At 43.1% G+C, this 140,943-nt stretch overlaps 1 protein-coding gene and 1 long non-coding RNA gene across 4 annotated transcripts; both read right to left on the bottom strand.

Annotated features, from left to right (window-relative positions):
• Nucleotides 1-6,637: 6,637 nt before the first annotated feature.
• Nucleotides 6,638-11,925, bottom strand: LOC136747285 (uncharacterized). 2 transcript variants are annotated; one of them, XR_010816468.1, is made up of 6 exons: nucleotides 11,812-11,925; nucleotides 10,970-11,287; nucleotides 8,017-8,162; nucleotides 7,283-7,349; nucleotides 6,881-7,046; nucleotides 6,638-6,797 (listed from the first exon to the last, which is right to left on the bottom strand). It is a non-coding gene; the product is annotated as an uncharacterized LOC136747285 (long non-coding RNA). The 2 variants fall into 2 exon arrangements; XR_010816469.1 differs by lacking the exons at nucleotides 6,638-6,797; nucleotides 6,881-7,046; nucleotides 7,283-7,349 and adding an exon at nucleotides 7,360-7,463.
• Nucleotides 11,926-27,063: 15,138 nt separating this feature from the next.
• On the bottom strand, nucleotides 27,064-117,863 carry LOC136743783 (thyroid hormone receptor alpha). 2 transcript variants are annotated; one of them, XM_066698702.1, is made up of 10 exons: nucleotides 117,459-117,863; nucleotides 73,003-73,074; nucleotides 41,710-41,998; nucleotides 36,009-36,070; nucleotides 33,419-33,540; nucleotides 32,774-32,921; nucleotides 32,054-32,259; nucleotides 28,175-28,321; nucleotides 27,633-27,891; nucleotides 27,064-27,461 (listed from the first exon to the last, which is right to left on the bottom strand). In XM_066698702.1, the coding sequence occupies exons 3-10, from the start codon at nucleotides 41,763-41,765 to the stop codon at nucleotides 27,211-27,213; spliced, it is 1,251 nt and encodes a 416-aa protein (XP_066554799.1). In that variant the 5' UTR covers nucleotides 41,766-41,998; nucleotides 73,003-73,074; nucleotides 117,459-117,863; the 3' UTR covers nucleotides 27,064-27,210. The 2 variants fall into 2 exon arrangements, with proteins under 2 accessions (XP_066554799.1, XP_066554800.1); XM_066698703.1 differs by having other exon boundaries at nucleotides 33,419-33,519.
• Between the last annotated feature and the right edge of the window lie 23,080 nt (nucleotides 117,864-140,943).

Raw genomic sequence — 140,943 nt, 5'->3', positions numbered from 1 at the left:
AATATTATGTTAGCTGGTCCATTTGAACAAAATATTTTGATAAAAGTGTGTGTGTGGGGGGGGGGGAGGGTTGAGTGTAAATTGGGGATGCTGTGATGTATTCTTTCGCTATACCAAAATATTTTTGGAAACCTTTGGTTTCTTTTCTCCCCTTGTTTTATAAAGTGCTTTATTTTCTTACCTGGTGAGTCTGTACGTATGCTATTTTCTGAATCAAAATTTAAGATCATTATTCTCAAGTGTATTACTTGTAAGTGCTTGGGAGTGAATCACATTTGATCTGATAGTAATTTATTTCATATTTGGCTTCACTTATCAAGCCAAGCTTTTTTTTTCCCTAATCAGAGGTGAAAATGATAAAGTGGCAGTATTCCAAAGCTATGTGTGATCCAGAATGTCTTTCTTTGAAAATCTTGTTTCGATTTGCACACTTCCTCTGCATTTTAGGAAGGATACATTATGATGGGACATCAGACCTTCCTAATGTCTGAATTTCAGTACATTTTCTGAGAGAGGACAGGATTATGGAAGTCTTCCCAAGACTGATATTGACCTACATGTTAATGGAATGATCTCTGCACTAAACCATGATTTTGCTGAAGTGCCTGATCTGGAGTGAATATTATAGCGATTGGGGGGTGCAGGGGAATGTGGTGTTAGCATGTTAATTAATCTCATGATAACTGCTCTGCCTCACTGAACAATGTCAGTCAGCTGTGTCCTATGGATGGGTCTATTGGCATACTAATGATTGTGACAGTCTCATAAATCAAGGAAAATAAGGCAGTTCCCATTTTTAAAGTTTCTAATGCTTAGTTTGTTTAATTCATCAGACACCAGTCTCAAAAACCATGTAGCTGATGTGATCTCGCCTTCTTAATACTACAAATGATATGTAAGCTTTAGAAGTCCTGCTTCACAAAAAACAGAAGAGGTGGAATTGCTGTTCATGTTTAAGCTTCTCTGAACTGCAGGTGGAGGATTTCAAACCCAAAAAAGGGTTTACAATTAAGACACAAAGAAATATGATAGCTTTCAAAAGCTCCAAGCACGATTGGTTGGAACTGTAAGATGCTACTTTTTGTCAGTTGCTGTCCCTTTGCAGAAGCCCACAACTTATTTGAGTGGTTCAAGGAGGGATTCATACTCAAGATCAGAGTCCCCCTACATGATTAAATGAACACAAAATAGAGGCTTGGGCTTTTGATTGTAGTGCTGCTTATTGTACAACCTTCACACTCTTAGAAATACCATGTATGGGCTGGTGTGCAGTCCCACCATTTTGTCTTGTGCAGATGAGGAATGTGGTAGAACATTCTGTGGATGAAAAGGCCCAGGCAATCTCTGGGTCCATTTCCTGGTTCTGCAGGTCAGCTGACTCATCTCACGCATGCCTCGTGCCTCGTCTCAGTTGAGTATGGCGTGCCACTTTTAAATGATCGAAGATGGTTTCAGCTTCCAAGCCACACATGCTGTGCCCTTCACAAATCCAAAAGAGAGCTTGTTTGCATTGTTTATATATTTCCAGAAGGCACGTGTTCTTGTTTGAAATGTGCTGTGTTGCTCTGCGGTCAGCGTTGTCGGCTCCCGGCTCCGCTCTGTATCGTTTCCAAGGCTGTCGTAGAGTCTGAACACTGGATGTCGAAGGGGGGTTCTGTAAATGTATTATTAAGGGAGAATTGTCAGGTGTTGTTGCCCTGACAACCAAGTTTGTATTGCAGGGAAGGTTGTGATCATCAAAGCAAGTGCCCTTGACTGTGCTGAATCTCAAAGCCACTTTTCAATAGGATGTACTGTACTGTAATGTTACTAATTTTGTAATTGTATGTGGATGTTGTAAGCCACTATCTAATTTATACCACAGCCTACTGGACACTAGTTGAGTGCATGAAAGTGGCTTTTAAGTCTTAAACTGGATGTGGACTTCACTTTTCCCTTTTCCCCTGTATTTTGTGGTAGGGTTATGAACAGTGTTCGAATTGAGGGGGGGCTGCGGGGGTCCGGGACCCCCCCATAAGAGAGAGAACTTTGAACTTGGGGGGTTCCAATATTTTATTAAATAAAAAATAAAAAATTGACTAAATGAATGCCCTGACATGAGACGACTTTGTCGGCTTCTTCCAATGTTCTCCAGTGTTCCAGAATCGATTGTTTTTTTCTTCAGTGATGTTCTAAACACACGCATGTGTCGAGCACATCAATTTGTCCCCGTCATGGACCCGCGCGCATGCGTGAACTAGCAGTGTTGTGAATCAGTTACAGCAGTGGCTGACTGCTCGAGTTTTCACCAGCTAAGTAAGTGTAAACATAACATTCTTCTCTGAGTTAGGATTGTCTACACTTTAGTTACTATAACTATCGATTTTTTCACCTGTGTGCTGAACAGCAGCTAGTTTGTACGGAAGCACATTGCTGCCACAAAAAAAAAAAAACACACACACACACACACACACACAAAATGCAATACAATACGACTGGATAGGAAGGATAGAAACATAATAAACGTACTAACATATTACTTGTGTGAAACTTACTAACATGACTCCTTCAGGATCCAGTGTGTGAAGAAGGCTTGTTAAACCTCATAAAGCCCTGTTGAATGCATTTAAGTTGCAGCATTTTATACCCATGTAGCTTCCTGTGTTTACTTATTTCTGCCATCACAAACAATGCCACTTTAAGTAAAGCGGGCATGGTTTTCTATTAAAACCCTTCTGAATGTTCTCATACTGAGCACAGGTCCGTTTACGTGTCTCAAACATTGTGATATTTGTTTATGCTGAAGACCAAAAGGTAAAAGTGGACAATGTCTGACATACTTGCAATTTCTGTTTAGCGGGCTTAACACTCTACTGTGCTGGAGTGGCTGCAGTTTGAATCCCGAGCATGTCTGGTACATGTATCTAATTGGTGTATTTTGTGGCAGCATTTGTTTTTTGTTTAATGACAACACAGCACCATGAAATGTATCAGGCTTTTAACTAAAGAGACACATTTTTAGAATGATTCACAGAAGCCATATAGTTTCAGTTCCTATCCAGTTCTATTGCGAGGTTATATAAGAACTACAAATGGTCTTGGACTTTTATTTTAATTTTTTTTCATGGCAGCAACATGCCCCCAAAATACGAAAAAAATAAATAAATAAAATTTGTGTGGCAGCAATACTTCCATAAGTTTGTAACGTAGCTACCTGATTTTTTAAAATGTTATCTATCAGACAATTGTAGGTAGCTATGCTAACGTTACTCTGAAAAACGCGGTTACATGGAGCAAACTTCTTCATTCTGAATGAAATTATCGAAGTTATTAATTTATCCTCATTGTGATTGAAGAGAAAAGAATGCTTAGACAGTTAGACACTAATCTTTAATTTAATGTTAGTGAAGGGGTGCTGTTGAAACTATCTGAGGAAAAGTTTTTGAACACCACTGAGTTTTGTTCGGGGTCAATGGTTTCATTGAAAACATAGGTTGTTTTGTATATGGATGGTTATCATTGTAATGGTTGTTATTTTAAAGAGAGATTATAAGGGATTTATTAATGTATTAATGCCCATAGTCTTTTCTTGTAGATGATAAAAGATGATAAAAGATAAACCTCCCCAGGATTAGTGGACCCCCATAAGCTCTAACCCACTTCGAACACTAGTTATGAAAGCTTAATGCTCATTGTAGAGCACTCTGGGTCAAACCAGGTACTTTTGAAGATTACTTTTCTAATTTAAAGTTCATTTCACGTAGCTGAAGCAGAAAAGCATAAGAGGCCATCCTGCTTGCTGTACTGAATCTTGCATGGCCCATGTGGCACTTTACGCTACAGATTTCAGTCCTGATGTCTTAACAGTTGTGCTTGCCATGGGAGGCCAGCGTGGTACCCTGCAGAGAGCAGCGAGGGAGAGGGAAGGGATCAGTTCAGTGAGAGAGCTGGACTGGACAGGTACTCCTGGATTGTATGCTTCAACACAGCTGTCTTGTGCCAAATCTGTGTGATGGAAATATGTAGAATGGAAAACAAAAAGGTACAGGTGAATTTTGGGACCTGATGGTTTAATTTTACTGTAGTTATTTGTTTCAAAGATGTTTGTAAATGTTTAGAATTGTTTGAATGTTTTCACGCTTCCGTACATGCAGGCAGATATGTTCAATGTGTGGATGTATGGACAGATATGTTCATACACACATACAAGGTCCGTGTATGTAGTATGTCTGTTTTTGTGTGTTTCTACACAAGCACATTCACCTTCACTTAAAAAAAAAAAAAAGAATTCCCCAGGTTGCTGTTATAGTTTCCTTTTTTATTGTGCGATTTCAGTGTTATTAAAGTATTTTGTAACAAACCATTGCATATACTTTGTCTTTGATTCCTAGAGGTCTGTAAACATTTGTGGTCAGTCACCCGTGATGTGGTATGACTTGTAATGCTTGTTATTGATGTTGATTCAGTGGCCATGTTGTTAGAAAGCAGCTGTGCCAAGTGGAAAATGTTGGGTCTCTTTGATTGTGTTGTAAATGTGCCTTTTTGTGCTGAGTGCAGTTGAATATAAAGATAAGACATTTGTGAGATAGACGAGCCATAGCAATTAAGGTATCATATAAAATTAATCCCAAGTTTATGACTATGTACAAGGAGGCGTGCGATTGGTCAGTTGGGGTCACCTGACCGTCCTCTGGCCGTTCACGTGGGTCAGAGCAAAGATGGCGGCGCCCTGCGAGTGTTTGGACTCCTGCTCGGAGAAAGGATCGGCAAATGCAGGTAAGCCGCATGGTGTTTTATTATTATTATTATTATTATTATTATTATTATTATTATTATTATTATTATTATTATTATTTCTGGGTGTGCATCCATCAGACGTTTTTGTGTAAACATGGGTGAAGTGTTTTTTGGACGGCGCCCAGGCCCTTTACTGAAGTAATTGAATAACTTGGGTGAACGTGTGTGCATGGACGAGATTCGTAGTGCAGGTTAGTGAGGTAACAGAGCAGCCTAAACGCTGGATTCGCTCATGAGGTCAGGCGATTGCTGACCTCCCCCCCGCGTTATGTGCTTTGATGCATGCATGTTCAATGTAGCTCATGCGGGTAGTGAGGGCTTGAGCACCTTTCAGACTGTCTCTGTAATTTATTGCAGAGCGTTAAGAGAAATGTCTGCCAGTGTTCAGACCGTGCGTGTGTGTTCACACAGACCTGCTGGGATCAGGCAGTGTGCAATGTGTGTGCATAGGATCCTTGGCTCACTTAGTTAATAATAATAATATTACCAAATTTCTTAGCCAGGGTGACTTACAATTGTTACAACATATCACACTATTGTTACATTTGTACCCGTTACAGCTGGGCATTTACTGCAGCAATCTACGTAAAGTACCTTGCTCAAGGGTACAACAGCAATGCCTGTACCCACAACCCTCCACTCCAGAGTCCAGAGCCCTGACCACTACTCCACACTGCTGCCCAGTTAGTTACGAGCACGATGGGTCGAATGGCCTCCTCTCGTTTGTAAACTTTATGTTCTTATGTGGTCCCAGTTTAGTGGTTGCTTGTGTTGAGGTGGGTGTGTGCAGGAGTTAGGGCTGATGTGTGTGTAGATGGAAGTTAGTTTTGGCTTGTCCTTTTGCTCTTATATTGTTACAAATGGGAAAATACTTAAATTGTAAGGTTTTTCAAGCTGTACAACCTCAATCTTTAAACCTTAATGTTGTGAAAGTGAAAATTATTTATTATGTTATATATTTAATGCATGTGGCCTAACTGTGTGAAGTACTATAAGTTGGTGACTACACAATGTGGTCTTTGTTGGCTGGTAAACCATTACTTAATATGACTTACATTATGTAGCTGTCTGTAAACAAGTCAGAAGTTGTTGTAACCATCATGCTATACTTTGTTTTGCAGTTGTGGTTTGTCTTTGTGCCGGTTATGATGTAGATAAGTAATGACTGTGTGCAGGGGGAAATGAGTGCCAGCAGATAAGATTATGGATGTCTGTTTGAAGCAGGTGTGGGTGCTGTGGCAGGAAATGTTGCCACTGGTGTGTCTATCAGCATAATGAAAACACAGCCTCAATGAAGTGGCTTTGTCCAGGGCAGTGTGCACTCTTGGTATTGGGGCAATGCATCACTGTAGATCTGCCAGTATAGTAACAAAGTGTTGTATTTGCTGTGTGCCCTGGCTGAGGTGTGTGCTGGTTGTGAGTCTTGTTGACCCAATTGTTTGTGCCTTGCTTGGTTTAATGTTTGTGTCTGCCGTTTTAATCGATGCACATTGTTCATGCTGTGGTGAGAAGATGGATGGGGTGTTCACACTTCTACCCATCACACAGCTTTATGGATGGTGTGAATGTGCTGCCCCCCAGAGGGAGCCATGGGTACTGATGTAATAGGTTTTCTCTTCCCCCTAGTGTCCATGGTGTACTGTGGCTGGAGCTGCTAGTGCAGAGGGAAAGGTGACGTGGATCCTTCAGCATTCGTTTGCAGTGAATGTGTTGCCAATAAAGAATAATTTGAAGAATGTGCTGTGTTGCATTTCCTTCATTGTATAGACAACTTGGTAGGGAGAGAGTAGTAAGGAGAGGAAGAGGAGGAGGGGAATACCACTTACTCCACAAGGGGGGGGGGTTAAGACAATCCAGCCAGTTCCACTTCACATAATTTTATTTCAGCCAACAGAAAAGGGAGAGGAGCGGAGCAGAGCAAATTCATAATGGAAAACAAATGTTAGTCACACTCTGCAGTCTCCTTCAACTGAAGAGATCCTCTCCAACAGCCTGGGAGGGGGAAAGACCTCCAAACACACCTGCCCGAAATAAAGGAAAGATGTTCAACAATTGCATCACAGCACTGAAGCCAACTTTCAGCGGCCACATGCCTGCACCCTACCTCCAACCACCAGCAAGCTGAAAAACAATACAAAGTTGGGGGTTCCACAGCACCAGGACTTCCACACCACTGCAGCCACAGTTTTAATGCAAATGTTTGTTTCCCTCTCTCTCCAACAATCAGCTGAGCCTCTGTCCATTCCACACCAATCCCAATTGCTTGCTACCTGAAACGCAAGGGGGAGAATTATAAACACCACAAGCTTGTTTTCCTCTATCAGTCACTTTAAGCATTCAATTTAGCATTAAACTATGTCCTTTGTTATAGTAGGGGAAGTGTGTGATTTACTTCACAGGTGACAGGGGTTTTTACCAAAAAATAAACCTAATATGAAATGATAAAGAGAGAAGACATTTTGGGTAGTAAAATGCAACAGAATCCATAAATAATGCAAAATCTTACCCAGTACAACTGCATCTCATCTTTCAAAAAGAAGTGAGGGTGAGACAGGAAAATAAAGGAAATACACCTGCAGACAGGTGAGAGGGCAAGAGATCAGCCCCCTGCTGCATCTGCCCCATACTGCACCCGGCCGATTGCAGTAGCTTCTTAACCACTCGACTTGGAGCAAATACTGTGAAAACTGAAAAAAGTTTTATTGGGGTTCCCAACATATATCTGTGAATGTCTGCAAAACTGAACACATGGCCACTAATTAATTTGTTGATTGAGTTTATGAGCATTCAAATATTAATACAATTCAAATATGCAACATGGTATATTGAAAACAAAATACATTTATATCCAAAGTCTTTTGACTATGTCATGTACCTATCTGGTCAGCAGGGGTCATCATTTACATTTGACAAAAAACTAATAAAATAGGAAGAACAATACATACAGGTATCGATGGATACACGCACATATATACATATATAGCACCTTAGTACTACTGGTTGTAAGAAACTAAATATGTTGATGCATTGTTACAGCATTGTTTAATATACACTACCTTAAAGAAGGGCTCCAGTAGATGAAACTATAAAGGCAAATTCAATTACTGTGAATGAAATGCCATACTAGATACTGTACCAAGAGATCCATATATACATATACACATACATACACACATATATTATAAAACCTGTTGTTCATGCTTATTCATTCAGATCATGAAGAATGGCACTGTTACATACTTGCAGATTATTCTGTGTTCATGGAATGAAGTCAGTTTGTCACAGCATGTGGAAATGGGGGAGGGTGCTACAGTGTGGATGGTTTTGCTGCTTCCTAGCAATGCTGCACCTTTCTGTGTGGTTAGCTGTCCATCCCAAGTGAGGGCCTGTGTGAAACAAACACAGAGAGGGATGCTGCGTCTCAGTGTCAAACCTTCGTAATGAGAATGGAATTTCCCCAGCAGTGTAGAGGACAGTGTGAGTGTAATCTCACCGCAAACCACCTCTTCATGCCACTCTTGGGCTAATTGCACCCCACCCCCAGCAAAAATCAATTTATCCTCCATCCATCCCCTGCTCTTTGACAGCATCACCCATTACCCTGCAGGGAAGGAGAGAGGGGACTACAGTCTAGTGGTTTCACAGCCCAGCTCCCTCTGCTCATATCTCCCTCCTGAGCCGCTCAGCTGCCCAGCAGCCATGCTCCTGGTAACCCAGGACAGCGATGGTTGTGTGGTTAGAGAGACAGTGCTAATGTGTACACTAATAGCTCAGTCATCCCTAGTACAGGTCCAATTATTTAAAATGTCAAAGGCATGCTCTCCAAACGCTGCCTAGTGAAAGCAATTAAATGCAGTTCAAAAGCCTGCTTAATAGCACATAGTAATTACTGGCATTGGGGTCTGATTTAGCACAGAGGAAAAGGGGGGGGGTAATTTTTAGGGGTGCATAAACAGCATTGGCTAACCAGGAAGTTTAATTATCAATACACTCCCATTGAACAGAAAAACAATGGTAATTTCAATTTCAGCATTCCAGAAATATGTACACTTTCGTTAGGCCAACATCTGGTTTTCCGGGAGGGAGAGGAAATACTCTCAGATAGCTTGGTTGGGGGTTACATTTCAATTAAGGACATGTGTTCTATGATTATTCATGTTTTGGGACTCAGCTTTACAGGAGGGGAAAATGACAGATTGAGAGCACTTTGTTCCTCGATCGTGTTGAGTTATTAGTTTGGTCATGTGACTAGCTCATTCTGGGACCCATCAATTCTACCTGGCGATACTCCTTTCCTTTCCGCACCTAACAAGTCAATCGGGTTTTCTATAATTTGGCTGTTTGAAGACTGCCAACTCCGGCAGCAGTTCTAGCATCATCAGGTAACAGCTTGTTCGTGTTTGCTGTAACCCCACATACCCAGTCTTAATTACACTGTTCTCCCCTGCTCCTCTCCTACTCCACCCCCCATATATGTTTGTGGAAGGCAGCTGTTTGCTAACACACCCCGGCTCCTACACACAGTACCATCTGCTGTCGCGTTTCGTCTCATTTCAGCCGTGAATAAATCAGGAAATTTAAAAGTGCACTTAAAAAAAACAACAATAACAAACAACAATCTTATTTGTGAATTTTAGCTTAAGCAGCCCTTGGGGAGAGTGGATGCAACTGAGATAAGAATGTGACCTTTTGCTGATTTAGGGGACATGGTTTGAATTATGCACCCAGGAGTGTTATATAAGAGGCTCCGAGAAGGAAGCTCATGTGATGTAATCTGACAGAAAATCACAGCAACCCCCCAACCCCCCCACCCCGTTCTCCCTTCCTCTGCGTGGATATGTACACACCCAGACATTTGGGTAATATTGTTATCTTACAATTCATTCACAATATCTTACACTGCTACTCTTGTGGGACCTCTGTTTGTGACTCCCAGGATCTCTGGAAAATGACAACTTTTCTAGGAATTTCTGTAACAGGAAATTCTGCCTATTGGAGCATGCTGTTAAACCCTTGGCTCTTTCCCCCTCATTGGAGGGGCTTGTTTCCAAAGGTCTTCACAACTCCTTCCACTGCTGCTTCCCCCCTGCCTATTTGCTCGAAGCACTGTCATTGCTTCCCCCTGCCCCCCCCCCAGGGCCCCACTCACTGCTAACCCCTAGCACACTCTTGCGCCCTTGCCAACAATTTGATAATTACCACCTCTATTATTATATGTAGTATTACACATTGGCCCCAGTCTCTCCGCTGTCCTCACCCGACCCTGAGGAGTGAGATAAGGACAGCAGGGGGGAAGGGAGGAGAAAACTTATGAAAGAGGAGCCAGCATGTGTGTGTGTGTGTGTGTGTGTCAGGGGAGAGGGTGCGCCAGTTCATTTCTGAACGAAAATGTGAATGTGAATATTTATGCCTTGACATTTATGTGCAGTTGTGTGTGTGTGTGTGTGTACATTTGTTTACATGTTAGTGATTGTAGTATTGCAAAGTATTGTATGTTTCAATTGTCCAAATCTAGAAGTGAACGACGTGACCTCACTGATTTAGGGATGCCAGCATCTCAAATGGCACCGGGGTGCATCTGCGTGTGTGTTCTGCAACTGTGCTGTGCTGGATTGGACAGCCTGTCTGAGCAGGAGTGGAAAATTCCTCCTGTGACTGAGCCCAGAAGGGGGGCAGGGCTTCCGCCTGGAGAGCAGGGTAGGGATTGGCAGAGGGAAAAGCTGCCTTTATGATATCACTGCCTCTACAACAGCCCTGCTTCCCATCCCTCCACTGTTCCATGCCTGCACAGAGCATGCTCAAGGTAGCAGCAGTGCGCCTAATTGGGAATCGTGCTCCATTCATCCTGCCATAATGTGTGGTGCGTGCTGTATATCAGCAGTATATGCATTCCCATTTCAACCATTACTTATTGTGATTATTATTAGTATTACTCTTTCCAAACCCCTTCTGTACCTCTGAATAAACTGCCTAATTTCACAGATGAGATGCTTTGGTGCACTATAGGAAATTGGAAATATCTTGACTGCTTTTTTTGTAATAAATAGATGCAAACAAATATATCTACACATACACTTACCTATAAGTATAGAAAATAATCTATACACATAAGATGTAGATTAAGTAATCTAAGTATCCATAGTCATTTATAAAACACACCATTTGTTTAGGTTTGAAATTCACTGTACAGTACCTCAGATAACCTGTGATCTACACATAGGCAGACATCCTGCAGTCCCACAATTCAGCCACTAGAGGGATCAGCCTCCTAGTCTTGAACTTCTGGACACCTGGGAAAACTTTCTCTTCTTGATTGCGGTGTCAGTAGTGACACTGTTGTCCTGAGAGCCACACTCTTCCTGGCACAAGCTGCTGGTCTCTCTCTGGGGTCCCGATTGCAGTTCAGTGATGGACAACTTTGCCTCAATCACATGTTACATGGCAGGGGACAGTTTAGGCCAGGTTGGATGGCGTCACTTTAGAGATGATGAGCAGTTATCGCCCCTTGTACCTGCATACACAGCAGACCGCACAAATCAACTTAAAAATACATATAAGATTGATTCTGTTATTGTAAAATATATTTTAGTAATAATTGTACACTTCATAGTAAAATGTATACTTATGTGAATCAAAGGGTATAATTATTTTAAAGTATTATTACTATAAATCATAAATATTATAGTAATATGTTAAAAAGAAAGGTAAAACTTTACAAGGTTTTCAGTTCAACATGATTGCTATACCCTATACCTTTATACTGCTTTGTTCACGTTTGTTAGCTAAATAAAGTTGTCCAGGCCGATGCTAAATAAGTAGTATAGATAAGTTATAGGTAAGTTTATTACAGGAAGGGTAGTTGTAAGGAGGAAGTAAACAAAGAAGGATGTGTGTGAAGTTTGCTGCACCCAGACAAATTATTACTAAAAGACAGTGTGATGGAGTAGGCCCATCCCTTGATTTTAAACCTAACTGAAATAACATAACTAAGATTATTAGAAAGGTAAAAGGGGTTTAAATAAAGTTTGTACTTACTTGTTGTGAGGGAGGATAAGGTCAAACTCAAGTACAATGGGGAAATGTGGAACTAAGTTACCTTGTGGCTTATTGTTCTTTGGTTTGGGTTAAACATGGGTGTGGGAGCTGCCATGTTTGTTGCTGGGAGGTTACAGGGGCCATCTTGGTGAGGGGCAATATAGGTTTTCCTTACCATAATGTTGGTAATAGAGGACACCTGTTTTCCAGCATTGGATGGGCTGACTCATTTTAAATCTGAAAGGCTATGTCGAAAATAAATAATATAATTATTGGTAATTCAACTAATTCTTTTTTACCTATTGATACTGTCCCTAAATGCATTTCTTATGTGTTGTGTAATGGATTTAGAATTGTATTTTCTTTTTGGGTTTCATCAATTTTTGTTACATTGCTTTGTTCTAGGGGAGGGGTCATATAGAGCTAGGGTATATAACCAGGCAGTAGAGGCAGTTGGTGGTGTGCTGGAGTCGAGGTTACTTGACAGAGTGCATGTATGTTGAATGTATAAACCATGAGTCTAGGTAGCTCTGTGGTGTTTTTTTTTTTCTTGTTTGTTGGATCTTATCTGAATTGAGTTTTGTTCTGAAACCTCCTGTATCTTATGTAAATGTGGCATAAATTCTGCAGGGACCCAGAAACCCTGCAGGATAGTTCTGTTGTGGGGGGGTGGGGAGAGTGGTTGTGTGCTGAGTGACAGCAAGTTGTATTTATATACGTTATAGTATGTGCATGTACACTTATGTAACACAATTCGTGTTTGTGCAGCAGAAAGGGTTTGTCCCAGCTGGGCTTGCTCAACTGACTTCCACCCCATGACGGCCTAGAACAGAACAGAACAGACCTGACATTGAAGAGAACAAATTCTGTTTATTAAGATGCCATGGCAACCACTTGCTGCTGAAAAGCCAAAGTCGTCTCCATTCTCTCTCCAGACAGTCAATTTGACCCAAATAGAGAACCAAACCAAAGCCCAGTTTAGGAACAATTCTCCCCAAAATCTTCCTGATGTGCCAGGCCACAACAGCAAACATATCAGCCTCTAATAAGGTCCCAGACTGTTCTCCGGCACAAAATCGTAGTGGCACAGGCCAACCCAGCTGCTGCAGCAGGGGAGGAAATATACACGGCCCAGTTCGTTAGGGTTCTGCACAGTCTTTTGTAAAATGTTTCCCCTGGGCCAAAAAAACCCAAAAAACCTATCAATCTGACAGTCACCTCTTTGGTGCAATCTTTCCTCAATGTTATTCATAAGATGTGGCCTCAACATCTCAGACACAGATCCACCGACTCCAGACTGCTAGTGCGAGGTTTGTTGTTTACCTGTTGTTCTGATGATTTCTTTTACTGTAAAGCTGGGAGAAGCAGGAATTCAAATAATGTACCAGGCTGACAGCACTTGTATTTCACAGTAAACAGACCCCAGGTGTCTTGTTATTCTAGAGAGCACAGAAAGGGCACAGAACTATACAGTGTGGGATTGAATAGCTCAGTTGTCCTGTGACAAACTGAGCACCGCCAGTGTGATGGAAAATCTCATGGATCTGCACAAAGACTGCCACCCCAAGCTTACAAAAACAACATGTGCAGCAATATTGTTAACAGTTTTTCTCAGTGTCGTTCTGTTGTCAAACATTTGCGAATTGACACAACTTTCTAAGATGACCTGAATATAATGGTTTTCTATGAGCAAACAACACCCTCATTCAATTCCCATTAACATGAAAACTACACTTTGTCATGGGATAGACAAGGAAGACAGAGATACAGATGGGGGGTGAGAGAGAGAGAAAGAGGGGGAAGAACAGAGAACCACAAACAAACACAAAAAAAGGACAGGAAGACAAGACCATCATTTTAGTCACATATTTATTACATAAATATATAGTAAAATAGACCAGCGACAATTACCATAAAAATATCTTCCTTTAAAATCCTGACCATAAACAAAGATTTGAAAATCACACATCGACATGTACAAACACGCTGATTGTCTGGAACTTCAGCAGCCCACCACAGAGACCTGACGTTACACAACCCTTCTGACTTATTGCAGGGCCCAGTGGAGACTGGCTGTGTGCTGCAGTGATGGGGGGGTAGCAGTATATATTTGAGGGTGTTGCCCTCCAGGGGTTGACTGCCTTCACTGTAGTCCCGCGCTATTACACCTTCACCGCATCGTCGTCCCGCCCCCCCCACCCTCTGCGTCCTCAGCCTTCACTAATGTCAAAACCTGGAAATAATTATATCCAGCTCTCCTCCTACCTGCTAATGCCTGTCAGCCTGCAGCTATGGTCCAGAGCATATCTGTGATATAAACGTCAGTCCGAAAGACAGTCTCTGAGCATGACTGCCAAGAGCTTGTAAACAACTGCGAATTTCAGATCTCCTCCCACTCGAGCTTGGAGAAAGACTTAAGAGCCTTCACAGCTAAAAATCAAATAATCAAGCTCTATCTGGAGGACATTGTTTGATTTTTATTTTTATTCAAACCCACTGCACTTTAAGCGCAATACTCAATCACTTTAAATGCACTTAGTGCCAAATAGTGATAGGTGGGTTGTGGTTTTTTATCACCATTACACTTGGGGAATTCTATTGTATAATACACAGCAGGTGGTGTAAGCACAATGGTTTGCCTTAATGGTACAGGTCACCCATCAGTACAATGTGTCGGAGGGGCCTGCTTCTTATTTTTATTTTATTTTATTGATCAATTATTGGTCAAATTGGTGACCCCACAGCACAGGTGCAGCACACAGCCTTCCCAGCAGCCTCTGCGATCACAGTGATGCAAGGAACTCAGATTGAAGAGTGATACAAAAATAATTTCTCATCTGAATAGTAGTAGTAGTAGTTGTAGTAGTAGTAGTAATAGTAGTTATCGCTTTTTTGTTTTCATTTTTGTAATATTTACTGCTGGTTAATTTATTTTTATTATTAATTTGTCTTGGTTTTGTTTTTTAAATCAACATAAACACATCAATCAATGTGCTTATTTGCTGATGCAGTTTGGGAAAATGGTGTTGACAAAAAAGAACAAGAAAAATCCCCATAAAAAAAGAAAGAAACAAAAAAAAAAAACATTAAAAAAATAATTTAAAAAATACAGAAAACAAGAATGGCTAAGACAGGAGGTAAAAAGTAATTATGGTCTCAACACCACCAGGTTTCATAATGATTCTCTTCCATCACATCAGAGAAAGAGAGAGAGAGAGAAATTGAGTGAAAAAGAACAAAGAAGAAAGAGCCAAGGTAACTTGTTCTGACAATGGGGCTCCTCATCACCAGAGTGAAAAGCAGATGCACAGTTCGAGGTCCTGTCAAGTTTTTTGCTAACAAGGTGCAAAAATACTTACTGAAGCCATTTTACTTGCACTTTTTTCCCCCTCTGTGATATATCTATATTTTAACTCTTTTTTTTGGCGTGTGCAACCCCTATCCATTAGGGGTCTTTATGATGTGATGCATTTCACAAGTAAAAATGAAAAAAAAGTGGTAAGTGAAAAGAGGAGCGTGCTAGTTATGGCCAGGGGTCACATTTCACACTGCAGTGTGATGAAGACTCATGTCAAAAAGGCTTCACTGCCCCATTTGCTGTCCACACAGCCTCCCTCGCACTGTGACAACTGCAGCACCTTGTGAGGTCACACTCGATCCTGAGAAAGTCCTCCCTGCTCCGACTGAAGCACCCGTTTTGGAACCGATAAATCTTGCATATATATTTGTATTGAGATATATATATATATATATATATATATATATATATATATATATATATATATATAGTATTTATGTATGTATTTATATTTTTATCTTTAACAAAATAAACAACAGAGTTCTCCTGTCTCCCCATCATAACACTTACATTCCTCACGGTCTATATATATATCTTATATATCTCTTCTCTCTCGGTATAAAAATAATTTCCACGTGACGATGTGCACTGTAGGTAGTAAAAACAGCATAACAATAATGTCAGGAAAGTCTCCCATGCCCGATGCAGCACTGCTATTGTGCACAGTGTCTCAGACATAGTCGGTTTTGGTCTATTGTCTTACAAAAACTTGCAAATTAATACGTTTTCAAATAAAAAAGAATCTCTTCAGCAGATATTATTATTAATATATAATACTATTATAGTAGTAACTGTTATTGCAATGGTGACTGTTATGATTTGTATGTGCAGCCCTATTTTAGGACTGGGCATACTGTGCTGTACTGCTGGGGTTCACACCCCAGCTCTCCTTTTAGTTAACAGCCCACTCTGCTATACTGTGCCTGTTCTGCCTAACTGCACAATGTGATAAAGCCTTTCTTTACCAAATTCACAATTCTGTAGGCCACAGCCAGTTGGCTCAATGTTGCTGACAGAATCTGATCCACAACAGCCAGCTGTACCCTCAGCTACGATGTTCAGACGGACGTAATTTAACACAGCAAATTAAATGATTATCTTTCCTTTTATGATATTTCTAATAAACAATAAAATGGACCTGGGGACACACACCACAATCTTCCACATCATCCCTCTTTTTGAAACGCTGAAAAGCACTTGTCAGCTAATTGAAGGCTGGACACTTCTCTGAGGCAGTCTAACAGAAGGGCTTGTCAGTCTGCTGTATCCCGTGCTGCTGCATCTTCAATACTTTCACCAATCAACACTAAATATCTGCTTTGGAGACTCTAACTCGACCTCAGCTGAGGGTGTATTGATCTTGGCACTTGTAACAGTTTCAGCAAGCTAGTTTCATTTTTCCATCTCTGCGCTTTGGATTCATGTTCTCTATTAACATAAAGAAAAGCAGAAGAAGGTTATTTATTATCCATTCCTTCCTGTACTTAGTTTTTCTTTTTTTCTTCCATTTAGCATTGCCCAGAGGCAGTGTGCTGTGTTAAGAGGTTATCAGCAGGGGAATAATCAGAGTCTGCCACATCCCTGGCATCCTGAACTCAGTTCAACTGAACACTGAAAGTGTCTTAGCTGTAAACTCACTGAGACAGCTCTGCATCTACACACTGCGGTCTCATCTCTGGGTCTTTGATACCCTCTCATCAGGCGAAATGACCTTTACAAGGACAACGTGCTCTGGAATGGACCTGCTGGAACCCATTGTCCTAATCAGAGACTTGAGAATCCCTGTGCATTCTGCGTTTCCGGACGCCGTATACTTTGCGATTGATGACTATCACCTCCACTCTGAATTCCCAGAAGGGAATCAGACCCTGATATACACTACATTCATCTTCACTGATCTATGGTAGCTCTCAACTTGGCTTCCAACAAACATTTACTCGATAATAAATACTGCAGTAAGAAAATTTAAAAATAGCACCTTATATATTTGAACACAAACAGATACATAAATACATATGTATCACACATGGAAAACTACAGTGGGAATGGCAGAAAGCATGGCATCTCACTATTTTTTCTGAACTAATAATCTGGTTTCCGTGTGTGTCTGGACTGTCCTCATAGTGGACTGAACTCCTTTTCAATTGCATCAGTGGCTGACCTACATCAGACCCTCACCCTGACAAGGAATACAGGCTGGCATGCATTACCTCCCCCCCACCCCCACCCCTCTGCCCCACAATGAAGTGCATTAAGAAATAAAAAAGAAAGAAAGAGCAGCCATTATGCACTCGGTTGGCTCTATTGGATGTCCCTGCTGTCAAAGTGATCTGTCTCACAGTGTGACCTCACAAGTTGCCATAGTTGTCAGAACAGCAGGCAGGCCTGCCCAGCTACAGCCACCACCCCCACCCCCCCGCCCCCACCCTCACTGGTGTTGGCGGGAAGGGGTTAATCCACCCTGGCTATGCAATCTGAGTTTTGAAGTCTGCAACCACTCTGACTGTTTGACAGTGTCTGTCACAGCCTGAAAACCATAAATACATATTGGAACGAAAAGGAAATTGCTTGCAGGATTTTGAAGACTTGCACAATCTTGTGAAGCAGTTTTGGCATGAGATGGAGCCTTAACAAGCTCTTTAGAGACTTGCATAGGCATCATCTCACACTACCGAAGAAATGTCTGCAACTACATCAACTGCTCTGCAATTGTTAGAAGAAAAAAAAGAAGAAAAAAATAAATACACAGTGTGGCATAAGAAAGGGGGATAAAAAAAAGACACCCACTGGCCATTTATTGTTATTTCCTACTACTTCCATATATATGTACAAAGTGCTTAGAAAGTATCTAAACAACTGTAGTGTGGACCTGGACAACAGTGGAATAGCAATGAAATCTGGCACACATTCAGTGTGAGCAGGGGGACGTGCTATCCAACAGCACAGTGCCATCTTGAATACTGAACAGCTGCGTGCCATGGCCTTCCACGCAGGCAATGGCGGTCCCACTGAGCCTCATTGGTGTGCACTGCTGTCGTTGGAGTGAACCCATCCCCCGTGGTCACTGTGTCCCAGGTGCCATTGATCTATGATGCACCTTTATCACATGACAGTTGTTTGAATCACCCAAGTTATTTTATAAGCACCCTTTACATACACACACACACACACACACACACATATATATATATATATATGTATGTATGTATATATGTGTGTGTGTATTATTATAGCATATGTTTTTTATGGATGAAGGCGTGGCAGTGTGGAATACACAGGGTCTGCTCTTTGGACTCCCCTTTGGATCCTGGGGTTGTGGATAATAGACCTGCAGGTGGGGCTGGTTTGCCCATGAAGCCCCTTGCCCATTACAGACACACTGCAGTGTCAAGATTTTCATTCTTGCAACTCCTTTAGATCAGGAGGAAGCTTCACAAAGCCCAACTCAAACCTGTGATGGATTTAGTGGAGTTGCACAAAAGCATGTTTTGAAAATACAGATACCTAGATAACCTGAGCTTGCAACTTTTTTTTCCCTTTTTCTTTTTAAAGACCACCATGTTGTTGTCTTCCATCTCTCAGACAGGATTAATGGAGGCTTCTGGGTTGTGTGAGGCTCAGATGAGGTGAGAATGGATTGCACTGCAAGCACAATCACTTATCCAAGTGGTTTGCCAATAAATCAGACCAATCTTAGGTTTTGCACAGTGAAATGTTTGCATACACCTTGCAGGCCAGCACATCTCCATCTAACCCTGGGCCTCCTTCTGTTACTCTACCGGGATTGTGCTGAATAAAATGCTAAAATAATCTGCATTGTGCACCTCTCTGAACTGTGCCCTATTAAGCAATGTTTTATGAAGACTTCACTGACACACCAACAATGTTCTACAGATCTTCCCTGTTTTTCAGACATTCAGACAACAACCACACACCCCATCAGTAACACACACACACACAAAGCATGCAAGTACACACATACAGAAGTGAAAGGAGACCTGAACGCAGAGTGAGGTGCAGTCCCCCCCCTATCCACAGCTCTGGACATACCCTGCCAAAATCAGGAACATTCACGGGCTTGGACAGCTTGTGACATTTTTGTTTTTAATGCAGCCCAAAACATATGCAAAGCAAGGCTCTGATCTGCATAACACAGGCGTTGTATCATTCAGCATATTGGTGTGCAGCAAGTTGTGTAGGACACTATCACAATCCCTGTGCGTATGCAGCCATGTAATGCAAGCTATGGAACAGATGGAGGGAATATAATTTCAGGCATCCCTTCACAGGAGAAATAAATAGAAGCAAAAATTGCACTACAATGAACAGCCTCTGTAGGTATATCTGGTATCAGGGTTAATCAGCTGGTAGCCTCATCAAATTGCTCCAAGAAAAAGCCTGCAGAGAGCTACACTCTGCTGATTGGCTCCTGACCCGACCAACCTCCTGGCAAGAGCCACTAAAATTGCAGGCTCTGTGCAACATACTGCCACGCCCACTTGTCAACCAATCTTGAAAAAGAAAGAGTGAGAGAGAGAGAGAGAGAAAAAAAAGAAAATCCGAACTCACAAAAGCTCAGCTTCCGTTTTGAAGCAAAAAAAAAAGTAATAATAATAGCAAAACACAATGATGGATTTATCCATTTCTTTTTAGTTTTTTTAATCTTTCATTTAATTATTTTACCTGAGTTATTCCTTCAATAAGTTTCTTTTCCAGTCTTGGTGTTCGTGTGAATGTGTGGGTGTGTTTGTGCTTGTTAGTTAACACTCTCATGAATGGTACATTTTCTTAATCAGCTGCACTGATTCTGGAGTATTAGCAGCCATATCCCATGTTAGAAACTTCTGATACATTATGTTAATTGAATGCAGGGATTATTACAGTTGTCCAACACCCTAAACTAAAACACAGAGCTATATAACTCAATAGGCACCCACCTCACTGTAGAGCTGAACTTTTAGGTCAACTTGACAGTTGTGGTTGCTTTTATTGTTTTAATCTCCACACTAAACTAACTCTTTGTCTATGAAGTTCATTATCTGGCTGCTTTACTGTAAACATGTGGATAAATACTAACGCCCCAAAAGCCTTCTCACACTGCTCAGTAACACATCTTTAGATGATTTAAATGGACATAATATATATTTGCTTATACACTATCCTCAATATTAACAGATAAGTTAATTTTCCATTTATTTTGACACAAAACAAAACAGGAAAGTGCTATTAACAACTTTTTAAAGCCCTGGCATGTCAGGTACCTTTCTCTATTAAGCTGACCAATGGCTTAGGAAGAAATGCACCAATTCATGAGAGTGTTAGACAAAAAACACACACACACACACACCAACAGATACACACACAGTCCATCAGAGCAGTCCTTAACGGCCAACAATTGAGTTCAATTCTCTGTCTCATTTTGTGGTGGGAGGGTCTGGGGCTCATGTGGGAAAGTGTCTTTTGGAGACATAGTGAAAAGGGACAGTAACTTTTACTGTACATGCTCTTGACTCTAATAATATTCTGTTTAATAGTATGGCCACGGGAACCACTTTCAAATGAATTTCACATTTCACATGAAGCTCAAATTTGTTATGAAGAATGTTAAATCAGTCAATGCAGGATCAACCTGGAGCTGACATACGTGTACAGAGCTATTCCCCTGGGGGCAAACCTCCCTCCAGTCACTCAACCCCTAGACTGACAGTAGCAAGGTCTTTGCTCCAATGAAGAGAGCTTTGCACTGTGACCTGCGAAGACACCGCACAGAAAGCATGGAAACGCCCCTTGGTGTTACTCAGATCTGGCGTCACATGTGGGCATGCTCAGGTGCCAGAATGGTATGGTGGGCTTGAGGTTATGGTCGGGGTTTGCATAGACGTCTTGCTACTGGCATTATTACAAACTACATTTGGCATCAAAAAGCAATTGCTTTGTCTGTGTGCAGCTGTCTGACTGAACCATGACCAAACCACTGCAGCTCAACTGACCGACTCGCACAACCCCAGTGTCAGGGCTCGGGGAAGTGACAATACTGTGCACATTGATGTCATGGCTCTGGGAGGCTGTCTGTCACCACACCACAGGCAGCAACACAGACACTGGCGGAGGCACGTGCTGTACGCTGAAACTCTCAGCAGCTTATGGATAGGCCCCTGTAACCATGGGAAACAAACAGGCCAAGTACCACACAGCAGGATATGCTGAGATAACAGACAATTCCAAGTCCCAAGAGGTCTCAAGTCCAAATTGAAAGAGAAAACAAAATCCCATCAGAAGAGCATTATTGAATGGAGATGACCAGAAAGAGACAGGGTTAGGTAGATACAGTGGTTGCTGCATATTATGTTACTTCTTGGAGACCAAGCACAACACTGCAACATGACTGAGATGGGACTCATTGCCCTAAACATACACTAATGGGAAGCCAAACCAATTTCAGTTGCACCTGTTTTACTGTCCCAGTAAGAGGCCAGATCACAAGATCCCAAATTCTTTGGGAATCACAATTATAACTCTGGTCACCTGCTTTAGAGGCAGTTTCAACTTAGTTTCTAAGTTTCTTAAATGACATTTCTCATTTTACATGCTTTTGAATGGCTTGCCACCTCCAGAGCAGTGACTATGGAGCCCACGTTGCCAGACACTGGGTCTTCCAGTACCAGCACAACCATCACAACACCCCAATTCAGCAGTGCCTCCAGGTTCCTCCGCACTGCACACTGGGAACCACCCTCCCAAAGCACAACCAGCCTGTCTGCTATTAACTGACCACTGCAGTGACTTAATCCTGGAACAGAACAGACATCTGTAAGTGTAGCACACGTGTTACTTTGCATGGAAAAGCTAGTTAGAAGGTCATCATTTTTACCTGATGGGGGCATTACAATACCAAAATAAAAACATACAAACACACACATACATATGTATGTTGCATTTATAAATGTATATATTTATATATTCTTCTCAGAAAAAATAAGGGATTATGTTCCATTTGTAAATCTCATCCTTGATTTGTTTTTCTTTTAAGAATTGTATATCAACATATATGTTTTATATATATGTTGGTGCTGTTGTTTTTTTAATTGTCTTTACATCCTTGGTTATGGCCAAAAAATAAAAAATAAACAAACAAACAAACAAACAAAACAAGAAATAATTACAATTAAAAAAGTACGAAAAAATAAAATCGAACATATTGCACCTTACAGATGGGCAATATTCTGAGTTTGCTGTGTGTAACGTCGGTTTGAAACCACGGTCCAGTTTGTTCTGCTGGTGACCCGAAATGAGGTTCTGTATCCTGGGCTTGGTTCCAGCCCAGTCTCCTGTCAGCTACATTCAATTCCATTAGAACTCAGCTCCTATACATACATATTAATATATATATACACAGATGTATATATACACATACATACGAATATGTATACATCTTATAAAAATAACCTCAAAGCTTTGTGGCCTTGATCTATATTAGAGCAATGTGTTGATCATTAATACTCTTTTCTCATCTCAGTTATTCAGGATGTAAAATGGGACTAAGCTCTGACGCCATAAATTGCATCTAACCTTGTCAGAGTAGCAGAAGCCTGTTCTTCAAATAACCTTGGAGATTATTTACATTACGCTTCAAATGGTAGGCCAAGACTTGACTGTTATTTTTATAATCACCATACGTGTGTGTGTGTATATATATAAATATATATATACATATACACATACATACAAACTCTTCCAAAGTCTACTTGAGTTTTGTGTTGTGTGAGGTATGAGAAGATTGTGTCTCAGTCAGCATATTTTCATTTTCAGTTTTCTGTTGCATTATTTTTCCTGTTATGTTTTTTTGTCTTTTAGTTAAGTCTCTTTTTCATATATATATATATATATATATATATATATATATATATATATATATATATATATATATATATATAGAAAAAAAAAAGAAAAAAAAAGTTCCTGTTGATTTTTGTTGTACTTCCTCCTGATAAAAGGGACGGACAATCTGACACATACAGACAACAGAGCAGTTGGCTTAGCAATACAATCTAGAGGTGTTCTGTAAAAGAAGTGAGGGTCTAGGTTACACTGCACGCATGGTCAAAAAGTGACAACGGCTGGTTTTACACAGAGCAGTTTAGCGTTGACAAAAACAAAAAACAACAACAAAATTAAAAAAAAAATATCTCCAAGTTCTAAGCTTTGATCCGGAGTCTTAAAAGTCATCTTTCTTTCTTTTTTTTTTATAACCATTTCAAATAAAATAAAATCAAAATCAAAAGGTAAAGCAGCATTATAACCCCCTAGAGTCACACACACACACATCCAGCTCACAAGAATGCAGGAACACTGGCATGAGTTCTGTTTCTTTCTTTTCTTTTTGTTTATCCCATAATAAGGTTAAATTCTGTACCCGCATAAATGGAATGCCTTTCCTTTAAATTTTTTATATATATATATATATATATATATATATATATATATATATATATATATATATATTATGACTAATAGAGAAAACTAAATTGATTGCTTCCTGGGGAAGGAGGATAATAGACTTAGGGAGGGAGTGCTGAGTTGGGGGCTGGTGGATTACCGTTTCTTCCATAAAGGTTTGTTTTGCTTCACAAGCTTGTTAAATATGCATGATCCAGGTGCGAAGGGGCCGCTGCGGCTCCATTAAGCTGGTGTGTGACTGTGGACTGCAGGTGCATGTGCTGGTCACATGGTCAGTCCTGGTTTGACCTCCTGAAAACTGCCACCATGATCAGTCAGAAGATCGATTCTCCCCCGCAGGTTTTCTTGCGCTGTGCGCTGGGCACACTGTTCAATCTCCAGTTTGGTTAAGTGCCTCAGCCCTATCTGTTCTCTGCTGGATCAACAACGCTTCCCCTATTTTCTCAGGCCCGTGTCTTCCAGTACTTCTCTGTTTTGGCCCTCTCTCCCAGTCCTGACTGAATCTTTTTTTTTGTTCCACATTCGATCATCAGTTAATTCGCAGTATTCCCGACTCATCATCCACGGGGGCTGTGTTCCCAGCATGCTCCACACATGCAGTCTATACTGCTGAAGCTACGGGAAGGGTGGGCTGGGAAAGGCCTCAGGAGCAGGCGGCGCCAATGCACAGTGCTCCGGTGAGTGGGGATCTGCGAGCCAGTGGGATTCACCCCCTTAGCGTTTGCATTTCTGTATTTAATACTGATAACACAATAGCTGTACTTAAGTTGGTTCTGTTGAACAAAATGGATGATGAGGAGGTAAGTGCAGGAGTAACAAAAGGGCAACATGGGAAGGGGGAAGGGATGGAGGGGCGCTTTAGTGCAAACAATACTCATGGCATTAAGCTCAGTTGGTTGGTGGGGTGCAAACTCAGAGCTCTGATTGGTTTATTCCACGGAGCAGATTGGATGGGGGGCAACTCCCTGGGTCGCAGACTGCAGCAACCTGGAGGGCTTTCTCAGAGGGGGAGGGAACAACACTGCTTCTGCAAGAGAGGGGCTGGGGGGGCTTCAGACATCCTGTTCAGAGTTTACATAAAGGGGGTGTGGTTTAAGATTGGTGATCCGTCTTGTGTTTGGACAGGAACAAGGATGGTGTTGACGGCCCTCTGGACCTCCGCGCTCTTCTTCACAATTAAGGACCATGCCCCCCCCCCCCAGCTATGGCCTCCTCTCACCACTGTCTGAAACTACCCCCACCTCCATGCCTACCACCTGGGCATTCAGAGGAGGTTGTCCTTTTTTATTCCACCTCAAAAACAGTGCCACACCCTTACCTGGGCCTGCCCGGTCGGCGTTGTGAATTAGATGTATTGTAGCCTCAGTGATTACATTCCTCTGCCTCCTTTAAATGACTCTTTATATTTTCCTTTGTCTTCAAGCAGGGGATCCCAAAGTGATGCTTGGTCCCACATTTTTGAAAAAACAGGAAACCAAAGAAAAACCCTTCTCACCCAACCCTGCCCCTACAATCCACGAACAAAATATAAAAAAGAAAAAAAACACACAAAAGTAAATGCATCTTTAAAAAACAAAAGGGTTTACGACTAAATTGGGTGCCCATCCTGTGTCTTGGGGTTCTGTTGTAACCGGGGGACAGTCGCTCTTACAGCATCTTACAAGGTCTGCTGTGGCAGGGGGGCTGTGTGCAGCTGCCCTGTGATCAGGAAGTGAGGTAGAGCCAGTTAGTACAGAAGCGCTACTTAGACCACAGTGAAGAGAGAAGACTGGTGTCCGGTGACACACCTGACTGGGACCAGCACAGTGTCGCACCAGTTGAAATGAACTATGTGCCAGGGAGACTGCTGCCACAGCCCGGGGGCTGCAAATGTGTTTTGGCCAATGGTTTTGTCGACAAACAAGTCACACTGTCACACCGTCAATGGTCAGGCTGTGGACACTGAACATGCACTGCTGGATCCCCTACTGGAGCGAAACCCAGCGTCAGGGCCTGAGCCCAACTCTTGGTTATAGCTACCCCGTTAAGAGTCCTCAGGCAATAGGAGGGTCTGGTCAGGGGACCCTCACTGATCCTCGGCCCTCCTCACCCATGCAAGTGCTGTGGCCTAAACAGTGAATCTGGTATTGCAATGAAGGGAGGTGGCCTATATGAATACACAGCCCCCGGTAGAGAACAAACCAACAGAAGAAATGGAGTATGTTAAAGGCAGTGAACCCTGCAAACCCAACGCCCTGCTCAGGGAAGCCCTGTCACAGACACTGTACGCACAGCCTTTATAAAAGGCCAGGAAGGGGAGAGCAGGGTGCCCAGGCGATTCTGTGCACAGTGGGATTCACTGAAGCACCCTGCCCTGGGACTGCAGCAGTCACACAGCATCTACTAATGGAGTGGCGCAATACACGCTCTCGCTTCAGAGCTGTCAAGCGGGCCTTATCTGCTCACCACTCACTGGCTGGCTTCTCCTCACTGCTCACGCTGCACTGCAGACAGCCCTGCTGCAGGCCCAGGGAAGGAAAGGGCTCAATTATTATTCATGAGCGGAGCATGCAGAAACAGCGCTCCCTGCGATAAGACGTTGTGTACAGTAAGAGAAGTATCAAGTGATAAAGGGTAGAGACTGCCAGCCCATCTCCTGACTTATCTTCTTCAGTGTGCAGGTCACATGCTTGACCAGGGCTACGGCAAGCGAACGGGGTATCTGGTAACCATACTGAGCACTTTGACAGCCAGCTCTTCTGCAATCAGGGGTGAAGTTTACGGCTCTGGTGGAGGAGGGGTTATGTAACACATAAGCATCCAAAACTCCTTAAGAAGTGTTTCGACTTAGATTGTTGCAAATGCAGATTATAAAAAAAAAGGAAGCTTCCTTTTCTTCATGAAATGAACAATTCCCTTAACAGACATGACTTCCATCTCAGTCAAATAAAGTAAACTCTACATCAAAGAACTGTGAAAGTGCAGATGTCTCCACAGAGAACTAAAAACATACTTTTAAAATACATTTTAGGTGGAAACATTAGTTTCCCAGAATTAATGTATTCTATTAATGCTGAAATAAACTATACCCACACGTGGAGAAGGAACTAGCTTAGTGAGTGATGACCAGGCAGTGAAACAAGTGCAAACCAGCAAAGATTGCCACCTAGTGGTGACCAGGGCCATTGTGGGGTAAAACTGTGAGTACAAGCACGCTCAGCCCTGGGAAAACTGTAGTCTTCTGAACAGGTGAGGGGGGGAGAGAATCAGAGATAATGGGTCTATAACTAAACAGAGTAAAAAAAAAAAAAAATCAAACGTAGCAAAATCAAAATCAAAACGAAACTCAAACAAACAACCAAAAAAAAAAACAGGAGGGCAACCCAAATTTATCTAAGGAAAACAAAAACAAAACAACTAAAACGAAACAATCCAAAAAAAAAAAAATGTTCAAGTGCTGTTGTTGTTGCTGTCGCTGCTGCTGGTGGTGTGTTTGATTGTGTAAAGAGGCAGTCCTTCCCCCTCCCACCTCCCTGCCCTTGTCCCTCCCCGATGCACCCTTTCCTGATACGCCCACACCTCCCCCACACCCCCGACGGTCCGCTTTAGACCTCCTGGTCCTCAAAGACCTCGAGGAAGAGCGGGGGGAAGAGTTCGGTGGGACACTCCACCTTCATGTGCAGGAAGCGGCTGGCGTGACAGGCCCCGATCATGCGCAGGTCCGTCACCTTCATCAGCAGCTTGGGCCAGAAGTGCGGAATGTTGTGCTTGCGGTAGTTGATGTAGTGTTCGAACGCCAACAGGTACGTCTCCTGGCACTTCTCGATCTTGTCCACACAGGTAAGGCCTGAGCGGTCTGCAGCACCCAGGGAGAGAGAGAGAGAGGTGAGTGAGTGTCCTGTGTGAGACAGTGTGAGGGCACAAGTAAGAGGGAAAGGGAGTGTGTTTGATGAGGGAGAGTACCAAAGCCATTCCCACTAATGCCCTGAATCCTAGCTCTGTGTGCGCCGTGCCAGCATGCCCTCACCCGAGCTCATGAGCAGCACGGCCTGCAGCAGCGCCACTTCCGTGTCGTCCAGGTTGAACTGTGCCAGGCTCTTGCCCAGGTCAAAGATGGCATCCGACACCACACCCAGGCCGCCGTTCTTCAGCTGCTCGCGCTTGACGGCCATCTCCCCGCTCAGCGTCAACGTCTCGCTCTCGGGGTCGTAGCGCACCGCCGCCCGCAGAGACATGATCTCCATGCAGCAGCCCTTCAGCAGGATAATCTGGTCTTCACAAGGCAGCTGCGCACACAGACGGGGCGGGAGGGAGACAGAGAATGAGTCAAAGAAGCAAGGGAAGGGGACAGGGCGACTCTTAAGCACAGGCAGAGACCTCGATCGACAGGCACACACGTGCACACACCAGCGCTGAAAACTGAAAAGCTACAGGTATGGACACATCCATACATATGTGTGCATATGGTCGCAAAGGTGCATGCACAACAGGATCTCCTTTCACACAGGAACACACAGACAACAACAGGGGCACACACAGACGCAGCCATGTACGGGGAGTGAGGCCCACCTCGGAGAACATGGGCAGTTTTTTGGCAAAGTCGACGACACGGGTGATGGCGGGGGTGATGATCTTGGTGAACTCGCTGAAGGCCTCCAGGTCCACCTTGTCTCCGTCTGACGTGGGCGCCACCGGGGACTGACCGATATCCTCCGGCTGGAGGGAGAGAGAGAAGGTTAAGAGGCGGTACTTGCTTCTCTTCCTTTAGCTGGACAGTGTATGTGTGTGTGTGTGTGAGAGAGAGAGAGAGAGAGAGAGAGAGAGAGAGAGAGAGAGAGAGAGAGAGAAAGAGAGTGATAGAAACACACCAGGAGCCCAGTTCTGCCAGTGCCCAGCCGAGAGTGCTGCAGTGGAGGGTGCGGGCTGTGGAGGGCAGGCAGAGTCTACTCTCTCCCCAGGTCTCACACTGACCCTGCTAATTCACAGCTCATGACACACTACACTGCCACACTCAGGGCCTTCTAGTCTTCCACAACCATTGAAAAAAGCCAAGGACATTACCACCTTGAAGGAAAACCCACATTCTTATTATATTATATTTAATGTGATTTACAAAATGTGTTCCAGGATAGATAAATGGATTCATGCCACGTCTGTCTTTGTAGACTATAATGATGGTTCTCTCCTTTCAATGTGAGGCACAGAGATCCCACACTTGCCTGCATTATCGATCCTGAATGAACAGGCCTGAACTTGCCCTCACAACAACGGCAGGCCGCTGCAGGTGCAAACACTTCGGCACTCGGCACTGGTATTGTCAGCTCAAAGTCAGCGCACAAACAGTACTGGATGTCAAGGCTAATTGAACGACAGCTAACCTAATGCAAAAACTAAAGCTGCAGACTGAAGTGCCCTTAATGAAAGTAGGGCAGTGGTTCTGTTGTTGGTTTTCCTAAATGCATTGCCAATTATGCCATTAGATTTAACGAGACACGTCTTTCTGTATTACAACAACGGAGCAGAGGAACAGAGAGAGGGAAGAGACGGCAGGGCACAATTCTCTAGGACTCGATAGCTTGGCAACCTCTCTGTAATTATATTGAACCGGACCATAGAGGTATTTTCATACACGATGCCCTTACAGCAGTACACTGATGGATGGCCATTAAGTGGAAGCAAAGGACATTCAAATACTTATATTCCTCTTGAGCAAATGACATAGTATGTAGTCAAGATTGCTTCTATGAAATCTGCAGGGCTGTGGCTGAGTTCTGGACGAGCCTGGATGCTGGAAACTCTAGTCTATAAAGCAATCCAGCAGCGCTAGGGATCTTGGGAGCTTGCCAGGGAAAATGTACTCACAACGCTGAGGAATATATGGTAAATAGAAGCTTATTCTGTCATCTGGGCACGCTGTTCTACTATGATCATTTAACAATCATTAACGGTTCACGTTTTTCCCTTCAAATCTGGTGAGGAGTTTGTACCCGTTCTTTCATTACTTCGTTTAGGGCCTTGTCTTAGTTGCATAAGTGAGTGGATTAAATCATACTCCATTTTGTGTAGTTCAGTGCAGGTTTCAGCTAACTGGCCAGGTCACACCAGCACAAAGTATTCAGGACACAACACGGTTGACAACTTCTTATTAATGGTTTAATAAAAGCCTAATTTAGAAAGCAAAATAGTGCCGATGTGTCTGGCAGAGCAGGACCTGTGTTTAGACTGGTTGTCTGGGCTGAGGAAGAGCCTGTCCTTGATCACACCGCGTTCCCTCACCAGCTGTACTGTCGCCTCGGTGCGGGCCCTCTCCTGCCAGCGGTGCAGCTGCTGCATCAAGCGCTCTGAGCTTCTGACTAACGACCAGGGGCACGACCAGAGACAGGACCCATCACAGCATACACTCACTCTGAATAACATCGATACCAACCAGGTGTGCCATACAGAGTGGATTTCTACAAAACTGTCACGCTGGGGAACCCAGGATTTCCACAAAGGAATGCATGCACACTAAAATCCCTCACGTCAAACAGACTATGGAGTTAAATATGTCAAAGGCAAACAAAATGATTGATTGTTACCAGTGGGTTCTTCTCTTTTGTTGACATTATCCTATATTTTTGTTCTGTATGGGATTTACTCAAAACAAAAAATAACAACAACAGAAAACAGAATCAGCTTGGTACCGCTTGCCTGCTTTCCCCTGCTTGTGCTGACCCAGCCTGTTTGAGCTGGGATTGGGAGATGTTTTTATTTTTGCACTCACATCTGGTCCTTGGCTCAGATAGTGTGCACTGTGTGTGTATGCGTGTGGGCGTGTGTGTGCGTGCGTGTGTGTGTGTGTGCTGGCAGGAAAGTGGAGAGCAATGCATGCCAGCTCTGGATGGTTGGCTAAAACTGTTCTGATGCTGTTCTTTTTTCAGAAGAAAGGCTCCATTTGGACGGTATGTCGTTGAATATAGCAAGACAGGAGCTTTGGATGGGATTCTTGTCTGGTAACTCCTAATCCTAGGAGGCAAGCAATGTGTTCCGAGCAATTGCGGGTATTGGATGCTTTTCTATGAGTACAGTCTAATACGGGAATAACTACATCCTCCTGTACACATGCAGTGTGAGCCTCGACATCATAGATTAACAAGAAAGCCACAATACAAGTACATAATGCACCACCAAGCATAACATGAAGCACACGGCTCACAGAGGTCTTCACATTGATACGCCTTCACAACACCGGGAGTGATAATGTTGTGGGAAAACTGTCTTTGTTTGGAATATCACTTTAATCTGACATCTCTCCCTGTGAGAGTGAGTGTGTGTTAGTGTGAGAGTATGTGAAGAAATATCACAGAGCCTAACTGGAGAGACCGAAAGATGAGAAGTAGCATTTTTTATTTTCACTTTTTAATACAGAGGAAGAACAAAAAAGCCAAGTCATTATCCTCCATTCACTGAGCCCACGCAGCCCTTCACACAATCAGGCCTGTCACTTACACTAAACACAATCACTTTTGGCTGCTCCGTACATTGACAGGCACTATTCTACAGTGTGCAGCTGACAGTATGCAGCTCAGCTTTATTCCCAGAAGTATTTGTAACTTATGGGCACAATGGAAACACAAAATCCAGCGTGTCTCTCGTGTCTCAATACCTCTACCAGTATAGCTCCACTCTCTCCTCCTTTGCCTCTGAGAATTAACCCCCCCACAGTGCTGTAGCTATGGTATTGTGCAGCCTTCTAAAGATGCTGTACGCTGCCTGTCTTGATTTCAGTTCATGAATGAAAACTGCTCTGACGATTACACCGTTGCCTGGCAACACCTGTCTTGACCTCTCCCATTCACATCGAGTTGCCATGGTAATGCGTGACTCAGGAAACAGCTGCTATTCCTGTCGCCCCGTGATACCTGTTGCTGAGCTGCAGGCAGGCTTCACCAGGGATGCTCTGTAGCACACCCTAGTGGCCAGAGCAGACATCTACCGCCCAGAGAAAAAGTACCCAAGCCTTCAATTAAGTCAAGATACACATCTAGACCCAAAATATCGGTTTACCCCTCCCTCCCTCCCTCCAAACCACCTCCTTCTGTTTATTTAGGCACCAAGCCAGCGTTTTAGAAGTGGGCCCACAGCACGTGCAGGTCTGGACATGAACATCAATAGGTGTGTATGAATCGAGAGAGGCTCTCTGGCTCAAAGACACCCACAGGTGCTTCAGTTTGGGAACGTGGCAATGCGTAGTGAAAGACACAGATGCACTCTCAGCCAGGGAGAGGATGCACTGGTTCACTAGGAATCAGCTCCCACAACTGTTTACAAAACGGGCAGGCTGCGCATCTGACTGGGGACAGACAGTTTCAGACGGACAGCATCTGGAGCCTCTGACAGCCACTGAATAGCACAGACGCACTCCGAGGCAGGCAGACAAGACAAGACAGACGGGCGCCGGTGGCTCACCAGGAACTTGCGCTTCTGCTTCCAGTGGGAGCCCTGTGCGTTGGTGTGGCGGTGGGCATCCGTGACCATGCGGATCAGCTCCCACTCGGAGCTGGTGGGCTCAGGCCGGTTCTGCAAGGTGCGGAACATCTCCTCCTTCTTCCGGCGCTCACGGTTCTCCTCGATGAGTCGCCGCTTCGCCACGCGCTTTGACTCGTCCAGGACCACTTGGGGGGGACACGGAGGGAAGCAGAGGGAGAAGGAGAGAGAGCACGTTTCATCTCACACCCTTGTACAATTAAATAGAGCACACAAATCTGTTTACTACAGCGTTACATTTGCTTTGGCGTTTTGTGTGCAATTCATCATGCTTTGCACATAAAAAAAAAAAAAGCAAATCTTACTAATGAGATCAGAGATATTGGGGGCGAGTACTAACGGCAAACAGTACGTCATGAACCTTCTTCAATCAGCAGGGATGCAGTAAACCCAGTAAGGAACTCGTTAACTTAGAGAAAGTCTCTGGGGAAAAAAAAAAAAAAGAAGTTCAGCCAGATACTGCCTGACCTTCTGCAGTTCCTTTATATTAGTAAACTTTTTCTAACTACACGCTCGGGGGCCGTGAGAGTGAGAAAGAGGAGTGGGGGGAAGAAAATAAAGAGATCCCAGAAAACCTCGCTGGCCTTGCAGTGTGTGTGTGTGTGTGTATGCTCACTCTAGGCACTTAGGGGCCACACTCACAATCCATGGCCATGCCCACTGAGATGCACTTCTTGAAGCGGCACAGCTGGCACTGGTTGCGGGTGATTTTGTCAATGATGCAGCAGCCATCGTACTTGCAGGAGTAGGAGGGGTGCAGGTTCTTCTGGATTGTGCGCCGGAAGAAACCCTGAATGAAGAAAAACAGAGAGAAAAAGAAAGGGAGAGAGAGAGAGAGAGAGAGAGAGAGAGAGAGAGAGAGAGAGAGAGAGAGAGTGTCAACCACAAGGACAGGTAACATGGGGACAGACAGACAGTGTAGAGAGAGAGATACACACAGAAAATGTCATCTGATATAATAGGTAACCGAGTCTGGCTCACTATCTGGATGTCTATTCTGGAGAGAGAGAGAGATTGAAAGTGAGAGAGAGAGAGAGAGAGAGTAGCTACCTGATTGAATGTCTGTCTGTATAAAGGAACTTTTTTTTCTTGGAATATTTTTCACGCAGCCCTCGACCACATGTACACTTTGAGGTTTTACACATCTCTTATCCACTCATATGAATGATCAGAATGTGTGTCAGGTGACTCCGCGGCTGTGTTGCAGTAACCATGCCTGAGGGGGGCAGGGTGCTACACGGGTCTGTTAGTGTGAGTGTCAGTGTTTGCATCCTCGCGGTTCCCCACCTTGCAGCCCTCGCAGGTGATGCAGCGGTAGTGGTATCCGGTGGCCTTGTCTCCACACACCACACACGGTTCATCCTTCTCCAGGTAGCTGGGGATGTACCCTGGAACAGAGAGGCTCAGCGCTAGGGGGGCAGCACCAGCCAGCCGAGGGGGCTAGTGTTACCAGGGGTGAAAAACAGCACCTACAGATAATTCACTGCAGAAATACAGAACTACACACACCAAAGACACACACAGCCACACACACACTGAGACTGGAGGGGGTGCTACACAGTACACACATACACTGGGACACCGACACACTCTAACTGGGGCACTGCACACACACACCAGGGCTACACTGTAAAAGTCTATGGGCGCCACTGCCTGCAGCCTGACTGTTCAACAGCCCTGCAGTCAGAAATGAAGAGAGGGCAGCCGTGGCACAGCTCACCAGAGCGGCACAGCCTGGGCAGTCATTATCAGATTTAAAGTCCTATAAATACAGCCTGTTGTGGATAATGTGGTTTATTAGGTGATGGGGCGTGGTTGTTCTGACTGAAATCTTTGGCTCCAGGCTCCTGCTGGCACAGGTTAGTCTGCCAGTAGCTTCTTTGGATGTGCAGATTACTCAGGGCTCTGACTGCATTATTATTGCAATTCGTTAGCACAGCTATTACAGGCTAACAGCACATCGCCTTGAGACAGACTGTAATGTGCTGAACATGGGAGTCCAGCGCCCAAGTCAGGAGCAGACACACCTGACACCCACATGCACGCAACACAGACACGCGGGCACAGCTTGAGGGGTCAGTTATACACCAGTCCACATGGACACAGACATACAGACACACACTGGCACACAGAAGCATGCATGAGCACACACAAACAGACAAAGGCAAAAGAGAAATACTGCTACACACCCATGAGTGTAACCCAGAGACATGCATGACTACAACTACTGGAGCACACGTCAGAAAGACAAACACACACGCGACGTTAGTAGAGCGACTTTAAACACAGCAACAGACACCAGACCACAAGGCAAAGACAGAGATGCACAGACACATGGTGGGACCAGTGGGACTCTTCTCTACGGCTCACTGTCAAAAACTAAGAATGGGACAATGCCAGTCTGTACCTCATCAGGGGCCTGACAACGCTGTCCAAAATGAGACCTCTGAATTTCATTTCACTGCTGCACATTATAAAATATTGACACCCTGTGCTAAGACTCATTTAGATGACTCTGTCGCTATTGGATAATGACTGCATCGTAAGGCCATCATGATCTTCAACAGAGAAATCAATACTTCCTTAACTATACAAGAGAACCGACATCAATGTTAAAGCATGGCAGAAAATTCAGCTTCTGTCTCATATATATTTATATATATATAAAACACTGAGTGTAAGAGCTAGAGGTTAAAATTTAAAAAAAAATGCATGAGAGCAATCTGGTCAATGGCTCTCCAGCAAGCCTTCTTGTTGGATGAAAGGCTACATTAACACACAGTTCTTTAACTCACTTAACGCCCACCTCTTTCCCATCACTGGCATTGGGAAAGGTCACGCCTGTCTCTTTATTGAAGGGGGTTTTATTTTCAGGCGTGTGTGCTCTGAGTGGAGGGGCGCTCGTGTGTTAGCTGCGCAGGCGGGTGGCTGCACTCCCACTCGCCTCCGGGCCACGGTAAGCCTCAGCTGTGGCAGCCAGGTCTGTCAGCCCCGTGCCCATCCTCACTCAGCCGACCTCATGCTATCGGGCGCTGATCTATGCGCTCATTTTTTTATGAATGCAATTTGACTTGCTCGTAAGGAGTCTGATTTTCACTGTAGGTCAGTTTGTGGCTATTATTTTTGCTATGCAATGGACACTGTACCTACAGCAGAATAGCAAAAGGACCATCATATTTTCTGTAGCAGAGCTGCTAATGCTATGTTACACTAGATTGTATGCAAAGCTCTGTGCACAGCCAAGGTAGCAGTCCCTGCTCTTTTGGCAGTCAGTGTTTAATGACCTATACAGGGGCAGACTGACATAAACATCTCCCCTCTTTAAGTCCAGTCTCAGGTTTCCAAGACCGGCCTATTCCTATAGTGCAAGTATGGAGTAGCAATTATTGATATTATAACCAATCTCATGTTCTCCTTCATCAAATTAAATACTATAACTCTTATCAGCAACACTGACTCCACCAGGGCTTGGCAACAGATATGTTTCAACATCTGCCTGCATCAGGTTACACAGATGACAAAGACTTCACTTGCTTTTCTTTTATTACTTCACAAGTTGTTGTTTCTTTAAGCAACTACCTTTCATGTCACTGGATATCTTTAATTTAGATCATGCTAACAATTTGTTTTTATTAAGGGATAAGAGACATTCTCAGATTGGTTAATCTTAATCATGGAATATTCAGAGGTGCTTTCCCATGTTATGGGGACAAAAAAATGGTTTGCTGTGAGGAGGATGGATTTTGTCTACGTGCCTCTCAGTGCAGGAAGTGAGAGTAAGGAGGGGAGCAGTGATAGGAGTCTGTCAGTCTCTCCTGAGCATGGTCTGCAGTCTGGACACAGTGACACAATGACACAAGTGCAAACAGACCCTTACCAGACATGCTCTTTACCGAACATTGGCTGTTTTTTCTCTTCCTTTTCGGACCATCGAGCCACCTGCAGGGACAGAGACAGCGAGAGTCAGTTTGGCAGGGCTGCACAGTGCACACCCAGGTGTTGAGAGGGAGAGCACTGGGACAAGCAGGGACAAACACTCCACTGAAGAAAGGTCACTGTAGTTAATCTGTCGAATGCATTTCCTGCAACTTTTTTAGCTTGTAACCTACGACCTTTCACACCTCTCTTGCTAGGCTTTTCCTCGTTAGCAGCAAAACAATGCCAATGATGGCCAGGCGCAAGTGTAAAGGAAAAGTACAAAAAGTATATAGATACCCAAATGTGTAAGTAAATTTATAGATAGTGCATTTGGAAGAAACAGCACACTGTTGAAAGGAAATCTAACAATTTTTACCAGTGCTCACTGCTGAGGAACTGCTGAATTTATTGCTACAAATTTAACACAAAACAATCATTGGTAAGACTACATGTATCTATCTAATCTTCATAACAAATCTAATATACAATATTACTGTTCTGGCTGTAACCATTTGTCACTCACTCAGAAACACTCAACTCATGGTTAAACTTAATTTTCAGGGCTTGACTGAAATCAATCAGTACAATGTGATTGATGACTAAAACTTACAGTGGTGACTTGAGGGTCTAAGAAGAAGTGAAGGCACTGTCACAGCTGGTGTACAGACACATTTTACTGGCTCTGTGAGATATTACACGGCTGAGCGTTTGAGGCCATTGTATGACTTCCAGCAGTACCTTGCCACATTGCTGTGCTCTGTAGACAGACAGACAGCACCAGCACTCTGGAGGTAATAAACCAGGCTTCTGAATCAAATACATCTCTTTCATCAATTCAACAACCAACAGCCCACTGTGAAGGGAGAAAACCTCAAATTGCCACAACATCTGCACAGAGAACTCAGCGCTGAGGATATAAAGTCTAATCTAATCAAATGCTCTTAACCCCCAAGCTACTGGGGTACTGAGCTCAATGCGGGCGACATCTGTAGTAATGATTGAGATCTGGCACCTTCAATGGTATTTTGCACCCTGTGCCGTTAGTAGAATGAGACTAAGAGGGTTCTGCTGGTGAGGTAGGTGCCAAGGCCAATTTCCAACCAGCACTTTACCCTGCAGGCTGCAGTAAGCAAGCCGCGTGCCAAATGAGCTCTGAAAGTTTCCTTAACTGCCCACATACAGGTCACAATGGGACATAGCTGTCAAAACTAAAAGCTATTCAAGTTCTTCTTGTCAAAAGATACAATGTACAATGCACTAGTTAGACCTCATCTGGATACTGTGTACAGTTCTGGGCTCCACACTTCAAGAAAGATATCGCTGCTCTAGAGGCAGTCCAGAGGAAAGCAATCAGACTTATTCCAGGTCTGGGAATGTCCTACTGAGAGACTGACTGTTCTGGGGTCAAAGGGTTTTTCCAGAGATTCTAGCCAGCCAAGCTGCATTTGGTGCAATTGACATCACCCTACTGCATCACAGTGAATGTCCCTAGACACATCATTAACATCATATACTATATTGGGCTACTATATGAGCATCTGCATCATTCCCCTGCATTAGCCACAAGCCCAAACCACCACAGGCTGATATCTGAAGAGAGTTTGAACTTGAAACATGAATATTTCACTTTGAGACGGGTCACATTGACAAGACTTTCCCATTAAGAGATGGAAGAATGTACATCGCATATTTAGAAAACATCTGGGCAGGAGTGCATGAGTGAATGCTAAGTGCAGTGCAAAGTTGTGACCTGTGGCATTTCTGAGCACTGTGCATGTCTTGGGTGATCGTAATAAGGATCATCAGCAACACGTTCATTTTTTTAAGGCAATATTGCTTTGCTAGGCAGCTGGTTCACACACTGAAGGAGACACACATTTCTGCTAAGATATGAGAATGTCATGAACTGAAGACTGCATTTAAAGAGTTTCCTCTCAGACACTGAAGCATGCGTGTCTGCTCTTGTTCCCTCTGCCAGAACCCTGGAGTTCGGCTGAAACTAACTTCCCCTCTCACTCACCCCCATCCGGTCCTCTCCCTCTCTAACCCCCTCAGCCTACATTTCACTCACTGCCTCTCTCCCTACAGCAGTGCCTCGCCACCAGTGTGCCATCAGGCATGAACTGGTGTGCGAAAAGCCAGTCACACATGAGAAAACTTAATCAGTATGACAAAAAATAAATTCATTTAAATTTTTACATTTCCTGACAGAAATAATGAAATATTAGTGTGGCACAAAACATTTAAGTTAAGTACTTTGACTGGCCTCTTTCAAGGCAGAGTGACTTTTGGATCCTGCTGAAGTTAAAACTGTGGACCAATCACATCTTTCTGCTGTCCAGTAGCTGCGAATTGAGCTTTCATTGCGGTGTCCTGTCACTGACATGATTTGTCTCCAGACCAGTGTCAGAAACTAGCTGAACAGTTGTTGCTCTTATACAGTGGTTGGTGTATCTTCTGCTAAGCTGGTATATGCAAATGTAATGCAGAATTGTACTACATCAGCAGGAAACCGACCCCATTTTAAACAATAGCCCAAACCCACAACCTTTCTAATACCATAATTTCAAGCTGGGCCCACACGAATCTACACTCGATTCAGTTAACTCAGTAGAAAAGAAAACCCTCACCTTAATGAGAGCCTAGGTTTACTGTGGACTCTAGACCCAACCCTAGCCTGGACTGGAATGTAGCCTAATTGTAACAACTTTATTTAAATGGAAAATGTTGCTAACATTAGTGCATCAGATGAGCTGCAATTGCATCTTTGACCAATGCCACACATTGCCAGGCAGGCAGTGACAGGGCCCAGCTGTGGGAAGGACAGCGCAGGAACAGAGAGGATTGTCCTGGTTCGTCCCCGGCTGTCCTGCTGTCACCCTGCACGCCCCCCCCCCACCCCAAACGCTACCTAATCCGTCACTCTCTGATCCTTTAATACCACACGCCGGAAGCACATGGCTCTGCTTGGCTGTCTCCCTATCTCACCAGCACGATCTCAGGCTACCTGTCTGTTAATGTGACTGCCGGTCCTTTCTCTCACCCCACCCCCCTCCAACCTATCCTGCTATCTGCCAGTGTCTCTCTCTTGTCTTCCACTCAAAACTTTACCCTCCCCCAAAATGTGCATGATGTGGCATTGTGGCATGTATATCTCACATCAGACTCCCATCTCTCTCTCACCTTCCCTTCACCTCACACTCCCCACGTCTCTGCCCATTCTTCTTGATTCTACAAAAGACAGAGTTGCTACAGCAAGCCCAGCCATCAAAGGAACGACAGGAAACGGATGTTGTCTAGCTGTGTTCACATCAATCGTGTCTGTGTCAGTGACGTAAGAATCTATATGACAGGCCACCTGAAAGCACAGGGCCAAAGCCCAGGCTGCTGTTTCAAAGCACAGGATCAAAAGCAGTGTCATCTGGTGGGAACACTGAGGGAAAGCTTATTATGTGATCATCCCCAAAAGAGCATCCCTTTCTATTAACGTTAACCCAGGCTGCTTCCAGCACTTGGAACACAGTTGTTGTCCTTATTAAAACATGCTTGTTGTTTAAATAAGCGGCAAGTTTGCATCCCACCAAACCAGCAAGTGGGCGGTATCCCGGTGCATTTCCATAACACAATAAAACAGCAGAAATGATACAATAAACAGGAGGGAGAAGCCCAAATCTCCTTTGACACATTTACAGCCAAGTTCTAAAGTCAGCCCAGGGTAGAAATTGCAATTTCTGGCTGGGTAACAAATTAGCAAATCCAATCTGATTTTGATAAATCCAGTCTTTCCCTTAATTAGACCACATCAGCGGCAGACTCTATTTATAGCTCTTGCTGCAATCATGGCCCACGCACTGCGCTAATCTACTGACAGGTGTCTGTCGCTGAGATTTAATCAAGGCTGGGTTCCTGCACTTGTTTTTCTTTTTTCGCAGAATTAATCTTTTGCTGGAAGACGTGACAGAAACCACAAGTGCAGCATTCCTTGAGGTGCGGTCCCTGCGGAGCCTCTCTCCACTACTGTAGCACCATGCTAATTATTCACTCCATGGAAAAACAACAACAAAAAAAGTAAATATGCCCATTTTCGTCATCTTCAGTTTGGCTGGAGTGTTTGTCAGCTAGTGGTCCGTTATAGTTTTCTCCTGATTGAAAATTAAACAGCGTTGGAAGCTGTAGATATAATGAAGACCCCAGACTTCTCTCAGTGTCTCTATTTGACTTACCAGGGGGCTTCCCAGTAGCGCAGCATCAGGTGGCTCATTTGTGAACTGTCAGAGGGTGTTGCTAGGATACCAGTCTTGGATGGGGTCAGTAATTCGTGGCTCCCGAGAGATAGGGAGGTTGAATCTCAGGGTACACATCCCTGCCCACCCCCCCATTTCCCCACATCCCTACTCCGCCCTCTCACTCACACCCAGTAAAACCAGCAGTATTTCACCCCTCAGGGTGCAGGGATAGCCGGATAAGTGATGTATGATAAATAAAGCCCACGTGGAGCAGAGGTCTTTCCAAGCTGCGAGATCCGACCGCAGCGCCACTGCTAGGCCTGTGTGTCTGACATCTGAGCTGCAATTTCTTACTTCCGTATGGGCAACGGGGGGAAAGAGTGCATGCTGTACATGATCAAATAAAAAAGGAAGGAAAGAAAAGTGCCGGAGTCTTTTCTCTGCTGTGCGTGTGAAGCACTGAGATTTTGCAGGTTTTAAAAAGATCCCAGGAGGCAGAGTTTTTATTGGGAAATTTCAAATACCTCCCATAAAACGTAATTTGTTTCATAGCTAACTAGGCCAGTGTAGTCGCAGGCTGGCAGACTGAAGACTCTGGAGCAATGCAGAGAAGATAATGTGTACAGCAGTGTTGGACCCCCGCAGGAGTGTCTGAGAGGGCTGGAAGGAAGGGTTTGGGCTACACTCAAGTGTCAGTTGAAAATAATTAATACATACATAAATACCCCAAGGCCCGATCTGTAACAAGAATGCTTCCTTCTCAGGTTTCACAAAGCAAACAAACCACAGCATGACCAAATTACTATAACTACGAAGGTGTTGATGAGGAACTGGCTGTTTGTTTGTTTCTTGTTTCTTTCGTTTTGTCAAGGTGGTTGCTATCTGAGACAGAAAACGCCAAACACTTAATAACCTGTGACAAGCCGGAGGCAGTCAGATTTCTGCCCACAAGTTTTTCTGGAAATCCTTTGAATTTCAGCTCTGAAGTGAGACAGGTATTTCAAAGGAAATGGCTTAGCAAAGAATTTGAATAATTTACACTTTAATTAAACTAGTCTGACCACCAAAATCACTGGATTGTGTCAAAGTGCTTAGGAAGCGCCACCCCGTAAGAGCATGCATACATTGCACTACCTCAGACTACTCCCTACCCGTACCCTAACATGATACACTCCCTAGAATCTCATCATCTACGTTTTCAAACTACCATTTTCAACCTTGAATGTATTGTTATTTTTTAAGTACAGTGAAGGTTGAAGTGGGGGGATGCTGCATCATGTGTGTGTGTGTGTGTCTGTGTGTAGGTCGGGGTGGCGTGAGAAGCCCCTGCAATGCCATTTTGATCACAATCTTGTCCCAAATTCCTAGAGTCAACCCTGGGCTCACTATGATCAACGTCCCATGTTGATCAGTGAGCAGTGATTGGCCACTCACCGTTTCTCTTCTCCCTCTGATAGGTTAGGGTCTTGCTCCTTGGGCATGTGTTCCATTCACCTCAATTCCATCCAGTTGCCAATCATGTGAGACTGAGGCAGGCCCCACCCTCTGATGCGCACTTTGCATTCGCAGGTTTGGATTAGTCAATCTGCAGCCGTCATAAAGTCACTGCGGGCGAGGTCTCTACAGGGACGCTCCCCGCTGATATCAGACGAGCCCGCACTACACCCCTGACCCAACGGGGCTCCGCGATTCCCACGAGAGCGAGAGAGAACCACAGAAAGGCCTAGAAAACAGGAAAAATAAAGTTTTGATGAAGATTTCAAGGTTAATGGACACACTGTAAAGCTGGGCAGGGGGGATCTGCAGAGATTTCTATGTATAATTTACTTCCATCAGCTGTGTATTAATTTTCTAGATATGAATAGCATGCTTAGCCATAGCTCAGCTCCCACCAATCCACATCACACACTGCAGGAACAATACACACCACACATTGCACTGATTGCTCATCTTTTTAACTGCCCATTGATTTCCTGGTTAAAAACAGCCCTATGATTCTGTGCATTAGGAGTGTGAGAATATTTGATTCTGCAGCCCCATTTGTGTCCATTTTACAGCCTCGAGTGCCTTGCAGCACAGCACCGAAATGGGCTTTGCTTGAGTCAAACTGCGTTCTGTTTCAGTAAAAGGAAACACACAAATACATAATAATAATAATAATAAACAAAGCCCTCTATTGCAGAGAGTTTTGCTGGGTTTAACAGAAGCATCTGAGGTGAGTGTGTGCTTTTGACAGGGGGAGGGACAGGAGGTAACGCCCTGGACAGAGTTGCATTTGCCTTTTATAGGAACCAGTGATCTTTATACACACACAGAAACGTGATCATGTACAAAGTGTGCACAAGAATATCCATGAATGACTGGATTAGCAACAGCGTGCTGACAGCCCCCTAATCCTCTCGGTTGCAGAATAGCAACGATATTCTATAACTGTACACACTACCATCGGGACAATCTGTGAAAAGCAATGATCGGGAAAAAAGAAAATACACATACTCACACACACACACACACACACACACGCATACACGCAAGGTGGGACTACCTCAGTTAAATAATTAAGGAGGTGCTGGGATGCATTGCGATTTGTCTAACCCAGCAATAGAGTAGCACAGAGAGGCCACCAAAGAGAGCCATCCTATGGCTTGAGAGGTCAGGTTAGAGTGGGGAGTAATTTAGTAGGTGGCAGGGGACACTTTAAGAAGTGTTTGCCCTGAGGAGAGGTTAATTCCCGCAGACTCCAGCTCAAGCCCTGATAGGATTAGCAGACAGGAATATCCCCCCTTCTCTCCCTTCCAAGAAATATTGATCCTTCCCACGGCCTGCCTGTCTGCCTGCCTGTGGGCACTGTCCTCATCACACCCTCTCCCGGCTCTGTGCGACAGATGGCGGGTACAGTTCAGGGCTGGAAAGCACTGAGGAGAACCACCAGTTCTTACCATGGTGGTCCTGATGCTTCTCCTCCACCAATGCACAGCAAGTGAGGGGAGAGGAGGAGAGAGAGGGGGGGGAAGCAAGCAATTCCTGCCCACAACGGATTTCTACAAATAAAGCCCCAACATCCATTTAAACTATTAAAACTGTCCAGCGAGGTTAAGCTGATTTTTGCGTTCTCAGGATAGCTCTGTTGAGATAATACAGTTAATGACTAGAAAACTAAAGATCAAGGCCATACAGTCTGCTCTGTTAACACCTTGCTCCCTCCAACGTTCATTCCCGCTCCCTGATTCTGCAAGACAGCCATCAAAGTCCTCATGGCTAAACCACTTCTCTCTGCTCTTCCACTGTCTAACTCACTGAAGCACTAACCAGTCAGTCGCACTGCTCCCTTCCCCCAAACCCAGTCCCGCAGCTCTAACCGGCAGACACTGATTCCTAGCTCATTCACTGGCAGGTGGTGCCCTTCCTCTCACATGTCCACTGCCCTTGCCGCTTTCCTCTCAAACCCCACCCAAACCAAAGCCCAAGCTAGCTGACAGGTACGTGTGCGAGTCTTGAGTGTGCATGACAGGGTTTGTTTTTGTCTTGGTATGTATTTGGGGAAGGCATAAAAAACACAGCTAAAAAAATGTTAAACTCACTCAAGGCAAACCGTTTTTTAAAAGCCAAGCTAAAAATGTTCTGCCTTTACCCTTAGGGACAGAAAATGGGAGCGCGAGAGAGAGAGAGAGAGAGAGAGAGAGAGAGAGAGAGAGAGAGAGAGAGAGAGAGAGAGAGAGAGAGAGAGAGAGAGAGAGGTGGCTAGATCACAGCTGGCCACAAGCACAGTAAAACTGGAGGCAAATTAAAGGGTGTATTGTTTTAAAGTGTTGACGTAAGTGACAAGAGATTGCAGGTGGTAAGAGCAGGGTCTACATGTGCTGGACAAACTTTTTTCACATTGCACTGTACAGCTCCATAACTCCATCCACAATGTGAATACAGAGGTAACAACTGCACAATGCTTAGAATATAATTTTGTGTGCTTTTATATGTGCTTGTGTGCTTTTTAAATCTCTGTATTTTTAGACATAAGAGACTGTGAGAGGGCTTCTGACTGAAGAAATAATTCCCTGGGAGAGCTTTCCCAGCCATAGCATGTTAAGGTTCCTTTTTAACATTTCTCAAAAGATTATCAAGATGCAGGGAACAAATGGTAAAATGTTTTTTCCAGCGTGGACCCTTTAGATCAGGCTGTGTGTTTCCAGTCTACAATCAGCACACACTCCTGCTGAACCCGTGTGAAAACATAAACATAAACTCACCTGCAGCAATTAATTAAGAGCGGTCTGCTGTCGTGAATGGAGGCAACCCTAATTAATGCCTGTCGCTGTCCCTCTGCTGTTCTGGGTGAGATCCCTACTGTGCACAGCAGCCAGCCAACACAGCTGTCTGTAACTCCCTCCACACAGCACAGAAACACCCTCTCTGCCTAACTCTTCTATGTCTCTCCCCAGACACTGCAGACGACTCTGCAGGCAGATGACACTGCAGCAAGGACATTTTGCCATCAATTAATGAGACGCAGCCTATTTATGTGTGACAAATGTTGCCAGACTTATCTGGGGACACACCGGCTAGTGTCGGAGGACCCCGAAAGGCCAGAGGCAGTCTGGAAATTGCTGAAGTGTGTGCACACACATGTAGCCTTGCACACTGGTGCCCATTCGTGGTATATCACACAGACAGCCACCTCTCATGCTCATATTGACTGGGCTCGGGGGAGCCTGCTGTCTTTCTGTGACCGTCCATTGCAGAGTGCCAGGGCTGGTAGGCACACTTGCAGACCAGACCGGTTAGCCTACCTCTAACCCTGTACAGCACACAGTGCAACACTATTGTGAGCAGGGCCTGTCTTTTATGGCTGAATGAAACCCTAGATCACAAAGGAAAATAGCAGGGCTCACTGCAAGCGGAAAAAACAGCTTCAATTGAAAACAGCAGACGGAAGGCACCAACACTTTATAAACTTGCTTGCAGCCTTGTAAATCTATGGTTTATCCTCCAGAATTGTATGTAAGACAAGATAAAGGGATTACTTTCTTTTTTTTAATGTGAAGCAAAGAAACACATAAACAACCCTTTTCTGAGTAACTAAGCGTTTAAAGAACAGCTGAACGAAAGTGAAAAAAAGAAGAAGCAGACAAAAGTATAGGCAAAGCGCCGGGGTGTCATGTGAGATTTGAGGAGCTTAGTTTTGAAAGGAAAAAATAAATGGAGGGGGGAGTACAGTAAGAGAGGAATGCGAGAGTGAGAGCTGGGCTGCTGCGGGGGGACACCAAGTCTGACTCAGAGCAGTGTTGTAATATGGAGAAAAAGTTCCCTTGTGTTTCATGAAACAAACAAGAACAAATACATCTATCTATATAGTACATCACATTACATGGTTCATAAAATTATGTGGGTGTGCATGCCTTCACACAGCCCCTGTGCACCTCTCCACTGACAACAGCAGCCGGCGGAAGTGGCAGGGGAGGCTCCTGCAGTTGCTGTCCAACCAGAGGCCTGCTCTCCCGTACTGGGCTTCCCAGACACAATGACATGCTGGCTTTGAAGTACAGCATGGAGCATGGTCAGGGAAAGGGGCTGAGGTGTTGTAACTTATTTAGGGAAAATCGAGATCCCAGTAGAGCAGTGGCCTCAGGAATGTCCACTGTTGCATCAGGTCTAGATGGACCCAGTGGGTTACATTTAAATAACTCCAAGGCTCGGGGACTGAGGCCAACAGGCAGATCTTAGCAGCACCTACATCCGGATCAGGGTATCTATATTTGGTGGGTGAATGATGACAATGTCGACGTGCTTATGGCGGCAGAGCTTAGGTGAGGTTGACGGGAGCGGGGGGCTGATGGAACATTGACAGGAGACGTGTCAGCCTTTACAGTCACAGTCAGTGCCGCTCCTGTAATCTCTCTCTCTCTCTCTCTCTCTCACTCTCTCTCTCTCTCTCTGCTCCTGCACAAACAGGGTTACCTCATGCTCTCCTCTGGCCGAGTCCTAAACCCCTCACCAAGAGCCCGAGCCAAGGAATGAGAACTTCCGGCCCACAGATATAAGGGGGCTGTACGGGACACTGCCAAGCCAAGTTTTTCCCTCTCTGTAATAGGGATGATGTGTACTAGCAAGCGAGATAGGGAACACAGGGCTTCTCTTGTTTGCAAGTTGTTCCCCATTCCAATGGCAGCATAGCCTCTCCAACAGGACACTGAGCCCTGGCTCATTCACAAAGGCCACCAGGCAACACACACACACACACACACAGATGTGCATTCCCTCCACTCATTAATACTCTATAGCACAGTCCCTTTAACAATTATGTGGTAATTACATAACGACTATCATGTGTTATAAACAGCTGCCCGTGCATTTTATCGTTTTAGTTGTTTCTGCATGGCTGTGGTTTAAATTCCCATGAGGAAAGATCAAAATATATATATTTTTTTAAAAGGACACATAGTGCTTTGAATCCACTCCATGCCCAGCATACTCTTCAAAAACAATCCCACATCCCCCCTCTGCAGTGGGAAGGACAGGCAGGCTGAGGACATACTGTGGGAGCCAGGCTCTGGGACCCCAAATGCCAGTCCTCCAGTCAGTACTGACAGACAGGAGTTAAAAAAGTAATCAGGGCAAGTTGCAGTCTGGAGCTCCACTTGAGCTGCTGCCCTGTGCCAGTCCCAGTGTTGCCCCGTGCCAGGCTAAGTGCCAGACCCAGGCTCTGTGGGCAGGGACGGCCAGTGGACAGGCCAGCTGTGCCAACAGGAGCAGAGGACTCAGAGCAGCACTTGTGGCGGCAACAAGCCAGCCTCTGTGAACCCAGCTGCCTCTCTCTCCTCCTGTGCCATGCTGCCAAGACACGATGTGGCGCTAGAAAAACAAATAAGACCTTCTCTAGTGTTTCTATCTTCCTTTTCTTGCCTCTTTCTTCTTCAATTTTTTTAAGGTGGAACAGTTGTTGCCTGTGTCAATTCCGTTTCAGGAAACATGTACTGCCAATCCAGAAAACAAAGCTCTTTTCTTAGGCCACTCTGGATTTCTCTAAATCAGTAATAGAGGATTACTGTAATACAATAAAAGCGTTCCAGTGGAGTCAACTGCATGCTTTCTGCTGCAGAGTACGGAAGGATTCCTGGGACTGCACTCATTTCCCCCTGCATGCTATTTATTTATGTCATATAAAGGATGTGTTTTCCCATTTATAGGTTTTTAACACAGACTGTGACTGCACCTCATGCTGTCTTTATGGGAGCAATCTCCTCTGCAGTCTTGGGTCTGCTGAAACACACCAGGTTTCTACTAAAACCCACAAAGACATCACATTGATCGATTAAAAAATATATATATTTAAAGCCGTTATACAGTTAAATGGTTAATTATGCCTTAACTTAAATATATGCAATATCAAAAAAACTAAATTGTAACTTTACCCCTAATAAATATGGATTTGTATATGTATATATTTTAGCAAATCCACCATCTTTGATTTTCTTTACCTTAAAAAAGACTTTTTAAAACGTAATAAAAGTAAACATATATATAACTACCACATTTATCATAGTGCAAGACCCTTGTCTAACGTCTGGGTAGGATAGTTGATACGTTTTTATCGATTTGTATGAACAACACCCCAAAACATTGTCAGATGGTCCAGCGTTAGACCACAAACGGCACCGAAACGCAGCTCCGCGCAGGCGCTCCAAGTGTGGAATGTAGAAGCAGAGCGAACACTCGGATCCCCCGCATTCCACTGCCAGAACCGCGCCACGTCACTGCGGAGCTTCGCTACACACGAATAAGATTGGTAATGCTAAGAAAAAATTATACTGCGATTTAGAAACACCGGGGATCATTTTATGTGTAGCACATGTAGGAAATAATATATCAGACTATGTATATCCATACTATTTAGGTTATAATCGCATAAAATGAATGGAGGAGCAGAGTTGTAAACTGATCGGGTGTTTTCAGCTTCTGTGTCCCTGTGCCAATTTGGAAAACACTTGTTTTAGTTTTTCCTATGCAAATACAAACCCGCGATTGCTTATACGATTTCTACTACCATATTACCTCAAATAAGTTTAATTCGTGTTTTATCCGGATGTTATTATTGTTGTTAATGTGAATGATCTGAGCATATAGCAGCCAGCTACCCATCAATAAACTTCAAATGCCGCATATCTATCTAAAAAAACGAATATCAGCAAACCTGGTCAAATTGGAAATTAACAAGTTTCTTGAGAGGAATTTCACAACTTGGCAGTGAAAAACAAAACCAACTACCAAGTACAACTGGAAGTACAGTGAAACTCTGATACAACCTTGAGACCATGACATTGGTATGTGATAACCAGGTACTGTACCTACATAACACCCCCAAATTAAGTACTGTAATGCAAAAATTGGTAATTTTTTATTAATGCATATACAATGTAGGTAAAGTAGTACAGAAGTGTATTGCATTAGAAACCCCCTCCCCCGTCAGATCGAAAATAAATGGTAACTTTTCTAATTTTGAATTATAGCCTTATTTATATGTTTTAATGTAGTAAAGAGTCTGGTATTATTTACCATTTACATCAGAACATAAGAAAGTTTACAAACAAGAGGAGGCCATTCGACCCATAGTGCTCGTTGGTGTCCATTAATATCTAAGTGATCCAAGGATCCTATCCAGTCTATTTTTAAATGTTCCCAAACTTTCAGCTTCTACCACATCGCTGGGGAGTTTGTTCCAGATTGTGACAACTCTCTGTGTGAAGAAGTGTCTCCTGTTTTCCATTTTGAATGCCTTGAAGCCCAATTTCCATTTGTGTCCCCGGGTTCGTGTGTCCCTGCTGATCTGGAAAAGCTCCTCTGGTTTGATGTGGTTGATGCCTTTCATGATTTTGAAGACTTGGATCAAGTCCCAACGTAGTCTCCTCTGTTCCAGGGTGAAAAGGTTCAGTTCCCTCAGTCTCTCAGTAGGACATTCCCTTCAGACCTGGAATAAGTCTGGTTGCTCTCCTCTGAACTGCCTCTAGAGCAGCGATATCTTTCTTGAAGTGTGGAGCCCAGAACTGTCCACAGTATAGATATGAGCTCTAACTAGTGCATTGTACAGTCTTAACATCTTCTCTTGTTTTAAATTCTACACTTTTGACAATATACCCTATCATTCAGTTTGCCTTTTTTATTGCTTCCCCACATTGTTTGGATGGAGAAAGTGAGGAGTCCACATAGACTCCTAGGTCTTTCTCATGCATTACTTCATCTAGTTCTATTCCTCCCATAGTGTAATTATAGTGGACATTTTTGTTACCTGCATGTAATACCTTGCACTTGTCCACATTGAATTTCATTTGCCAGGTGTCGGCCCACAACTGAATATTATCCAAGTCCCTTTGAATAGCCTGTGCTGCCCAGATTGTATCTGCTGAGCCACCTATTTTAGTATCATCTGCAAATTTGACAAGTTTGCTAACTATCCCAGAGTCCAGATCATTAATATAGATTAGAAAAAGCAAAGGCCCTAGTACTGATCCCTGTGGAACTCCACTAACAACCTCACTCCAGTTAGAACCAACTCCTCTAATCGATACCCTCTGTTTCCTATACAGCAACCAGTTCATAATCCAGCTACTTACATTACCCTGAATGCCTACAGCTTCCAATTTGAGGATCAGTCGTTGGTGTGGAACCTTATCAAAAGCTTCTTGAAAATCTAAGTATATCACATCATATGCTTTCACATGATCTACAGCTGCAGTTGCATGTTCAAAGAACTCTAATAGATTAGTTAGACATGATCTGCCTCGTCTAAACCCATGTTGACTATCTCCAAGAATATGGTTTTCATTAAGATGCTCCTCTATTTTCTGTCTAATCATTTTTTCCAACATTTTACAAGTAATGCAGGTGAGACTGATTGGTCTGTAATTTCCTGGCTCAGTTTTGTCCCCTTTCTTGTGGATTGGATGACATTTGCTGTCTTCCAGTCAGTTGGCACATCCCCTGTTCTAAGTGTCATTTGGAATATTTGAGTTAGCGGCCTATAAATAATTTCCCTCATTTCTTTAAGTACTGCTGGAAATATACCATCTGGCCCAGGTGATTTGTTGGTTTTTAGTTCTGCTAGTTCCTGTAGTACTTCCTCCTCATTTATCCTGATCTTTCTTAGGGTTTGACTGGACTGATTGTCAACCTGTGGCATGTTATCTGTCTTTTCTTTTGTAAAAACCTCAGTGGAATACTTAATTAGACCATTTGCCACATCTTGTTCGTTTTCCAAGATACCTCCATGTTTGCCCTTTATCTGTTTCACTTCCTCCTTTATTGTCCTCTTGCTGTTGTAATATTGAAAAAGCTCTTTGCATTAGTTTTAGCTCATAGAGCTATGTTTCTTTTTATTTCCCTCTTTGCTTTCCTGATCCCTTTCTTAAGATCTATTTGCAGCTCAACATATTCTATGTATTTTGTTTCATCCCTATCCCTTTTGTATGCGCTATACAACATTTTCTTTCTCTTGATATTTTTTTGCATACCTCTATTAAACCATTTTGGCCAGTGTTTTTTGGTCCTCAATTTGCTAAGTTTTGGTACAAATTGTTCCTGAGCCTCAAGGAGTATATTCTTAAAATATAACCATCCATTTTCAACTGAATCTGTATCCAGTTTGCTCTAGTCTACCTCTTCTAAGTGCCGCCTCATACCTTCAAGGTTTGCTTTTCTAAAATCGTAGACCATTGTTTTAGACTTGGACCTTATTTTTTGAAAGAATGCCTCAAAGCTAACCATATTGTGATCACAATTTGCAATTGGTTCTCTAACTAGTGTCCCTCTGACTCTATCCTGGTCATTTGAAAAGATCGAGTCAATGCATGCACTCTCCCTGGTTGGTTCCCTGACAGATTGAGTTAGAAAGCAGTCATTTACCATCTCAACCATTTCTATTTCTGCTTCTGTAATCCCCACTGGGCTTTCCCAGTCTAAGTTTGGGAAATTGAAATCCCCCATTATAACAGCCACATTCTTGCTACATGCAATCCTGATTACACTGTACATTACAACATCTTTCTGAATATCTGAGTTTGGTGGCCTGTAACACTCCTACCGCTAATCCTCCAGATCTCTTGTTCAAAAGTTTCACCCACAAAGATTCTGTTCCGTTACTGGGATCTAATACGAGTTCTTCTGCCTCAATGTCATTTTTCACATATAATGCTACCCCACCCCCTCTTCGATTTTTTGCCTGTCTCTCCTAAACCATGTGTATCCTTCCAACTTGAATTCATCCCCATCATTTTCTGTAAGCCATGTTTCTGTCACTCCTACAACATCATAGTCACCCGACAGCACTGTGGCTTCTAGGTCTAACATCTTATTCCTTATACTCCTGGCATTGAGGTACAAACATTTCAGGACTTTCTTACTAGACGTTTCCCTTGGTTTTCTTTCCTTAGTGGAACATCTCCCATTGTCAGAGCTCCCTGCCCCCCTGGTCCCTAGTTTAAAAGATTCTCAATTACTCTGCACATACGCTCTCCCAATGCATTAGCCTCCCTTCTGTTTAGATATAGACCATCTGGTTTGTACAGGTCCCATCTATCCCAGAAGAAAGACCAATGCTCCATAAACCTAAAACCCTCTTCCCTACACCAAGCTTTCAACCACGTGTTAAACTTCCTAATCTCAGTCTGTCTCCCTGGCCTGGCACGTGGTACCGGAAGTATTTCAGAGAAAACTACCGTGGTGGTTCTGCTCTTTAGTTTTGTTCCTAACTCTTTAAATTTGTCTTGCAGAACCTCTGCCCTACCTTTTACTATGTCATTGGTTCCAATGTGGACCATGACCAGTGGATTCCCCCCGGCTTTGGCCAGTAGCCCATCTACTAGTTTAGGGAGATCTGTAACCTGAGCACCAGGCAGGCAAGATAACATGCGGGTCTCCTTGTCACTAGAACACACTGTGTGATCTACACCTCTAGGAATTGAGTCTCCTGCTATAACTACCTCACTCTTCTGGGGGGGAGTGGACACCATGGTGCTCTGGTGCTCAACTGCCCCCCCATCACCCTCTGAGCTGTCACTGTCCAACTCGGTGTCCAGCAGTTGGAACCTGTTGGGCAATTCAAGCTCTTGGGGTGTCTCTAGGGGTTGTGCACGCCCTTTTCTGCGGTTACGACCTACTGTAACCCAGCAGTTCTCTACACTGTCCTGCTCTAAGGTCTCAACTCTCCTAGGTTTTGGCGTGCACACCATCTCTCTCATGGGCTGATTGACCAATTCTTCTATATCCCTAATACAGCGCAGATCAACAAGCTGAGCCTCAAGATCACAGACCTTGATCTCTAGGATTTCAAATGCTGACAACATTCACAAATGAAATATTCTTGGATGAGTCACACCTAACAGGCCACACCTGGCTCCTCCTGCAACAGAATTCCTGCTAGTCGTAGACAAAACCTCCCTTCTACAACCTGTTTACTTTCACCAATTCAGCAACTGAACTGAATTGACTTCAATTTAGGCAAACTACAGACAGTGCTAACATCAATTAAGGCAAACTTAAAACAAAATGAGCAATGCTAAGACTGGTCTGAAACTAGTCAAACAACAAGATGGCTGCCTCTCACCTGTACTCTCCTGTCTCTCTCTGTGGCAACTTGTAAATACTTCTGTTTTTTGTACGTGTTGACGCAAGTTATTCCTATTAGTGTAGGCATTGACACTTACTTATATAATACATTTTGAAGTAAATCAACCCACTGCAGTGAAACTCGTGCAGTTCTGTATTAATGGCGAGCGCTACGAGTGTCTCTCTCCCTCAAAGATAAACCAAAATTATGTAGCGATCTGGGGTTTCCCGTAAGCAAAGAGCTTGGTGTTATTAACAAAGTGCAGATCAGTTCATGGTTAAACCCGAAGAGCTCAAGTTTAAACAGCAGAGTCCTGCAGCAGACAGCTATGAAAGATTTCCTAAACAAGTAACGTAGAACATGCAGTGTGTATGCTAAAGTGCAATGTGTGAAGTTTATTGATGAATACATTAACATAAAGATGATCCTTAAAAAATAAAAAATGTTTATTTCCAAAAATAGTACAACTTGAGCGCAGCAATTATTTTCCATCTCATACAAAATTGGAAGCAAAAAACATGATATTGTACCGCAGCTGCGTGGAGGTAGTTATTTGATGAGAGGAAGGATCCTGTCCGCACACTGCATGTAAAAGAGCGACCAAAGCCACGAGAAATTGCCTTTATTTAATAAAAAAAATCACCAGGTCTTGAAGTGCAAAGGGTGCTCTTGTTTTTAAAACCACAAGCACACGTTTCACAGCTCATGCTTTCATCAGTGCTTAATGTGAACTGATATAATTGTAGCAGAGAAATAGCAGTGGTTAACCCATTATGACTGCGGTCACTGACTTGGCATCCTGGGGTTCCTGCGCTTCCACTGCCGGGGGGAAATGACGGATCGTGTTGGAAAACATACTTTCCCAGAAATATATGGCGTATGTTTTATTTAAAATCTTGTGAATTACAGAGCCCAAAAAGTGTGGCTTAGGTCTGTAGAGGGGTATGGCCACCTCTCATATCAGTTGCGACACAGGAGTTGTATGCTCAGACCAGCAGCGCTCGTCTTCAAGTAAACAAACTCATTTTTTTCTAACTTCCTGACTTCGGGTACAAAACGCCTGTTAACCTGCTATTGGTGGGGATGTGACCTATCAGATGACACCTTCATTGGGGGTGTGCGTGAAACCACCATTTGGGCTTGAGCTTTTAGAGAAGGGGAGGGACCGAAAATCTCGGTGCCGCTGCATCCTGAGAGGCGCTGCTCCCTGTCACTCAATCGGACAAGCTGGCTTTTCACACCGGCGTGCAGAGAAAAAGCCTTTATTTTAGACACACAGCTTTATGTTTACTGTATGCGATGTCTTTTAATTACTAATCTATATAGTGTTTGGATCGCATGTTTCTTTTACTTTTTCTTAATAGTAAATTGAAAACAATGCACGCAAATGCTTGTAACCTCCTCTCGGAGAGCTACTCTGTGCTGAACGCCATTAGGGAGCATCAGTGGCCTACAGTGGCCAGCAGTCTCATTAGGATAGTTCAAATTGAGAGCTGGATTCAGATTAGTCGTGCAGTACATTATTTATGATTGAAAGTGTTACTATTTCATCATCTCAGAATTTGAAGTAGTGTCAGAGCTCTATCAAAGGCGACTTCTGTTTTTTATGCTTTTCATAATTAATATCGCTACTGAAATTGTGGATAGCTACAGTGAGGGAAAAAAGTATTTGATCCCCTGCTGATTTTGTACGTTTGCCCACTGACAAAGAAATGATCAGTCTATAATTTTAATGGTAGGTGTATTTTAACAGTGAGAGACAGAATAACAACTAAAAAATCCAGAAAAACGCATTTCAAAAAAGTTATAAATTGATTTGCATGTTAATGAGGGAAATAAATATTTGATCCCCTATCAATCAGCAAGATTCCTGGCTCCCAGGTGTCTTTTATACAGGTAACGAGCTGAGATTAGGAGCACTCTCTTAAAGGGACTGCTCCTTATCTCAGCTCGTTACCTGTATAAAAGACACCTGTCCACAGAAGCAATCAATCAATCAGATTCCAAACTCTCCACCATGGCCAAGACCAAAGAGCTGTCCAAGGATGTCAGGGACAAGATTGTAGACCTACACAAGGCTGGAATGGGCTACAAGACCATCGCCAAACAGCTTGGTGAGAAGGTGACAACAGTTGGTGCGATTATTCGCAAATGGAAGAAACACAAAATAACTGTCAGTCTCCCTCGGTCTGGGGCTCCATGCAAGATCTCACCTCATGGAGTTTCAATGATCATGAGAACGGTGAGGAATCAGCCCAGAACTACACGGGAGGATCTTGTTAATGATCTCAAGGCAGCTGGGATCATAGTCACCAAGAAAACAATTGGTAACACACTACGCCGTGAAGGACTGAAATCCTGCAGCGCCCGCAAGGTCCCCCTGCTCAAGAAAGCACATGTACAGGCCCGTCTGAAGTTTGCCAATGAACATCTGAATGATTCAGAGGAGAACTGGGTGAAAGTGTTGTGGTCAGATGAGACCAAAATCGAGCTCTTTGGCATCAACTCAACTCGCCGTGTTTGGAGGAGGAGGAATGACCCCAAGAACACCATCCCCACTGTCAAACATGGAGGTGGAAACATTATGCTTTGGGGGTGTTTTTCTGCTAAGGGGACAGGACAACTGCACCGCATCAAAGGGACGATGGACGGGGGCCATGTACCATCAAATCTTGGGTGAGAACCTCCTTCCCTCAGCCAGGGCATTGAAAATGGGTCGTGGATGGGTATTCCAGCATGACAATGACCCAAAACACACAGCCAAGGCAACCAAGGAGTGGCTCAAGAAGAAGCACATTAAGGTCCTGGAGTGGCCTAGCCAGTCTCCAGACCTTAATCCCATAGAAAATCTGTGGAGGGAGCTGAAGGTTCGAGTTGCCAAACGTCAGCCTCGAAACCTTAATGACTTGGAGAGGATCTGCAAAGAGGAGTGGGACAAAATCCCTCCTGAGATGTGTGCAAACCTGGTGGCCAACTACAAGAAACGTCTGACCTCTGTGATTGCCAACAAGGGTTTTGCCACCAAGTACTAAGTCGAAGGGGTCAAATACTTATTTCCCTCATTAACATGCAAATCAATTTATAACTTTTTTGAAATGCGTTTTTCTGGATTTTTTAGTTGTTATTCTGTCTCTCAGTGTTAAAATACACCTACCATTAAAATTATAGACTGATCATTTCTTTGTCAGTGGGCAAACGTACAAAATCAGCAGGGGATCAAATACTTTTTTCCCCCACTGTATATGTTTCACAGACCAACATAGCTGGAATCTGCATGAGATTTAATAAGGAATTGTATGTTGGGAAATTAACGTTTTTACAAGAATTATAAACAAAACTATCAGAATCTTGTCAATTATTTGAATAACAATCCAATAATATAGCAACAATAATATAAAAATAACTGATCATACAGTGGAAATTTCCCCCAGAGTAATTAAGCCATTAGGACATCATAACCCCTTCAATATATAACTACGAGCCCGATAAGGAAAAGTGTGGTTCAGGACTGCCAAAAAATATCATTTTGGAATATAAAATGTCATATATGACCGAAGAGCATCATACGCAAACAAATAATGTCTTGTATGTCATATGAGAGCAAAATGTATGACACACAATCAATAACGGTCACAGAGGAGCATACAGTAGAGTAAAAGCGGCATATATTAAATCATATAGTGGATTCTTAATAATGGTCGTTATGGTGACTTCAAGGTGGTTACTTTGAGCTCTGGCACAGTAAAATAGCCATGAGACCTCCTTGGGGGAAGGGGTGAGGGGTGGGGGACAGGAGAAAGACAGAAAGAGATGGACAGAGAAAGAAAGGAGAGAGTGACAGAAAGGCAAAAATGCAAGAAGAAAACAGGAATAGACAAACATAATAAGAATGAAGGGAAGGAGGAAACAGAAGGAAAACAACTATATATTTCAACAAGGTTACTATAGTTTGGCCTGTAATGATATGGCATTCTGCCCTGAGGTATAAATGAAACACTTACTTAATCTCCCCCTCAACACCCCCATGTTTTTTCCCCACATGCCCTTTTCCCATTATAACTAGCATTCCCAGACCCCCACACCTGACTTAAGTGAGAAGGAATCTGGTCTGAGGCCACTAGGTATGTGTGCGTGTGTATTTTGCACTCACACACACACACACAGAAAAAGAAACACACGCCCGAGCAAAAAATGTCTCAGATTATTTTTCAAAGATCATTCGCACATTCTGTTCTTTCTGTGTGTGTGTGTTTCCCCAGAGCTGTGGTTTTCAGGATGACAAGGTACAGGAAGAGACATGTCTCTCTCCAGAAGTAATGACGATGTTTGTTCTCTCATATTCAGCCCGCCAAGACAAAAAAGCCCAGAGGAATCGGAGGATTTGAATTAATGATCCGTTTCAAATTATATCTACTTCAACACTGCGACGGATTTCCTTAACTGTAATCATCACAAGGGTGCTGATTTTTTTTTTCTGCCTCATTACTTTCAGAAACCAAACAGCAAAGCCAGTTCAAAACAGTTAATCTGAGACCATACAGGTACAGTAAATGATGTTCTATTAAACACTGCATCTAGGTATACTGTAAGTTACCACAAACTATTGCGTCCTGGGATCTTTTAAGTGAGGGCGCAGTAGTTCAGGTGACAAAAAGCTAAATTGGGTGAAATTAAGTCTCTCGTTGCTGGAGGCACAGTAATCAGTATATCAACCCCCCCAGAAGCAGCCCCTCTGGCCTGCATGATGAGCCAATGATGATGAGACAAATCCCTGAATGGCATCGTTCAGTGTGGGCTCCCCTCCCAACACTGGAGAAATAATCCCTGATGAATGGTGGAGGGGCAGATGGGATCTGATATCCTGTGCCGTGAAATGATCAGTACGCTGACTGCTGGCAGGCAGCCCTTCCACACAGTACCCGTCACCGACAGCGGAGCACGACAGTAAGTAATGCACACATGCCGTCTTCGGGACCCATCGGTCACACAATGCGGGTGCTAGGCGGACTGATCTGGCAGACACATTCCCAAATTGAAGGCGACATGCAAAACAGTATTACAACTGGCAATCCTAATATAACTAGTTGATGTACAACAGATAAATACATGCATAGATAAATAAATGGCAGGAAATATGTGTTGTTTTTTCTACTAATAATCAACTCTTACCTAGGCATGATTTTCCAGTGCTGGATTTTATAAACTAAGACACAGCCTGGACTGCATCGGGCCCCCATTGGACTCTCCTGGGGGCAGATCCAATAAACACAGGCATAGGGAATGCAGCACAGGCCCTAACGTCAAAGGTGATAGCTATTTCTCAGTACAGGGTCAAAATACAAACTGTAGGCAGTATACATCTTCCAAACTCATTAACATTGCATCAATTTCCAATGTCTGCATGCCATACAATCGGAAGCTGGCTTTGGCTCCCAAGGGACAGTGACTATGGAGAGAAAATGAAATGCAATAACAACCTGTCCTTCCCTGACAGTAAATACATACATTTTTAAATCACTGGGACTTGAGAGTGGAATGACAAATATATTACATTATATATAATGTCCTTGAAAAATGTATGACACGAGGATGGACAAAAATGGACCTGTTGCATAAAGAGCAGGAAAACCAGTAATATCTTGCATTTTATTCACAGCATGTTGTAGGCTTTGGAATTGGGGGAGGTGGCGAACAGACAGACAGACCCTGTGCTGGGGGGAGGGGAGGGCAGACAGATAGATGGATGGACCTGCACTGATCACAGACTACATTGATGAGCTTCTAATCTGAGAAAAAATACCTTCTTGCAAAGTGTCTGTAAATTAAATCAAGTCCCTTGGAAAATGTTATGTTATGCAAGCACAGTATACGTTTGTGCATGTATGAATAATCTCCTGAAGGAAAAAAATTGTGAGAGGAATCTATAAACAGCCAGTAAATCACATGGTTAATGGTAACAGCATGTACACTCCGCTGGTGAAGGGCGGAACCCTCTCGGGTTGGAAGGATTCCGAGAAGTGTTGCTGTCTCACCCCAGGGTCATAAACTGTGGAGTGTATTGTAGTTATCAAAGGAGTTTCATGCATTTCACATTATTCTTATATATATAATTATTTTCAGGATATCATCATATACTTCCCATTTCTCTCCAGTACAGCACCTACATTATGAATGTTGACAAACTGAATATCATGGGCTGCCAGGATTCAATGTTTATGTCTGTCCTCTTAGTCTGCCTTTACAGCAGTCACTGCTAAAGCAAGTATGTTGCCCTAATTAAATCGCACATCTCTGATAATGACAAGTTCAAAAGTTATGCATTCCTACACCACTATTCTGTCTGGAGATGCACCTATTAGAAAACAACAAAGATGGATAGCATTTGAACATTATGGTGGGTTAATAATACATCTGTATTACGAAAATGAAGAGAGAAACAGCAATGCACCTATAGAAGTACTAATAAACTAATCACATTAAAGTAAATCCCACTGCTAATTGACATGCTTTACCAGTGAGGAACAGGGAGATTTAAAGGCCAGTCATTTTGGTACAGAAACACACAAACACATGCCTCCCCTTGACCAGTCTTGACTAGGGGTGGGGGGGGAAGCGGGACAGCCAACATCCAGGCCCAAGCTCTGACCGGGATTATGAAAGCCACACGCTCTGCGGTTGAGAGGCCGAGATGCGAGCCCAGCCAGTCCCCCTCAGCAGAGGAGGAGTGGGATCACACTGGCGATGTAGTCCCTTGGCATGCACTGCTCTTCAGGAACAGACACTGCCCCCCCCCCTGCTCATTCCCACAAAGCACCATAACATTGTGTGCCATAATCTGTTCTTTGCTTTCCAGCACAATCTACTTAAAATCAGGAGAAATTTTATGCAGCTTGATCTTGTGATTAAGAGTTTTGCGCTAGATAATCTTTGAAATATAGAGCATCCCGCGTGAAAAATAAAAAAACAAAACCCGGGACTTTTAACCCCTTAATTGTAGGGAGTTGTGTGTCATGAATACAATTACAAAAAATCTGACACTGAGGAGGAAGGCTGGTGATTATATTAAATAAATACATTTATAACAAATAGATTAGACGAGATGATCGACCAGCATAAAGAAGATGGCAGTAAGAGGCTTAAGAGTGGGCTATGCAGAGGGTTAGGCCTAGTTAGTGAATGAAAGCACTGACCTCTCTCTCTATTACTGCCCAGACTTTATGCTCGTAAGTCCATTCAATATTACAATGTACAAATGTGCATTAGCTTCCCATGTAATCTTCTTCACCCAGTTTCACCCACCCATTCCCAGATCTTATGTCTAGGAGTGTTTGGTGTGCTAAGAATACAGCCAGCTCAGCAGCCAGAGGCAAGTCCCCTTGGCTGAACTGCACCGGAAACTTCATACAGTCTACGATGACACTGTGCGATACACTACAGCGGCGTAAAACTGCTTATTAAATTATTTGCTTTCAGTTTACGGGAAGTTAAGATGGATTGATGGCGGAGAGCACATGCATTGATGTTCCTCTATCTATATGAATCAATGCACCATTTTAAGGCTGTGTGGCAGGGAGGGGGTTAATTGTCCCTCCCTGCCTGCTCATGGACTGCAGGTGGCTGGGGTGATTGATCAATTAAGGTCAATCAACCCCAGCCACCTGCTATATAAGGAGGCCTCAGCCGCCTATTGGTAGTTGGTGTTGGAAAGGTAGGTGAGAGCTGGGGGGGGGGGTAAATAAATAAATAAATAAATAAATAAATAAATAAATAAATAAATAAAATTATATAATTTGTTTGTTGCTTGTGGTCTTGTCTTGTATTGATTTGTACCATTTAACAGTGAAGTCCTTGACCAGCCTGTGTCTTTTGGTTTATTTGTTGATGTTGTTTGTTTATCTTTTGGTTGGCCCTCGTGCTGGTTTGTTTTGTGTTTATTAAAAAGCCTTGTTTTGGGTTACCCGTGGTCCGTCTCCAAGCCTCCATTACCGGCCACCCCGCCACAGGCCAGTCTTCAGTTTTAAGCGCTAACTGCTTGATTCAGAATCACGGTAACGCTCTCTAAGAAGACACCATCTAGGCTACATAATTGTAAAGTTGCTTTAACGCAGCCTTACGGGGTAGAAGAGTACTGTTTGTATTTCTGCAGGACGAAGTCTTTAACTTCAACAGGCATCATGGCCTCTTCTGATTGGCCACCTATCTGACTTGGTTCTTAATTCTAGAATGTGGCACCGCACCCTTGTGTAATAATATTTAAGCTCACTACAGATCTCGATCTATCTAGAAGATGCTGTCCTGTATATGGTCAAATAATTGAATTTAATTTCCACATGTGAAGTGTTTTGTTCAAGACTGTAGGAGAGAAGACGTATGTTTCAAACAGTTTACGTGGTTCTGAGGAGAGTATGCCTTTCAATCCACTGGCTAAAGATATTCACATACATGCAAAAACACCGATTTTCCTTGTCCTCTGCTGCCCTGAGGAAAACAACTATCTCAGTGTGAATCGTGAAATAATTTGGGTGTGTTTGCATTAAGAACGAAGACAAACCAGCTTTCTGATGTGAGAGGATCACATCTGGATCAGGGTTTTTTTTTTTTTTTTGCTTGAATATCTTAATTTCATAAAAACTTTTAAGAAATTCAAATGACAATATGGTTTTCATTAACTAGTTAGTTACCATAGCAAACGACAATATATGCAGAAACCCTCACAGAAAATTGTGAAGAAAACATGTATGCGAGCACATGACAATAAAAAAACAAAACACTCATTTGGGAACCATCAATGGATAAACTGCATTATGTGTGACACTGGAATCCACTGCTACACTAGAAAGACAAGCTATTCTTGCCTGACTCTATATATCATTTTTGTTATTTTCTATTTTATTATTTATTTATTGCAAGGCGCTCTTATCCAACTATCATAATAGTTCACAGAAAGAACATGAGCTGGTCATTATCATTTCATGCACCTTATTAATTCATTAACTAACTCATTAATTAAGACATATTTGGTTTCGGCCAGGTCCTCTCCCGATCTTAGTCAAATCGTGCCGATTTCACTGGCAAATTCGGCAGGCACCAAAACGGTCCTTCAGCCTTCCTGAGCGAGCCTGTGCACCTGACACATACCATTACACCACCATTAGATTAGAGCCCCCCTCCCCGGCACAATCGGCACCTCAATCTCTCTGCAGCTTCTCCTGCTGTTTGAAAGCCGTGCTTCTCCATCCACATCCACCAGGGTGCCTGCGGTGAATAGGAACGCACTGCAAGCCCTGCATGCTGTAGACTGGCGAAAAATATATCCTGTAAAAGCTCTGGAAGCAGGGGGCCACAGCAGGGAGACCGAGAAAAGCACTAAAGCCTCCAGGCGGGAAGGATAATTTTGTCTAAACTGCCTTGCTAACTGGCGTCTTGTGCGCAAAAAAAAAATAACCACCCAGCTGGCAGTCAAGGTTATTTAAGCATTTATCTATTATTTTGTTTATTGATTGCACTGTTTTTCTTTTTCCTTTTTTTAACTGTGAAAATTAATTTCAATTTCTCTCACTTTTTTCCCCATGGTGTCTCAGTTGGGTGTACAGGCATTTCTGGAGTCATTAAACCAATTGCCTCTAATCAGGGCAAAGCAAGTCAAATCGTAGGAAATACCCATGGCCGTGCTGTTCGAAGAATGGCACTATTGTCCGGTATGCAAAGAGAAGGCAGAAGGAAGATCTGATTATGGCAGCCCTGCTTTGAAGATCATTATCTCCTCTGTGGCTTCATAGTGCACAGCTCATTAAAGAGGTTTTTAAAAAATGCAGGCACTTAAATGTATACTGTAAAATTTTGTGTACTTACATGAGAAACTAGATTATTTAAAGATCTTTGTTAAAGCAACTCAGACTCCTTCACCAGGATCTCAGCAGGCTCCTTAGAAATCTGTGTGACACTTTTTATTTTTTCTGTATTTACCCAGACAAGGAGCTGCATGAAAAAGTGGGAAATATGGACTGATAATCAATACTCCATGTCCATAACCGTAGCTGCTTTAGAAAGGGCTCATAGAAGAGGATCTAGGCCAATATTGTATTTACAGACATCCACATCCAGACAATCTGCAAACTCAGCTCCATGATCACAGCACTCACCAGCCTCCATGTGTCGGCCCTGGGTGCCTGGGCTCGGCTCGTGTCCCTGTGTGCGGTAATTAAAGCAAGCTGGGTCCTCACTAGTGTCTAGGTGCAGCTCAGGTGTGTAAATCATAGCACTGGTGAGCAGGAATGCTGCGACAGCACAAACATATCAGTGGCGTTGTGTGCGGTTTACTCTCTCTTTACTGTCTCTTGCAAGCCTGCTGCTGACAGAGGCACAAGTTGCTCAGGTGTCAGTAGAGTAGATTGTGATAGATAAGATTTAAATGTGTTTTTCTTACAGTGCCCTTCTAACTGCCTACAGAGAATATTTTCTACACACTGCAAGCCAAGTTAAGAGGATGTTAAGTCCTCAAAGAACAGAAATAAAAAGCTGGAGATGGCTGGATCACCGAGAGGAAAATCCACACATGGTGTATCTCTGAACTGTGGAACATAAATTTATCTCCTTTTTTTTCTCTTCCAGGCAACTTGCATGTGAATTCAAATTACACAAAATTGAAACAGAGCTGGCTATAGATACAAAATCTGTCACTGACAACAAAATATGTACAAACAAAATAACCAACCATTATGAAATAAAGGCAAATCTGCAGCTCTAAGCTGTGGTCAGGCTGGCGAGCAGTGAGTCAGCTCTGTGAGAACAGTGTGTTCTGATCACAGAGAGACCGGATGAGCGCTTCCTCGGGGGTGTCAGAGCATAAAAACTCTGAAGTGACAGGCTTGTAGTTAATGTGCTGGGGATTCCCCTACTGATGACCAGAGAAGCTCTGTGAATGTGTTTTACCCTGCTGATAACTTCTTAAACGTTATCTCAAACTGAAAGAAGGGGAGAGATTCAAATAGGAGACAGAATGCAGGCAACTGACAGATCTCTTCCTCCACCATGTGACTAGGAGACGCATGCTGGGGCGGGGGGGGGCTGCCTCTGTGTCCGGCAGCTTCCTCAGGGCAAGGAGTGGCACACATTGGGACCAATTTACATAAGAATAGAATGAGTGACTCAAACTTTGATTAAAACGATTCAACAAAAGGGCTCCCTGATGCTCTCGACACAGGCGCTAGGATACGTGTTTTGGTCAGTTCCAAAAGGAGAGAAGGTCCTGTACAGCCACCGACTGATTAAAGGAGCGGTGCAATGCAGGGGGAATGAGAAATGCTCCATCACTCTAACAAGACTCAAACACAGTGTGATCCCAGAAAGTCGAGTCTTTCCCCGCAACTTTCACCCAAATGCAGAAATGAAACGTGCACGAATGAAATGCCTTTGAAGTTTACTCTCTTCTCTTTAAATCCTATTTATAGCCTATTCTGTCATGAAGCTCTTTTTTTAGGTGACTTCTCTGTGGAGGACATAGCTCTGCTGCTAAACAATGAATGACTATGAATGAATGAATAAATATCTTTTGCTCGCACGGTGCTCTCCTGCAATTTAACCATCCCTTTGGACTATTATAATATGAGGATTTAATAGGATAAACATTCTGCCAGGTTCTACCGCACAGCACTCTGGTAAATAGTGGTATATTCTGCAGGCTAGTTTGGAAATGGACAAAAAAGAAGCTTGGTGTTCTGGGAGAGGATAAGGACTGCATTACAGATGAGGAGCTGCAAAGTGGCACGTAGGCATTACTCTGAAATTGACACTTTTTTTAATCTGCAATATGCAAACTAACAATGCACACAGGTAATTATAGTCCAGCTCTGCATTGCACGGCTGTAATTGCAGTGTTCGCGCTGCCGCTGTCAGGGAGAATGCCGTGCTACTGCCTCTACAAACAAGCCCATCAGTTTCCACCGACAGTGTTTATTCTGTCTGCCTGCATGTGTGTGACTCTGCGTTCTGCTCTCCTGCCTCTCGGTGCCCCGCCAGCGCTCTCCACACTTTCCCCATCACTTTATTCCCAGAGTATCTCAGCCATGGTGACCTTCCTACTGAACCCCACCATCTGTCCTTTCTGTAAATAATGTCCTGTTAATGCGCACATACACACACACACACACATATATATATATATATATATATATATATATATATATATATACAGATCTAAGGCTGGGGTTAGACTGAGCAAAACAACATGCTGCCACAGCCTTTCAGCCAGGCGATGACGAAATGTAGAGGGAGCCCATCAGCTTGAGAGCGGTTCTGGAGGTGAGAATCTGACAATGCTAACAGCTGCCAAGAGCACGTGCTGGGGAATCAACAGTGTCACAAGAAACAGTGTCCTGGCTTTCACATTGCCAGCGTCTACGGCCGACCTTGGCATACCCCCACTGTCAGGCAGGCACATGCACAGGAAGAGGGATGACAGCCTTGGTTGGCGGGGAGGGTAAGCGTAGCAATGGGCTTGTAGTCAGAAACTGTGGATCCAGGATTGTGACTGATTTTGCATTTCTCTCATGCCCAGCATCGTTCCAGCCTGGGCGCTGCCAGTTTAGGGCATTCAACTGGCTGACAGGGGAAGCCTTCTCTGGGTGTCCCACACAAAATCAAGGGCCACTTGTGTAGTCCTGAAGTAGATCCCCCCTTGGATCTTGCGCGAGGTTTGAAGGTGCTGAACGGAGCTGGTGAAACGGACACTGCAGGCCTCCCAGCTAGGCAAGATGAGCTCCTATGTGTCAAGGCTTTGAGACTTTCTTCGGCTCAGTGCTATTGTAAATTCACAACACTGAAATAGTAGATTGGACCCCAAACCATAAGAAATGAATGAGTCTTCGGGGTACTTGAGTGGCATTCTGGCAATTGTCCATTTTGGCATTGTGACATAACAGAGCGTCTCTATAGCATTTCAACTCATTAATGCTCTGCCAATGTTTGCTTGAAATAATATATTATTTATTTTTAAAGGGAAGAAGGGATAACTTTCAGTAGGTGTAGATGCTGTCCCAGCCATTGATTGATCATAAGTAATCAGAAGAAAGAAAGATGGAGGGAATATGTTAACAGAACACATTCAGTCTTGTTGTGTCATGTGGAGCTGTAATTACTATGATTATGGTGATTACCTGATTAGGGAGATAGTCTTCTCATGTACCTGATAAATAGAGCCTGCAGCATAACCAGTGTACTGTAATCCTGGGGATTACCTTCTCCCACTGTCAAAACATCGCTCTGGCCCACCTGACACTGAGGACTAGCACCAGGTGAGTTCCTCGCTGCCAGAACGCACCTTAGGACGGCTGCAAGCAATGCTCTGTGATTGAACCTCTACATCATGCATACACAGATACAGCCCCTGTCAGCAGAGCTGGAAGACTCTGGAGCTGAGAGATCTGGAGCTGGTCTGACTTGGCTGTAGCTCCAGACTACTTCAGGGATAAAGTCCCAAAGTGGGTAATCCTGCTTATATAGGTGGAAAGGGGTTAAACATTTAACGTTTGGGAACGTGCAATCACTGAAGGACCAGAGGTGTTTTAACACCAGGCACATCAGCTGGGGGCATAAGCAGTGGGGAGACAAAAAGGGGAAGAACAATGCTTTTCTGGGCAGTTTCTTTTTTCTGTGCAGTGTGTGGCACAGTCTGTTTCCCCCGCTGCCTGTATGCTGTGACGTTTGGCCACTTTCCAGGAAACCCTTCCTGATTCGTGAAACTGGGGTCACTGATCAATCTGCTGCAGGAATAGCCAGCAAACAGGAGTTCAGACAGCAGGCAGGGAGCGGACGCTAAGCTGCTGCAGTACTGCTGGCGAGCAGACCTCCTGCTAAACACATTCAGTAGTCTGTATCACTAGTATCAATAATATTATTAACAATATCATGTTAATGATGAAAAAATGGTTTGCACAATGTCCAAACAAGGCAGTTTATAACGTTTACAGTGTTAGAAAATGTATATAATATTCCAGTGTTAAAAGTTGTAATGTCCAGTAGATTCAAATGTTACACAGGAGTTTAGATCGTGAAATCCAGTGCTGCGGGACAGTGGCCGTGCGGGGCAATCAGACAGGAGCAGACTGCAGGATGGAAGCACTGCACAGTGCTGAGAGATTGGTGACGATACGGTCTATATCTCTGCCCATGAGGGCTGAGCCCTGTGCGATTGCGGCTATGTATGTGTGATAAAGGGCTTCCTGGCATGCGTTTGTGGTGTCTGTTGCTCTCTGGTGGGAGTCTGTCTTGTATCTGTATCAGAGTATGTGCGGGTTAAGGCTGTGTGCAGCAATAACTCTAGATTGTACTTTTAAGAAGGGGATACGAATGTTAGATTGATGACTGGTGAAGATTTACAGTTGCTGAAAAAGTGCCACAAGACTGCCATGATAACTGGTGAGCACTGGGCAGGTAGAATATCATGAAAGGATGCACTCGCGTTTTCACTTAGAACAGTAGTTCCACTTACATTCAACATATTTTGCAATAACCTGATGACCAACAAAAAGGAAAAACCAAACAATAACAATAACAATAACAACAGAAAAACAGTTGGGTCAGAGCAATGCTGCACATAAATAATAGCACATACCACTGTGCCAGCTTCAGAGTCAGACAGACGAGGACAGGAACACCCCCACCCCCCAGAAAATACAGATCATACAGATGTCAGTACAATGGAGTCCTACCAGCAGGAGCTATATCGGTACACTATTAAATATAAGCGGGAGGCGTTGAGGGGAGCTAGGGATTTTACTGGGCACTGAAATTCACTTCAATTGAAAGTTTTTGATAATTTAAAAAGAAGGGCGACAGAAACTCAGAGCTTAAAAAAATCTATTATAAAAATAAAGTGTTTTTTCATAAGGAAAAAAAAAATGTTCAAGAAAAAGTAGCCTATTAATGGGTTTATTATGTGTTTAATTAATTATGTGTAACACCAAAAACAAAGCCAACAAAAGGTTAAGCGTCTGCTCAGGTAGACAGAGGCTGTTCTCTCTGCGGTGTGGACGCACACTCAGGCACACCTCACGCCTCCAAACAGCAGTGCACACGAACTCAAGTCCTCCCTGAGGATTTGAGCCGATCTAAATACAGGCATCAAAGTGCTGCTCTGAAATGGAGGCACGGCTTTATCGCAGAGAAGCAGGGGAGGAAATCCCAGGCCACGGGCAGCCCGGCTGGGCCCTAGGCCTCCTCTGATCAGCTGGGTGGGCTGCAGAAGCTTGGCTGTCCTGCTCGTGCCCCCGAGATCCTATAGCACGGGCCTGGACACTGACATCACCCTCGCACTGCTGCCCCAGCCAAGCTTTTTACCAGCTCCAAGATGAGCGAAGCTGAGTAACACAACAAATCAAAACTCAAAAAGAAAACAGAAGCCAATCCCGAGTCTTGAGCCAGTTCAGTAAGTCACGTTCCCAAAACCGCTGGCAGACAAGCTGGACATGAATAGAGTGAAACACGCAAGCTGCCTCAGTTAGAAATCTGAAGGAAGACATTAACACAAAACAAACGAAACAAAATATAAATACAAAGAGCAGCTGGGTCTGTTCAGTTCCCTGGCCCGGCAGACAGACACTGAACTGTCAGAACCGTGTGGATTCTCTCAGACTGTTCGGTTCAGACGCTATTTTAAAGTCTGGGCACAATGCTTAGGAATTATTGGCATGAGAAAAGCAATTGCTCCACTAATTTGTAGTTATTCAAGGAAAATAAAAGGCCACAGGAAAAGACAAATGACAATATAACGGAAACGAAGAATCCACAGCTGTTCGTAATAAAACTGAAAGCCCAACCTCAGTCCTTTTGAACAGACTGCCACAGTGCCTATTGGTAAGAACAAAACTTCAAAAAAAATATTTAAATAAATAAGGGGGAATGTTACTAAACCATAAAAATGCATAATAACACCCTCAGGTTATATATATATTTTTTAAGTATGATTTGTGGGGAACTAATTTAACTTCCAGAATCCTAAGTATGGTGACCTAATTCTGTGGACTTAAATTAGGGTGCCAGTTATTCTTGGTGTTCCATACATTGTACAAACCAGTGTTTAAATGGGCACAACACAGGCCCAAATATAACACTGGCTAGAACAAGGGCCCGGTACTGCCCTGGCTCTGGGCTGGGACCCCAACCCACCACCAATCATATCCTCTATTACACATCTCAACTAGGAGGGACCAGTCATTATTCCAGCCAGCCTATCGCAGTGGGAGCAGATGAGGATAAGGGACAAATTCCCCCCAAGAGCAGTTTGTCCTCATGCCCTCTACTCCCACGCTCTTTGCCAGGAACAGATCTGTACGGCCTGCCAAGCGAGGGAAACTCGGCTCCTGCAAAGAAATACTGCCGGCCCTCAGGCAGACAGGGGGCGCTGGCGCACAGTACACTGAGGACCCCCTTTCGGAATCTACTTCCTCCCAAGCCCACCACCTCCCAAGCCAACTGTGTGGTGCCCCTGGCAGCATCCAGGTACTCTGAACCAGTGACTCCAGTCTAGAGAGCTCCATGCCACAGGTGAACACCTTTATCTAACAAGCCAGGAGGGGAGCTGGGACAATCAAATTGTATGAATGTTCTTGATCCACAGACTGCTCTGGGGATTCCCTTGTTAACAGCACTTTATACCCCTGTTGCCAGCACACTGGCTGCTGGGCCTGGAGAAGAACGACAAGAAGGACACACACTGAGTGTCCGGTCTTTTCTTTTGGCAGTTGTTGTTAATGTTGTTGATGATGATAATCTGTTGTTCTGCTCATGTCTGGCTGTTAATCAGTTTGTGTATGGCGGTGTTTGTCTCTGCCATGCTGCTCTGATGCTATATTTCTCATGTTATCAGGTATGACTTAATCCTAAATCTGCGCCATATGTGTAATCTGACTCAGGTCTGCTGCTCTGATCTCCTTGGGTGCCTAGAACAGTCAACCAACCAATGTGACCCCCTTACACACACACACACATTAATCCTTCACTTACCTAGCCATAGAAATGTTTAAAAAGCTTACAGTTTTGGATAGTTTCTTGCCAAACTCTTTCAACTGCAGAAATGCAAGCCTTTCCCAAAGACACAATGCCACAAATAACAAGTACAGGAAGCATTTTGTCTATGTGAAATACTTGATGTTGTTTAGTTTTACTCTTCTCAGATTTCCATGATTCTTTACCAACATTACCAGGAAGCCACAGTACCCCCTGGGAAAAAGGCAGACTTGTCTGGAACAGCACAGCGTTACAGCAAGATCTTTACACGTGTCAAGGAGACTTGTTTTGTGATCTAACATCAAATCTATGTACTCACAGCACTGCACCAAAACATCTTCCTGCGTGTACAGAGATAAGAACGCAAGCAGACAGGGCAGCCGCCATCGCTGCCTTCTGCGGTTGCCACATGTAGCAGGCACCCACCCCCCCTTGCTGTGACATGCCTCAGAGTAAGCGCTCACGATTTACAGCATCCTAAAGCAGTGTGCGATTAGACGCAAACCAGTGACCTCTTGGCCTTAAGGCAGTGCTGTGCTCCCTTTTAAAAGGAAGAAAGAAAAACAATAAATAGTTTTTGCCTTGATCCCAACACAAACAGCTGTGCTCCTTATCCTGCCCACTGTGCGGATATAAACACAACAGTGCTCTAAACAGCATGGAGAGTGTTTGAGGGGTCAAGTGTACTTTCCACACTCCAGCTTAACTCTTCTGTGTCTAGGAGAATTTCGAGATAACAGTGGAGCTGAGCGCTTGGGCCCTCTGGGTGTTCTCACAAAGATACAAATTTGTTCCTTTTTGCACGTGTGCTAGCCTGCAAGGAGATAAGGCCTCCATTACAAATAATAGTAATAATAATGCTGCTCCACAGTGGCGCTCCAGGTACAATTTATGAAGTGTTAAGAATATCCATTAAAAACAGAGAGTGCTGCAAGCCCAGGTACAAGACCCACCGGCTTCATAGACCACCCCTCCCTACTCCCTCTCCCTCCACTAACTCAGACTCCACATCCCGCCTGGCCTCCTCCTGGGGAAAATATACTTTCTGAAACGCTTACATAAATGAGACCGGAGCAGAGTGGAAAATAACTGAAAATGTCCTCAGTTCAGCAAAGTTTCAACTGGTTCTTTATTCAGTTTGAGATTCAGTCACAAGAACTAATATATATATATCGGGGTGGGGGGGTGGGGGTGGTTGTATATTTGCAAAGAGAAGGCAAAACCAGAACCAAACAGCAACTTCTCAGAAAGGTTGCCCAACAGAAGCAGCCATTTGGTAGACCCTTTGGTTAACTTACTGACAGAACCGAGCCTTCTGTTGGAGGGTTAAGATACAGCAGCGAGTTAAAGATGCTTCTTGGCCAAATATATGTGTGAACAAACAAAAAAAACAACTTTAAAGCACAAGCGCACATGCTCCACCCCCACTCTCATTCGCCACAGGTAAACCACATGCACAAGCACCCCCGACAATATGCGATCGCCCCCCAATCAACAATATGCGATTGCATCCCCTCCCCCCCAAGCACTCTGCAGATTTCTTCATATACGCACAAGGGAGAGGATATAATTACACATCAAGGCCTAAGACTTCTGTGCTGTAGCTATGGAAAGCTACCTCCAGAGATGTGTGTGGGCCTGTACTGTAGCACTGCACAAGGCTCATCTGTCAGAACCGCACTATTTCCTGAGCCTAAAACCAATGTAAGCTCACTGTCTTATCTTCGGCACGTCCTTAACTAAAATAAGTGCCGCCCTACTGTGCAGAAAATACACACAGTGTTTAGACATCCCAGACGCCTGCCACCCAAAGGGCCAGGCAAGAATACAGCCACTACTACAGTGCGCTTCCAATTCAGCGAGGGGTTATTATTTCAAAGGAGGTATTTTTCTCCTGAACATCTGTTCTGCTGCGTAGTAAACTGTACTTTGTGCACTGCAGAAAACATTTCCATTTCTGGCAGTGGTTAATACAGTGGGATTTAGTCAGGGATTACAATTTAATTATGGCACCCTTATTCTCACAGCTGCTTTGCGGAATCGCCGCAGAGCTGCCCGCGCACAGAGAGAGAAAGGAAAGAGGGGGCTAATGGAGGGAAATCACCGCTTTCACATGGTCAGAGATGGCAGGAAGAGAAGGACTTGCCGCCTGCTTCAGATTAGCAGTCCAACCCTTTTGGCTCCAGAAAGGGGTCAAAACAGCTCAACAGCAAACTTGTGGAGCAACCCAGGCTGTAGAGCAGCAGTGTGTGGAAAGTCTCCTTGCTCCTTGTGTCCTATCCCAGTCAAATCACTGTCCTCACCTTCCCCCATCTACTGGAAGTGGACAGTGCTCCTGAACCGTGTGCCCTGCGAGATGCCACCTAAATATGGGAGTATCAAATTCTGTCACCATTAGGACCAGCAGGACAACACTGCTTGCACCTTTCAGAGTCAGGCACATGGTGGGAGAGGGTGTTGGGAGCACTCTTTGTGGTTATGTCTAAAACACGCAACTGGCGAGGGCAGTTCAGTGTTCAGTGTTGAAAGTGAAAGCCAGGCAGACTGACTCCCTGGCAGACTGAAAGACAGAAAGACACAGGGAATTGACCCAGGGTCTACAAGTTCCCCAAAAGCAAAAGAGCGAGGGTGTTGGCCAGGCTCCGTCACACACTAAACACAGTCACACAATTTAAAAGATAACAAACCGATTGAAGTTTCAGTAAACACAGGATTTCCTGTCAAGTCTCATTGACTATGCACGCTACGGCCCTTATTCCTCACAGACCAATGAGATGCGCCGGAATGCTGGGAATGAGCTTCTGCCACTTCCTGCTGGTGAGCAAGGTGTCGGTGTTTATCTCTGCAGGAGACACACAAACCTACTTCAGGACTATCAGCCCTGGGATACGACACAGACAAAATAAAACATGTTTTTACGAGGAACCCACATTTCAACATTCCACCGTTTGTCTCCAGATTTATTGCCTCCGAAGATGACCTAATGTGGAAACACTTGCCTCCCAGATGAAGAATGAATGTGCAGGGGAAAGATTTCCTAAACTGAGACTCTATTTGTTATTGGTGGAATGTGGACACTCTCAGGAGTTCCACATGTAAGGTGAATTTCGCAACTTCGCACAGTTACTTACGTTCCTGTTCTTGGCGTCAGAATAAAAAAGGTTTCCACAGCCCTGTGTGCCCTGGAGCTTTCAGCAACCACTCTGAAAAAGAAGAAGAAAAAAGAAAAGATAAGTTCAAATAAATCAAAGTAAACAAACAGTGGTGGGCTGAGCAGTTTTCCGAGCATGACGACTCATCCGTAATCTTCAAAGCACAGGCCTTGCAGTGCACAGACTTGGTCAACCTGGCAGCACTCGGTGGAAACAACTGTTTCATTGTCTGTGTACTCCTGTACGCTCCACAGGGAAGTCAGCGGTACCTGCTCTGAGTGCCCCCCCCCTGCGCCCACCCCAGCCCAGGATCGTCCTTCCCTAAACTCTGTCCCCAGTCATAATCTGTTCCTAATCCTTCTGGTGTATCCCTCTCCCCTAGCGCTCCTAGTTGTACCACAGTCTCTTCTTAATTGAAAACCCCAACAGCAAATGTCTGTGTTTAAGTTAGTAAAATAAATTATTTTTTGTCCGAGGGGGTGACGACTAATTTTCCACAGCCCAGTGTCAATTACACCTCCATGGTCAGAGGGGACAATAGCCCTTACCTATTTAAACGTCTTATCTTTCTTACTTTCCATGTTTCATCTTTCTTTTCATGTATAACTGAATCCTTTTTACAATTACACAACTCTTATTGCCAGGGCCCTTCGCAAACTGAATGCCTGCCAGACAAATTGATGTTATTACAGTGCATATGAAAACAACATTTTCTTTCTATTTTATTTATGTATATTTTAGGTTTTATTTATTGTTAAGAAACGAGACCAAAGAAAAGAAAAAAGATTTGAAGTGGATAAAGTCAATAACCAGTACGTTAGCTAAAATAAAACACAGTTCAATATTTCCTTTCTTTAAAACTTCTTGAAACGAATTGGACATTTGTAATTACCCCCTGATCTTTGATTTAACACTTTTGTTAGAGAACTGTTTTCTGCCTGGAAGCCAACGCAACTGGTATCCGACCCCCCTGAGTGGGAGCTAGCGTCAGAGAGAGAAACCCCCTGGTGTAGACGAGCAGAAGCTGTTACAAAAGGTCAAAGGGCCCTGGAGAACCAGCTGTTCACAAGGTAACTTGCACGAGTCGGAGATCAGGAGGTCAAGAGAACGGACACATTGTACTTAACCAAGAAAGGTCAACAAGGATCAACAACTGCTTTTAAAGTTGTTTTTTTATGGGACACTTGGTGGGCTAGAGGTGTGGGATGAAAACAGACTTGTTTGAACTAAGTGGCTATCAGATAAGTCTGATATTTTATCTCATGTGGGCTCAGAGTCATGTATACTCATAATGGAAAATCACGGCCAACTCCTTGGCATCCCAATGGACCAAGTCTCGCAAAGAATGACTTGCATCCTGAACGAAGGGCTGCGTCAGTGTCTCAGCTACGGTAGTAGACACTTAAAGAGTGCGGGATGGGCCACACACTCAAGAGATCACTGGCTGCACTCTGGGCTATGTCACTACTGGCTGACGGGACTGAAAAGGGATTTCCCAAACAGCAGCAGCACGCAATTGAGGGGTTGGATGGGCATGAAGTGGGCCGGGGATTCCTCTGCTAAAACACGCAATGCAGCAAGAGCAACCCTTGTGTCTGGCTTTGTGCCTGGGAGCCGGCAGCATCGTCGGGGAGGGTGACATCAGGCAGCTCTGCACTGTGGGCTTACACTGCCACCAGGACCAGCTGGTGTGCTCTGTGTTGACGTCATCCCTACTGGAGCTCGTAACCAGGGTCACGGTGTCTGGGTTCATGAGCCACTGCGAATTCCACAAAGGGCTTGTGTATGAAAAAAAATGTTAGACAATAATAATAATAATAATAATAATAATAATAAGGGGGCTTTTAGAGGTGTGGATTTACACAATGCTTCATTTGTTATTTAAAGGAGAATGCTCGAGTTGTCCCACCTTAGTGATGAGATCTGAGTGGTGGGTTTGAGTAGATTCCCATTACAAACCAACAGTATATTTGTAGGCCGTGTTGGTAAGGCACCCAGCCCCGTGATAGCATTTTTGGCATGCTTTGTGTGTTGAATTTGGTGAGAGGAGTTCTGTCTTGGTCTGAAACAAATCAACGGAGCTCTTCAGTGGCTGTCCTCACATGGGTTGTGTTATGATTCGTGCTGCCTTTATTTTTAGGGATCAAGAACATGCCAACCTGAAGGACTCCGATACATCAGGAGAATAAGGTTCTTTGTTCCCATCATGGCACAGACAATCAATTATCTCATCAAGCAAACGATTAAATTACATGTTCTTCCCTGGAAGGCATCGTAAAACCCTGGGACAGTTTCCTAAAATAATAAAGTGGAAAATGCTCAGAAAGGAACAGCAGTTAATAACCCTCGTGATGTTTCATATCCACCGCCTCAAGAATTTACGTCCTCCAATTTGTCACAGGGCCGAATTCTAAAAGCCTTCTGATACAAAATATTAGTTGCCTATTTATGTCGAGGTGAATAAACACATATTTCTAAAACCTGCAGAAAACAACTAAACTCAGCTAGTTATTAGATACAAATATAAATGTAAAGGTAAAAGTCATAATTACATGAATGGAAAACCTCTGTGAATTCTACTTTTAGCCTGAAGACCAGCTGTGGAAACGTTTCTAAAGCAAGATTTTGTTTTGTTTTTTATTCAACAAAACCAAGAACAAAAGCCTCACTTCCCGTGGGCTTGTCTGATTGCAACTGTAGGTCATGTTAAGGATCGGTCTTCTCTCCTCATTCTGCCGTGGCTGTTTGCAGTGCTCTCCAACTGGTCAGGAGGACAAGACTGCAGAGCTTTCTATGGTGGCCTCGTCTCTACCCATGAAGCCACTGTGTGTGTATGTATACAATAAGGTCAGATACTACTGTAGTTATGGGCTAAAATGACAATGATTCTGCTTTGAAAAGTTTTTAAATGTAGCAAAAATACCAAAAACATAAATAAATAAATAAATATATCTTGTGTATTTTCATCCTGTTGAGTTTCAACTGATTGGCCTCACGGGATCGCTAATTTAAATAAAAACAGTAGTCAGTAGGAAGTCCCCACAAAGACAGTAACGCGTAACACAGTGTGTGCTTGTGTGAGGAATGTCTCAATGGAGCAGACACAGCGCCAGGCAACACATGGGCACTGCCAGGGACAGCCCTCACTAGGGGGGGTGGACACTTCCTGCTGGGGGTCTAAAAGGGGAAGCTGTCTTCCTGTATGACAGCTCTTAAAGGGAAAGTGAAACTTAACATTTATTGGGGGTCTGCTTTATTAAAATTAGTCACCTTGGTAAAGGGATTTAATACAAGCAGGGTCCACACAGCAAGCAGAAGAACAGAGAAGGCACAAACAGGCAGTGTTATCCTGGACCCATGTTACCTGTCGGAGGTCCTTGTCCTGATACAGCTGTTCATGCAGAAGCATGATATTTAGACCACTGGGGTCAGAGGCGGTCTGCTCTCTGGGCAATCTCACTGTGCACGGTGGTGCTCATTGTAATATGGCGTGGCTGCTGTGAAGCTGCACTGGCCTCAGCAGAGCGTTTAGACTCTCCCTCCACTGGATTTCTTTTTTTTTTAAATCTTTTCTATCTATTTTTTGTTCTTCTGTAATCCTGAAGCTGTGTCAGGCTTTAGGTTACAGAGTATTGAAGAGCACATGAATCTTTGCATCGTCAGTTTTATCAGAAGTTGCAAGACACACAGAAATCACAGTGGAAAGACAAACAAAGTAATAAATACATAAATAAATAACATGTAACCAATGCAAACTCTGTTGGAAATTTAAGTTGTCTGCTTGCCCCTGGCAAGTATTTTGAAGGCAGGGCGAGTGATAAATATGAATTACTAGCCCACCTGGCAAAAAGCATTAAGTCAATAAAAACAAAACTAACATCCCCCCTGTGATTTATCGCAGTACAGTGCGTTTTGCTAGACTGTTGCGTCTTTTGTATTTTGTTTCATGATGAACTGACTTCAATGACACGAGTCCACCTTACGCTTCCCACATCTGTCCTCGCAGCAGAATCAATGGGCGAGCTCTTAAAAGAAGTTGATGAGCAGATTCTGCGCAGAACATGTGATCTGTATATCATCACACACAAGGGTTCTGGCACTGAGAAATATTTGGACATCACTCGATCAGAATGCGCAGAATCGACACAAAACCTTGACTGAAGAACTCGCCCAGCCTTCCTCGGTATTGGGGATTCTCAGCTAGTGAGCTGAGGTAACTTTAATGTTAGCTAAATCGTGAAAAATGCATCGTGCAAGTGGACATGCTTGTGTTTCTTTCAACAAAAAAACTAAAAAGAAATAAAACGAGTGAAACAACTAGATCCTACTTGATACATTTTTGTAAATTATTATTTCTATATTTATTTTTTGTGATCAAATATTTTTTGAGGGGAGACATTTACATAAACACAAATTATACAAATGATTTCCCCCTTTTCAGGGTTTGTAAGTATAGCTTTCAAATGAAGAGAAAATTATTTGTAAATTCACTTAATTGCAAATTGTGCAGTTTGCTTTCTCAATCTATGTGTTATCAGCAACTAATGAATTTTTCAACCTACAAAAAGATAGTCATGTTGACTTACACACTATTTAAATTAAACAGTAAAACATGTTCGATGGAATATGATGCTAAATATTCATATTGAGTAAAAGTATTTCAAAATTACCAGGAACTCAATTTGTTTTATTACTGTTCTGCTTAAGGTTTCTTTTCTGGTGGTATCCTGGCAGTATTGAGTACTGAGCAATAGTGTAAATGTGTTTATTTAGGCTACTTTATGTAGCTTTTGACACAATGTGGTAAAAATAGTTTGGCCTAGTAACATTTTTGTCAGGCTAGTACAAATGTCAGGCTACTAGCCAGCTGGCTAGTGCCCAAAATCCTTAAATTCCAGCCCTAAATGCAAACATAACTCCAAAACAAAATATGTTGCAGAAAAACCATAGATAACTCTGTCAAGTTAATGATATAAACAAAATCAAACTCAAAAAGATGCTATTTTTCTGCAGGGTACGCATATATGTGTCTTCCTGCAACAAGCTGCCATGTTTATGTACTAAACGTTTGATAGCTCATTGAAACACAGTGGTAGCTGGACTAGATTCTGCCACTGGAGTCACTGGAGAGCGGCCACAGGCCACCTTGTCAGCCAGTCTCCTACTCCTCCCAGTGCTGAGCTCTGGGACTGGTCGCACAGAACACCTGAAGTATTATCTACCCTTGACTTCAGGCAGCTGCCTCCACCTGTTAATCTGCTTTATGCAACACCAATGAACTGAAGAAACGCATCAGGGGAAGACGAAGGGAGATTCAATGCACGGTGTATCATGCAGCTGGGCACACAATTTTAGATTGCATTGGCACCCACTGCCCTCAGGATACAGCCCCAGTTCTAACCTCTGCCACACCGTGCTGCTGTGCGTCTTGGCTGTAACTCGTATCAATCATACAACATAGAGCAAAGAGGGACAGGGAGCACATTAATTAACGTCTCTGAGAACAGGCCTTACTCCTCTTACCCAGCAGAAGGTGACTGTAGTGAAGGAAAAGAACAACTGGGGCAGAAGCGGAGATGGAGGAATACAAAGAGACAGGAAACAGGAGGGGCAGAGTGTGCTTTTTGGGTTTCTTCGAAAGGGGCCGTCTGGGAAAGAGAGTGAGAGAGAGAGAGACAGAGATATTCCAGCTTCAGTGCGGGGACAAATTATTTTAAATTAACTTCACCGAGCCCTGCTGACTGCCTTTTATTAACAAGGCACCCTTTACCACAGTCAGGGCTCAGTTAATGTGACACGAGGGTGGGGAGTCTAAGGACCAGGGGGACAGGACGGCTCTCCTCACGGTCACTTCCTTCACAACATCAGCACTCATTACCCGGCCTGTGGACCTAATGCACAGCTCTCCTGTATGGCAGGCATATTTTCATTTTCCTTTCATTTACTTTCTTAAAACAAATAGCAAAAAAAAGCAAGCTCAATCTAATCTTCCTCCACAAGGAGCTAGTAACTGTCACACATGCTCATTTAATCCTTACCCCTCCCCGAGACTAATGAACAAAAGCAGTTTTTGAAATATTACTTGTCACCAGCAAGCCAACTGTCTTTTGTTCCCACTGCAAGCAGCTCCGTAGGATTTTCCTATGCAGGTCAGGAACACAGAAGGTAAATATCAGATTTTTCAGTGTGGTTTTCATTCCTTGCTTGTTTGTTTGTGAAGTTTCACTCCTCAGGGAAACCCCTAATCACTAGCAGCAGCGAAATTTGAACTCTTTTTTAAGAAAAGTAACACTCTCGGAACAACACTGTACAATAAACGTTACTACTGTAAACCAGGAGCCAGAACAGAGATGTATTTAAAAGGGTTCTAGTGCAGAAGCCAAAATCTTTCCTATGACCCTACAGTGCTGTGTGGGTTGTGCTTTTGAGAGAGAGAGAGATTAAGGTCCATAAAACTTCAGGCCAAGTTGTGCCGCAGCTACACTAAACACAGCACCAGACAGAGAGGGAAAAATGCTCTGAATGTTTGGCCAGACAGACATGGGAAAGGGAGTAAATAGGTGGGTGTGCGTACATGTGTGTTTTCACTGTGTGTGCGTTTCCAGACCAGTCTCTAAAAAATACAAAAGTCTGCAAAAACACGAAGAGAGGACGAGAAAGTACACCACTGGCGAGACACACACGCATTGCCTCCAAGGATCAGTCATCAACAGAGATAACCTCAACATGGAGCGATATGGAAAGTAGGTCAGATTTTTCACGGCTTGTGCTAGATGGTCACAAAACTAAAAAGTGTATCTTTTCAACTTTCACAAGCAGCAAAGTCCTATAAGTACATCCATGCCAGACTCCTCTATTGCCAGGCACACAGACATGGGTGGGAAACAATGCTATCTCTGAAAACTCAACTTGATGCACCCTTGTGTCTTTGTGGTTTGTGTGAAAGCAAATGCAATTTTGCTTATGAGGACTGCTGACTAATATGTGAATTGAGCTGTGGAGGAAATGTGTGGTGTATCTTGTGTGTACATATAGCCTATAGTCATCTCAGTTGAACACGCTTAACACTTTAAATCAAACAATTATTTTCTGCTCCATATAGTCTCATTCTTCCAACTCAGCTTTCTGTGGCTAGTCTGTTTTTGTCACCTAATACAATATTTTTGTAACTGAAGATGCTGTAGTTTGCCTAAGTGTTTAAAATGTGTAGCTCAGGGGAAATTTTGTTAACACCACTTTTTTTAATGGAAAGTAATCAGGAAACTATTCGCACTTTAGAGTTTAACCATGTAATTTAAGTGCTTTGTTGGGAGGCAGGAGGGGGGTGGGGGGGAAGTATTGAATATGGAAACATGGAAAATATCTCCTAACAAAATTAGCATGCGATTTTAGCACACTTAGCACAACATATTCTTTATATTAATATACAGTTTTTGTGATAAAGGAAGAGTAGAAGAGAGTGCTGCAGATTGCCACACTGACATTGGCAGTTAGGTTAATCATTTCGACACTTTTACCACTGCAATATCCACCCAAGGGTGAAATACGGTATTCAGGATTTGAAAGCAGGTCGACATGACAATTCTGGGCATCTGAGAAACTCGGAAAAACCTCAGAGAGAGACGCCGATGATTTGAAGAGCGGTTTTCTGAAAGCAACTGCATGCTTTCAAAGGTGCAGATCAAGCAAGAGAAACAGCAAAGGCATGCAAAAGAGAAATTAATAAATAAATGACTACATACTTTTTTTTCCATTTAAACCCAAGTCTACAAAAAAAGCTACAAAAAGTGTTTTTATTTTCTAAATTGGAGTCCCAAGAGCTCTGAGCCACGCTGAAGAGAGACTGACAACTGGCATGACTGACAGGCAGGGTCACCAGGAGGAAAAAGATCTTCTGCTCACTCCCACTAGACTGGCATCGCCATGGCAATGAAAAAGCCAAGTTTCAAACACACAGAGACACACACTGCACCCAGTCAGCCTCTAGCGTCTCAAAGTCACCCTGGCATGCCTCAAGTTTGAATTCAGCTGAATTCAGTTCTTCAATAGACTTGGAGAGGGGGGAGGTGGGGGGGACATTAAAGCTTCATCTTGCTCTGCTGGATACCCGTTTTCTGAAAGTGACTTTGCAGATTGTTGAGATGAAGGTTTGTGTCTGGGGAAGGGGGATTGGGGAGCTCTGTGTATTGTCAGTCTGAGGGAGGGACTGAGAGGTGCGATCAAATAGTGCAACATACACCTGCCCACAGGCCTGACCTCTGGACTTTTCAGCCGTCCCACAGGGAAGCACGTGGTCTGAGATTGTCAGAAACGATACAAATGTTTACGTGCAAAGAAGGCGGGGGAGAAAGGCAGAGGCTGGGTGCCGGCAAGGTCGGGTCACTGATTGCAGGAGGAAAGCACACAGGAAAGCCGAGAGGAGACCCGCCTGGAGGAGCCAGGCACATCTGGACAAAGCTGAGGGAGGCGTTAATAATACACAGCTACCGCTGCAACACACAGTACAATCAAGTCCCTGCAAGGACATTATAGCATAGCACAACACAGTATCTGATTATGGTATTATTGATGTGATCATAGTATCATTATATTACAGCACAGTGGAGGAAAACAAAGGCCCGGGGAAAATACAGAGAGAACGGCTGCCACTTCTAGAAATTTAGTTCTACCAATTATTCCTGCCTTTCTATGTCTCTCTTTCCCACAAAATCAACCATTCCTCATGTGGAATAAAAGCAGCAAACTGACTGAAAATGGTGCCCTGTATCTCTGTATTAATGCATAGATGTAATTCATCTCCCCAGGCCTTTAGCTCACTGTTATTATTTGATAAACAAGAAGCTGTGTTTTCAGACTCATTCGCTATCACATGAAATAAGCACTTTGAAGCGACCATCCATACGGAACGAATGCACTGATCAGTCCAGTTTCTTCCCACAGGTAGATAGCCTGGCACTCCTCAGGGCCTGCAGTTCACTGCTATTACAATACTGTGAAATAGATTTACCTTGGTAAAAAGACAACAATAATAATCATATATAAATGAGATGGCAGCCCAGAGTAGCCCTGGCTGTGCAGCCAACTAATACAGATCAATACCAGTGTGTCAGATACTGCCTGCACCCGCTCCCCACCTCCGTGCCCCCACGCACCTACCCAGTCACTGCCAGATGGCCCTGGCCCTTTCTGGAGGACAAAACCAGATTGAACGTAAGGGCACAGATTGGTATTGCCAAAGCTGCCTAAATGCAGTCAAACAGGCTGTCATGGCCACTCACAGTTACCCCGCTGCCCTGTAAGTGTGCTCAGCTCACACCAATTTATCCGTATTTACACAGTTCAGAATCTGCACATTTGCCCGTTTGTTTTCTGAGAGACAACGCAATCACAGAAAAGCTGAAAGAGATAGAGAGAGAGAGAGGGGAACTCAGGTTTGAATAATGCACAAACAGAAAGCCAGAGGAAATCTATAATACTGTGTCAAATTCTCCACTTCGCCTCTGGCATGCCCCGCCTGGACAGGAGGGTCTTACCCCCCTCTGACAACCAAGGCATCTCAGACTCCATTATACACAGAACCCAAGAGGCTGCCAGGGTCTCGCGCTTAAAAACTTGTTTTTTTAAGCAACCTTTATACAAAGTAAACCTTTGACTTGTACATGTTCTGCAGGAAAAGCTTAATATAAACCTAACAATATAACATTAAAAACATCTCTTTTTACAATTTGATCTCGTTCATGCATTATGGAGGGCAATGTGAAAGGATGTATAATGGAACATGTATATTTTATCAATATCTGTAGTGGTAGAAGTAGTAGTATTGAAATTGTGGGAAATATTGAACAAAGATATTCCAGTCTCATCTGGGGTGTGCAACTGTGGTCCTGGTCACAAGGTTGCATCCCATGACACGCTTCACTGCTTTCAAAGGGTAATTAACGTCATATTGATAGGTTTATATGAAACATTTCATGCAGAGATTCCAGTATTACTTAGCTCAACAGAAAAGCCTACACAAAACCATAGCTGTCCGTCTCTGTGAGTCTGAGCAGCAGGGCTCCATAAAAACAAGGGCTCCTTCTCTGGGGTCACCTTAGGCATTCTGACTTTACAGCTGTGCAAAGTGGCAGATAGGAATCATGGTAAAGTACTTATATCATATTTGGCAGATACATCATTTATATATATGTGTAGGCTATATATATGGATATTATATGCATACACACACAAAAGGTTTCAGTTTATTCCACAGCTTGTTCTAAACCACTTCAAAAAAAAAAAAAAAAAAAATGAAAATTCCCTCATTAAAGCTGGCCAACAGATATGATCTGAGTGGATTTAAATGGATGAAAACACAACGCAGCAAAAAAGATTCTGCTCAATCTGATTATAGTACGAACTGGTATCTCCCCCAAATCCTCCCTGATGTATTTGTTATGCCATTATTTCCCCCCAAAGGCTGATTTTCCCAAGGCATAATAATTACATTGTAGTCATAACTTCAGAAGCACTCATTTTCTACACCACACACTAACAAATAAAATTAAAAAATACCGTTTTCAGATCACTTAGCTCAAAGAGTTTTAGTTAACAAATGCACATCTGATTATCATCTATGTAACAACAACCTGGAGAGAAACTTCAATTCTCATGTCATTCTTTGCTTTTCATGTTAGTCGTGTACAGTGCCTTGCGAAAGTATTCACCCCCTTGGTATTTTTCCTATTTTGTTGCCTTACAACCTGGAATTAAAATTGTTTTGTTTGGGGGGTTGTATCATTTGATTTACACAACATGCCTACCACTTTGAAGATGCAATTTTTTTTTTTTTTAATTGTGAAAACAAGAACAGAAAAATTCTATTATTCACCCCCCAAAGTCAAAACTTTGTAGAGCCACCTTTTGCAGCAATTACAGCTGCAAGTCTCTTGGGGTACGTCTCTATAAGCTTGGCACATCTAGCCATTGGGAGTTTTGCCCATTCTTCAAGGCAAATCTGCTCCAGCTCCTTCAAGTTGGATGGGTTTCGCTGGTGTACAGCAACCCAGGTCTGGGCTTTGACTAGGCCATTCCAAGACATTTAAATGTTTCCCCTTAAACCACCAAGTGTTGCTTTAGCAGTATGCTTAGGGTCATTGTCCTGCTGGAAGGTGAACCTCTGTCCCAGTCTCAAATCTCTGGAAAACTGAAACAGGTTTCCCTCAAGAATTTCCCTGTATTTAGCGCCATCCATCATTCCTTCAATTCTGACCAGTTTCCCAGTCCCTGCCGATGAAAATCATCCCCACAGCATGATGCTGCCACCACCACACTTCGGGATGGTGTTCTCGGGGTGATGAGAGGTGTTGGGTTTGTGCCAGACATAGCGTTTTCCTTGTCTCATCTGACCAGAGTACCTTCTTCCACATGTTAGCTTATTTTTTTCTTCAAGCAATGGCTTTTTTCTGGCCAGTCTTCCATAAAGCCCAGCTCTGTGAAGTGTACGGCTCTCCCAATGTACAGATACTCCAATCTTCACTGTGGAGCTTTGCAGCTCCTTCAGGGTTATCTTTGGTCTTTTTGCTGCCTCTCTGATTAATGCCCTCCTTGCCTGGTCCCTGAGTTTTCATGGGCAGGCCTCTCTTGGCAGGTTTGTTGTGGCGCCATATTCTTTAAATTTTTTAATAATGGATTTAATGGTGCTCCGTGGGATGTTCAAAGTTTCAGATATTTTTTTATAACCCAACACTGATCTGTACTTTTCCACAACTTTGTCCCTGACCTGTTTGGAGAGCTCCTTGGTCCTGGTGGTGCCGCTTGCCAGGTGGTGCCGCTTGCTCAGTGGTGTTGCAAACTCTGAGGCCTTTCAGACCAGGTGTATATATACTGAGATCACGTGACAGATCATGTGACACTTAGATTGCACACAGGTGGACTTTATTTAATTATCTGACTTCTGAAGGTAATTGGTTGCGTCAGATCTCATTTAGGGGCTTCATAGCAAAGGGGGTGAATACATATGCATGTACCACTTTTCCATTTTTTATTTTTAGAATTTTTTTAAATAAGTTATTTTTTTCATTTCACTTCACCAATTTTGACTATTTTGTGTATGTTCATTACATGAAATCCAAATAAAAATCAATTTAAATTACAGGTTGTAATGCAGCAAAATAGGAAAAACGCCAAGGGGGGTGAATATTTTTGCAAGGCACTGTAGAATCTCCTGTGGATTACCTGCATGAGGATAAGGTAATAGAGGGTACTGTAGAGTGTGTGTGTGTGGAGGGGGGAGCAGGAAAACATATCCTGTAATAGACACTTTCACATAGCTCATCCACAGTGGGGGCTTGTCCCAATCAAAGCTCAAGGCCAATGATTATATGAACTTAATTAAACCAGTAATTGAATGACTAACAGCTGATCTTGTTAAGGCTCTCTTGTGTCTCAAGCATGCATCGCCTAAGAATGGCAGCTGCGCAGTGGTGGGTTCTTGCTAAATTACACCCATTTCTCTTAATGCGTGTGATTCAATGGACTGCTAACCACAGCTTCCAAGTGCCGTAATGTTCATCTATAGCAGCACGCACACCACTTTCATGATCGTAGTGCCGTTCTTGGGCCGTAGCCAAGAGCTCCCAGCAGTGCCACTCACTTGCACCGAGTAATATCTGACGAAGAACCCTCTGCTTCACACACACCCACCAGGACACCCCGTAAACCAACAGGCCAGTAGCAGATTGTAAAAAACAACCTTGCTTAACTCTCCTGTTCCCTTTTCATGTGTCTCGAGTTTGAGTGCATGATGAGTGCACTACTCTAGTTAGGGGACAAGATGCTTTGCTCAACATTTCTGTTATTTCACACTGAAGGTCTTCCATGCAGCCGGCACTGAAAGCCTGCCACTTGTGTTCCTGGGGGGTGGTCTGAAGGGACCCACACTGCTCCCAGATGTGTGCGATTACATGTCCATCTCAGAGACTAACAGCAGCAACTGCTGTAGGTTGTCTATTCTAAAAGCAGGGGGTTGCAAAACAAATACATAATCATTGTTTTTAGTTTGGCTTTTGGAAAGTATTAATGCAAACAGCAATTGTGGGGTACAAGCCGATTATAGCTGGAAGTATTTGCATTTGTTTTAAATCTGTTTTACATTTCTTGTATGCCTTTCTGAAGACTTCACTAGTTTGACTCAGGATCCATGGCTGAAAACAGCTTTGAAATGCACACTGTCTACATACAGATGTGATTCTGAATGACAGTCTAATGCAGAGAACTAGCTGCCTCTTTTATCAGCCTCCAGAGAAACAGCCCTGTCTCTCCCCTTGTGTTTCACTAAAAGCTTCTTTGGCTGTGTGTGTATGTACGTATGCGTGTTTGTGTGTGTTTCTTTCCCTGCATCCATGTGACAGGGCAGTCACATGGCTCTTGCAGACGCACTGGAATGCTCCACATTATCAGCTCAGTGCTGCTGCACAAGACTCCCCTCCAGAAAGAAATCGACTTAACCCCAGCAACTCCACCTCTTATTTCGGGGTCTGCAATCCCTGACACATTAACTTGCTATTTTACACTTCACAACACAAGTTTTTTTTTTCTTTTTAGTATCCTGCTCATTCTATCACACATCTACTGTGTTTAACCATACAAAGGTCAAACCCTCAATTAAAAAATCAGTCTGATCGGATCAAACATTCTCAACACATGAATGTCACTGTGCCAACTATCACTGCAGAACAAGTGTCTCCTTGTTTGGGAACAGTTAATCAGTGACTCTCACACAGTGTATATCTGCTCATGTCTGAATAAGCTGCTTCTTCAGCAGTCCATTCAGGAGACTGACCTTCCCATCCGCAATGTCACACTTCACATGGACTGGGCAACAGTTGTTGGCTGCCAATGGAGTCTAGTCATGTTGCTACATGCGTTATTGTCCTCAAAGACATACCCTTACACTTTGGATATATTTAATAAAAACTATTGCTCCTGGAAAAAAAAATGCCAATCAAGTCAATAATCTTCACGGTTAAACTTTGTATTGTTTTGTTTTCTCAATCAGCTATGAATGACTGCAGCAAAACCTGCATGATAGGAACACTAGCACACTCTAATAGCACCTGCTGATGGATACACAGTGTTCTGTTCTTCACACACAGCAAACTCAGAGCTGCTCAAGGGCACAAGCACACTCGCTCATCTGTTGACGTCTAGTACTGTTAACTGTGCAATCAACTCTTCATCCTAGCAGGACTGCACGCATTTTATAGCACTAAAGGCCAAGAATCTCTCTCCCCCCAAGGTAAATCTCCAGTTAAATACAGGAAATAAACTGATTTGGCAAAAGAACAAACACAAACATAAAGGCAACAAAGTCCAAAGAACCTGAGGCAGTTCTGGGTTTAGGAAAGGTCCGAGCAGTCGACTTCTGCTATTCTTGCCGTCAGGACTGTCCTACCTCATTGCTTTGTGTGGATGGGCAATCCAGTCTGAAGTCTGTGCATGTCTCTCTCATCACAAGTTAAACTGGCCCATTGGGAAAGGGCAAAGCGAGGTAACTCGTACTCCAGTGGCTGACATATTGAATTAGGCTGCCTTCTGTCACACTGTGGGCAGATTGTTAAGTCCTGAAACATTAGGGAGTAACTGAATACTAGCTTCAACTGCTCTGACTTCCATCCATTCACCAGAATTGTGTTTTTCTTCTACTTTTCGTTTGAATGTACTAGTATTTAGTAATATTTCAAAATCACTGTAAAGCACACAGAAGCTGCATGGCAGAGTGCTCAGCTGTTCAAAGTTGCACAACCTCCACTATCAGACTGCAAGAATCCTGTCACAACGGTTATTACACTCAGCGGCTGGCAGGTGTTCAACTTTGGGGGTGTAGGTTAAAAATATGCTAACAAGAAACAAACAAACAAACAAGATAGCATCGAATAAACATCCCAGATTGTCCGGGAGTGGGCATGCACACAGTGTGTGGTAAGCAGGATCTGTATCCAACTGCTAAAGTTACTCACATCACAGCTACCAGCACCACATAATTTATCTCCTTGGCTGGAAGTGTGAGCAAATCCTTGGCCTATGTACACTGTAGAGGAGTGTGTGTGTGTGTGGAAGGGGGGGCAGGGTTTTACTGAATGTTCTTTTAACGATACTCTGCACTGTACTGAAACTAGCCGACTCACATCAGCTCTTGCCTGGACTTTGAAATTCTCTGACGATTCTCAGTGTTGGCCTGAACTGAGCAGCCCTGGCCGGTTCTCAATCATCAACATACGTAAAGGTATCCGAGTGGAATAGACGCAGTGCCGGGTGGCAGATAGAGGCCAGGCGCTGTGAGAGATAGCCTGCACTGCTCAGGGCCTCTGTGCTGGGCTGTGCATTTGAACAGCTGACTGCAACATCAAGTGTATTGCTCAGTGTGAGGATCTTTGCATATCACTTCCATCTAATTGGTTTAGACTAGGTTGCCTTCACATATATTTGTGTGTGTGTGTGTGTGTGTGTGTGTGTGTGTGTGTGAGAGAGAGAGTGAGTGAATGTCACTTTGTTTACACCCGCTGTTTTTGGTTTGCACAGACACGCCTCCATTTACCCAGCTGAGTTCTGAGAGAGAACCCCTCTGTGGCTGCTCCTCCTACTGTAATGACTCTAATAATGCAGCCCTGTTGGGTATACATAAAGACAGTGTGTGCCAACACAAACAGCAGCCATGTCTGCATGCCCATTAACAGATAATTTGCTTTTCTAAGAAGGACTAGTTGTACTACATTTTAAATGTTCACAATTGTGGCCATTACTGCTCCTCTGGGGATTTGTAGTGATATAAAAGTAAATAAGAGTCATTGCCAGCTCTGTGTTGCAGCCAGACATCTGTGAGATGTGAACTGGGCAGTCTGTGTTTGTATGTGTGTCGTTATTAGCACTCCATACTCCACAACCATGTTTTTTGTGTAAAAGGGAGCCTGGGGTCCCAGAATGCTTAGAGGTCAGTCACTCCCAGCCTGTGCTCAGAGCTGAACACAGGCCAACCTTCAGCACTGAGAGTAGGTCAGTGGGATCTCTCTCTGCAAAGGCAAGACAAAAAAAAAAAAAAAAGTGCTTTTTTTCCAGAGTTCCCTGAGCTATTATCCAATACTGGGCTTGTTCATGCAGTTCATTTGGGTCTCTGAGAAGCAGCAGATACTCATACTGACACTGACGAGCGCAATGTGAGCTACAGAGTCTGTTCTGAGGACCCTGGTTCAGCACAGCACACACGACCGAGCCCTGGGCTTGTCAGGTAAAGCAGCGCTAGGGACAGACAGAGGAACAAATCCAAATCAGATCATACGGGGGGCAGCACATGCCTTCTGCAGTGTGGCGAGCAATTCACCACAAAGGCTAGGACATATTCAATACAGACATCCGAAGTGAGGATTTGTATGGGAGGTTATTTAATAATGCTCACAGTCACCAAAGGGCTAACACAGGTCGAGTCCAAACTGATAGAAAAATCATTACTGAGAGCTTGGAGCTTGGAGCTTATATATGTTTTGCACAGTGCAGTGTATAGACATCCCAATCAGGAATCTCAGTAACAAGGGCCGAGAGCCTGTAAATTCAGTCCAGGGAATAATTGATTCCTCTGTCAGGTGAGCAGGGTGATGCTGATTTGCGAAAAGCCGTGACACGAACAGGAGAGGATTATATCATTTGCCAGTTTCACCAGGATGTTTTTTTTAAATATATATATATACACTCACCTAAAGGATTATTAGGAACACCTGTTCAATTTCTCATTATTGCAATTATCTAACCAACCAATCACATGGCAGTTGCTTCAATGCATTTAGGGGTGTGGTCCTGGTCAAGACAATCTCCTGAACTCCAAACTGAATGTCTGAATGGGAAAGAAAGGTGATTTAAGCAATTTTGAGCGTGGCATGGTTGTTGGTGCCAGACGGGCCGGTCTGAGTATTTCACAATCTGCTCAGTTACTGGGATTTTCACGCACAACCATTTCTAGGGTTTACAAAGAATGGTGTGAAAAGGGAAAAACATCCAGTATGCGGCAGTCCTGTGGGCGAAAATGCCTTGTTGATGCTAGAGGTCAGAGGAGAATGGGCCGACTGATTCAAGCTGATAGAAGAGCAACTTTGACTGAAATAACCACTCGTTACAACCGAGGTATGCAGCAAAGCATTTGTGAAGCCACAACACGTACAACCTTGAGGCGGATGGGCTTCAACAGCAGAAGACCCCACCGGGTACCACTCATCTCCACTACAAATAGGAAAAAGAGGCTACAATTTGCACAAGCTCACCAAAATTGGACAGTTGAAGACTGGAAAAATGTTGCCTGGTCTGATGAGTCTCGATTTGTGTTGAGACATTCAGATGGTAGAGTCAGAATTTGGCGTAAACAGAATGAGAACATGGATCCATCATGCCTTGTTACCACTGTGCAGGCTGGTGGTGGTGGTGTAATGGTGTGGGGGATGTTTTCTTGGCACACTTTAGGCCCCTTAGTGCCAATTGGGCATCGTTTAAATGCCACGGCCTACCTGAGCATTGTTTCTGACCATGTCCATCCCTTTATGACCACCATGTACCCATCCTCTGATGGCTACTTCCAGCAGGATAATGCACCATGTCACAAAGGTCCAATCATTTCAAATTGGTTTCTTGAACATGACAATGAGTTCACTGTACTAAACTGGCCCCCACAGTCACCAGATCTCAACCCAATAGAGCATCTTTGGGATGTGGTGGAACGGGAGCTTCGTGCCCTGGATGTGCATCCCACAAATCTCCATCAACTGCAAGATGCTATCCTATCAATATGGGCCAACATTTCTCAAGAATACTTTCAGCACCTTGGTGAATCAATGCCATGTAGAATTAAGGCAGTTCTGAAGGCGAAAGGGGGTCAAACACAGTATTAGTATGGTGTTCCTAATAATCCTTTAGGTGAGTGTATATACACACATACATATACATATATACATACATATATACATACACACACACACACACACACACACACACACACAGTACTGTGCAAAGGTTTTAGGCAGGTGAGAAACAATGCTGTAAAGTAAGAATGCTTTCAAAAATAGACATGTTAATTGATTATATTTATCAATTAACAAAATGCAAAGTGAGTGAACAGAAGAAAAATGAACATCAAGTCAATATTTGGTGTGACCACCCTTTGCCTTCAAAACAACATCAATTCTTGGTACACTTGCACACAGTTTTTGAAGGAACTCGGCAGGTAGGTTGGCCCAAACATCTTGGAGAACTAACCACAGTTCTTCTGTGGATTTAGGCAGCCTCAGATGCTTCTCCCTCTTCATGCAATCCCAGACAGACTCGATGTTGAGATCAGGGCTCTGTGGGGGCCATACCATCACTTCCAGGACTCCTTGTTCTTCTTTACGCTGAAGATAGTTCTTAATGACTTTCACTGTATGTTTGGGGTCGTTGTTATGCTCCAGAATAAATTTGGGGCCAATCAGATGCCTCCCTGATGGTATTGCATGATGGATAAGTATCTGCCTGTACTTCTCAGCATTGAGGAGACTATTCATTCTGACCAAATCCTCAAGTCCATTTGCAGAAATGCAGCCCCAGACTTGCAAGGAACCTCCACCATGCTTCACTGTTGCCTGTAGACACTTATTCATGTACCACTCTCCAGCCCTTCAGCAAACAAACTGACTCAAATTTTGACTTATCAGTCCAGAGCACCTCCTGCCATTTTTCTGCAACCCAGTTCCTGTGTTTTCGTGCATAGTTGAGTCGCTTGGCCTTGTTGCCACGTCGGAGGTATGGCTTTTTGGCACTTCTGACCAGACTTCTCTGGACAGTAGATGGGTGTACCAGGGTCCCACTGTTTTCTGCCAATTCTGAGCTGATGGCACTGCTGGACATCTTCCGATTGTGAAGGGAAGTAAGCATGATGTGTCTTTCATCTGCTGCAGTAAGTTTCCTTGGCCAACCACTGCGTCTGCGGTCCTCAACGTTGCCCGTTTCTTTGTGCTTCTTCAAAAGAGCTTGGAAAGCACATCTGGAAACCCCTGTCTGCCTTGAAATGTCTGCCTGGGAGAGACCTTGCTGATGCAGTATAACTACCTTGTGTCTTGTTGCTGTGCTCCATCTTGCCATGGTGTATGACTTTTGACAGTAAACTGTCTTCAGCAACCTCACCTTGTTAGCTGAGTTTGGCTGTTTCTCACCCAGTTTTATTCCTCCTACACAGCTGTTTGTGTTTCAGTTAATGATTGTTTTTCAATGTACATATTGAATTAATGGTCATTAGCACCTGTTCGTTATAATTGTTTAATCACACACCTGACTATATGTCTACAAAATCCCTGTCTTTGTACAAGTGTATCTAGAAGAATTGATGCTGTTTTGAAGGCAAAGGGTGGTCACACCAAATATGGATTTGATTTAGATTTTTCTGTTCACTCACTTTGCATTTAGTTAATTGATAAATAAAATCTATTAAAATGTGTATTTTTGAAAGCATTCTTACTTTACAGCATTGTTTCACACCTGTGTTGGCTACGCCGACACAGAACCACAAAGGTGCACAGGTGTGAGCAGAACCGGCAATCACCTGGACCACACACCTCACGCAGTTCAGAAAATACAATTAAAATGAAATGGGATGTTATCCATAGCATCAGATCAGCATGGCAGAGCACTGGGTTTGTGGGTAATGCAGCACAGAAAACTTACTGCAGTCTTCTCAGTGCAATGATCAAAATGATTCTGACTGGAACTTCTTGAAAGTGATCCTCCCCACACCACCCAGATACATACAAATGAACAACAACCAAAAAACAACCTAAAAAATATATGCATGCAGACACTGAATGTAAGGCTGACAGCAGAACTGAGGCAGAGCACACTTAGAGACAGACAGACAGGGGGAGACAGAGACAGACTGAGAGAGGGAGAGGAAAGGGAGGAGAAGGGAGGAATACAGGGGGGAGTGGGAGAGACAGGTGTGGGGTGTTTTTGACCTGGATTGAACCTAGACAAATGATATGCCTCACTTTGAGGAACTGAGAGGAACACCTGGCAGTGCAGAAGCCCTGCCAGCTCGACGAGGGTTAACCGAGGGGATGCTGCAGAGCTGGCCAAGGGCTACATGAGGACACTGGTCACAGCAAGACAACAAGCCCACATGGTTGCCAGGAAAAGAGAACAACAGAGACAGATGACAAAATAAATGATGAGCTATATAAACAGAAAAGGAGTGGAAAACAGAGAGAAAGAGGGATAGCTTTTGGGGGAGGAGAATAAGGGAAGGATTGGAGTGACAGGCAAGACAGGTCTGAAAGAAGGAGAAGGAGACAAACAGAAGGAAGTAAGAAATGGGAGAGGGATGCAGAAATAGAGGAGACGTAATAAGAGGAGAAACAGGGTGGGGGAGTGCTGTGACAGCAGAAATGTATGTGTTGTTTACCAAAACCCAGGCAAGGGAAAGGGGCTTTCCAAGACCTTAACAGCTTACCCCACATTTGGGCATGGCAGGGGAGATGCTGGGCTCTGGGGTTCTCGGGCAGCCTGTGGTCCTGTAGGGCTGCTGAGTCAGGGCCAAATTCCTAAGGGGAACACAGTGACCAGTGTGCAATGCCAAGAAGAGTAATAAGCCCAAAATAAGTGCAAAACCGAGGCCTAAAAGGTGTGGGAGTGAGGCGAGAACCAGAGAGGGGGTGTGTGGGTGCCAATGAATACCTCTCCGGAACACCAAGCCCCTCCAAACAGATGCACACAACATTTAATGAAATGGGAAAACCAAGATTATGAGATGAGGTTACAGAGCAGTGGGGGGGGGGGTCTGGATGACTTCCAAGTTTCAGCCCTTGCGACTACTAAACGTTCAGGTTGGAAATGGCTAAAAAGGAAAGGAAACTGTTCAGTAACATCACTTTCACCACAGACTGCCTTACAGTTTTTATTTATGTGCTCGGATATCATGCTGTATCCACCACGGGAGTGAAGAATCAATGGACTGGTATCACTTCTGAGATGAGACACAAGCGGCATTACGAGAGCCCGCCCCGTCGGCTGGGAGCAGTGTCTGACAGATGCCAAATAATCTAACCGGTTTCTGTTTTACAATTCTTGAAAAGCGTCTGTCCCGGTGGTTAGCTGAATGCAACAGCTCCAGATTTCGTTTGGCTGGAGGGAAATTCCCACTGCGGCGTCTCTGCAGTCACTATTTAACCCATTTGAGGCTTCCGAGACCACAATTCAACAGGAAGGTACACATCGGTTGCGCTACTCGTCATTTCACTGAAAGAAAGCAACACAGAGACAAAGAAGCATGAGAAAGACACTGCCTTGAGAAACGGAAGGGTAAGTTTTCCACGCACTTCAAATTGCAACAGTTTGACCGTATGCCACGTCCCAGTTATCTGACCAGTCTTCGCTGATGGTGTAGTAGCTGTGGTTTTGGAAGGGGCTGACCTGTCTGGAAAAGGACGTGCTGACTGCAAGGGACAAGCCAAAACAGTGGGATCCTAAAAATGTTTTTTATTGCATAATCAGCTTGTGTATCGTTAATCGTTGCAAATTCAGTTTCTCTTTAACCCTGGCTGAGTTGGTCGCTTTCAGTGCAGTGCTGGCAGCTCTACCCAGCTCCCTGTCTCTCCTTTCCCCAAGGATACGCAATTGAACGGGACTGGTCCAAGTAAGAGTGAAACAGAGCTGTGAAATACAAATGCCAGGACAGTCTGAATCTAACTTTTTTCTTTTTCTTTTCCAACCAACCAATGAGGTATCCAGATGCACACTGATCAGCCATCCTCCTGTAGCTGTGAAAGGTAATAACTCATGCACAGGGCGTCGAAAGACCACAAAATGAACAGCAGAGAAGCAGACTACTGCCTCCCCACACTCACAAAGATTTTCTGAAAATGTTTTTGTGGTTTCTCTGCTGAGGTGCTGCATTTTTGTTTTTTTAAATTGCATTACAGTTTCAAGCATTTTAGCAAAATCCATTACCTGCATATCTAATTTTCATACCGAATGGCTGCTTGCAAGAGTCCGCAGTCATAGGAGCTTCAGGAGGCCTTTGGCGGGAGTCCTGCAGCTCCTGGAGATAGGGTATTGTATTCTTAGATGTTAGGGTGTGCACGTAGAGCTTGTTTTATTAAACGCCAATGCACTGGTTTGATCTCCATAAAGACAGGAAGCATGAGAAACTCTGAACTTTAGTCTCTACAACGACATCTTGGAGGACTTGCAGATTGGAAGTCTCTTCTGTCTTCCTAGTGTTCACTTCTTGCACTTATTGATTTGCCCCTGACACGTGTGTGTGTGTGTGTGTGTGTGTGAGAGACTGTGTGTGTCAGTGTGTCTGTGTGTGTTTGTGGGGTGTGTGTGTTTGTGTGTGTGTGTGTGACTGTTTATGTGGAGGCGGGATTGTCAACGCCTTTGTATACGTGTTAATATGACTGTGTGATAGTGTATGATTATACGTGGGCACACCTTTGTGCCAGATAAAATGTGTGTATATCAGCAAGATTTGAAAAGAGGCATGCTAAGACACTGGCAACTCATTTAAAGCCTGATTGATGTAACAAATCACTATAAAGTGGAAGAAAGAAGATACAGTTTATATTAAACCCATAATACATAATATCTAAAAATATGGTTTCAAAAATGAAAAACATTTTTGGCACCTTTTGAAACTCACACGGTAGGTCTGTGCGTGGGTGTGTGAATGGTTGTGGGAGTGTATTTTTATTTTTTTCCAACTCACTTGTGAACACACTATACCCCAGCTCCTCACATGTGTCTGGTCGTTGGTTTCACTAGTTGGCGACGGGGCACATTTGTGCAGCAGTTGTGAAAGAGAGCTGAGGAGGCTGAATATTTGTGGTCAACAACAAAAGAAAAGGAAAAAGGAATGCCCCGCAACCACCCACGCCACCCCTCCTCCCCCCCACGACACACCACACTTCCCTCTCCTCGTCTGTCTCTCTCTGTGTTGCCTGTTTACAAGCAAGTCTGGAAATTATTAGAGTACTGTGTATAAAGCCTCACAACGGTGCACTGCTGGGAGCCTGGATGTCACCATGGGCACTCCCCTTCAGAGCATTAGACAGCATGCAAGATCAGATAAAGCAGCAAACTGTTTTTCTTGTTTTTTTTCCTGCAATGACATCACACTCTCCTAGATGCCCTGTTAGATGTGTTTGTCTCCCTTTGATCGAAAACAGGTGCCTAACCTGATCAAAAATAATTGCCAAGTCATTATAATCCTGACTTTACTGCCACTGTGATTCACCTTACACTGTAACCAGCTAAAATCCAAATAAAAAAACTACTGCAAACACTTTGAGATTCAGATTATATGATATAATGATGTCCATAAAATACTTTATTTACAATGCAGGAAAGAAAGAAAAATATACAAATATTACCGCAGTTGCTGAGGCTGCAAAGAAACCTGTGGAGCTCTCACATACCTGATAATGAGTGCAAGTGATTTCCATTCAAATCGTCATGGCCAACTGAGGATGTGAGGTAATAAACGTTACGCACACAACGCAGAGTCGCTTGTCAGCACAGGCACTGTGCCCTGCACCCTGTGCCAAAGTGGAATACTTTCCAACCCATAGGAGTGCAGCAGGAGACTACCATTGCGCAGCATTTGGGGTTTTACGAGCTGCAATTGGTTACATTATCGTTATATTCACAGCACACTTTGAATCCTGCCCCTTCACAATGCACAGCGTTTCTGTGTTATCAGTACAATGTGGACAAGTGACTGCGGCTTACAAAACACGAGCTGGATCAAACTTTGGTGCCTCATTGGTTGACCTGCAGGCTTACGTCCCCCCCACTTGCAGCCTCTTGAAGCCTATTCAGGATCAAAGCATTTCACAGAGGGGCACACAGGGCTCTGGTTCCGGAGGTGTCTTTGGGTTTTCATTGCACACGAGCTCCCACAAACTCCGCCCTTCATTTCTTTTGATCTGCTGGAGTGAATCTGCACAAACACTAAATCTTTGGACATGGGGGGGGGGGGGGGGGGGGGGGGGGGGGGCTTGCCAATGCGCACGCAAAGCATGGAATGTAGCAACAAATCACTGACTGTCTTTTAAGAGCCCTGCGGGTTTTTATAGGTGACTTAATGGCTAAAGACCTAGAATCTGTGCTAATCTACAGCAATTATGTCAATAACTAAGTTAATTAGGTAATTAAAAGCCAGGTAGGCCCTGTGGCTTTCTAAGATCAGGACTGAACATCACTGTTGTAAAACATTAGCAGTCACAGTGACAGTACAGAAGATGTTAGCAGTTGTTGTCAGTGCCTGACAGTGGAAACAAGTACCCCGAACAAGTACCAAATCTTTCTGCTATACAATAAGAAGCCCACAGAACTTCACTCACTTCCTCTGTCACCTGAACTCCAATAACCTCGTAGCCTGACCTCAGGTAACCCCTGCTGCTACATGCATGCCTTGTCAACACATCTCAAATACTGTGCAAGATAAAGAAAAAAAGAAAAAAGTTTCCCATAAATGTCTTCCTCAGGTATTCAGTTAAGTGCAACAGTTGGGAAACCAAAAAAAAAAAAAAAAGTACAAAGTGTTCCAATTGCTTCTGAGATAAACCAAACCACTTCCTTCCACAGTTCAGCAAAGCCAGCACTGAAACCTCAAAAGTGTACAGTAAATGAAACTACTGTCTTCCACTCTTTAGGCTTTAGCATTACTGCACTTTTACCACAAAACAAATACTGCAGGTACTCTGACCACTGAGCTCCTGAACACACTGCAGGCCCGCACTCTGACCACTGTGCATCTAAACACACTGCAAACCCGCACTCTGACCACTACTGAACACACTGCAGGCCCGCACTCTGACCACTACTGAACACACTGCAGGCCTGCACTCTGACCACTGTGCATCTAAACACACTGCAAACCCGCACTCTGACCACTACTGAACACACTGCAGGCCCGCACTCTGACCACTGAGCTACTGAACACACTATAGGCCTGGAACTGCACTCCCCTCCCCCCTCCAATTATCCATATAAAACTCTTCCTATCCATCTGTATTGTCTAGAAAATTAAACAAAAACAAAACAAAACAGACTCACTCTCAGCAATGTGACACCCCAGGTTCAGTCGAGTTCTGCTAAAGCCCAGCACACTGACACCGACTCCAGAACTGCTCCCCTAACAGTGGAAATCCTTCAGCAATGCTTCAGTGGAGGTCCTCCTCCAGTGTGTCTAACACAGTTAATATCCGTATCTCCCAGGGAGAGTCCCGCTGCCTTCACCCAGGACTATGAATATCACATTCAAGTCAACTGAGCTGCAACTGAGTCAAACTTACTATCATAGATACATAGATACCCAGAAAGACAAAGAGAGATGCATACAACACACAAGCATGGTACATGTATATCGATATATATGCATACTTAGATACATACAGATATAATGCAGATAGGATTCAATCTGAATGTTTTTCTTGGCAAAACCTTTTGTGCTGCTGTGAAACTAAGGGGACACAATGTTGCTGTTGATACTGATTCAAGTCCTTTTCTGATGGGTAAACTGTGGATTATTATTCATTGGTTTAGCCGACACCTTCATCCAACTTGCAGATAGAGGTCAATATAATCAATAAGAAATACTATGATTGGCGTACATTTTATGACAACACAAGTGCTTGTGCAAGAATAAGCAGAGTAATGCTGGATATTGTAGCACATGGGGTTAAAGGTGAAGGTTTAATCTGTGTATTAGTACTGTGCCAACAGCGTCGCGATTCAGTACTTCAGCTGTCGCTACCTTGATTCATTCCTTTGTCTCCATTTATTTTCCTGTCACCACGTTCAATTTCAATAGGTTACCTTCAACCTACAGGCCCTACCACTGAAAGAACAGTATTGAAAAGGACAAGACATTCAGAAAACTGTCAAAGAGATCTGTATTTGTCAGGAGAAAGAAAGAAAGGAAGAACAGAAGGAATGTATGAAATAACTCGAACAAAACTAAAATAAAAAAATGTCGTGTTCAATTTTAGGGTGAGCCCGAGTGTCTCTTTTATCTGTGTGGCTGAAGACAAAGCTGCCCATGCACTGTGGGTGACAGGGTTTTTCCTCCTGTGCTCCAAGCTGTGGGACACTAAGTCTTTTCTCTGTTTTCTTTTTAGCTCTTGTTGTGATTACATTCTTATTGCGTAGTATATCATTGTGTACACGGCAGGATTGTTTAATTGTTATTTTATCCGTTTGCTCAGTTGTGAAGCACTTTATGATGTTTATTTATGAAAGGCGCTATACAAAATACAAATTATTATTATATAAGCTAGCCTGCAATCTAAACATTAAAGCCACAGAAACAATAATATAATATTCAGTGGAGTGGAAGAACACTGAAATAAATCCAAAGAGAAATCAGGAGAGTACGTTAGGCTCTTCTGTTAGGACATGTAGGTCTAATGCCCCTGTCTCAGAGACCTTCAGGCCTGGAAAGGTGTCTCTTTGTTAGGGATGGGGATCGATACCCGGTTCTATTAAGGACCCAGTTCCAAATTTCTCAAAACTCAAAGATCAATAAGGTCCGAGCTTATCGATATTGCTATCGAGACCAGTGGGTAATATAATGTAACATTAACTTATGTCTCGAGAGACAAGAGTCATGTCATTTAAATCAAATCACTGGTGCACAAACATACATCGATTGTCAAATAAAATTACAAAATTCAATTGAATTGCCTGCCAAATGCCTTTAAACTAAACGAAGAAGAATTGAATTGCCTCACGCCCTAATTCGCATAATTTCTCATTTCGTTGCTTGCTAGGATGGCTGAACGTACTAAGCGGTCAAAGGCTTGGCTACATTTTAATAAAGCCAATGATAAGGAGGAAGCGACATGTAATTTATGTTCGAAGGTAATTTCTTGCAAGGGGGGGACACTACAGCAATGATTAAGCACCTCAACGTTGTGCATCAGTTAAAGGGAAAATGCAGAACCTTTGACTGTCTTCGAGTCGCAACGGTGCCAACTCCGGCTGCCGTTGCAGGACAATCATCCTTGTCCACCCAAGGTGTGCATGGTAAGCGCACCCCAACTTCGTAGCAAGTCTCCATCGTTGACAATAATAAGCCAATTCAGGGCTCTACAGTGCAACTATTTCACTTGCATATGCCCCTAAAATTAGATAAGTGCGCGAACCAGAAAAATGATTTAAGAGCACAGTGTGTGAGTAAAGACTAGCCTCCCCCCCTACTCCACCCCTTCAGAGAGGGTGTTTTCCACTGCTGGGGACACCATCAGCCAGGAGCAATCCAGGATCATGCCTGACAAGGCATACATGCTCATTTTTCTGCAGAAAAAACACTGTTAAGAAGAGCTTTAACTCTTTTTTCTTTTTGTTGTGTAAAGCATAATATTAATTTTATTTATGTATATTATTTATTTTCTTTGTTGTTGGAAAAAAAACGTGTTGGACATTTTGCTGTTGATATATTGTTTTACTGTTCTCATAGTTATACGTTATGTTGAAGTCAGAAATTAAAGACTCACAGTTTTTGCAATAATAGCAATAACAGTTTTGTTAAGAATTTATTGTCGTCTCGTCTTTCCACCAAATAATAGAAAAGTAGCAATAGTGGTATCGATAAAGACTCGGATCGTTAAACAATCTTGAAAATGGTATCAATATCAATAAAAATTAACTCTTTGTCTATGTGTATATCAGAAGGTCAAAGTGGCCAGAGGTCAATACGCAAACCAAAAAAAACACAAACAACAGACAAACCACCGAGCTCTTAGAAAGGATGGTTAATAGGTCATGAGAACAGGAAGTCATTAATGAAAGAGCACCATCAACTAAACAACAACAACAACAATAACACCAAAAAGACACAGCCATGGAAGCCCTGTTTGATAGCTACAGGTCTTTCTGTGAGCATTAACACAAGAGTGATCTCGGTGACACAACGCTGAGCTCGGTCTGGGTCTCAGACATCAATCCGCAGTCACACACACACTCCTGGCAGCCCTGGCTGAGTGATTTTTTTTTCTGAAAAGACAGCTATCAGGCCAGCTGCTCTAGGCACCGTGGAGGACTACGAGGGGAAATGATTTCAGTGCGTTTATTATTTCACCACTAAGGCTGTCACTCCTGTGCTTTCACATGGCCAGCCTCAGGATAAAGCCGGCATCTTTCTCAAGAGCTCCTCCAGTTCTCGGGAAGCACGCGGAGCCGTTTGTGTGACTGAAGAAAAAAAAAAAGGTCTGCTTGCTGAATCAATAAAGCCCAAGAAGAAGAGCTCAACGTGAAGACCTGGACAAACTTCTTCACAAGGCCAAGAAAGGCAGAGTGTCGGTTTGCATGGCAGATGTGTGTCACGGTGTGAACGACTCCAGTGAGGGCTGTGGTATGTGCCTGTAAATCACACGGGTGAAGGGGATGCCACCGAGGGTTTCAGCAAGAGCTTTCATCTGAAGCTTTAAAGTGTAACAAAAACTCATTCACCTAGGCATATAGCAGTGTTTCCCCAACCATTATACTGGGGGGGGCCACCATCCTTGAGCAACACAAAAAAATAAATAAATGCTTGAACGGCCCAAAAACAAAATCAGTCAGCACCCCCCCCAACCCAGTTGACGATCTAGCAGCACCCCCCTCCCCCGTCAACAATTTAGTGCCAATGCATAATTTCTGGGGGAAACGCTGTATAGACTACAGTGAAGGAGTATTTGGTAGTGCCATTTCTATGACTGACAGGACATATTTCCTCCAATGGAAGCCTGAAGACAAATGGTGGCTGAAGTTTCAACAAGTTCTTCAAAGTAGAAGAGAGAGAGAGAGAGAAGAAAAGTGTGGTTTGGCTTTGAACCTCAAATGTAGGTTATACCTAAGCACATTAAGTCATACTGTTAAAGATAAATAAAGAACATCATATATATATATATATATATATATATATATATATATATATATATATATATATATATATTGTTTTCAAAAAGCACTTTTAAAAATAAACGATAATAGCAAAACACTATGATTACAAATGTATCCCCAGATTAAATCCACTCCTTCTGGCTTTAGTGGCTAAACACTGCTCATAAACATGTTCGCCACACGGCCCTTATATAGTGACTCTCCTCAGCCCTACGGCCACTAAAAGGCAGTGTGGCCACAGATGGTACCTTTGGCTTGAATGTAGAGTGCATTTTACTGCAGTGATGGAGTAAGGCAGAACACAGACATGCTGCCCAGCTCACCACGGCCAAAGTATACACTAACACATTTTTTAAAAATGTTACCTATAACAATTCAAATATTTACTTGCATATTACTACAAATTACTATTATTTACTTTTCTTTACGGCTTATTTATCTGGATATACTTGTTCAATCAGGATGCTTTAAACCAAATAACTGAATTACTTGAATATCTCATCAATTATTAATTAAAATTACTTGTGGAGTACATAGATTGTTTTTTTTAAGTAACTTCACTTATTATATTAAACAATAAAACATATTTGTTTTGTAATAGATTTACTTATATCTTACATGACTAGCAATTGCTACCGAATACTGTACATTTCTAAGAATTACTTGCAGAATGGACCATTTTTTTCCTTAGTTTGGAGTAATTTTATTAATTAAATTAAGAACAAACAAGTATTATTTTTGGAAGTCCTTAAGGATTATTAACATTCCTGGGTGACAAAGCACATTTCAGTTATGGTTCCTCTCTGAATAAATGCTGTTTGATGCATTCAGGGCGAGCGACTGCAAAGCAGCAGCTGAGAAGTCATGTGAGTTCCAGCACGAAAAAAAGACAATCCCAGTGCAATTTATTAACACAATACTACTGGGAAAAGCAGCACCTCCCTGGAGACTATATTGTATCAACACTCTGTACTCTCTGTACTGGTTCACCTCATGTGAACCTTAACAGACATTTCAAATCAGAACTTGATGAACTCGATACATTAGTGCTGGGATACAGATTTAGTTCTATGGAAAAGTGATTGATCCAGATACATTAATATCTGACTTCCACATTCACCCTCTAACACAATGGAAACCTGGCCTATATATAGATGCCTAATCTAGTCTAATATAGTGCCATCAACTAGCACTGGGCATAGTGAGCCTACCCCAAAATACAACACCTTACCTTTCAATGAGGACATGTTCATTGTACTGCAATGCAGATTAAAATATTCCAAATGTATAATCAAATGCTAATTAGATCACAAACCTGGACTCGTAAGCCTTCGGGGGCAGGTTGCAGAAACACTGGTCTATCCTGATCACTGTAGGCTCCCAAAAGCTCTTCACAACTGTTAACAAGAGTTAACAAGTGCAGTAGGAGTGCTCTCTGGGCTGGAAACCACAGTGGGTGTGCATGTTTATAATAACCTATGTCGGATTTGCCAAACAGCAAGCTGCATTTACCTGTCTGTGCATTGCCCAATATAGGCAGGTTTCACAATGCATGTACCTTACAAGTTACATGACAGTCATTCAGAGATACTGTCACCACAGATCTTATATTTGATTTCCCTCTTCAGACATGACAGAGTATCTACTAAATCTGCTGCACAGACTGAGTGGCACACACAGTATGGACTCTGGCGCAAGGAATCCATTTTCGGTTTGTCACTGTAACATTTATAATACACTTTGTGGGGCATGCGGGCAAATGCCAGACAGGATTACTGCCCAATTCCAGTGTGATAACTAACTAAATTAATTTCTGAGCTAAATATATGTGGCATTCTTCAGAACACACTGGAGAAGTCATGACCTAATTTATTGTGTTGCAGCAGTCTCCTGCAGAACTGAGTTGGCATTCAAATGGAGATTTTATCATATCAGCATATTTTACACCGATGACCTAAAAAACACAGAGAAATCACAGTAAACTTGGGGCACGGTTCTAATTTGCAGAATGGGAAGTCTTTTGAGAGGTTGCACGCTGGGCTGGAATGTATCAATATATCATGTCATCATGTTAAACAGGTCAGTTTGATGCCGTTATTTAATGTGCTCACATGCTGACACCAGATACTGTACATTAGAACGCATTTGTCATTAGTCACTCATTAGTCAAGTCTTCAGTTGTATCATTATATTAAATGCATATGCATAGCATTAAGCAAAAATACCCGTACACACTTCGAACCACCTGAACAGAAGCAGCTTATCAGAATCCCGCTTTTGCAATTTGTTACTTTGCAGAGAGTGTGTAAACCTCTGAGCACACCTGATTTATGGTGTGAGAAGCACAGTAGTCCACCCAAGGTGCCTAGCAACCCCATAGGACCACCTGTGCTGTTGCCTGGGAGTCTCGTAGCAAAGCAGCCCCAATCTGTGTAGGCCTGTGTCTTGACAAGGGCAGCAGAGGGCATTACAATCCTAATCTTGCTTCCATTATTTATCCAGTATTTCCAATAAAAGCTACAATCCAGAAAATACAAACAAACAAAAACAGTCAAGCGAGAGGGCAGGTCAGGGGCCCAGTCTCCCAGATCCAGATGGCTGACTTAACCCTTTCACTGACAAAGTGGAGAAAGCTCCTGTTCGAGTGGAATTACCCCCCACACACACATACACACACCTGCAACACAAGGGACCAAGTAATGAGGGAAGAGTACTGTCAAGAAACAATGAGCTACACAAATTCGGAATATGTGACTCGCTAGGCCCCTTAGAGAAATTAGCCAGTTGAAAGCAATTACTCTGCATTTCTCCCAAATAATGAGAACACACTAGCCTGATCGCTGCAAAATTCATGATTTGCAGAAAGCTCAAAATTGCCAGTGCCCATATAAAAATTAATAGAACAGTAGACGCTGCAAATTGCTGTCATTTTCTTCAAATGGGAATTACAGTTAATTTTCCCCTCTTTACCTCAGTAAATTCCCCCCCCCCCAAAAAAAAAAAACAATTGACTAATTAAAATATAGGAACTTACTATGTGCTACACTGTTTCTTGCTATAATTGTTAGTGTCCTCCATTAATTATTTACACGTGGGGATATATCCCTGTTGTGTATCCCACTCTCTGATACCTATGCTAATCCTATTCTCAGATTGAATGTTACAGTTCTAGGCACAGATCTGTAGCATCAGAAACAAAGGAGGAAGTAGGCCAGGGTTCAGAGGGTTAATTCCAACACTCCCCTTGATTTCTGAATTGGGTGAATGAATTCACGCATCGCTCTCTAAAGCTGACAATGTTTCAGATTAGTGTAATGCAAAACAGGCAGGCCTCTCTACCCACTACAGAAACCTCAGCACCACCGAGGGTGTAGCTGTGTCCATTTGTTCGCATTTGCTGTGCGACTTACATAGCAGGTTTAAACATGTTCCGCAGCCTTGTTGTCAGCGGGATCGTCTTCTGGCGGGGACACGGCAGTTCTCAGCAAAGCAGGCTTATGACACTTCTCTCTGCATTTTCGGTTTCTCTTTCAAGAGGGTCTCGGCCTGTGGGTTGTGCGATTTCCCTTTTGTTGTTGGAATTTGGCACATTCATTAAGCGCTTGACCCACTTGTGCTAGGCCTGTTACATAACTCATTGTGTACAAGTGTAGGGAGACTGCAGTCTGGAGGCAGAGGACGGGGGGCGGGGGGGGAGAGAAAAAAAAAACACAGAAAGGAAAAGCGCCCCATCATGCTGTTATTATTCCTGTATCCCCTTGGTCAGGTGACACGTGGCTCTTGGCTGGCTGAGATTGACTTGCCTGACTGGCGCTGAAAGACGCAGTGTTGCCCTTCACTGTGTGACAGCTCTGTCCTCTGGCCTGATATGTTGTCGACAGCACTGTTTACAGGAACAGCGTGACACAGGGAGAAACTGCACAGCACACAAAAACCACCAACACCTGAGGACAGACAGCACACACACCAGAAGGGCACAGGGGAGCAAAGCACCACAGGGACTGGCGGGGGCCATTCTTAAAATATTCAACATTTAAGCTGTCCCCCCCCCGACTGAAATGGGCAGACTGCTTGCTGCTGCACAGTTTTGCACGTGCTGTCCCACTGTACAAGTGACTCCACCACCCCCCCCCAAGTTTGGCCTGCTTTTAAGCTCGCTCCAGACACATACTGCCAGTGTGCCAATGGAAGTGGGAATGTCTGTGTGTAGGCTGCATGTGTCAGTGAGAGGGGGACTGGGGGAGTGTGTTATTCTTGTGTAAATGTGAATGGGGAGTATACGTCTGTTTTGTAGGAGTATATGTGGTTAACTGCATGTGACCGTAATTGTTTAATTGTAGGTATTATTTTGCATGTTTTAGCCTGGTTGAGTGAAGGGGAGCAGTCTGTATGACGTGGGTGCAAGGAGGTAAGGGTGAGCTAAGGGGGAAGTTGGGGAGACAAAGAAAGCTGCTTTAAATGAGGATTTCGGCAGTGTATCACAGTCTTGCCATAGGAGCCCTTCTAAAGCCTATTAGACCCCTCTGGCTGGCTCTGGCACCTCCTTCACTGATTCAGTACTGCTTTCCCAATGAGGTGCCCATCCACTTCAAAACAGGATGACGGAACCAGGGCCTAGTGCCGAGTTGAGGACATTGGTTTAAACGAGAGGCTGTTAACGGTTCAACTGCATCATTAGCTGCTGAGCTGTACTCACTTACACGTGCACGCACATGTGACCAAGTTATATACACAAACGCACAAACACACACAGTCATCGTACATGTGCCAAAAGCTCAATGAAATAAACAATTAAAATAAGACATGTTGTCTTAAATGAGACAAGACAAATGAGACACATCATTAAGGCCAGGAACAGACAAACCAGAGAGTGCTAATTATAGTGGAATAAAGCCTACCACTGCAATGATGTGTCAGGATTCAATATAGGGTAAGATCACTTAAACCTGCACCCATTGCCTCTATATTGCCCCCACACCTTGATACTCCTCCACACTCACCAACACTGTAAACAGACTATTTTTTTACCATAACGTAATTCTGTCACCAACTCCTCTCTCTGCATGTCTACACCACTGCAGACATTGGGTTATCAGCACCGTTCTGCACTGAACCCGCACCTTGATATGCATAACAGAGATGCCACAACAAAGATGCATACTGATGAACTGGAGTGAAGGCCACAGTATCATAGGCACTTTTCACTCAGACGAGTGCCGCTCGCCCTCTCTGCCCCTGGAGCCGGGCAGCAGGGGTAAACCATTGCGATATGCCTTGTGTTTTCTTACTGCAGCACAGGAATAGCAAGCTGATGAAGATATAGGATTGTGCATTGCTGCCCTTCATCAATTCAGCAGAAGCAACTGTAAAAGTCTGTAAAAAGTCGGGAGCAGATTTGTTGCTTTTGACAGTCAGTTTCTGGACTTCCTGCCTGCTGTTTTTCTGCTGTGTTGGCACTCAGCCTATCCCTGTGCCCTCCACAGGCCTGCAGTACCCAGCACTGCCAACTGCTTCCACTCAGCTGTGTGTGTGGTGTGTGGTGTGTGTAAGTGTGTGTGAAGGAGGGATTCTAAATCCACAGGCATAAAATAAAGCCATCAATTGAAAAAGATTGTTTGCCGTATACAATATGTAAGTGCTAGGTGGTAGTCTGTCTTCGATCTGGAACAGTAAAGGCCCGTTACTCCAGTACATGTTCTACTGGGTTTGATGGATCTGAGAGGACCGCATTGTTCAGTGTTTTACACATTTAGACAAATATCAACAGGATACACAGTGGCACTCCCCAGTCTGTTACTGACATCCCACTGTACAGCCAGCGAGGTAGGGACTAGCCCAAGGTGAGATGGGGGGGGGGAATTCTGAAGCCTGCAAGTGCTGTAGCGCTCCCAGTTCAGGGGACTGACTAGCCTGGGAACCGACTGCCATCCTGCCGGAGATGCCAGCAGCACTGTGGGGGCAGCAGGTCAGGCAGCCTGGCAGGGCATGTGAGAACTGCTCAGCTCGGACAGCAGGGCTCCCCTGCCCTACATAATGTGTAGCGACCCACACACCGCCACACACACTGCTCTACCCAGAAGGAGAGCTAAACCTATTTTACACTCACACTTCAGTTACTTCATCATTAGTTAGGTTGTACGTTGTTCTTCTGCCTGCCGGCCACTGATTTTGTATTTATCATCACTGTATTATGAAGTCCAGTACTGACAATCGCATCCCGCCAAGAACCCAGCCGAAGGAGTGTGCAGATTTTTCTTTTACTGTTAACATAAATTCAGTTTAGGAGGAAAATTTACTGTGCTTCTCAGCAGCTGGCTAATCGCCCATTTTATTCTTGCATGTGCTGAAGCCCATGCCATGATATATACGGTCAGGTGCGTGTGATCGGTAAATCCCACTCCTATCAACGTGATGGCAGCACGCATCTTCGTGACCGCACCTGCCCTCCTGCGCTGGCATGCTTGACGTTCCTTTTCATTAAACAAGTCGTACACCAGACTCAATTCATTTTTTATTTTTAATAGGATGTGGAATCACTGACACTGCTGCTGCCACAGCTAAACAAACAGAGTGGTGTATGCTCTCTAAATTATTTATTTCCCCCCACCACCCCCTCGTCCCCCTGGTGTTCCTGTGCCAGCAGATGAATTTACATCCCTGAAAACATGCTGAAGGCACGAGGAGAGGCAGACTTTTAAAAAACAGGATCCCTCAGACAGTTCTCACTTGCTAGTTGATGTTCCAAGCTTTTAAGTGGCTGGTGGCTTGTTTGCTAAAAATAACTGTACATTTTTGTTGTTGTTGTTGCTGTTGCTGGAATCACAGCATTTTCAAATGTACTGACACTCGCTCAGTGTGCGTTCCGTAACATTTTAGTAATGAATTTGTTTGAAGAGGCATCTAACTACAAAAATATTTAATCCGAAGCAGCCCAGCATCCTGGGACTTTTGGATGCATGTCTCCGGGGGTAAATAAAGACTGGAGGGAGCATATACTTTAAACTGGTGTGAAAGTAATTCCAGGCTTCTTACTATAAGCTGATTTGCATTTCCACTGCTGTTGCATTTGGTGCTTTTACTGTGCAGAAGAACAACAACAAAAAATCCTTTAAGAAAAAACACAAGGAACAAAAATCAGCAAAGTTAGAGAAATATTTTTGCTACAGTCAATGAATATGAAGGACACAGGTCGGGGAGGGAGGTTATGCGGTGGGGGTTAAATGTTTTGCTTGCCACATACAGAACTAGAGAACCCAGACTAGGAAGGGAAATACTCTTTAGATATAGCAGTATGGAATGAGGTGTGTATTGATTTTTAGATATGTATCAATGAGATATATACAGAGCTACACAGGATAGTGCAAATACGTTAACAGGGTTCCACAGCAAATGAGTTTCATAGTAGTAGATAACCATCCAAATGCACTACTCTGTGTGACTGTATATGTACCCAAGCAAAAACAAAACAGATCTCGGTAATTAAACTTTATTTTAGAGCCCAGTGGTATTTTCACAGGGGAATTAGTGCACAGAATTCACCCTACTGCTGAGGCGTATAATATCCCAAGAGGTCAAAATCCTCCTGTTTAAGAGATCTTGGCTGATCCCAATCCCAGGATGCATTGTCCTGGACAGACCCTGATGCTTATCCTACTAGGATCTGGCTAATGGACTCGTCGCAATGAATAATGATATGGCTAAAACTACTTTAATCCATAAGACCTCAAACCAGGTCACCAGAATTTACATGTCCTCTCCTCATTAAGCACTATATAACTGGTGCTGTATTGCACAGATTGGTCCTCAGTCCAGCAGAGCTACTATGAAGTCAAACTCACTCACACCGCACATTTCCTAATTGACATCATTACTACATTTTCTAGTGAAATTAGTCTCTTGCTCTAACTGTGCTCTGATGACAGCATATATTATTATTATTATTTATTTCAGCTGTCATATACTGATCCAGCTCTACCCGTTACGATGCTTGGTTGTAGTACTGTGATAAAAAGCACAGATAAACTGTGTGTCATTCAGGGCGGTACAGCAGTCTGCCCTGAGAACCCACTGTAACTTGGTAACACTGCAAAAGCTCAACGGGCTTCTCCCACAGAAAACAATTCAGTTCTGTCAAGCCAATACAAATTTGATTTGCCAGTGTGTTATGAGAAAATGAGAGGTCAGAGGGCATTCCCAAGACCAGCATACAATATTGATCCAAGAACCTCATCACTTTACTGAAGATCCCAGTGAATGCACTGAAAAACGCCTTCTCATAGAGCGCTGAGTGAGCCTCCCATGTCAGTTTGCGTGTCAGCAAGTCTGGCTGAGTGCAAGAGCTTGTGAGTGTGAACACCAATTAAAACAATTTTTTCCTTTTGTTTTCAAAACACTTGCAATTGGCAATTGCCATTTAGGCGAGGGCGTCTGTCCGCAGAAACAGCTCAGTGAATGTGCCCCAGGCTGCCTGAAGACGTGGCTGAGACTCCATGTGTGTGTGTGTCGGCGAATTAGTGAGCCCACAGCATGGCCTGCGTCTGAGTAAACACTGCATGCAATGAGGTCAGGAGCGAGCCACTAAAAGCAGGGCTCTTTCTCCAAAGAGTGAAGCGTCCACTTGTGCAGGACTGCGCTTGGCCACCAACAGCAGGTGTTGCAGAAGGCAGTGCATCAGTCATAGAAGGTGAAGCACACATGGATGTATTTAACATGGTGCTTAAGTGAGATGACTGGGTTCCAGGAGGCACAGGTGTGCTAATGAGGTCACGCATGGTCACGCGTGAGCAAACCTGCAGAAACTCTTACGAAGGAAAGCAGAGGCAAGCTAGACCACACTCGATGAAGCAACAGCTGGCAGGCGTGCTCCATCTCTGTGATGCTCGCAGCCCTTCGGTTTGGTCGGTGGCATTTCCTGACTCTGATTCAAGCACTCTGATGTTCTCCAAGTTCTCCAAGAGCTATAAAAACAGCTATTGACTTGATTTGAAAAAGAGAAATGTGTGATTACAGTAACTATATTTTATTAAGTCATTTTGGAGACATCCTTATTTATTGTTTAAACACAAACATACTATGTATTACATACATATTGTTTTGGGTTTTTTTGGTGCCAAGTCTACCCTTACACAAAAAGCAACCTCCTTCTGTACTTGTTGATCCTCAGCCACAGTCAAGCCGCTGTGAAACACGCTGCACAACCAAATCACACGTATGCCCATTACTCCAGGATTGGCGATTGCAGTTCTTGAGGGCTACAGTTTGAAGTTAGACCTAAAGATTGAATTACTTAACTGAAGTCATTATTAGGATAAGAATCACCTGATTATTTCAGGTCTTCATTAGTGATTGAACTGTACCTAGAAAACGTATGGAAACCCAGCCTTCTAGGACTTAACTCGTATACCCTCAAAATAACAATAATAAAAACATTAAAGTAAAAATATTAAACACAAATGTACAAGTGTACTCACAGTAAACATTGTCTCCGCCAAACATTTTACAGAATCGGAGTCAGTAGTAACATCTTGCACAGTTTGAACATGAAACTACTGGCATGATACAACAAGCCAAAGTGGAAACACAATCATTTCAGACATTATTGTGGGCATTTCTGTCACCACAGCCTGGAAGATTTACACAGATTAAATTTATGAGGTTACAAGAATGAGCACAAACTATTACAGTCATGTTTAGATAATGTCAGAGATCATTTCCCGTTCTTAACCTAACAAATTGCAGGTAATTTTCTTCCTCTCACTCCTGTAATCTGCAACTCAACTAAAAAAAAGAGAGAGACGGACAGAAATTAATTAAATGGCCTTAAAAGGCAATCACTGCTCTACTTTTTCAATCTACATTTCAACAAATCTCTCTCTAAGAAACCATAGTGGGACCTAATTAGCTGTTCCACCAAACATTCCTATTCTACTGTCTTCACCAGAGTTTGCATTATTTATTTCTGAAAAATAACTAAATAACTAAATAGGTCTAATTTCAACAACACATGAACTATTACAATAAACCTAAATGCATGCAGTGCCAGGCCTCTATTATGAAACTCCCAGTAGAAAGTTTAACATTAAGTGATAAAGATCAGCACATGTTGACAAATTAAGGGAAGTTTGAAAAGAAAAGAAAGAGAAAAAAAGAGAGAAAAAAATCATGCTGTTGGGTTTCCTGTTTTGCCAAAGTGGGGCCCCTGCGCGCATCTCATAAAGCTGGTTTGCAGTCATAGCACTGACATGCAGAGAATGTCAGCTTCATGCCAAAGACTGGGTTGCAACAGCACAGTCTCGTTTCCCGCTCAGACTCTCTGTGCTTATCTTCTGCTGTGAGAATTGTGCAGAACAAATTGGGGATCTTACTACGATGTGCAGCTGCAAGCAGAAGTCCCTCTGCCCTCCAACCCTGCAGTCAGATCTCCACAAAACCAGACCCTTGGCGTAAAGTAACAGGGGCACGGGAAGGGAGAGTAAGGGGGCAGTGCCGTTATCTGAGAGTTAATCTGGGTTTCACACAGAGGTATATCCAGGTATGTACAGCAGGACCCCGCTCTAGCAATACATGGATCACTGTAGAAACATACAAAACAACAACAGCGACAGGCATGTCTCATCTTGTTGCATGGAGGCAATAGCTGGCTCATCTGAACCTTCACACATTTGTGGAAAATATAAATCATTCAAGACAGATATATTTTTTTAGGCTACACTGTTTCTGATGGTTTGAGAGAAACAGATTACATTTTACTCTACAAAAGGGGTGGTATTATCTCTTACTACATTTGGGACTCAATTCAAACTTCTCTCATTTGGAAAGCTCCTTTAACTTACAGGCAAGATGAGATACGTCACTGAATGTTAAATAAGATGTTTTGGATTACACTACTCATTCTGGTATTAGCGTACTAACTGTCTCCCCAGGTCCTTTTCATTTTCCAGACAACGCTGTTTCTTAGTCGGGTCAAGTCCAATTCTTCTGATGCAATACCATGCGCTGCTATTTTAAGATCAACAATAACAACACGCCAGGCTTAGCTGGGCTCTTAAATTTAGGCACTGGCTGTTAAAAATAGTATGCTCGTCTGTAACTGGTCTTAAAATTAAAAACAAAGAGAGACAAAGTGGTGGAGACTTTAAATGCTGCCAAACCCTAAACCCCTGGAATGTCTCCACCGAATAATAAAATCAAATAAAAACTGTTCACAAAAATCAAGCAGGACGACCTCTCTAAAGCAAAAAGTGTGGTCTCCTTACAATCAAGGCCCTCGTATGACTGCAGGCACAAATGCCTGTGTTCCACATGAGTAACAATTGGCAACATTTACATCAAGTGCTCTGATCGGAATCAAATAATTAAATAAATAAAAACGCCCAACAAAAAATGTCTGAATCCAAGAGATGCAATTTTAAACACAACTAACTCTTCCAATTTCTTCCTTTCTACAATTCCTACTGGGTTAGCAAGGGGCTGTTGTTTTTGAGAGAGGGCACAGCGCCATGAAGCACTATCCTCACATCTGTGAGCTCTAAGGAAGATTCTGGGAAAACAGTTTGGCAACCTGCACAACCAGTTCTAACAAGGTAAATGAACTAATACATGCTTTTAAAAGATTCAAGCCTACAGGTCTCTGAATCTGTACAACATTCCTACGGTGGCATACCTGATACATAGTTGTACACATAAATGTATACACTTCCAATACACTCTCATGGTATTCTGAATATCTGTGTGTGGGGGATAATGACACCAAATGAAAGTGCAAAAGAAACTTGAGGCATGTATTATTTATATGCAAGGATATTAAATAAGGAGCACATCTGGAAAATGCTGCTTGGCACTTGGTCTCGGGTCTGAAATTCAATCAACATTCAATTTACAGGCTCACCTTACCACTGCTTGTGAGGGCACTTCAGACCCAGAAAAGAACTAATGACAGTTCACACTGGACCGAGGGAAACATTTCCTTGAAGACCTCAACAGCTCCAGTAACCGTTTCAATTGACAGTTTCCAAAGAAGGCCTGCTAAAAGGCTGACAAAGACCCATTAGACAACAAAGCATGCTTCAAGAAAGCCGGGAGCCCCAGCAAAGAAAATGACACACCGCTTAGTGCTCTTAACGAGACCGAAGCTCAAATTAAGATCCCCAAATATGCAAATTAGAGACTAAAAGCAAAAACAAAAGAATCTGACTAACTTGTGACACTTTCTTGTGAATGACACACGTGTTAACGTCGATCTATCCTTGACGATGTAAATCACGGGTGTTCAAATACCAGGCCATATCTCCCAATCCTTTACACTGAATTTGGCACAAACAACACACTCTACCCATTCACATTTTAATAGCAATAGGTTATATATTTGTCTTTTACTTTGGCCTATACTAAATCACTGTTCATTTAACGAACCAACCAATTCACATAGAAACAGTCCGAAATTAAAGAGAGATAGAGATGTCTCCACAAAGAAAATCGATAGTTAGATTCATTAATAAATTAACAAAGCTTTTTAAGATTCAGCATCTCCACATGGCGGGAGAGTGCCAATCACAATTAGAAGCATAAATCAGCGCAACACAGAAGAAAACACACACTGACAGGGACGCACACAAGAAAGAGTGCACAGCAGAGCCACCTAAATGCAACTACTCACAATTAATAACCTTGTGAAGGTGGAAGAATGGCAGCTGTAACTAAACCCCCTGAATGAAAGATCAGGCAGTCATTTCCTGTGAAATCTCAGATGTGAAGGGAGGTGTTTGCTTTGTTATCAATTTACTTTCTTGTGTAGTAATATACTGGTAGCTGATCATTTGCCTAATTAGATCACCTACACAGGCAAGATGTGAGAAATCCCTGACCTGAGAAAGGTGTTGATAAAACTACACTGCAAGGTACAATGTACACTGAAAGACTGTGATACAAATAATCATGACTGAAATAAAACCAAGATCACCAGCATTAGAGGTGTATAAGTCTTCCCACTTTGAATCTTTTAGTGTCTCTACATGCGCTACTCTACACTGCTTGATCATCTGCACAATAATTAAGATAATTAATAAGACAATCTGATAAAAGAAGCGTCATAAATTACATTAAAATAAATTTGAAAACAAAAGCTAAGACGAAAAGTCTTGCATTAATGCACAGGCAGAGCAGGGTGTCCATGTTGCGCACAGTGTGTGTCCAGGAATGCACACAGAGGGTTAACTACACTGCCGGTTCTCACAGCTTCTGACATCATAATACTGTGAATTGAGATCAGGACATCAGCTGCACAGCCTGGTTATATAACTGAACTCTTTTTCACATTTTTCTGTATCTAGCAGAGCTGCCCAGCCACCACAGAAATGAACGGACCAAGCCGCAGGAAATGTCCAGACGAGGTCACTTATGCCCTGCGAAAACAGGCACGTCCTCCGAGTTTATTCTACACTCACATTTTCCCAAACTGTGCTAGTAGGGGCATTGGTAGAGTTTTACTGGGAGAAACTGAGACAAACGCCCCAGTTGTTGTCCAGCACAGTATGGTGAAAAGCAGTACAGTCCCCTCCCACAAGTCTATTAAGGACACTGAGCTCAGTCTCTACTGTCCAAAACACCTCCTGCAACACATTCATTCATTCAGCACTTACGCTGCCTCCTTATTAAACACACCTCCCTGTAAAACTGCCAAATTGATTCACATTATATGGTGATTATTCTGTTTACACCCAAACAGTATAATAATGGCTTGTATTCAGAATATGCTAGATTTAAAAAAAAAAAAACCCTGATAAGATTAGTAGATGTTTATGGTTTTATTTCCACTGTGGGTTCTGGTTTTATTTACTGAAAGTTTAAATAACATTAAATACATGAAAATGAATACTACTTTACAACTGAGAAGCTTAAATGAATTAATAATGGTTTTAACTGCATGGTGTTGACATGGCTGTTGAATACATTGTTTTTAGAACTATATTTATAACTTGATTAACTTTGAAATGTCTACTTTCCAGATGAAAAGTTGTCAAATTTGGCATTACAGGTTTCTGATTTCATTTACAAAAATGTGATATGAATTCAGCTAAAGATAATGCTGGTTCTGTATTCTCCAAGCATAATCTCGGTTCATTCTTGACTACTTGACATATTTCCGTAGCAGTCGTTCAATATTTGAACTACAAAGACAACAACAGAGCAATTCATTCTAATTTCACATTAAAAACAAAAACTCTGCGATTGGTTCAATTCATGTGAATCAACCAACTACAGCACACCGTATGCAGCGTTATACCTTCATAAATGGAAGACGCAAATATCCCAGCATGTACTGCCAAAGAAAACAGTGTACCTATTCATTTGCACAGTTTTTGAGAGCTATGCAGAAAATACACTTACTGGCTGAAGCGATGCATTGCATTGCATTGTCAAACGATACTTTAGGGACTGGTTACATATCTGTTACATAGCTGTTCGACTTTTGAAAACATTAGTCTGGTCACAATCCAGCCACAGAAAGCACCTGTCCTTGTCCGCGGACACTGCGAGTCGCACCTCACCCAGGGGCCGCACTCCAGCAGCTGGATCCACATTCCAACCGCTGGATCCACTCTGATGCATTGTGGCAGGTCGGATCAATCCCAGCCATGGGTAATAACCTGGTAATAACCGCGTTTGCCCCCTACCTAGCCCACATTGTAACGTCACTGACGGATGAATTCGACAAAAGCCAAATATATGAAGCAACATTAAATACGCTAACGACGTAAATTAAACCATGATTTTTCACTAGTAGCTTATAATGTATACCTTATTACTACTATTACGACTACTGCTTTAATTATTATTATTATTAGTAGTAGTAGTAGTAGTAGTAGTAGTATCATGTAATCGTAATTGTTGACAGTTGCGGGAAGTTTTTTTTTATAAAACTATGGTAATACTTATAACATATGCTAATAATCATAATCATGGAAACACTTTCCAAAGTTTGTCCCGGGCAATCACGGATTATCAGAGACCTTAACGATGTCAGTCCACAAACTCAGAGCTGTCCAGAGCTGAACAGGACATGTGTCATTCAAAAGCAACGGGTCCTCTGAGCACACCGCAAAAACACTCCGGAGGAAGACGCTGGTTTGTGAAAGTATCGGCTCTGACATACAAGCCCGGCATTGCAGAAACACCTTTCTAACACATTGCACAGCGACTCTCCGAACCGGGGGATCGTGAAAACCAGCAACTTGAGACGGCATGTAAGAACAGCAACACCCGTCCGCACACAAGAGAGCAGGAGAGAAGGGTGCAAGTTAAAAAGAAAGTGAAAATGCTGTGTAAAGGTGATCTACCCAGGCGGACTCCGAGGCCGAACTGCTAGTCAAGCCTACTGTACGGATCTGTCAAAACCACGGAGCTGTAACGCACACTGGCGTTGGCGAGGGCACATTAAAAACGCCCAAGTGCAAAACGCAAGCTTTTCTCTCCAAGTGCTGTAGTTCGCGTATTTCGGGGAGACTCACCGTTCGCTTCCTATGCCCGGGCCGCTGGAAATATGCCTCGTTTTACATAGAAATGGGGGGAGAAAGTCCACTCGGGCTCCCTATTCAGCGCAAGTCTGGCAGTAGTTGTGCGCTGAGCAGGAGGCGCTTCCGCGGCTCATCCTCTCCGCTGCCCGGCACTGTTTTCATGCAGTTCTTGCTCTGCTCTCGTTAGACGAAGGCAATGTCTGTTTGTTGTTTTAATTTTCGTGGTGGCTGAAAAACAAATGTGGTCCAGTTATGTACCTCGCCTGCCACGACAGGGAAATGAAATCAACAGAAATGCTCAAATTGCTCCTCCCTCTCTCCCTCCCTCCCTCTCTCTCTCCCTCCGCTCGCTGAAGAAGAGTTTACTCAAACCATCTACTGCTCTCTGCAGGACTAATGTTGAACTGTGCAATTCCCAATATCCAGCTACTGCTATGTGGATACACGACAATGGCAGGATAGGCATAGAGAAGATAGAGAAGATGATACAGTGTAGGAACTGGGCGGATGTCATACTTAATATAGTGCCCAATGATATCTCTCAGCCTTTGAAGGCATTTCATTTCTGCTAGTTTTTCCTACGGGTCCCCATAGTCAAGTGGTGGAATAACGCCAGTCTTCCGGGATTGGACTGATTACATATTACATCAATATTTCTTTGATTACAGGATTTTTTGTAATACAGCAGCCTAATCTGGGCTGTTCAGCACACTTGCTCTTATTAAACTATGCTACAGTACTTTAGCATTGTTAGCACTTTTATAATTTACTCTGTAAAGTCTCCTATGCCTACCCCACCCTTTACCACACACAGACTTAACTGTCACTCTTATGTCTGCAATTGTTAGTACATTGTTCCAGGATGTGTGCTGACTGTATTTTCTTCTGATTATATTACTGTACTTTGTAATGCTTTGAAAATGTTCCTTGTGTAAACTGTAAGTCACCCTGGGTAAGTGTGTTTTAAATAAATACATACATACATAAGAGGATTTAGACACTCATGCATTTTAGCCTATTCCCTTACTCGTTCGCAATTCATGTAGCAGGTGATTATTACGAGAAAATTGTGAGGCCTGCAGAAGCCAGCCCTCCAGCACTGGTGTTTGCCTGCATCTGCGTGCAATGCTTGTGTAGGCCATGAAACCTTTCACCATCACTCACTGAACTTTATTTAGAGTTGCAGACATTTATGAATCTGTTTATTTATTGTATTCATTAAAAATAGTTAACGATTACAATATAGCTAATGATGCTGACATGGGGTGAAACTAAAATTAAAGAAAAGTACATGCATATGCTTTAGCACACTGGTGAGACCGTGTGTCAGCGATGTCTCCACCTCCTGTCTGAGCCAGCAGATAAAGGGCTACGCCTCCCCAGGTGACTGCTCCTCATCGTGACTGAGAATCCCCAACCCATGTGTTATTGTTATTCGGTGAAGATAGCTGCATTGTTGCCATAAATGTTAATTAGGCTCAGGGAGCAAAGGATCAAAGCAACAAAGAATAATAGAGGATTGTTGAGCTGCTTCACAGACCAGCAACTGAATAGGAATAAGATTGCATACGCAGTTCTGATTATACATTCGTCTTCATCAACCCCCTTCTGATGTGTATGTTAAAGAGGCGGAGGGGGGGTGGGGGCAGGCAGCCTTCTCTGGACACCTCTTTAAATGTGAAAGATGGGGAAGTTGGCATGAAAAGCCAGGAGTAACATCAGGCAGAGGGGAGCAGGCTGGGGGCAACGCAGACTTGGATTTAATGTCCAAACTGGCCAGTTCTCTTTATGCCCACAGCCAACTCTAACCTTTACCACTCTCCACTGTGGGTCATTTGTTTGTGTGCACCGATTCTACACACTAGGGTTCAGTTAAAGCCAAATTGTGAAATCCTCCAGTCTTTTTCATATAGTATTGTAATGTATATTATACCGTTGCTAATTCTGTACTCTGATAAATCTCATTGTCCTTCGTGAATAAACCAGGACTCACAGGTCCTTGTGTGACATCGCAAACCCAAAACTGTATTGCTCACATTTAATTATGATACTTCTGAAACAGATTCAAAACTCTTCAACTTAAAGAATGCTCAGTCTAAAGCTTTGTTCACACTGCAGGCCTTACTGCTCAAATCGTTTTTCATTTTTCAAATCTGTCTTGTAATACTGACTGTTTAAACAGCAGTTACAAGTGTTTAAATCGGATATCTGAGCATTCAGACTGTAGTCTTAAAACTGCCATGGCTATGATAGTTGTCATAACGACGGGATCCTTCGCGGTGTAGGTGGTGGTGTGATCCTCCATGCTTGTACGTTGTTTGTGTCGTGAAATGATGATGTCATCACTTTGTCGCATATGGAGTGCAGGGAAAAACACTTCAGGGCACATATAACAGATTTATACAAGGAATCAGATTTTAATCAGACTTAAACCACCTCTGAATGTGGTTTGAAGTGTGGCCTGTATCTGACTCCGTGTGGCTTATGTTTGTTCGACTGCACAAAGTAAATTAGATTTGAGTCAGATATGAATCATAAATAGGATCTGAGCCAGTTCAAACTTCCAGTGTGAACAAGGCTTAATTATCTGTCATCAGTTAATCCCTTTAGCATCCTTTTTCCTTGTTTAATTGATTTCATAGAATGTTGATCTGGTGCCTACAAGAGTAGCCCTTAAACTTATCTGATATACCTAATTATAAATAGACAATTTATAATATGACTATATCCAGTATCTGCATCTGTAACAAATTAAAAAATACTCATCATTAAGGAAAAAACAATACACTACTGAACAGTATTCAGGAAGCAAAACTGATTGTAAAGGATGTCTGTGTCTCTCTGTAACCCCCTATCCTTGGAACAAGACTTAAGCAAGACATTAGCAGACTTAAGCAAGTTTCCCTAACACTATTTGCTCTAATTGCTTTGTGTGTTCCTAAGCCATTCACTTGACAGACCACCTGTAACTTCGAACACTGTCTTCTAAAACCTGCAACATCAAAAAAATGGTAAGTAATAACATGATACTTAAATACTGTCTGTAAATTGCTGAGAAAATAATTAGCAGTGGAGTGTGAGCCATTAGCTTATCTGGCTTCTGTGAAAGGCTAAAGGTCAGGCAGATAATTACGCTCTTGGTTTAACAACTCACTTCTGTGATTTCAGATTCCCCCTCCCCAAAACATTAGTACCGCCTTAACATCTGTCCTCAAGCTCTTAAAGCATTCCTATCTATCAATTTAATTTGTAGCGTTCTTTGTCAATACTATGTGAATATGACATCTTGTCAATCACAAGACTGGGCTTTAAAATATGCGATTCAATGGAAATAAAAGACCAGGAAATGCTGCTGTCATTAGGGCTCTAGAGAGACAGAAACAAAGAGTCTGGGGCTGGCCTATAGGTATTGTCATCAGACCGCTGTCTGCTTACAAGTGCCAAACACAAGTGTATCCTTACGAGTGTACGAAAGCAGGCATTTCCAGAACCATAATGAGGCTTGTACCCTTCACCTCAAACCTATAGTGATTAGGCAGAGATAACGAATGACATGCAGCCCAATCACAGACACAAATGTAAGTGCTGTGAGGTGGGATCATGTGTTTACTTAACTGTGCATCTCCAACGCATCTCAAGACACAAGCCAGGTTCATTTGGCAGCATCTATAGAAAACGACCACATCAAAGATGGGAAGATGAAATCATACACTTTGCAGGGGTGACATGGAAAAGAGAAGCTGCAGATCGATGCGAGTGGAAACATCTTGGGGAGGCCTTCATCCAGCAGTGGATCGATAGGGGCTGTGGCTGATGGTGGTGGTGATAGATATGTATATGTGTGTGTGTGTGTGTGTGTGTGTGTGTGTGTGTATAAACCCACAGGAAATTAGGGACAGAATGGTATCATGTGGTAAAGAACAGGGAGAGCTCTTACACAACATCCTTCGATTCCAAGGTCTTTTATAGAATTCTTTATTTTACTTTGTAGTCTGTGTTAGCAGAGGAGCCTAGAGTAAGTCTTATGGAAAACTCTTAAAGGATGCCTGTTTATACTTAACCCAAATAACTACATCTCATAAACATAATGCAATTAGTGCTGAAACCAAGGTACTACCGCTTTAAAATGGTATTCAAAATAGGAAAAGAAAATGTAAATGTGGGGGTGGGGGGGGGTTAAATCAGTTGCAACGCCACTTTTAACCCATGCAGTCTCAAGTCCTCTAAGTTAATTGCTGCCAGGCACAGGCTCACATACCAACAGCTGACTGAATTAGCCGTTGCACATCTGTGTACTCAGAGCTACAAACACAGACATCTGCGATTACAACGCAACCCCCTGCACCCAATGTACGCAACTGACTGCCTCACAACGACGGATGATAACCCGGCGACCACATGAATAAAAAAACATACAGTCCCCATCTCATCAGTGCTCCTGCATTTTCATGTTAACTCGACAGAACAGAACAGCTGATTAATTGTGCGATGAGTTTGTTCCTTACACAAAGTCATCAGGAAATGGACAGGGATTTCTGTTCTTATTTTTGTACTGGAAGAAATTAGCATTGCCCATTAGCTTATTGTGAGTATGATAATGTGCAAGGCAATCACCTGAACCCATTCCTCGATTACAAAGTACCTGATTTTTTTGAATTAAGAGTTAATAGCTCCATGTTCCACATAGAAGGTTAATTCAAAATGCTGCTGCAAGGATTTTAACAAAACAAAACATGAACATATCACTCCAGTATTAGCTTCTCTTCCTTGGCTTCCAACATGCTATGAGATAGATTTCAAAGTCCTCCTTATTAGCATTCAAAGCACTAAAGGCACTGGCACCCCCTACTTAAAAGATCTTATCAAATACACTCCAGGCCGTCCATTACAATCCCAGGAAGACGGTGGTGGTGGTCCCAAAAATACACAAACCCCAGGTAACAGAACATTTAGTTATGGGGCCTTGAAACTCTGTAATGAGCCTTTAAATCGTGACTGAAGACTCATCTTTTTAATCTTTGTTTTCTAGTCAAAATAAGCCCCTAGTGCTGCCAGTAATGGAGACAAGGCACCAATCTGTAAATCACTCTGTGGCTACCCTGCAAAGGGCGCTATACTTAATAAAAATTGATTGATTGAGTCATTCTTATAGAATTCTTACCATCATCATCTTGGCATGTGTGTTGCGGTATGAACACCATGGCACTGCAGTAGACAACAACATTAACATGCATTCTCAGATGACAGATCACTGAGATTTTTTTAGATTTATATGTATATTGTTTTCTCAGTTTATTTCATTTTTTTTCTATATAGAGAGATTTTTCCATAAATCAGACTTATTTGTCCCTGGGAGTATATTTGGTTTTCATTGATGTGCAAGAAGTGAAACTGTACATTTGCCATTTCATTATCACATGACTGCTGTTACATTGGGACACTGCAGATTTTCTGCCCTACAACACAGCGCTCACAGGTAATTTCTGTCTCGCTCCCTTTGGGGATGAGCTGGACTAGAATACAAATGCAGGACTACCATACACGATGTTCTGTGATACACCAGGCTGGAGAGCAGCGAGCAAATGCACTGTGTTGACTGCTGCACTGACATTTTTTTTTGTATGATATATCAAAGCTACTACACTGCTGTACTACCAACAACTCTCTCTTTTCATAATCTGCAAACCTTAAATTGCTTCTGCAGTCAAACTGTATTTGCAATTCTGCTTTTATTTCGCCACTTTGTTTTTTATCTCTCTATCTACAATCTAATTTAGCAAATGGAACCCCAAAGAATACTAAGCTGCGATAAGATAGGAACAGCTGATGATGGAGGGGGATCCTTGCACTTTCTTTGCATAATTGCATGACTGGACTGCAGGTGCCAGCCTCCAGTGGCGCCAGCAATTAATCTTATTCTTCCAAAACATCTCCCCTTGATCCAGGCCGGCAGACCCAGGACTGAAGTCCCACTGCTCATACTGAAACCTGTCCAAATTACTATCTCACCTTGCACTGGCAAACCAAATATGGTTCAAGTGTTTAGCAGTCTCATGTCAAGACACACCCACCTCTCGCCTCACTCTCACTCACACCGGGGGGATCTTGGACACACTGACCACCTGTAAGTTTGAGAATTCAGCTCCTCCTTTAGTAAGTTTCAGAATTAATCTTTATGCATTAATAACCCAGCTTGTGGAGCTGAATTCACAGATAGCTAATACTACCTTAGAGAGAAGGTATCTGTAAACGAACATCAAAAATCCTCCAAAAGATCATTTGCTCTGTTTTTCTTGGTAGGCAAAAAACAAAAACACCCATCAAAGCAGTAAAACTTCAAGTTAATAGCACAGCAATTTAATGTATGGGCTCCTTCATAGTTTATTTCCAGCTGTTTAAAACAAAATGCTGTGCTCCCCTCTCTTTCTCTCCCTCTCTCTCTCTCCTTCCTTTCCCCTTGTGAAGAATTGATGTTGGCACTAAACAGTTCCCTTCCCCATTCTCACAAGAATGTGTGGCTTGGTGAATGAGGAGGGAGCACTAGTGTGGGGTGTGAGGAGTGAGCACTAGTATGGGGTCCTGCCTTTACGAGTGCAGCTCGAGCTCTTAACCAAAGGGCCGAACATACGTGTCGGTGATCAGCAGCTGCTCTGAGGCTCCCAGTGCAGATGCTCCCAGAGTTCCCAGCAGTTCACAATCATTAGACCCACTGCTGAGGCACAGAAAAGAGCTGCTAACGACCGTGAAATTGTAACAAGGGATTTTAACTTATTGAGTTGTCCACCATAGAATAATAATAAAAAAAGATGAAACACAGAACTGAATAGGAAACAAAATTGAGGAGCAGCAGCATCTCCAAGAGATGGGTGATGTAAAGACGTACATCGACAGGGAACTTACATTTGCATGGACACAGCAATTATGCAGCAGCATCATCTTGTTAAACAAAACGCCAAGGCTTCAAGATCACAAACGTCACACTGGTGTCAGAGCTGCAGTGTTAAGCTCACGGCAGAATCCTGTAAGGTCAGTTTCTGATTTCAATTAATATTAATATCACATTTTGAAATATTGTTATCCTTCAGAAAACAAAGATAATTATAGTTTCCTGTCACATGAAAACATTTTTTTATTTTTTTTATAAAGAATGAACAAGCATTACCACGATTTTGACTTTTATCCTCCAACAATATGCATGCCTTGGTCATTAACACACAGAAAAGCTCTCAATCTTATTCTGAGAGACAAGCTCACAGTTTCACGAAAAACTCGGATTTAGTGCAGCACATTTCCCATCCAGCTGTCTCCGCTACAGAAAGTCAATATCACTAAGCACCTGTCTGTATGAAACTTGGTGAATTAGCTGAGCAGGACTTCACATCGTAGTTTATTTCAGTAATATAGAAACAGGGATGGCAGGCACGCTGCTTCGGCACCTCATCGGAGCATAATTACATTGGGTATAGCAGATAAAGAAGGGATATTATAATGGATAAATTCAAACAAACATCAAGTACTCTTCAAAACACCCCCGGCCTCTTGGAAACAGCACCGTTTTCTTCATTTTTACACCATCTTAAAATCAATCAAAGCATTTCCAAGGACTGCTGCAGAGTCATGCACACATTTATGTACAAACATTGACATTGAATTGTTCTTAAAAAATGATAAGTCCTTCAATTGCCTGCGGTAGTGTTTCTCAAGCAGTGTGAAATGGCACCCAAATCCTCATCAGAGTATTCATTCAGAACAGTAATATGGCATTGAATGGGGAGACTAGATGCAGTACACAATTATATTGCACCATTACACCAATACCGTACCGCTGCACGCCCTGACCTGCTCTGGGATTGCGCCCCATATGCCCATTACAAAGAATGCTGTAAGTGAAATGTAGCTTATATTCTGTACAGGAGCATTTAATTTCACCCAGACAGACAGCTCCCACACCAGCCCTGCTGCTCCACATCTCTCTATACTAGTAGAGAGAGATCCTCTCTGCACAATCGCCACAGTGCTCCCAGCATGGCTCCACACAGCTGCATGACACAATTAGTCACATTGTTTTCTGGGGGAGAGTAACAATAACACTGATTGGGGTAACTGAAAATTAGGAAAGGACAGCTGTCCAAATTCACATTGATCAATCTAATTAATTAAACCGATTCACCTGGCAAAAAAGGGAAATCAATTATCTTCAATGTAAAGGGTTTTGGGGATGACGTATTTATTGAAACCAATCAAATGTAAAAACTGGTCCCAGCTGAAATCATACTTTTCAGTCACACAACCTGACAACTAATACACAGGATTTGTATGAAGGTGCTGCCAAACTTATCCTGGTAAACACGAGTACAAATTGTAAAACAGTGGGATGTCCATTTCCCGCAGCTCGACCAACATCACCAGCGCAAATGAGCTTTAGTCCGTTTCAGCTCTCTATCATTTTCTTCTTTCACCTGCCAGAGCCCTCCACATCAGAACATGGAAAATTCAGCCCAACACAGCACCTGTCTGCCTCTGGATAGATGGCACTGGGTGCTGTAACTGGGAGCTACAAGTTGAATCAATACACAGTGCAAACTATCCACAAGCCTACTGCACACGTAAATGCTTTTTTGGTTTCCTCTCAGGGAGGTTTGCTACTTGGAAAGATAGTGAGACAAATGCAGAGTAATTTATGCATGTACAATATATACATTTTTATATATATATGATGTATTTTTTTCCCCTGGCACATTCATGAAAAATGTATTTAAGCTAATATGGAAACAGAATCACATGACATCATCAGTTTCCACGGCTGTTTCTGCGTTGCTATGGCTTTTGAAACATTTTCTTGAATGACTAACCTGTGTGCACACTGTTTGGAGGGATGTAGAAGCACATGCAATTATGTCAAATGCAATGCAAACCGCACTCAAGTGTAATGGCCTGTTCTGCACACAAGGAACACACAAGCCTTAATTATATGGCTATAAAATGCCAGATCACAAAGCCACTGTGAAACATAGCAGACATATTTCTACTGTTCAGCACATGTATGTAAACAAGAAAGACATAATGAGCTGAAATACAAAACAGACAGAAGTGTCTTGCTTTTGTACTTTTCTTTTTTTTAAATCATGCATTTATTCTTATACATCCAAATCTTCATTTAATACAGGGAAAACAATTAATTAGCCTAACACCTAAAAACTGGGGGGGAATTGACACTCACCACTTCTTTCCTCTCAAAGTTACTCTGTTAGGATGCTTTTGCCATGTTGCCTCTTTTACATCACCCTTAAAAAATAAACTTCCTTTTGCAGAGACACAAGCTTTTGCCCTTCTTGTAAACTAGTTGGCACAGACTATTATGAACCACACAGGGATGCTATTTGATAGCTAGGGAACACCCAAGAAAGTTAGAACTGCCAGTGAAATCATTGCAGACCGAGCCCCTTTACATGTTTGAGATAAACAAAGAAACATTATTTGCTAACTTAAGAGGGCAAAACAAAAATAAAACCAAAAAACATAAACAGATGTCAGACACAATCAGAATATGTGGTTTGTCGACTGGCTGCAAAAGAGACAGAATCGAGTAGAAACAATGAGGTTTATTTGACTTACTTGAGAGTTAGATGACAGCCTGTATACCATGTGCTGGAAAAACTACTTTAGTGAGTTAACAATATTCTAATGTCTTTCAGCTCTGAACATCAGCTCCTGCAACTATGTCTGAGTAATGAAGCCAGGTTTCAGAACAGTTAACACGGGTTGTCAAGCAAACCTGTCCGAATCAGGGAGCACCCACTGCCTTCTACAGACTCAGCAAGACACCAACTTCAGCTAACAGGACAGAAACCCCTTAATTGGCTGCTTCTTCCACAGTGCCATCCTCACACATGCAGAGACAGTGCACGCCACACACACCTCATGTATTCACACATTATTATTATTATATTATATTATATATTATATTATTATAATATCCAGGGTGACCTACAGGATAGAAGAGCACATTAACACAGTTCATATTTTCCCAGTCAGGCTGATCTGTAACTGCAGCCTTCTGAGGGCCCAGTGCTGTTTGATCTGTGTTAATTTACGGTTGCTTACAACCACTGATATAAAACTGATGCCAAGATACTTGTTTCAATATCATCAAACCTGAAAGACAGCATTTGTACCCAACTGCAGATATTGAAGGATGAGTGTGTGTGTGTGTGTGTGTTTACTTGTTCAGTCAAGGCCATGTGATACCGATCTCATGTACATCCTCCATAAGGGAGTAATATAGCCTGCAGTGACTGAATACTGTTTGAACTGTGAGGAAACTGAAGGGCACGCAGAGGGAGGACAGCACAATTTATTCTCTAACCTTCAGCCACACAGTGCTCGTGCTCCCGCAGTAAGGTGGATCAGCCAGCACAGATGCATCCTTCAAAGTTCATTTGGAAAAAAATAAAAAATACAGGTGTTGGACAGTCAGCCTGTTTGGTGTTATAATTGGCACTACACGGTGCTTCGATTTGAATGCAGTGCTTTGGGAAGAAGGACCCATTGAGCTGCCTATTGTGTAGGCTACCAGTTTTACCAGTTTGGCTTAAGAGTATGAACAATAACCACCACCCTAGTCAAAACTAGTCGAAACTGCACCCACTCTGGAACACACCTCATCTTAGTTCACTCAGTGGAAATGCAATTAAAACACTGATTAGAAGCCTACGTGTCCTAGGAATGGAAAACTAATCCTGACCCAACCCAGAAATGCTAACCCTCAGCTGAACCTTAAACTTAATTCAAGTTCACATATTCAGTTTAAGAACTCAACATATTACTCAGGCAAACAACCTAAACTGTCTACTAACATACCGACCATTTTTAGATAAACAGGTGCCCCAAAAAGGCAGATTCAAACTTTCATCAGACCTCTGTTTAAGATGTGCAGGTCAGAGCTCCCCACTCCGGACATGAAGCGTGTCACACAGGTGCTCATCCAAGTTCTACACAGCACACATCTCCACCACAGTAGAGTGATCCACCGCCCACAGACCAGATCTCCCGACACATGAAATTTATACACTCTCCTGGTTTCACAGAAGGGTTGTGTCAAGGAAAGGAGCACTCAATGAAGCCTGTTACAATTGCACATGTATAAAACACATTACAAAAATTGATCTTTAGGAGAGAAATATGGTCCGACTCCGGGAGGAAATCTGTGAATCTACAATCTTTCTGGGCTTCTGTTCCCTCTTGCTTGGCTTCGGTACAAACTTATTGGGTAATTCGGAAGTGTTATCTCAACACTGACACTCTCGGTAGTCTCTGATCTCGTGTCTTTGTATTTCTGAATATATTTACACAGAAGATAAGCCAAGAAGCGCACAGAAATGTTCTCATCCTTTAATAATTATTCCAGCATAGTCAGGATTCACACAAAAAATCCTTCATATGTTGAAGAAAAAATATATATCTTAATTTGAATCTTATGAAATGGGACCTTGTTTTGGTGTAATAATGAGCTGGTCCTGTCTATTGTTGAGCCTAGTCTCAGGGTCATTGTCTGCATTTGCAAAATCCTGAATTCATGATTAATTCAAAGAATGTGCTCTTCATTTTGAGTGATGTTTTTTTTTTCTTGAGACATCAAAAATTCGACTAGACACGTCAGCTGAAGCAGTCTCTCGGAGATTGTTCAAATGTTTGTCAATTCCCGTATTAAGCTCCTTGAAATCTTCAACAAATTTCATTGCGGAGAATGACATGCAGGCAGGGAAAAGAGAGAAAGTTAAAAGACTACCTACATTACCTAGGGAATGAATTAAGACATCTGGTCCACAGAATCATCAACCCCTTCTCATCACATAGATTCTGTTAGAGCACTTTTATCATGAATAAGCAACTTTCGCATCATTACATGAATCATTTTTATTATAATTTTCCAAGGCATTATCCTGTGTTACTTTAGGCTTAAAATCAATTATCATTTCATCAGTTTCAAGGCAGGGAATCGATTCAAAATATTTCAGGAGATTCATCACATTTTCCTCTGACAAGAGGTTCATTTGAGAAATGAACTATAAAGCAGGACTTGACTGTTCTTGGTTTTTCTTCACTCATAAATACCAAACTTATTATTCTTTTTTTTGGTATTATTAAATTCAGGAACAAAACATTTTTATGAATTTGTTTTTGCCTGTGAAGATGTGTGCGTGTCCCCCACTGTCTTGAGAAAGTTGGAGTTGCCGTTTTAATAATTAAGGAGATTTGACAGGCCTCTATTCCCATCTTATCCCCCGATATAAAAATATTTGTGGTCACAGTGGATACAACGACCACTTCACGTTGTGTTGCCATGGATATAGATGAGAACTGCTTGAGGCTATCAAGCAACAAAACTGTCCTTGCTGCTGGAGAATATACTTGACCTAAACTGAACTCTCTTTCGATGGTCACATCCTGACAAGCTTTGGACAACCAGCACAGTTACTTCTAATGAGACAGACTGCGTGTGTGCAGTGGGGGTGTCCTCGAGGCCGTGGTCTTTCTGACTTCCCTTGCAGATGCTGGAGAAACCAAAACTAAAGGTGCTTCCATAAGCCCAGGTTTGGAAAGAGGCGATTATACAGGTGCCAAGGACTTCACCCAGAGAGCAGCCTTGAAAACACACCTTGATACAAATACAAGCTGAAGTCTGGTGAGTCATTATAACAAGTTTAAAACTTTGTCAGCATTTGTACAATGAACAGATATGAAACAGGTATGCAACGTAAACATTGGACACAGCATAAGGTAATGCATAGCGCTATGGGGTAGATGTACTAAGAAAGGCCTGTGGCTGCGCAAATATACCACATGTAGCGTTTCTGTTGTGAGGAATTGCAATACAAAGAAAACCTCCTCTGTACTAAGACTGATTTAAATATATTTTACAACATTTTTGTGAGAAGCATTTCCTGAGCTATGCGATACTTTAAGAAATAAATAGTGGCAGCTGAATTGTGCTCCGCCTGATGTGCACAGCCAGCTACATGACTCCAGCCTGGTCACAAGCAACCCCCCCGAAGGTCTGTTCATTTGCCACCCCGGTGCTCATATGTGCCTGGGTTTTGTGTTCCTCCATGTAACTGAAGTTTGATTCCGTACTGGCATCACCACCTACAGATCCAAAGGACAGCCACTATCTCCTTACAAAAAATATAATAATCATAATCATCATCCTTATGATTATTGACTCAATATCTCATATGATCTTTTATGCAACGTAGTTACATATACAACATATCAAGGTATTCAAACAAAGCTAGTACAAAGGCTGAGCTGTTTTGAATATCTGTTTTTATTTAGACTTTGTATAGAGAAAAAAGAAAAAAGAAAAAAGATTGCTGGAAATTTCTGCAGTGTTATTGATTGTCATGGTGACACTCGGGGAAGAGTAAAACCCTGGGAACACTTTAAAAATACAAAAAGACACACACAAAAAAGTGTTGATTGCATTGGGAGGAACGACCTTGCTACCACAACCACAGAGCTGGAGATGAAAGCCTGGCGAACAGTGTTTAATGCCCAGGAAAGGTTATGAGCAGCTCATTCTGCCACAGCTGCCTGGGCTAATCCCATTTCCAGTGATATATCTCAAGGTCTCCCCTCGCCATGTCGCTCGCAAATTAGATGCATTCTCATCTCATCTTGTTAGGGAGGCAAGCATGCCAGGGGTCAAGGTGAGTGTGAGGTGGCTGCCGGTGCCGTCAGGACACGATTTGCAGAAGGAACTTGCTGGCTTTCTCCCTTGCACACCCACACCCCCTCCCACCCACACACACACACTGATACAGGCTGAAGATAGGTACACTGCACACCATCACACACACACATACACATACTCACAACCCCTCATAGATTATTACACATCTGTGACAGGCTCTTGAGTGGCTCAACCAATGAAGGGCCCCTTGGAGCACAGGTTGAGTGCAATAGTCCTCAGATCGCTGGTTGAATAACCTGAACTATGTTGTTAACCAGTTGTCAATTGACCTCACCGTCAGACTCAAAATGAATGCCCCCTCCCACTTCTGAATTTGAAGTTACGCCACTGACTGTAAAGATTCTCCAGAAACAGCCACTGAATTGATTTCAGTGTCAGAACTCTTTCTCTATTTCACTGGACTGCATTTTCAGTGCTGCATTCACTGCGGTTTAACCACATTGACTGTGATGCTGGTGATTAATTATTGCTGTTTTTTTGTTTGTTTGCTTGTTTTGGGTCAAACTTCAAAGAAAAAAAAAATTAATTACGTTTTCCCTTTTCAGATGTAAAAACACCTTCTGACGCCTTTTCGGTAGGAAAAACACAATGCCATCCCACAGCTCTTCCCATAAATGACCCTTGAATGCCACTGAAATAAATGAATCACACAGAGAGAGACAGCAAAGGAAAGGAAAGAAGAGGGATAAAAAAGGAAGGGAAAGAGAGGGAGGGATAGAGGGAGAGAGAGAGAGAGAGAGAGAGAGAGAGATGGAGCGGGAAATAAGCATGGGAAATACCCAAACAGCCCAGTTCTGACCCCAGCTTTGCGTTCTGGCAAGCGCTGTGGACGGTGCACTTTCTGTAATTTGAATTGATAATGAGTGACTGGGGGGCGGGGGGCACTGCGGAGTCTCAGGTGGTTGCTGCAATCAATTAAACAAGACTGTTCATTTATTAATCAATGAATACATGCATTCATTGTAATCTCAAAAGCGGAGTTGTTCGGCCTTGCATGACTGATACATCAGATACAGAGACCTCCCTGCAGTGTTAATATTTTAAACACCGCTCCGCATCACTCATAGTCTTTTTATTAAGAATGAGTGGGAGTGGGAGACAACTGAAGTCAGCTCATATCCAGCTCACAGACACAGAACAGTACAACAGACACAGGACAGTACAGGTGAGAGGCAGTCATCTTGTTGTGTTCCTAGTTTCAGACAGTCTTAGCATTCCTGATTTGCTGCCTTAATTGAAGTTAATCATGTCTGTAGTTTACCTTAATTTAAGTCAATTCAGTACAGCTGCTGAGTTGATGAAAGTAAACAGGCTGAAGGAAAGGTGTTTTAGTCTAGGACTAGCAGGTTTTCAGTTGAGGGTACTCAAAGCTGCTGTTGTGCTGTGCTGTTTCTCGTGACAAAAAAAGTCAAGCAGTTGACCAGGGGACAGAAACCAAGAGCCCCTAACTAACTTACTTACTTACTAGCTAACTAACTAGCTAGCAAGATTTATAAGCATGTGGCCACTACAGCGTCAGGTTTGCAGAATGATTGCCTTCCTGGATGAACTCATCCAAGAAGATTTCATTTGTGAACGTTGTCAGCATGTTGAAATCCTAGAGATCAAGGTCTGTGATCTTGAGGCTCAGCTTGTTGATCTGCGCTGTGATACGGAAGAATTAGTCAATCATTAGAGAGATGGTGTGCACGCCAAAACCTGGGAGAGTTGAGACCTTAGAGCAGGAAAGTGTACAGCATTGCTGGGTTACAGTAGGTCGTAACCGCAGAAAAGGGCACACACAACCTTTAGAGACATCACAAGAGCTAGAAACAGGTTCCAACTGCTGGACACCGAGTTGGACAGTGACAGCTCAGAGGGTGATGTGGGGGCAGTTGAGCACCAGAGCACCATGGTGCCCACTCCCCCCCCAGAAGAGGGAGGTAGATACAGTAGGAGACTCGATTCTTAGAGGTGTAGATCACACAGTGTGTTCTAGTGATGAGGAGACCCGCATGGTATCTTGCCTGCCTGGTGCTCAGGTTGCAGATCTCCCTAAACTAGTAGACAGGCTACTGGCCAAAGCCGGGGGGAATCCACTGGTCATGGTCCACATTGGAACCAATGACATAGGAAAAGGAAGAATCTTTTAAACTAGGAACCAGGGGGGCATTGTTGCATTGTACAGTGTAATCAGGACTGCATGTAGCAAGGATGTGGCTGTTATAATGGGTGATATCAATTTCCCAAACATAGACTGGGAAAGCCCAGTCAGCAATACAGAAGCAGAAACAGAAATGGTTGAGATGGTAAATTACTGCTTTCTAACTCCATTTGTCAGTGAACCAACCAAAGAGCGTGCATGCATTGATTTGATATTTTCAAATTACCAGGATAGAGTTAGAGGGACACTATTTAGAGAATCAATGGCAAACTGTGATCACAACATGGTTAGCTTTAAAAAAAAAAATCAAAAAACAAGGACCAAGTCTAAAACAATGATCTACAATTTTAGAAAAGAAAGAGGACAAAACTGAGCCAGGAAATTACAGACCAATCAGTCTCACCTGCATTACTTGTAAAATGTTGGAAAAAATTATTAGACAGAAAATGGAGGAGCATCTTAATGAAAACCATATTCTTGGAGATAGTCAACATGGGTTTAGACGAGGCAGATCATGTCTAACTAATCTATTAGAGTTCTTTGAACATGCAACTGCAGCTGTAGATCACGTGAAAGCATATGATGTGATATACTTAGATTTTCAAAAAGCTTTTGATAAGGTTCCACACCAACGACTGATCCTCAAATTGGAAGCTGTAGGCATTCAGGGTAATGTAAGTAGCTGGATTATGAACTGGTTGCTGTATAGGAAACAGAGGGTGTCGATTAGAGGAGTCGCTTCTAACTGGAAGCTAACTGTGAGGTTGTTAGTGGAGTTCCACAGGGATCAGTACTAGGGCCTTTGCTTTTTCTAATCTATATTAATGATCTGGACTCTGGGATAGTTAGCAAACTTGTCAAATTTGCAGATGATACTAAAATAGGTGGCTCAGCAGATACAATCTGGGCAGCACAGGCTATTCAAAGGGACTTGGATAATATTCAGTTGTGGGCCGACACCTGGCACATGAAATTTAATGTGGACAAGTGCAAGGTATTACATGCAGGTAACAAAAATATCCACTATAGTTACACTATGGGAGGAATAGAACTAGATGAAGTAATGCATGTGAAAGATCTAGGAGTCTATGTGGACTCCTCACTCTCCCCATCCAACAATGTGGGGAAGCAATAAAAAAGCAAACAGAATGTTAGGGTATATTGTCAAAAGTGTAGAATTTAAAACAAGAGAAGATGTTAAGACTGTACAATGCACTAGTTAGATCTCATCTGGATACTGTGTACAGTTCTGGGCTCCATACTTCAAGAAAGATATCGCTGCTCTAGAGGCAGTCCAGAGGAGAGCAACCAGACTTATTCCAGGTCTGAAGGGGATGTCCTACTGAGAGACTGAGGGAACTGAACCTTTTCACCCTGGAACAGAGGGGGGACTTGATTCAAGTCGTCAAAATCATGAAAGGCATCGACCACATCAAACCAGAGAAGCTTTTCCAGATCAGCAGGGACACACGCACCCGGGGAAATTGGGCTTCAAGGCATTCAAGACAGAAAACAGGAGACACTTCGTCGTCACAATCTGGAACAAACTCCCCAGCGACGTGGTTGAAGCTTAAAATTTGGGAACATTTAAAAAAAGACTGGATAGTATCCTTGGATCACTTAGTTATTAATGGACACCAAACAAGCACCATTGGTCAAATGGCCTCCTCTCGTTTGTAAACTTTCTTATGTTTTTTGGTTCTTTTATTGTGGTCAGGACTGCCACAGACCAATAGACTCATCTGGCTTCACTCCCAGTTACCATTCCCTCATATCTAATCACAACTGATATCTTTCATGGTTTCCTCCTGGTGCTTTCAGATCTTCAGGACCACACTGCTTGCCTCTCTGCCTATCTCTTGGGCCTCCTACAGTAAATACTCCTTCCTCCCTCATTTCTAATTGTGTGTGTGTGATCCTCACTGTACTCCTTCTGGGTGTCAGCATTAATCAGAGGAACCAAGCTGCATCACCCTTCCCCCTGACACACACACACCTGCCTTCCCCACCTACATCCCAAAGTCTAACTTCAGCTGTCAATGCAAAGAGCATTTTACACACAAAATACTGACCTGAGGGGAGATACAGCATCCTGTTGTTGATTGTGTTTATGCAAATCAGCTTAAATCCTGTAATTCGTTTTCATGTTGGACAGTGTTGGGTGTCCTAAATATTTTGATGATAGTGATGCTGTGAATATGGTGCAACTAGATTTAAATTAATTTCACCCTTTAAATATATATATATATATATATATATATATATATATATATGTTTTTCATATATTACCATACTGTGGTGAGTCATATTTTGCAGTCAATTAAATTATGTAAAGTGCTCTGCTTGACTTCACTGTTTAACATTTGAAGCATGCTGGCTGTACATGGCGATGTCATCTATCCACTGTTAAAAACACTGCGCTCACAGTCACCATGTCTGTGTTGATGCGCATCTCTTATTTTGGTTGTAACATGTGGCCCTCGCTCCAATGGACAGTGACTTGGCACACACCACCATGTTACAACGTGTCCTCCTCAAGTTCACTGTGTTACTTAACAAGACAAGCTGCTTTAAGACGACCATCTAGGCGTCTTAAATGACACTTTTATCTCACACTTTTTCTCTAATAACTCTTAGACCTCTGTGGCCTGCATGTGGTTTTTGTATGACAAAAACCCCACTCCTTTGTACGTGTGCAGGTAAATAGTAGAAAGTCAATTTTTTTTTCCATTTTCTCAGCAAGTAGCTCCTCTTCTTTTGGGCACTGTATTTGCATTTCAAACCTGCTTTTTTCCTCCTTTTTTCTAGAGCAAAGGATGCTTTGATGTTCCTCAAATCTCATTAAAGTTAGAATCTCTTGCTGGCAGAGGCAAATTTCAGATGGTTCACTAAACACAATAAGAAATCCCTGTGGAGCATGATCAGAATGGACGAAAGGCTGCTTAAAGAGACCTTTGTGCAATCTGTATCATCCCTGCGACAGCACGCAGCATTTACTGGTGATTAGCATGGCACACTGTGATGAGGCATTGAAGACAGGTATTATTCAGCAGGCTCTGCAGGAACTGTTCTATATAAAGTAAATAGAGTTCTGATTCCCACTGGGACACAATGGCATCAGGCCGCAGGGAGCCGAGGCACTGTGCAACAGAACAGGGGTGTTGAAGACACTCTCTCAACGGCAATTACAAAACACCAGGATGACATCCTGATATTGCTATTGATGTTGCCTGTGCAGGAAGTAACTTTGCTTTTTAAGTTTGTAGACGTGTTGAATTAAATAAGTTATAACTGAACAAAACACATGCCTACTGAAGAACCAAGAAAAACCTTACAGAAGAACCAGAACTTTATATACTGCACTAGCAAACAGGACTCTCAGGTACACAGAATAGCTGCTGCCCTTTCATTTTAGTTTAGAGAGGCAGTCTGCTTTCCACAGCTCATTGCCCATAATTAAAATACCGGACTCTGAAATATGAGTTCCTTGGGACTGAGTCCTAATTAGACAGGAGGTAATTAGTCCTTAATGACTATAACGAGACCAGCATGGCAGTGTGTCGGCAGTCCCATAGCTCAGACTAGCCCTATGTCTCTGGAGCTCTCCGGTGGGTGGGTGTTTGGTTAATTACTTTTCTGTCCTTTGTCCACTGGGAAAAAACCATTGTCTCGCCACAAATTGCTAATAAATGGAGCCTTGTAAGGGCACTAACAAGTCTGGAGCACATCAGGGTTTTCTTTGTGGTCTTTATTTATAAGCCATTTAGCTATTTTTTCTGTGTTTTATTAATGTCTTTAACAATGCCCTGCCATCCATAGGAAAAGCACATCCCCTCCAGGCAGCGCCCTGCACACGGCTACTGAAGCTCCCTTTCCTGTGATCCATAAGTGGCGTGTCAAGATGTTTGGGGGATGGATGGCAGTACAACCTAACCCACACGGTTATTAGCTTCCTTTACACACAAATTAAAATGCCAACCCCCTCCACCTCCCCAGTATATATATACTGGGGAGGTGGAAGGGGTTGGCATTTTAATTTGTTCCCCAAGAGCAAGCAAGGTAAGTGGCCTATCTGTGGACTATAATGACATTGGGCGCACGGCTACTAATCCTCACAGTGTCGGTATCACACCACAAGGATTACTATTACTGGCTTTCCTCTTCTGCGGTTTGCACAGATGAGCCACTGTATGAGTGTAAGGCAGATTACACTCCCAGCGAGCGTTCGTCACCGCTTTACACTAATGACATGTTGTGCCGCCTGGCCGAGCCGTCAGACCCTGTAATCTGAGGCACAAAACTGAGTCCGGTCTCCTGTGCACCGTCTTGCATCCCCAGATGAGGGCAGCCTTCCTGTCAGCACACATTAAACCTGCCTGTTGGGAGAGCACTAACAAGCCTTTAATTAATTGATGCAGAAGACGACTCCCCCGCAGTTTATTAATCTGTAATGAGGCCGGAGCTTCTGCCTATCACCAGGGGGGCTCCAGCCAATCAGCTTCCCTGTAACATCCTCCATGCACATGTGTGTGTATGCATGTGAGAGGAAGAAAGAGGCTGCATAAGTTTGTGTGTTTGAGCGAGATTGTGTAACTGTAAATTAGGTGTGTGTGTGCATTAATACTCCTGTGGACATCAGCCCAAGATATAAGTTGATGCACAACGCTCCAAAACCTGACCCTCAGGGGGAATGGTGACATCTTCAGCTTTTCATTGCAGCTGAGCTCTCCATTACTTGGTCGAACACCTTAATTGAACACAACGAGACGCCCACTGAGACATGGCTGAAATGATCTTCCAATCCAACAAAGCTACAGGAATCATGAGACCATGCCAAGCTGCAGAGACGATATGAAAGTGGGGGGGATGAAAAATCAATATCAAATAATTTGATAAATGTAGGGTTCGAATAAATGACAGCTCAGTAATAATGAAAGAGATGTGTATGACACTGTGTTGGTATGTGTTTAAAGGTTTCTTTATGTAGTAGTTTCATATGTCATACATCCTGTTTAACATAATGTAATCGTCCAATGTTTAAATATTGTAATAAGTGTTATTTAGAGCTCCTAACAATTGTTCCTATCAGGTTGGCAGTAGTGTCATTTTAGCCTTAAAAACAAGTTAAATTTTTTTTGTAAATTGGGTAATCAAATAATTGTTCCCAGAGACATATAAAACATAAATGAACACCGATATCTCTCTCTAAACAACTTCTACCACACTCTCCATGTATGTTTCTCTGCCCTCCCACGTCCCCTGCAACTGTTCACCAGATGATTGAACTCACACAGTATGAAACTAATGAAATCTATATTTATCACACTCGCAATACTAATTCTCATTAACTTAAACAGAGATTAATTCACCATAAACAACCTCCCACTTCAGCGCTCTCCAATTGGATCACACTGAAAGCTTTACATTTCAATTCAGAGAGCAACAGAGAGACAGAGAGAGAGAAAATGTGTGTGTGTGAGCAAAAGAGAGAGAGAGTGCGAGATAGCAAGAGAGCAAGAGAGAGCAACAAGGTTACTGAGTACCGTGATATCCCACTCAGCAGTTCGTTACTGAATGTTGTTATGATGTAATGTAGATTTTTTCTTTTTTTTCTTTTTCAAAAGGAAGGTAAACCGCCTCCCTCTGCCCAGTAGTGCCCCGACTCCAAAGCCCATCCTGCAACACAATGTTTCCCGAGGCTGTGTGAGATAATTACAGAACTAAGAGACATGGTGACACAGCAAGAGGATGTATAATGTTAAAACATACAAATGTCCAACTTACTAACCATTCCCAAAAAGAAGATTAATGGAAGTTCACGTGACTGGTAAACCACCAAAGAAGGAAAAAAAAAAAACCTGGCACTTTTATTGGAAACTCAAATGGAAATATATATATTTTTTTGCATAAAGTGGTATATTTGAGTCATGAATCAATGCACCATTTTACCACTGCAGTAGGGTTATGCTGGAAAAGGTTACTCATCTGTATACAGAGAGGTGTTCCTAGCCTCTCCGATTTATACCACGGGCCACAAACTCAGATGTCTCCTGGCAGTGCTTTACCCATTCATGAGTCATTGGGAAGCATTTTGAAATTACTTTCTCCCTCTGAGCAACCTGGGTTCAGTCCTTAAGTGTGCCACAAGGGAGACAAGTTCTGCAGCTCCAGCGTCGAGCTGAGCCCCAAGGGGATTTGATGCCTTATCCTCCAGAACTGCCTGAACTTACAGGGACAAACTGACATCATGCAAATTGGCAGGGGCTAAGGGGGGGTGTTCAGCAGTGAAACCGGAGGTGTGCTTGTTAGCACAGCAGTGAGAGTTAGCACTCATGCTACCTGCTGACAGTCTTCCACTGTGCACACATCAGCAAGGTGTCTTGCCTTTGAAACATACTTCAGAACCAAATTAAAAATAATAAAAGACAAAAGAACGAATCCCCATAAAGCTGTGGAAAACAAAGCAAAAGTCACATGCTATGTAAATTATAAAACTGCAAAGCATCCCTTTGAGCTACCTGTCAAATGCAACCTTCATCTGACTTTCCCTTCCAAACAGTTTAGCACAACTTTTTGGAGCTGTTCTGTGACACAGTACAAATGCCTTCAGCACTCTCCAAAGCATCAGTGCCAGTTAATTGTGCAAAGGTTGTTTCAATTACCAGTAATTCCACTTATTGATCAGCAATAACATTTGTGGGAGCAGTTCATTTAAGCCAGAGCATTGCAAAGTACTGGATGCCTTCACTTGGATAAACAGCTACTGGACTTAATTGGGGGTAAAAGCTTAATTGTATCATTATTTTTACATTAAATGTAGTTAAATAAATACATGAACAAATAAAATTGTATATCAGAGTCCTTCAGGGTATCCCCTGGGTTGTTGAAGTTTAATCCTGTAACGTTATCTCATGAAGACAGAGAGGAAATCGATGTAAATCAGCAAGCTGTGTGTCTGAAACAAGAACAGCCAAGAGAGAGAGGGGAAGGGCTCAATTCCCTGGACTGTCAGGGCTCTCGGCTCCCAGGGCCTGCGATCTATGCAGGGCAGTGTCCAGGGGAGGGAGCTGGACCATGGCTACGTTCCAACACAATCTGTGATACAATGAGGGATCGTCTGTGTCTGTGCTTTGTGTGATGTGCTGTTGATTTTGTCATTTGAAAGACAGGAAGAAAATAGAAAAATAAGGGTGTATAGTACATAAACCCTTCAAGGCACAAAAAGCATTACCATCCCAATAGAGTATGGGTTATTAGAAGCTAAACCACTTCAGAAAGCTCATATCTATTCAGTGAGTAACAGTGATATTATCTGTATTGTCAGCACATTGTAACTGCTTCACCATTGCAGACCTGTTATTCCTAGAAGGCAACAGTGAAATCCCAGGATACATTTCTTTCAGAAAATGTCTGAATGTGCGGCAGTGCGGGCGAGTCATCTCCATTACTCCATTTTGGGGGGGGACTTCCTGGTAAAATGAATGTGACTTACCCAGACCTTTAATAATAAGTAAATACTGAACTTGAAGAAAGCAAACAATGCACAGAAGAATTTTGTTTTTATCTCATGCTTCAGAAGGGGC

The sequence above is a fragment of the Amia ocellicauda genome, chromosome 3 (assembly GCF_036373705.1).
Source record: "Amia ocellicauda isolate fAmiCal2 chromosome 3, fAmiCal2.hap1, whole genome shotgun sequence".
NCBI classification, from domain to species: Eukaryota; Metazoa; Chordata; class Actinopteri; order Amiiformes; family Amiidae; genus Amia; species Amia ocellicauda.
The sequence above is the reverse complement of the archived record's forward strand: the minus strand, read 5'-3'. Positions and strand labels throughout refer to the sequence as shown.

Bases quoted from the DNA above. Each gene is read 5' to 3' on its own strand.
- LOC136743783 (XM_066698702.1), bottom strand. From the start codon at position 41,765: ATGGAACACATGCCCAAGGAGCAAGACCCTAACCTATCAGAGGGAGAA. The intron at 36,071-41,709 runs GTGAGTGGCCAA...CTGTCCCTGCAG, and splicing joins TCAGAGGGAGAAGAGAAACG to GTGGCTCGATGGTCCGAAAA. The intron at 28,322-32,053 runs GTGAGCCACCGG...CTCTCCCTCCAG, and splicing joins AGCAGAAGCGCAAGTTCCTG to CCGGAGGATATCGGTCAGTC.